The 135,347-nt window shown below is 33.3% G+C and overlaps 18 protein-coding genes and 2 non-coding genes across 22 annotated transcripts; 9 read left to right on the forward strand and 11 right to left on the reverse strand.

Moving 5' to 3' along the window:
• Positions 1–784: 784 nt before the first annotated feature.
• LOC125824956 (mitogen-activated protein kinase kinase kinase 20-like) lies at positions 785–1,771 on the reverse strand. Its single transcript, XM_049504307.1, has one exon. The coding sequence runs from the start codon at positions 1,769–1,771 to the stop codon at positions 785–787; it is 987 nt and encodes a 328-aa protein (XP_049360264.1).
• A 947-nt stretch (positions 1,772–2,718) lies between these two features.
• Positions 2,719–9,716, reverse strand: LOC125824954 (uncharacterized). The gene is made up of 4 exons (XM_049504304.1): positions 9,415–9,716; positions 8,880–8,992; positions 8,713–8,797; positions 2,719–3,171 (listed from the first exon to the last, which is right to left on the reverse strand). The coding sequence occupies exons 1-4, from the start codon at positions 9,631–9,633 to the stop codon at positions 3,082–3,084; spliced, it is 507 nt and encodes a 168-aa protein (XP_049360261.1). The 5' UTR covers positions 9,634–9,716; the 3' UTR covers positions 2,719–3,081.
• Positions 9,717–19,233: 9,517 nt separating this feature from the next.
• On the forward strand, positions 19,234–21,398 carry LOC125825027 (myb family transcription factor PHL11-like). The gene is made up of 6 exons (XM_049504377.1): positions 19,234–19,390; positions 20,251–20,327; positions 20,414–20,477; positions 20,664–20,739; positions 20,864–20,933; positions 21,107–21,398. The coding sequence occupies exons 1-6, from the start codon at positions 19,234–19,236 to the stop codon at positions 21,392–21,394; spliced, it is 732 nt and encodes a 243-aa protein (XP_049360334.1). The 3' UTR covers positions 21,395–21,398.
• Positions 21,399–21,493: 95 nt separating this feature from the next.
• LOC125825026 (isoflavone reductase homolog) lies at positions 21,494–26,531 on the reverse strand. Its single transcript, XM_049504376.1, has 4 exons — positions 26,170–26,531; positions 24,573–24,813; positions 23,568–23,771; positions 21,494–21,663 (listed from the first exon to the last, which is right to left on the reverse strand). Exons 1-4 carry the CDS (start codon positions 26,497–26,499, stop codon positions 21,497–21,499), a joined length of 942 nt encoding a protein of 313 aa, XP_049360333.1. The 5' UTR covers positions 26,500–26,531; the 3' UTR covers positions 21,494–21,496.
• Positions 26,532–31,738: 5,207 nt separating this feature from the next.
• On the forward strand, positions 31,739–33,856 carry LOC125824983 (bifunctional pinoresinol-lariciresinol reductase 2-like). The gene is made up of 4 exons (XM_049504326.1): positions 31,739–32,130; positions 32,655–32,895; positions 33,217–33,420; positions 33,575–33,856. Exons 1-4 carry the CDS (start codon positions 31,801–31,803, stop codon positions 33,736–33,738), a joined length of 939 nt encoding a protein of 312 aa, XP_049360283.1. The 5' UTR covers positions 31,739–31,800; the 3' UTR covers positions 33,739–33,856.
• Positions 33,857–36,896: 3,040 nt separating this feature from the next.
• LOC125825028 (uncharacterized) lies at positions 36,897–38,459 on the forward strand. The gene is made up of 2 exons (XM_049504379.1): positions 36,897–37,709; positions 37,740–38,459. Exons 1-2 carry the CDS (start codon positions 36,897–36,899, stop codon positions 38,457–38,459), a joined length of 1,533 nt encoding a protein of 510 aa, XP_049360336.1.
• A 2,911-nt stretch (positions 38,460–41,370) lies between these two features.
• Positions 41,371–42,393, forward strand: LOC125825015 (mitogen-activated protein kinase kinase kinase 20-like). Its single transcript, XM_049504366.1, has one exon. The coding sequence runs from the start codon at positions 41,371–41,373 to the stop codon at positions 42,391–42,393; it is 1,023 nt and encodes a 340-aa protein (XP_049360323.1).
• A 2,150-nt stretch (positions 42,394–44,543) lies between these two features.
• LOC125824957 (uncharacterized) lies at positions 44,544–49,593 on the reverse strand. Its single transcript, XM_049504308.1, has 7 exons — positions 49,537–49,593; positions 47,324–47,409; positions 46,248–46,609; positions 45,929–46,055; positions 44,956–45,180; positions 44,715–44,836; positions 44,544–44,635 (listed from the first exon to the last, which is right to left on the reverse strand). Exons 1-7 carry the CDS (start codon positions 49,591–49,593, stop codon positions 44,544–44,546), a joined length of 1,071 nt encoding a protein of 356 aa, XP_049360265.1.
• Positions 49,594–58,958: 9,365 nt separating this feature from the next.
• LOC125824958 (mitogen-activated protein kinase kinase kinase 20-like) lies at positions 58,959–59,909 on the forward strand. Its single transcript, XM_049504309.1, has one exon. The coding sequence runs from the start codon at positions 58,959–58,961 to the stop codon at positions 59,907–59,909; it is 951 nt and encodes a 316-aa protein (XP_049360266.1).
• Positions 59,910–60,882: 973 nt separating this feature from the next.
• On the reverse strand, positions 60,883–64,693 carry LOC125824993 (endoglucanase 16). The gene is made up of 8 exons (XM_049504337.1): positions 64,449–64,693; positions 63,927–64,139; positions 62,396–62,596; positions 62,237–62,314; positions 61,854–62,003; positions 61,656–61,764; positions 61,394–61,557; positions 60,883–61,314 (listed from the first exon to the last, which is right to left on the reverse strand). The coding sequence occupies exons 1-8, from the start codon at positions 64,659–64,661 to the stop codon at positions 60,982–60,984; spliced, it is 1,461 nt and encodes a 486-aa protein (XP_049360294.1). The 5' UTR covers positions 64,662–64,693; the 3' UTR covers positions 60,883–60,981.
• An 872-nt stretch (positions 64,694–65,565) lies between these two features.
• Positions 65,566–65,647, reverse strand: TRNAS-GCU (transfer RNA serine (anticodon GCU)). Its single transcript has one exon. It is a non-coding gene; the product is annotated as a tRNA-Ser (tRNA).
• An 897-nt stretch (positions 65,648–66,544) lies between these two features.
• LOC125825009 (uncharacterized) lies at positions 66,545–67,535 on the reverse strand. The gene is made up of 2 exons (XM_049504360.1): positions 67,313–67,535; positions 66,545–67,070 (listed from the first exon to the last, which is right to left on the reverse strand). The coding sequence occupies exon 2, from the start codon at positions 67,045–67,047 to the stop codon at positions 66,598–66,600; it is 450 nt and encodes a 149-aa protein (XP_049360317.1). The 5' UTR covers positions 67,048–67,070; positions 67,313–67,535; the 3' UTR covers positions 66,545–66,597.
• A 3,766-nt stretch (positions 67,536–71,301) lies between these two features.
• LOC125825011 (uncharacterized protein At2g34160-like) lies at positions 71,302–75,140 on the forward strand. The gene is made up of 5 exons (XM_049504363.1): positions 71,302–71,509; positions 73,108–73,156; positions 73,841–73,903; positions 73,981–74,045; positions 74,782–75,140. Exons 1-5 carry the CDS (start codon positions 71,393–71,395, stop codon positions 74,872–74,874), a joined length of 387 nt encoding a protein of 128 aa, XP_049360320.1. The 5' UTR covers positions 71,302–71,392; the 3' UTR covers positions 74,875–75,140.
• A 796-nt stretch (positions 75,141–75,936) lies between these two features.
• LOC125824992 (uncharacterized) lies at positions 75,937–88,234 on the reverse strand. The gene is given in 15 exon segments (XM_049504336.1): positions 75,937–76,332; positions 78,011–78,152; positions 78,590–78,717; positions 79,971–80,063; positions 81,331–81,400; positions 81,484–81,605; positions 82,701–82,823; positions 83,050–83,160; positions 83,576–83,833; positions 84,896–84,975; positions 85,159–85,197; positions 85,200–85,300; positions 85,620–85,756; positions 85,849–85,985; positions 88,063–88,234. Coding segments are annotated over 15 exon segments (1,782 nt in total). The 5' UTR covers positions 88,193–88,234; the 3' UTR covers positions 75,937–76,221.
• An 819-nt stretch (positions 88,235–89,053) lies between these two features.
• On the forward strand, positions 89,054–91,295 carry LOC125824991 (pentatricopeptide repeat-containing protein At4g21065-like). Its single transcript, XM_049504335.1, has one exon. The coding sequence runs from the start codon at positions 89,086–89,088 to the stop codon at positions 90,907–90,909; it is 1,824 nt and encodes a 607-aa protein (XP_049360292.1). The 5' UTR covers positions 89,054–89,085; the 3' UTR covers positions 90,910–91,295.
• A 2,380-nt stretch (positions 91,296–93,675) lies between these two features.
• On the reverse strand, positions 93,676–94,761 carry LOC125824959 (probable sugar phosphate/phosphate translocator At4g32390). Its single transcript, XM_049504310.1, has one exon. The coding sequence runs from the start codon at positions 94,741–94,743 to the stop codon at positions 93,676–93,678; it is 1,068 nt and encodes a 355-aa protein (XP_049360267.1). The 5' UTR covers positions 94,744–94,761.
• Positions 94,762–102,972: 8,211 nt separating this feature from the next.
• On the reverse strand, positions 102,973–110,073 carry LOC125824996 (DEAD-box ATP-dependent RNA helicase 15). Of its 2 annotated transcripts, XM_049504345.1 has the most exons (12): positions 109,993–110,073; positions 109,694–109,821; positions 109,035–109,135; positions 107,670–107,842; positions 107,338–107,569; positions 107,123–107,241; positions 106,610–106,666; positions 106,341–106,525; positions 104,453–104,597; positions 104,279–104,362; positions 104,133–104,196; positions 102,973–103,284 (listed from the first exon to the last, which is right to left on the reverse strand). In XM_049504345.1, exons 2-12 carry the CDS (start codon positions 109,807–109,809, stop codon positions 103,274–103,276), a joined length of 1,287 nt encoding a protein of 428 aa, XP_049360302.1. In that variant the 5' UTR covers positions 109,810–109,821; positions 109,993–110,073; the 3' UTR covers positions 102,973–103,273. The 2 variants fall into 2 exon arrangements, with proteins under 2 accessions (XP_049360302.1, XP_049360303.1); XM_049504346.1 differs by lacking the exon at positions 109,993–110,073 and having other exon boundaries at positions 107,670–107,947; positions 109,694–109,812.
• A 4,527-nt stretch (positions 110,074–114,600) lies between these two features.
• On the reverse strand, positions 114,601–114,673 carry TRNAR-CCU (transfer RNA arginine (anticodon CCU)). Its single transcript has one exon. It is a non-coding gene; the product is annotated as a tRNA-Arg (tRNA).
• Positions 114,674–114,794: 121 nt separating this feature from the next.
• LOC125825004 (uncharacterized) lies at positions 114,795–120,947 on the forward strand. 2 transcript variants are annotated; one of them, XM_049504356.1, is made up of 6 exons: positions 114,795–114,943; positions 115,237–115,390; positions 119,275–119,531; positions 120,204–120,291; positions 120,590–120,656; positions 120,741–120,947. In XM_049504356.1, the coding sequence occupies exons 2-6, from the start codon at positions 115,335–115,337 to the stop codon at positions 120,792–120,794; spliced, it is 522 nt and encodes a 173-aa protein (XP_049360313.1). In that variant the 5' UTR covers positions 114,795–114,943; positions 115,237–115,334; the 3' UTR covers positions 120,795–120,947. The 2 variants fall into 2 exon arrangements, with proteins under 2 accessions (XP_049360313.1, XP_049360312.1); XM_049504355.1 differs by lacking the exons at positions 114,795–114,943; positions 115,237–115,390 and adding an exon at positions 116,109–116,269 and having other exon boundaries at positions 119,270–119,531.
• A 9,551-nt stretch (positions 120,948–130,498) lies between these two features.
• On the forward strand, positions 130,499–131,138 carry LOC125824960 (uncharacterized; the record flags this gene model as incomplete). Its single annotated transcript, XM_049504311.1, has 4 exons — positions 130,499–130,649; positions 130,710–130,800; positions 130,924–130,990; positions 131,073–131,138. Coding segments are annotated over 4 exons (375 nt in total), but the record flags the coding sequence as incomplete, so codon positions are not given.
• Positions 131,139–135,347: the final 4,209 nt, after the last annotated feature.

Below are 135,347 nucleotides of genomic sequence, written 5' to 3' on the forward strand. Positions count from 1 at the left end.
TGTAGATCTGTTCACAACGAGTTTTCTTCATTCAGTTCTATCTTCTTCAGTCTGTTTTAGTCTGGCTACTTCTGTCTATCTCAATGCTTGCATTTCATCTATCTGACTCGTATCTTTTGGTTATATCATCCGACTCTAGTGTTAGACTCCTCATACTATTTGTCACAAATACAAATCAACTATTAGATTTATGGTCAATATGTGAGTACTGAGCTCTTTAATCATTGATACAGTTATGGTCAGTATGTGAATTTAAAACGGAAGCTTAAAACAACTCAGTTGGTATGGCACAGCCTTCACTATCTTCAACATTTGCAAATTAAAGAACAAATATCACTGGAACTGAAATGGTTGAAGACATTTTATCGGAAAGATATGTTTCCCTGTGATCTGCTCTGCATTCTGAAATGTTTGAAGACACTTTATCGATGATATGCCACTCATCCATGCCCGAAAAATGAAAGAATTAAAAATCCTTTTTATATATTTCAGATCACAGAAAGATGTTTCTCAAAATTTAAATGAATAATCATGAATTTGCTATAAAGTTTGCAGTTTGAAATTGGACTAGCATTTAACACTAATGAATAATATAGAATAGAACTCGTCTTTCTTTATAAGGAATGTTGATCATTTATACAACTTTTTTATTATCAAACTAATAAGGGGTTGCACGTGAGGATATCTTCGTCACACACTGCCTACATACCCCAAAATAAATCCTATAGAGGGATCAAGTCCACACCACATACTTCTTTACATTTATTACAAATTATTGATCTATCTATTTGTCAGTACCCTTGCACAAGTTTCGTTCTCTAGCTACTTCCTTCAGATCTGGCAATTGTCTCACGAATTTATGATTGCCGAACTTGAATGTTATCTTCCGGATTGGTTTGTGTAGAAGGGACTTTGAACCACTTTTCTTCTTCCTTGTCTTTGCTGTGTTGACTACTATGAAGGAATTCTGCAGAAAAGGATGGTTCAAGAGCACATCGGCAGTCCAACGCGAGCTGGGATTCTTCACAAGACATCTCTTCAGAAAATCTTTGGCTTCCTTAGACAACTTTGAATTCTGAAACTTAGGTTCCTCAAACGCGATTTGGTGCAACACATGATCATCATCTCCGTCCCACAGCGGTGTCCCTGTAATCAGCTCATAGACAGTGCAACCAAGAGCCCAAATATCAACGTGTGGGCCATAGTCATAGTTACGCACCAATTCAGGTGCCATATACCTTTTTGTTCCCCTGATCATCAGTTCCCGTTTTTCTTCCACGGCCTGTTCAAAAGTCATGGAAAGCCCGAAATCAGCAATCTTGGCAGTTTCTTCAGTGCCCACCAGGAGAATATTGTCAGGCTTGATGTCACAGTGAATAATTCCGTTGGTGTGAATGCAACTGAGGCCTAAAAGAACATTCTTTGTGTGTTTTTTAACTTCAAACTCGGGCAATGAATTGCAATTGCGAAGACGATTGGCAAGGCTTCCTCCTGATGCATACTCCAGCAATAAGTTGTAAATGATGACTTCATCTTCGAATGAGAGATTAGCTCCAAAACAGAGAATAATGCAAGGAGAATGTTTGAACATACCGAGAAATTCCTCTTCTTCTTTCAACGATTGAGAATCACTGTAGTTGCAAGACTTGACAGCAATAAGAGAGGGAAGAGTAACGCCATGAAATAGTGCGTTAGACGTAGAAGCTAACGAGACAACACCAAATCCACCTTGACCAAGAGTTGTGCCTCTCTTCCACAATAATTCCGCCATATCTTGAATGTGCAATTTGTTGGTAGTATACTATAGTAAATGTACGTACTAAGGAGAGTAAGTAATTTATAGATGATGTTACTCTATTCCTATTTTAATTTGGATTAAACCTTCCTTATCCCATTTCCATTCCTATACCAAAATGGATTCTCACAGTTTAATTTCTTAAAAAGATGAAAGTTTCTAATAGTTTCAAAATTTAACTATAGGTTTGTTTCCTTCTACACTATTCTTTTCCTATTCTTTTCGTTTTTATTTTCCTAAATAAATTTCTTAAACAAGATATTTGTGAAATAAATTATTAATCAAATTAAAGAGCATAATTTGAAGGCGGGAAAATCAATATATTTTAATTTCTTTTCCATTAATAATAATAAATAGATTTTAAAAAGGATTATTAATCAAATTAAAGAGCATAATTTTCGGGAGGGAAAATCAGTCAGTATAAACAACGTGTATACATACTATTTATACAATATTATATATTATATATACAGGACTAATTTTTTTGGTTCATGGTGTCCTGTTCGAAATCCATGATGAGCATAGTGGGTTCAGATTTGGTTTTAAAGCTGCTGGACATGTGAGAGCACATAGTGAAAAAGATACACCAATAACTTTGGGTCGTCCTGTTTAAGAAATGAGTTGCAATCATAATATATCATATAGCTATTTTAAATTGCAAATAATTATTTCTTGGTTAGTCTGAGGGGTATTCTTGAGCCGAAAAAATAGGTTTGAAATATTTTTAGACTAAAAAGATGAATGAAAGGTATTTGTGAACCATTTTTCATAAATGGTAAACCTGATTGTGTCCATATGTTTCTTAGAATCGCATTTACACATTTTTTTAATGAGCCACCTTGTCACTAAATACATAAAAATATGAAAGAAGAAAAAGAACACTTAATCAAACTAGTTTATTCATCTTATTTCCTGACAAATCATTAAAAAGAAGTAAAATAATCAGTTCAAATTAAGATCATATGACTTGATAAAGATAAGTTAATTGATAAGAAAGAACATGACGGCATCTTCACTTGGATACAACTTTTTTGTCCATGCAACTTTCTCCTTACATCATCTCTTGTATTTTTATTTGTTCTTACAAGAACTATCAAAATCCATATCCATTTTGCCAGAGAAATAGACTAACAGCTTTGTCACAAAAGACCTGAAACAAAACCTGTTACGTGTTTGCCTTGAAAAAAAATCTTCTACACTGCACTGATTCGATAGGACAACCAACAAGATCAGACGAAACGCCACTCAAGTGAGAGTGACAGCAAGAGCATCAAACTAAAAATGATTTAACTACAGAAACTGAGCTTCTTCATCACTTTTGCATAAGCCAAAGGGACCGTAGCAGGTTGCCTGAGCCGACGTTTTGATTTCTTAGACTGCACCAAACAATAAAACCCATTTAGCACCACATTGAAGAAGTCATGACTCAAGTTCATAACCAATGCAAGTGTACAAACACAACAACATGCAGATAATTCAACTGAAGAAGCTTAACTTCGTGTAAGCACTCAAGAATCTATTTTAGTGAAAACTGTGTCATTTTATTTATATGAACAGAAAACATAGCAGTTTACTCCAGAACATTTTGACCTTTCTATATTTCTACAACCAAGAATCTACCAGATAATCAAACTTATCAAGTCCATGAGTCCTCGAACTCTTTTTTTTTAGACTGGTAACATTTTGTATTCCTCAGCATCAAGGGCTATGCTGGCCACCTCCAAAAAGTTGTTAGGCTGGAACTAATTTTAGAATGCCAAAAGTCCTGGAAAATCCAAAGATTTGCCTTCCAAAATCAAGTGATCTCAAAACCTATAGCTTCCTAATCCACTCAATGAAGGCATAAAAGAAAGTGATTGAGAAGTTGCAATCTCACAACAAACTTCACCTTGCTAAGGAAATTTTGAACTTCCTATTCCTCTGAACAAGCAGCATTACCACATAGTTAAACATAAGTGAAATCGCAGTTAGACTAGTTCAGCCTAACAAATTGCAAGATTAAGTTCTCGTATCAAATGTTGTTATTACTGCACCAGAGTTGCATTTAGCTGTGAAGCAAATATGGTTACTAACTAATTTTATTATGGTCCAAACAATTATTATTATCAAATAAATAACTAGCACGGAGGGCAGGCAAGAATTACGTTTCTGCACTTTAAAAAAAAAAGTTGTTTTGCCGCACCTAAGAGAAAAGCCTAATAGTCTAGTGCTCAATGAAGTGGGGCTTGAGAATCATGAGGTCTCCAGTTCCCAGCGGAGGCAAAAACACAAAAACACTAGGTGATTTCTTCTCGTATGTCCAAGCATTGGTGGACAAAGTTACCTGATACCTATTTTGGTGAGAGGTAGCAGGTATAACGTGGAATTAATCTAGGTGTACGCAAGTTGGCCAGGACACAGATTATTAACGACAAAAAAGAGATGTTTTGCCAAATACACAAATTTCCACTTTCCACATCATAAAGATTCTGCCCCGCTACCTTCCTCCCACCCACCCCAAAAAAATGATTTCAAATGTTGCCCTTGCTCGCCGAAGGTAAAATGCACAACTTCATAACAATTAAAGGCTAGCAGACAAGCTACATGTGTACATTAAAAAAACAATCAATGAACTCTCTCAATCCAAAATTAACTAGTATATGCTTTTAAAATCTTATTTATCCATGCCCTCTCTATTCAGATTCATTATACTCTAATGCTACTATCAGAGAATCTATCATAGACAGTTTACCACTGATGGTCAACATCAACAGTCAACCTCCACAGTTCTTCTCCTTTATCCAGGGCTTGCGACGGATATGCTTTGTGAAACTGACCTATCAATTAACTATGAAGTAGATTCCCCACTTTTTTGTATAGTGCTTGTATACAGAGAATCCCATTCCTCATAAGAAATTGGTGTTTGCATTTGATTATATTATTTATATGCAATTCAATATCTATTAGGGTAAAAGTGACTACAGATAATAGGAAAGATACAAACGACAGCCAATGAATCAATCAATCCCGCCTCAAACTCAAATTAGTTGAATCTGATATATGTATTTTCTTTCTCCGCTCTGTTCTATTCAAGAATATATCCAAGACTTAGAAGTTTGTATTTTGGTGCACAATTTGAACACATGGAGCTAATGATGAATGGGTGCAATGTAGCTGAAAGTGCTACAGGAATAGTGGTGTTTAAGATTTGCTTAGGGCTCGACAAAGAAGAAAATGAAACAGTAAGAAGTGAAAAGATTTTGAAGAACAAAAAAAGGGAAGAAGACAGGGTGAAGAAGATTTTTAATAATTTCTAAAATGCTTATTCATTCAAGTCTCCTAAAAATAAAGGGATACAAAAGTGTTCTAGTGAAGAATTTAGAGGATACATGATACACAAACAGATGCATCAAAACTAGTACTGCAACAGAATCATATTCACCTGGCACTTTTCAAGCTGGTATATAGCAGCACATGGCATATGTTTTGCAGCATGCTATCAGAGATTCTTTTTCTTTGGGTTGATAGATCAGCAGAACAGATAATTTTTTTACAATACAGTGCCTTTAAGATCAGAGGATGGTTTATTAATTGGGCTGAATTTATTTTTGATAAATAATTGGGTTCGATTATTGAAGTAACTTTTATTATCTGTTTCCTATTTCTTAAATATCATCTTCCTTAATCTGTTGTCTAAATTAGCTTGATAATTAAGAAATCCAGTTTTTTTTCAGGATAAAGGTTGTAAGAGCTATTATAGCTTTGAAATCGCTCAACTTATTATCTGCGGTATTTTATCAAATTTCTTGAACCCCTTTTTTCTGACAAGGTAGCAGACAAATTCTTGAACCCCTTCTTTTTTAAGGGGATGAAAAGTCTTTTGATGTACATGCATAAGCACTTTATGAAGCAATCAATAAAATTTCACTTATCAAGAAAAAAATCTGTGATATTTTGCCTCTGGTCCTGATGTTGTATCCCAGAAATTATTTCAATCAATCAACTAAGCCTCTATTCCGAATCAGTTGAATTCTTTGCTAAAACAAACCCTTTTAAGCATTTCCCCTTATTTGCCTTTAGGAAATGAAGGCTTTCATATGAATCAAAGTAAAACTCCTACTTCTACAATCCCGTATGTATTACTTGGAATCATAACTAAAGACAGCCTACACAAACATGTCGGGAAACAGGAGTTGAAGAAAGCAATACAAAACTTGATGGAAAACCAAGCATCCTAATGAACACATTAAACGGAGAAAGAAATTAATGGTGAAAATAAATATAGTTATCTTAATAATTTCAAGCACTACGAAAAGTAGTGATGAAGATCAAATGAGCTATTTCAAGAATTTGATTTTAATACATCAGGATTAGATCAGGGAATCAGAGTAATCCTCCAGTTAATGATATGTATCCCCCATAAAGATGATCTACTTCCTATTCTTAAAAGATCGGATTGAACTTTTCAGACACTACCAGTGCTCTCCAGCTCTTGGATAAAAGTTCTACAAGTCAAACAGACAAATAATATACATGTCTGGAGAATTTGATGGAAATACTTGTGGTCCGGCCCCTTTTTACTAAAATATATAGTTGTGGCAGGAAAAAAACCTTCTTCTCAATAACGAGAATGAGTTTGTCTAAGGTTCAATTATCTGGTCGGAGTTAATCTTTAAGAAGAAAAATATGTCATCAATGAAGCACGCAAACATAATTTTAATTGGGGATGCTTTATGGACATCAAGTCATATTCAGATGGAATAATTAAATAAAGGTGAAGACATGAAGTATCTTGCACACATGATACCTTTAAATCAAATTATCATTTACCAGAGGAAGGGGAGAAAATGTTCTTAAAAGTTACGATTACCATACGAGCTGTATCAGATGCAACTTTGGAAAGACTAATATAAAGTTGTTTCAGCTAGCCAACTAAAGGAAAAGGATGGAAAGGATTACAAGGACATTCCCTAATTCCTACCCAGCATGGAAAGCAAAGACTTGAGCCTAAGGAGAGCTGAATGCTGATAGAAGAACAGATCGGAAGACAAGAAGTGCGGCAGAATCATTATTCACCACTGTGGCAGCATTATAGTTGTGGTCCTATAGCACTCTTCTGTAAGGCTTGGATTCTTAGTTCAAATTTTATTTTTACTTATTCTAGGCAACATTTTATTATTTGGTTCCTAATTGTTTTCACTTCCTTTCAAGTGGTTTGTTAGTCAACCACAATTAGGTAGTAGCTTCTTGATGACAACATCTTTTTTGTCCTCTCAAGCACTTCGAGTTGCCTTTTTGTTCCACCTCAACCTCTCTCATTCTTGATTCATATCTAGATTCACTTCCCAGAATTCTCCTTACAACATTTCCTAATCTGTTTAGGCTCCAACATTTGGAAGCTCCAAATTGAAGATCTCACCAAACTTCTGTACTCCCTAATTTCTTTCTCCTAGGTAGGAATCACAAATTATCAACTAAAGAGAAATAAACCTCACAAAATTCGCAGTAAGCTTTAAGGGGTCATTTGGTAGAGTGTATTAGAAAATATAATGCATGCATTAGGTGTATGTATTAGTAGTACCTTGTTTGGTACACTTTTTCATGACATGTATAACTAATCCAAGCATTAGTTATACACTCTATTGTGTATTAACTTGTGTATTACTAATACCAAGGAATTCTAGGTATTAGTAATACATAGCATTTTAACACTTGCATTAAATTAAATAATTACAAAAGTACCCTTAAAGCCTTTTCATTTTCTTTGTTGTCATAAGTTTTTGTTTTTATTTTGATTTGCTTTTTGGTGTCTTAATAGGCTTTATGACCTCTTAAATATCTTTTTTTTTTTAAAAAAAATCAATTTCAATATAATTTAATCAAAATTTTTACTATTGTGACGATAAATTTGATAAAAAAAAAAATTTGCCAACTTTCCACAAAAATATTTTGACGCAATAGTACTACTATTTAATATTATTTTTTAAAAAAAATAAAGAAGAGTTAATGATGTTTTAGCAAAGTAATTTTTTTGATGTTTTAGCAAAGAACTTTGTTGCAAAGGAAGTGTACAAATAAATAAAGTGTGAAGGGTATATTTGTAAACATATATTTTTTAATAGAAATTATGCAAGATTTGTTATTTCTAATACATCAAACCAAACAATGTATAAGAAATAATGTTTGCATAACTAATGCAAGTATTACTAATGCAAGCACTACTAATGCACCCTATTTTGCATTATTCTTGTACACTCTACCAAACGGACCCCTAAGTTCATTACATCTTTGGACCCTAAATCAGTCCTGGATTGCTAATCATTTCACTGTATTAAGCAAAATTAACCCTACAAGTTCAAGAAGTTTACAAACATTTCTTTTATAAACCATTGTGTTTGGGCCAGCTTGTGCACACCTCGACTGATTCCCCAGGGTACCTACTACCTCCCACTAGAACGGTCAATAAATTTGCAAACTTTAAACTCCTACATAACTGGATTTTTAACAGAAATGCTTTTTGGGAGTTGTTAAGCAAAGCATACCGTACAGAACTTGACTGTAACAATAACTATAACAGCTAGGAACCTCCCAACTCCTTGCTAAACAGTAACTAATCTTGCATGGTGGGAAAAAAGATGAGTGTTTTCACAGAGAAACGTTCTTCTTTTCACAACACCCCTCCCCTAAAACCCTGGAAGAGTTCTGGCAAACAGTTAAAAGGGAGGATCAGCTATTGATCCTTATTAGTCGAACAGTCAAGCAGTTTTCTATTAACAACAATAAGACAAGTACCAAGTCAAACACATAAGTGATTAAAATTATACCCTAAAACACCACCTCACATGCATTAAGGTAATATTAACAACAATTGAGTGTCCATGTATACCGCATTTCGCTTAATTAATCAAAGCTTCCAAAAGAAAAAGAGAAATGCTGACCTTTAAATGTGCATTGTGTCTCTTCCCCTCTTTCCAGCGCCTAATCTGGCCATCCTTCATAACACGAAATCTGTCCTTATAAGACCTAATCCAGTAGCAAGAAGTACTAATTATCTTCAATATCCAACACAAACTTAAAGACAAATCAAATTAAGTCATATACATACGAATAAAATTTCATTTTGATTTTCTTGACTTTTGATGTGATTGGAGTCATCGGCTTCCTGCTTTTCAACTTCCTTTTCCTCTGTTTCGCAGTGATGTACCGCACTTGCATGAACTAGAAATCAACAATCAACTCTAAACAAGTAAATAACAGAAAATCCCAATAAACACACAACAGACACTAAAAACTATTAAACACGGCAGAAATCAACACTGAACAAGTAAATAACAGGATAAGCTACAAGCATTCTCAGCTCCACCCAAGAACAATCATATGAAATCAAGGTCACACTTTTGTTAACCCCTTTCTCTTCCCTTTCATTTTCCAGCACTTAGACTATGGCAATTTACGTAATTAATAACAATTAAACTAGCACATTATACTATTCTAAGCATTATCTGCATAGGCAAATCCAAGATTTCAAGTAATTGGGGTTTGGAGGTCCACTGCACCCACTACTCCTCTTGGGCAATTGTACGAACTTAATATAAATACACACTCCAATAAGATGAAAATGAAAAAAGAAGGCAACTTACAGAAAGGGGGAGGAGAGACGAGTGAGTGGGGAACGAAACAGGGCCACCATGGCAAAGGGGTTTAAAGGTGGGAGAGAGTATTGAATGTGTGAAGGGTTTGTTAATAATGGGATTGGTAGCAGTGTGGAGAAGACGATAAGGAGGAAGAGGGTGGTGATGGGTATTTGGAGTTGAACGGACAGCGGCGAGGGATCGGAGCTTAGAGCACCATCTCTGCATCTTTGCTCTCTATTTGGGACTTAGGTTTTTTGCTTTCGATTGTAAGAGCCAAAAGAGGAGAGACACCATCATTTTTAATTTGGGGAGTCATTATGATATTTTAACAAAATAAATTTCATGAGAAATTATTTTAGTTATTAGGAAAAAAAAATGGAAGTTATGTTTTATAATTATTTAATTATTTATTACTTGCTTCGGTAAACTTTCTTATATAATTATTAATTAACTTTGAGTACTTAATTCTTCATGTAAAAAGTTTTTGATTTATAAATTTTTATTTTATTTTTGTAAAATATATTTTTTCTTTTTTTTTATTTTATAGTGATGTATCGCATGAAGCAAAGATGGAAGTGAAGATCAATACAAAAGTCATACAGCCAAGAGAGAGGGGAAGTTTCAAGTAGCTTGGGTCAATTTCTAAGAAAAGGGGAGATTGATGATAATATCGATCATCATATTAAAGCTAAAAGGCAGAAATGGAGGCTCGCATCGGGTTATGTGAGATAAAAATATGTCACCAAGACTTAAATATAAGCTCTAGAGAGTCGTGGTACCTACATTGTTTTATAGAGAAGATGTTGGCATGTCAAGAATGCACATGTTCAAAATTAGATGAGGTATGAGGATGTTCAGATGGATGTGCGGACATACTAGCTAGGAGTGGTAGAACTAGGAACGAAGTTATACATGACAAAGTGGGAGTGACCTTTGTGACGGATGTAAGAACAGCAAGACTAAGATAGTTCGACATATAAGAGGAGGTATATGGAGGCATCAATATATAGGGGTGAGAGTTTGTCTATAGTAGATTTAAAGAGAGATAAAGGAAGGTCAAAGAAGAACTGAGGAGGTGATCAAACAAGATATGACACATCTTCAACTTACTAAGGACGTGATGCTAAATAGAAAAATTTAGAAATTGAAGATTAATAGATAAAATGATAGTAGGTAGTTGTGTGTTCTACTAATTTTACAAAGGAGAAATAGGGGGCTAATCTCCTCTTCTCATGATCTTCTCTTCATTAGTAGTCTTACGTAGTATTTGCATTGAATGGTATTCTTCATTTTTACTACATGTTAGTTGTTACTTTAATTGCTTTGTTTATCTTGTTATTTTATTGTCGTTATTTTTCTTTCATCTTTCTTCGATTACATTAATTTGAATTGAGGATTTATCGAAAATAATTTTTCATAAAGATAAGGATAAAATTTACATTCACTATCCTTCAAACACGCACTACGTAAACTAAGGAATTAAAACTTTCATTGTTAGAATTTTTAAAAGTTTGATGCTCACAAATAAATTTTGCGATTTGTCGAGGGTTAGCTGAGGATGTCATTTTAAAATTGTGGTTAAATTTGAAACTATTCAATAAAGATTTGACCCATTTAATTAATAATGTTTTAAAAGGTTGAAATTGATAGAAGATGAATTTTTTTTAATAATATTTCATAATTTGGTATAACAATATAAAAATATACATATATAAATATCTCTTATACACAATTGTGCAAAATAAATAGACTGCAAGTACATAGGATTGTGTAACCTTTGTATGTGGTGTATAAACATTATTACAAAAAGAAGTTGGCTCTATACAATATGATAACATACTCATTGTAATTCTGTAAATGAAACCTAAAAATGATATAATCTATACAAATCTTACACATATGTTATGGAGATAAATGTTGTTTATGATAAATTTTCTTTCAAGGAAAACAATACAGAGCGTAAGTTGATTCTGTCTTTTTTTTATAAGAATCAATACGAAGTCCTTTGGGTCGATCCGATTTTTTTAAGAGCCACTATATTACTTGTGCGACCACGTATACTTGTGTGTGCAATTGGGAGCAACAAGTTTTTGATGCCCCACCTTGTATTCATATGAAAGTAGACAAAATCCAAAGCACACAGCAGTAAGTAGCCAAATTAGTATCCCGCACACATGTTATATAAGTACCAGTAGAATTAAAACAGAATCAAGAAAAGGCGTAAAATCATTGCTTGTATATAGATTGGAAATATTATACAAACAAGACACAGAGTAGAAGTATTTATAGAGTGGATCATGTCATTCCGGAGAGACATTATTTCACAATGAAACACTAAGAGAAATACTTAGATATGTATATGGTGCAGTTGTGAGATATTCTTACAGGATTGAAGACATGAAAACGAGTTTTATTAGAAAAAGATCAAAAACAGACAAAACCATTCACAGAATTGACTCATATCATCCTCGTCCAAGGAAGAAAGTTCTAGCCTAATAGTACATATATTGTTGTGCATAAGTGTTTAGTCTTTCAATCTTCACATTAATGACTGTTTTGATTATAACTACTGTGTCATTTCAAGGAAGAAATTGTAACAAAATGATCTTCATTTTTGTCAAAAGCAACAATAATTGCTTCCAATTGAGAAAACAAGTAGTATTTTATTCTATGTTCAATGTGTAAGTAGGCATAGCTCCCAGTATAGATAATCGAACATCACTGCATACATACCATCTTTAACTTTTCAACCAAATCATGGCCAGGTACTCTTCGTAATATCTCAATAACAACTTCTTTGGGTATAGAAATGACATCTTATTTTTTATTTCCCTTTGAGATCTTTGTAGACACACAAATTTTATTGGATTTAATTCATACGAAATTTGGATTAAATTCATGTGTTATTTGGGTTGGATGATTAATTTGGGTTTTACAAATAAATAAGTCCACTTTTATTAAATTCAAGTCTAAGGTCCATTTCACCTTGAAGCCCAAAACCACGAGGTGATGTCACATGGTCAAATGAGGCACAAAACCACGAGGTGATGCCACATGTTCAAATGAGGTGGTAGTTCCAGTCAAATGTAAGAACCAATCACAATTCCCCAAGTGTCAAAATGACATCATTTGGTCAATCATAAGCAATTTTGTCCACCCCTACAACTATAAATAGGGGATAAATATGACATTCTAAGGAGATGAAGAAAGTTCTTCAACAAGCATTCTGCAATTGGAGAAAGCTACAACACCAATTGCATAGTTCTTCGAAGGAGTGGTCAATAGAGTTCTTCCCGGAGATCGACTTAAACGACGAAGTGCTTCCGGAAATCGACTTAAACGACGAAGTGCTTCCTGATATTTCCGGAGATCAAATACATCTCAAGGAGGTGTACATCATCTTATATTCAAGAAATACGCTACTGAAGGTCCTCGAATCACGAAGAAGTTCAGAAAAGAAGATTTAAGAGACAACATAATTGTACTCACAAGATTCATCAATAAAAATCACATTTTTTATTTATTTATTTTGCTTGCAGTAAATTTTCAACGCTTACGAAAATTTGTTACGAACAATTTTAATTCCTTTTTTTCATACTTCTATTTGGAAATAAGCAAATTTCACTCATCATTCTTTCTATGTATTATCGTTGTTGTGGTCGAAAGAAATCGGACTATGGTTACTACAGTCGAAAAAATTCGACTATCTCCACGCCTTCTTAACTCTCATGTCCAATCGGTGGAAGAATAATAAGCACAATAAAAAGGATGCCAACATAATAAAGTGGTATTCTCCGATTCTGATTCTAAATTCGATTTCGATTCTGATTCTAATTTCGATTTCAATTTTATTCCGATTTCGATTCCACGGGGTAAAAGAATAATAAGCACAATCCAGAAAAATATCGACAAAATAAAGAATATTTTTCAAGAAAATTATGATCATCATCGGAGTCGCGGCACTTTGGGTAATATTAATCACTCTATTTTGTTCATTTTGTATATAGTTTGAAATATTTAGAATTTCTTTTATTATAATTCCTTATAATTTGTGATGTAATTTCTATTTTTTATGCATAGCTAGAAACTAGTTAAGACCGTAAGAGTATTATTCGGGTCTATCATCACAAAGTTGAACATATTTTTTTAAAAAAATTAAAAAAACTACAATTGCTACTCTTTGAATGCATATTGAAAAAATTAAAGTGAAAAATTGTTATGGTTTTAAAAGTTAGAAAAAACTCACAAATATTTTTTGTGATTTGCTGAAATATTTGATAAATTCGATGGTTGAGGTTTGTTGAAGATGTCCATTTTAAGATTGTGATTAAAATTTGATTCTATTCAATATGAAAAATTGAGCTTTTTTGATGATGTTTCCGTGGATTGAAGTTGATAGAAGAGAAACTCATTTTTTAGTAGGCGTTTGGCCATGCGATACCATATGACGATATAGAATCGTGAGATGAAATCAATATTTGGACATGTGATTTTACACTGATTCCATCTCATGATTTCATATCATGAGATGGAATACCATATTCTCCAAGAATCATGATATGGAATTTTTTAAATACAAAAATTGACCCACAAGTTTATATTTTGTTAAAACAACCTACATTATATTTACTAAACATTTATTTAATATGTAAATCAAATTAATAATCACATCATTACTTTTTAAAAGTTATTATTCTCACCAACATAAAATTTATTATTGCTTTCAATTTGGTGAATATAAATGATAAAGTAAAAATTGATTTGGTGAATATAAATACTAACGGAGGGAGTAATATTTTTTTGGTTTTTCATATAAAAAAACTTCTCTTTCGACTACATATGAAAATGTTTAAAGCAATTTAATATGAAAAAAGACAAAATTGGTGATGTATGTTTGATAATCACTACTTCCAATATGTTTGATTTTAGCACAAAATTAATGCACTGAAAATGTGTAATTGCACACAAGTGAAACAAGGCATGAACCATATGATATTGACACACAAGTGAAAATTGTCATAACTTGTACAGTGTTACATAATTATTTGCGATAATACCAAAGGGGTGATGAAATATTTATGGTCTATAAGCATGAAAACATAGTTGCGAATGATATTGACCAACAAATGGCTCAAAGTAACAATGTTGGTTTGTCTTCACGGTCATATGATAGAGAAATGCAAGTTCAACGTGAGAAGATTGTCCTTACTATGTAAGAGGATTATATTAAAGACTAGCACACTACAATTTATGTTCAATTTTTTTTATTGAATTAAAGTTTGATCAATTAAAGTTAGATGAAACAATCAATTATATAAGTGAGAACATGTAGCTTTGTAATAATTTATTAGGCGATTTTATAATTTTTTGTTTATTTGGTAAGATTGAATAAACAATTGGGGTTATTTTAATAGTTTTACAACTTATGAGATTCTTATGTTTATGAGAAAATATACAACACAAAAATTTCATATCGCATGTCCAAACAAAACTTCAATTTTATCTCATAATTTCATATTATGATAGTATATCATGATTCCATATCACATGGCCAAACAGACCCTTATAATATTTCATAATTTGGTATAACAATGTAAAATATATATAAATATCTCCTATACACAATTATATACTTGTATACAAAATTAATATATTATAAGTGCATGATATTGTATAATCTTATATGTTAGGTGTATAAATATTATTACAAAAAAAAGTTTGAAAATAAAGGTTGTTTTCGTTAAATCTTTGCAAAAAAAAAAAAAAAAAAAACAATACAAAGCAGAAGATTGGTATATGGATATATCTTTTAAATATGATTTGGTGAGTGCATAAATTATATGTTGGCTGTAATATATGTTTTAAAGAGATTTTGTACTCCGTCTCATATTATAAGTCACCCTTTTCTAAAAATAGCTGGACCACAATATATGTCATTTTATAAAATTTATGCATAAATTACCATATTTTGCCCATTATATCCTTGATTGATTAATTAATTAATCTTGAAAATGTATTTACTTTGACTAACCTAGGAAATCTACAAGTAATTAATTTCATTGGGAGAGTACTTCATTCATTAATTAACTACTTTCTTTATTCACTACTTATTTTATAAAATCTAATTTTGAAAACAAATATCAACAAACAAATTAAAAATAAAAGATGAAAAAAAATTAAAAATAGTCTTGAAAGTTGAAGCTTCAACAAATTTTATCAAGGAAGATGATATTTCAAAAAGTTCAAAGGATGTAAAAATAGAAGACTCAACCAAAACATGTGAAGGCCAAATTGAGAAAAATCAAGATCCAAATAAAGGAGTTATGCACCATTTAAATAAATAAACAAATGATTTGTCGAACTAAACTAAAATTCATTTGTCGTCTAATTTCATTATCAATAACATCAGATTCAGCAGGAAAATTCAGATCAATTTAAAGTAATGGAATTTGAATATTTTGTGATGTTTTCAAGTTTGCTTTAAGAATTTATATATAAAAATATGAAAAAACATTTTACACAAAATATATAGGAAAATTAAGGTGGGAAAAACTTGATTTTTAAAAAAATTTGGATCAATTGGTGAAAATTTTTGGCTCCAAAAAGTAAAATTTAAACAGTCATTCAAATGCATTTATATTTTTGAAATCTAGCATTCCATCATTTATTTCAAAGTTGTCATAAGCAAACATTAAATAAGGGCATAAGAATAAAATTACCTTAATTCTTAATGAAAGTGCAAATAGAAAAGGCGACTTATAATATGGGACGGAGGGAGTAATATTAACGGCAATCCTCTCTTAATTACAATACATGGAAAGGAAATGCCATTTTCAATATTCGTATTCGCAAAACACGTACACTTATTATACGTATACGACAATTTTTAATATTAATATAATATATCTTTCAGATTATTTTTTTTAAATCACATGTATAAAGCACACGAAATTAAAGGTGATTTTATTTTCATTTCATCTGTAAACTTTTTTTTGCTCAACATTTACCTAGTTAATAAAGTATATCAAACTCAAACAATTATCATATTCGCCGCAATAATTTACCACCTTAATAAAGTATATCCAAACCTAAACAGTATAATTTTGAAAATAGTTTTCACGAATAAAATATTACTCCTATTGATATTGTCATCATATTATATTTATTTGGAAAATCACCACTTCATTAAACAATTGAAGTTGTACAAAGAGTTACTATAAATATTTTTTTGTACTTAATCTTATTAAGTGTCACGTCTTTACTTTTTCATTAAATCTTATCTTTCTTCATTCACATATTATTATGGTAATTTTTTTTATCTATATTTAGTATTTACATTTAAGTAAACGATTAACTTTAGGCATTTTAGAAGTAAACTTGAACTTACATATTACTATATTATAATTATGATTTATGGTGAAGTGAAAAATACTATTTTTAAAAGATATTTATTTTTTATTCTTTGATTTAGTCTCGACCACTCTTTGATAGAAGAGTGGATTGTCAATATTAAGTAATTGGGAGGACGTGGCACGTGAGTACACAAATAATTATATTCCTCGTTTGCCGGCGAATATTCCACGCTGCAATAAAGTGGAGTAACAAAAAACATCATAAATTTTTAAAATTTTCTTTTTTGACTTTTACCTTAATAGTTTAAACACTTCTTTTTTCTTCTAATTTCAATTCAATCAAATTTCGTCGAATACCTTTTTTGCAATAAAATATAAAGAAATATAATTTTATTAATAAAAATATTGTAAACATAAATCTGTTTGTTTTGTTGATTCTTTTATTTGGATTTCCTTGAGATTTTTTGTATCTCCTGTAAAGAGGATATTGTGAATTTTCTTGAAGTATTTAGATGTCTAGAAAAATATTTTTTGTGAATATTTTATGAATTTATGAATTTTTTGAAATATCTCTTGAAGGAATATATTCCTCTTTCTATAGACATAATCTAGGACTTACTCCAACAAAATTTCGATGTATACAACCTTATTCAATATTTCAGTAGTATTCTAAGTATCGATATTTTAATGGTCGCAAAAAAAAAAGTTGGAATTTTAAATACATGGATTAACTATCCTGGGACAACTTATCACATGACTATGGTATAAATGGTGAGATAAGTTATTCCAAACATGACAATCAAATAAGAAACACATTTTTATCCCATTACTATTTATTTTTATCCCACAAATTTTTTATCTCATCACTATTTATTTTTATCCCTCACACCAAACGACCCCTGAATGTTGAATTATTGACAACCAAAAAAGGATGCTTCTTTCATTAGAGTTAATTGATAGTATTATTCTTATATATTTTACTATAATAAATAAGTTAATTTGATGTGATGCGGTATCAATTTATGATGGTGAATTTCATAGACTAGAAAAAGGTAGATGGAATGTGTCACCGTTAAATCAATATAAAAATAAATTATTTATCGGCGCTCATGTCTCTTCAGATTCCTCGCCGATGTTCCCTCTCCCTGTCGTTTTCTTTATCCAAATTGATACCGCAATTATATCTTCATGTATCTATAATTTACATAAATTTTATTAGTTTAAAGAGTTTTTTTTTAAAAAAAAGTACACTAAATTTAAAGAGTCAAATCAAATTACTAGTTCAAAAGTTAATTATTTAAATTTACTCTAGTTTATAATATAATGAATTTTACTAGATTTTGGATTTTAGATACATTGTATCTGGCGCATTCAGTTAATTACATCCAAATACATAGAATCAAAATTATGTGTAATTCGTTTTAGATCTATACATTGTATCTAAGTGAATTCATATGTATTTGACTCTCTCGCTCACCTCTCTCCCTATATTTGGTAGATACATGTATCTAGTGTGATTCACATGTATTTAAGGAGTTAATATCTTAAAAGGTCATTGAACTGTGATAAATTATCTAGTTAATACATTGAACTTTGTTTTATATCAATAAAATCACTTAACTTGAAGTTTTTATCTTTAAAAATCACTCAACTACATTTATCATTAGAATAAACTTGAAATAGCAAAAAAAAAAAAATTATTTATGATTTATAAACATGAATCTCATAAATAAACAATTTTCTAAACTCTGTATTTAAGATACATATACTATTAAATTTATTTTAATGATAAATATAATTTTTATAGATAAAGACCTTAAGTTGAATGATTTTGTTGATATAAAACAAAGTTAAATGACTTTGCTAGATAATTTCTCATAGTTTAATGACCTTTTATAATATTAATTCTGTATTTAAGACACATTTACTATCTCGCTCGCCTCTCTCCTTTAATTTTTCTCGTTTGCCTCTCCTCTATTTTAGTGTATCTGGTAGCAAAAATACATGTATATATGTATCTGATTAGATATTTGTAATGAAATTATTAATTAATGAGATAATATGTAATTATTTCAAACTATAGGGAGAATTAATAAATATAGTAGTATTATTTGTCTAATTAAATAGTTTTTTCCATTTCGTATACACTTTATTTCGATTCTTTTGTAACTCATAATTATGTAAAATTATGTTAGTTGATATTTTTTTTCATTATAGACAAACTAATAAGAATCCCTCCTCACTTTAATATTATATATATATAGGTTATACTGTTTCATTTAAAAATATTAAACCATCAGAAGAGACATCTTTATTTATTTATTTAAAGTTTGTCAAATGGAAACTCCATTTGATTCTCTTCTTCTCTTTATTGAATTTGTATCCTTGTGATCATTGAGGATTCTTGGAACATTGTACTAAAATTTGAGCTATTTTTGTTGCTTAAATTTCAGTGTTTGTGGGAATAGTATATATGTATAATGCAATTGATGGGGTGGGAAGAGGGGGAAGTTATTTGTATGAGAATGATGGGGTGATGATGACAACAGACCCAAAGCCAAGATTGAGGTGGACTGCTGAATTACATCAACAATTTGTTGATGCTGTCACAAAGCTTGGTGGTCCTGATAGTCAGTACTCTCTTTTAATCTTGTTTCATTTTGTGCTAATAAATGTTTGGCCATCTTTTTCTACTTTTTGAGTTGGGGATCACTGAATTCACTTACAACAACAATAATAATATACTCAGTGTAGTCCCACAAGTGGGGTTTGTGGATGGTGGTGTGTATGCGGACCTTACTTCTATACCTTGTGAAGGCAGATCAGAGAGATTGTTTTCGAAAAGACAATTACTGAATTCATTTGTAGTTCCAAAATTATTTCTCTCAGACTTACAGTAGTGCAACTTTTAAGTAGTAATGAACAGTTGTTCTGATCCGATTCGAGTGGTTCTTTGATTCATTTTAAATTTTGCAAGTTGGTTTGGAATGGTGTTATGTATGTAGTAGAGAGGTATTCTTTGAAAAAGAATACTTTTTGCAGCCATTTTAGCTCTTGATTATTACTTTATCAATTGAATGAGTATTTTCTATGCTATTTGGTTAATCTCAATGAGTCTACAATTAGATTGACCCCAATTTTGTTTCTGATATCCTGCTATTCATTGATCCACTTTTAGATCGATGTCCTTTTTGAGATAAAAGTTGTTAGTTGAGTGACTGTCTGAGAAATTAACTCGGGAATATGTGGAAAGGACTAAAATCATGTCAAGGCTGTCAATTCTGCTAATTGGAGTATCCTCTTATCTCTATTGCTTGAGATATCTTTGTCCACCTTTGACTTAGATAGATTTAGCTTCAGGAGGTAAACTAGATAGTTAAAATATGAATTTTACATGCCTTCACTTGCCTGTGCTAAGTGAATTTTTGCATTTGGAATCATTTTTTGTTATACGCACGGCGATGTTTGATGGAGAGTCTTGGATTTACAGAAGCAACTCCCAAATTAGTACTGAGGTTGATGGGCTTGAAGGGCTTGACACTATACCATTTGAAGAGTCATTTGCAGGTAAAAGTTTGTTTCTATGCCTTGTTTTTTTCAATTTTTTCTTTCTCTGATAACCACTTTGGATGTCTTTTACCTTGTATTTTCAGAAGTATAGACTTGGACAGCTGGCCAAGAAACAAAATACAGCAGAGGCAAACAAAGAGAACAGCGGTGAGTTTACTATAATTTTGAGAATTTCCAACAAAGAGCATAATAATGTGCTACATAAAACCTTGCCTATTGATTATAGAAATAGTCAACTTTGTATGATCTTTGTATGTTCGTTAAGGCTTCTCGTGTGTAGATTCGTTATGATGAAATCTTATCATGATTGCATTGTGTTCTCCGATTCCACAGGGGACTCCTCTGGACAGTTTGGTTTGCATTCCTCAGGCCCCAGTACCTCTTCATTAAGTATGAACTTTATGCAAGGGTAGGTAACAACATGTTGTGTGCAATTGGTTTGCTAATGCCTCAATAGACCTTATTATTAGGCTTAAATTTACTCGGTTAATCTGTTGACTTCTCGCTAATGAATGGCACCTCTGTCTAAACAGAGAAGTCCCAACCACGGAGGCAGTAATGTGTCAGATTGAAGTTCAGAAAAGATTACAGGAGCAGCTTCAGGTATGCATAAACTTATTTACTAGCACCATTCGTATTCCTAATGAGCGTAAATCATGAAAACATACAAACACTGGATGTGATGATCCTAATCCTGTTCTTCTAGCTATGTTTAGTCAACATTCATTGGCTTTAGGTCACCGATTCTAATAGCAAGATTAATTCTCGCTAACCAGGTGCAACAGAAACTGCAAATGAGAATAGAAGCACAGGGTAAGTATTTGCAAGCAATATTAGATAAAGCTCAGAAGAGCCTTCCAGATAACATGAACTCTCCTAGTGCACCGGAAGCAACAAGAGCCCATCTCACTACTTTCAATTCACCTCTGTCAAATTTAATGGATTACACAGTACATGGAGAGAACCGGGACAACAACATAGAGCAAAAGAAGGATATGAATCTTTATAAGCTCAAAGAAGATTCCATTAATTTCGATTTGAACTCCAGAAGTAGCTATATATGATTTTATCAATAATTGTTCTGTCCACACAAGATTATTACATAGTACATTATTTGCTCAAATTTTTCATTCATTGAAGAAACACAAAATTCAATCATATTGAAGCTAATTAAGAAAGCGTTTTAGATATTCGTCCATACGAGTATAACAAACTTCAGGGTAGAGAGCAGAGGCTTCTTCAGCATTTTGTCCAATTTCAAAGTTAGTTAAACAACCTTCATAGAATATGTGGTAGAAATGTCCCACTCCTACCTGCCCAGCATAGTCCATTTCTGCATCAAATACCGAGTCAGATCTCTCTATAACAGTCGTTCTCGACAATAACATTTTACTACAATAGTTAAGTTTTCTTGTGGAAACGATTATTAATGTTATATTATATGTTCTCTGTAATAACGTTTCACTATTGCACATGAGTCTTGTTCTTTTGTTTTAGTGAGAGCGAATGTTTTTGAATTATTAAATATTGTTTTGAAAAAAGTGAGTAAAGATTCTTTTAGTACAAAAAATTAAATTAATGAAAAGCATAACTAGGAGGGAACAATTTTCAGAGGGCAGTTTTACTACATTCTTTTGAACTAAATTAATGCACTTAAACTTTTGCAAGCATCAATCAGCTACTAGTAAAATATATATTATACTAAGATCTTCTTGAAATTATATTTACATATTCAACTGCACAGGGGCGGTTCTAAGGCATGGCCAGTGAGGCCATTGCCTTAGGCCTCAAAAAATTGAAGGCACCAAATTTATTTAAATTATTATTATTAATTTTATTATATATTAATATAATTTATATAAATAAAATTGTTATGGTATATTTTTTATTATTATTTGTTTGAGAGTATTTTTTACCAATAAGTTTATAAATTCTTATAGTTTTTTCACTCATTATTTGATATATTTGTTTTAACTTCCAATTTTAAATTAGTATATCCTTTTTATATTGGAACTAAGTTATATATATTGATAACATAATTAATTTTTTTCAATCTTTTCTTAAACTACGTGAACACAAAAATATTCATGCACAAGTTTCCTTTTCATTTTAATTTAATACTCACTTTGTCCCTAATCACTTGTCCATATTTCATTTTTTAGTTATCCCCAATTACTTGTCCATTTTGACAAATCAAGAAACGACAATTTTTTTACCTATTATACCCTAAATTAATTACTTTGAAAAAAGATAGAACTTCTTGAAAATATTAAGTTTTTAATTCATCCATTTCATAATTAATAGGGGTAAAATGATAAAGTCACTATGTCAATTATTGATTTCTTAATAGGTGTGCCAATTCAAAAGTGAACAAGCAATTAGGAACAGAGGGAGTATATTATATGAAAATTTTATAATTTGTTTTAGATATTCACCAATGAGTGCTACTTAATGGAATGAATTATATCATTTAAAAAGAATTATATCATTTAAATTGATCAGAAATTTGAATATTTTTGTTACTATCCATGCTCAAAACTTCAACTATTAAGTTATGTATGTTCTTTTCTTTTTATTATTTGTGATGATAGCCAAATTAAAATTTCAATTAGAGTTTTGAAGCTTAACATCAATAATCCATCACTTTTATTTTTTGTACTCTTCTTCATTTCTTTTTTTGTGTGAAATTTGATATTTTTTTTGTCTTAAATGATTAATCTATTGTGTAGAAAATAGATTTTCTTGTCAGTGTATAAATTTTATAAAATAAATTTAAGGGCCTCTTAATATAATTTTGCCTTAGGCCACAAGATTTGTTGAACCGCCTACTGCATAAGATGCACTACTATATATTACAAATTCTTACAGTTAAAGCATATATATATATATATATATATATATATATATTCTCTTTCATGTTAAACAAATTTTAACTGTTATGCTAAATCAATTTAAAGATATTCTTAACATGATGTAATATTGTTTGTCTTGGTCAAACCTGCACAACTTTTCCTCAAAACGCTTCACAACATTAAGAGATTATACACCTTATATGTAACTTCTCAATCTTTTTAGCTATCAATGTGGAACTTGGTTCACACTCCCAATAGAAATCTTATTATATAAATGTTATCATATATTTAACACCACCTGTTTTAAAAATGATTTTCATTCTTAATTTTTTTCATTAGACCAAACTATATCACATAAATTAAAAGGCCGAGTAGTTATAAGTACCTTTCATGGAAGATAGGAAATCTTGTTCAGAGATGCTAATTTTCTCAAGTTGTGTCCCTTTAAGGTTTTCCCACTTGGCTATCAGTTCCCTTTGAGTCATAATGTTTTCTGGTGGTCTAAGGTACACTGTCTTGTTCATTGTCTTTGGATCATCTATGCTTTTTATAGTGTATGTTGCCACGTCATCTTCATCCATGTACACCACTGAATAAAAATAACCCAAATAAGAAAGACAAAAAAGAGAGTCAAATTTTACAAAATATAAAAACTATATTATAAGTACTTTACTTATAATAAAAGCTACTCCATTCGTTCCATTTTATAAAATATTATTTATTTTTAATCTGTTTTGAAAAGAATAATGACTTTTTTATATTTTGAAAACTATTTCACTTTGACAACCCACTCCACCCTTTAAAGGCACTGTCTTTTATATATCCGTAATTGGTATATAGAAATGTTGCTACTTTCATATCTTATATTGTATAATATTATTTGTCAACGCTATTAAAATATGTCTCAAATTACTTGTTAACTTAAAAAATTAATATGTTATTAGTTGTTTTTTTAATTTTACTATTAAAAATAATTCTTTTTGAAAATGTAAATAATATCAATCCCCTATATAAATATTATAAAGTTCCAAAAGAGTTACTCTATGTCTAAATTTTGGTATTGATGGATAAGGTATATGTATCTAAAAGAGTTAAAAGGTAGATTAGTAAAAATTCACTTTTAATTTATTGATGATTTCTTAAAAAACATGCCAAGAAAATTTTAAAATGGACATGTAATTAATATGAGAAAATTGTCAAAGAAAAGACAAGTAATATAAGCCAAAGAAAGTATAACATATTTAAGATATATATCACAATTAGTTCTACAAATTTTAATAAATCAAAAGTTTTTATAAAAAAACTATGTGTTCAATCAAACACCATTGATCGTCATATCAAATATAAAATGGAGATATAATTATTTTAAGAAAAGTAAAATGTATAGTACCTTTAACATTGCCATCTCCATAGAGACAAACTTTGTCTTTAGGAGGAACAAGAGTTCCAAGTTGAGAAAGGTTGCCAACAAAATAACCAGCAAAGCAATTAGCAGAAATGTAAGTATAAGGAATATGAGCTTCTTCTATGGCTTTTCTCACTTCCATTTTCTCATCAAATGTTACTCTTCCTGGTTCTATTGCATCTCCCATTAGTGCTGGATCCATACCAAATTCCGATGGCAAAAATCGCTGTCAATTTTAATTAATATGAGTATCATGATAAAATATGTACATACGTACGTTATTTATTGTTTCTTAAGTTATGTGTGAAGTTCATTGGGTACGAACAAAAGTGAACATGAAAAAAGTATATGTACAAATAATAGTTTGTGGATGTGAAAATTAAAGCATAATTATTGATAATTTAATTAAGTTTGCATGACGTAAGAATGGTTTAAGTGTGATGAAAGCATTAAACTGTATCTCATCTAGAAGCTTGGGAGAATTACAAAGTGGTCACTGAAGAGTGTAGACTACAAATTAGAGAAGAATGATTAAGGGTGAATAAATAATTAGTAATTAATTAATTAGCCATCCTTATGAGTCAAATCAAAGTTTCATCACTAATATCCACCAACTTCACCTGTTCTAGTGGTCTTTTGTCAACTTTTTAGATATTTCATGTATATATTTTTTAAAATTTATCTGCTTATATTTATGGTATAAGAAGACTAAATAATATATTTGATTGACTTGTAAGGTTATTTATTTGGAAGATTAAAAATTCTAGATTCGTCTTTGAATTTACTTCTCAGTCCAAATTTATATGATGATGATTACTTGTTCTTTGATAAATTATTTTGGAAAAATTATCTAAATACACATCTTATTTTCTCATAATCTTTGAAATTTCCTATCATTTAAAAACTTTTCAAAAATTTCTATTGGATACATCACTCTCCTCTCATTGATACATTCCTATCCCCCTCTCGGATACACCCCTCACCTATGTATCCTGATGACTGTTGATGTATCCGAAAGTCCAGAGATGTATCCGGATGTCCTCTGGCAGTTCAGAGATGTATCCTTATGTCCTATCTCTTCACTGATACATGCCTCCCCAGTCCCCTCTCAAATACATCTCTCATCTATGTATACGGTTGTCTGCTAATGTATCCGGAAGTCTAGTGATATACCCAAAATCTATAAATTTTAAGGGATTTTTGTAATTTTGGAAAAAAGTAGGGAAATAATGTAATTAACTCTTAACAATATGGGATTTAGGTGAATTATACTTTTTTTACATGCCTGTTAAATATTTTAAATTGTTGTAATTTATAGCACTTTTTATGTAAATTTTAAATATATAAATTTTATTTTAAAAAATGTCTGTTCAAAACATACATTAAAAGTCCATAATTTGAATTTTGAAAATCGAAAAACATCACATAATTTAAGACAAGCTATTGGAGTATATATTTTTTTTCTCTCTTATTTGCCCTTTGTTCTCCTTGGCAAGATTTACAAAATAAATACATAGATTCACTATTTGACCATCAAGATATCGAATTTGAACTATAGTCTATAAATAATTAATATGAGTACCTTAATGTTTCCAGCTTCTTTAATGGCCTCAACCAACTTGAGTTGCAACAATATATTGTGACTTCTGAAATGCACACCGGACATGGTGCATATAACAACATCCACCTCTTTGACAGCCTCTACTAGGCTCCGGTGGTCGGAGAACGAGGCCTCGACAAGTCGAGCACCTTGCTCTTTGAACGACAACAACATCTGTAGTTTGTCGATGTCGAGGCCGATCTCCGGCCGTTGCAGGACATACGTTGTATGTCCTGCAGCTAAACTAGCCTTCACAATCCTCTTGCCTATATAACCGGTTCCACCTACAACAAGAACCTTGCTTTTTACCATTGTGTAAAATCTTGTTATTTTGGAGAAACTAAGTTATGACTATTTATATTGTGAAATTTGCTAAATTTTTTTCATATTTTTTTTCAAAGGTGTGTTTGAAAATGTAGATGAAATATAAGATTTTAATTAATTACGTAGTACTGTAGTAATTAGGCAACGTGTCTTTGTCATTACTGTGGATCTTGTTAAATAGTGATGTCTTAATGTTGTCAACTTTAATGATATTGTACGCACAAACAAGAAACGAGACATTTTAAACTTTCTGTCCATTTTTATTTGTCATGTTGATGCTTTTCAAAAGTCAATTTGACTAATTTTTAAAGTTAAATTAGATTACATTAATTCGATATTGTAAACAAAAAATTTAGATATTCAAAAACTATACGAAAAGTACTATAAATTGTAATTTTTTGCATATCAATATGGTGAAAAAAATACATCGTAATATGTTAGTCAAAGTTTTTATAGTTTAACTCTAAAAAAGGAAATTATGACAATTAATAGTGAATTGGATGAAGATAGTATTAAGGAAAAAACAAATTAAATAAAGCGATACTATATGAATAAAGACATCATTAATGGGTATTTGAATTTTCTTTTCCTTTTATTAATGTGTTTTTTAGGTAGAGACTGTAAAATGTAAGAATCACGACATTCACAACTAGGGGTGGTATGGTACTTTATGTAATTTTAGTTTTTGAATTTTAAAAACATTATATTATTATTATACTAAATTAATTCAGTATGATTTGATATTTTACAATTTGATTTTGATATTATGCGATGCGAAAGGATCGACTTTAACTTTTATATATATATATATAGAATAGAGAATTATGACTTCGACTTTTCAAAATTCCATCTCAAATTATATTGATACTAACATCTTCACAGGTAAAACATTAATTGTTTGGTGATTCAACAAACCAAAGAGATCAAGGTTAGGTATTTGTCTTGGAAGAAAGTCGTTTTAGTAACCCCTGCAATTGTCACATTTTGATTAGTTTAAGTGTATGCACCAAAGTCCAAACTAACCAAAACGTGACAGTTGCATCGATCACTTTACATTATTCTAAAATCTATTTAATTTTGACACCTCCTGCTAATTAGCTCAATTTCCAATTTAATGTATGTTACTAGTATGATAATTTTACATGCTTTTAACTGATTAATTAAGATATATATATATATATATATATGTGATCTATAATATCTCCAAACCAATGAGAGATTTACTCTATTTATTTTCTCTCTCTCCCTATATGAGATATGAATTGAACGGGAATTTTTAATGGTTCAGTTGATTAACTACTTAAACATTCACTTGTTAGTGAAAGTATAAAAAGAGTATCCCCTCCTTTTTTTGAGTTCCAATCTTGTTCGCCCCCTTCCCTACCTTTTCCCTCCCTACATGACGCTTATAATTTTCTAAATCCTATTATTTTTTTTAAAATTATGTTAAATTAGGTAATTAAATAAAATTATTTATATTGTCGAGTAAAATTTTTATAATAGAATACGGGGGCTTGAATTTCGATATCGAATTAACTAAAATTTGAGATAAGACACAGAAATAAATATATTTGGAACCTAAACTCTAATCCATCTTAAAATTTAACTGAAGTGATAATTATCCAAGATTATAACCACTATGGAAACTCTTACCAACTTTGATATGATGGTTAATTATGTCAAGTAGGGGTGTACAAAACCTAATCGAAAGCTGAACCAAATCGCAAATTGAGTCAAACCGAAAAAAAATCCGATCACTGGTTGGTTTGACTTGGTTTGGTGTTGAAAAAAAAAAACCGACTATAGTTGGGTTGGTTTGAGTTTAACTAAAAAAAAACCAACTCAAGACCAAACCAACCCGACATTATATATCTAATTTTAACATTTTATTTTATACATAAAAAATATTTACTTTGATATAATTTTTAAATATTTCTTATACTTTTTCATAGTTTTTATCTTTTAATATATTATTTCAAGTTTGAAACTTAGAATTTTGAATGGTTCCATAAAGATTATAGTCCATAGATGTTGGTAATTGTAATAAAACTTAAATCAAAATCAAATTAATACTAATGCAAAAAGAAAATCAATTTAACACTAAGAATGACAATAATATTGAATATTTGTTCTTTGGTTTTACATTGGTTTAGACAATTAAAGTACATAATCTAATTTTAATTTTCTTTAATATTTAGCCATGTAACTAATACTTATTTTAGCATGATTTAGTACTTTTAAATTATGATCATTTTCATTATGACTTGTTAATTTGCAATATTTGTTTTACGCGATCTCATTATTATTATTATTATTTTGGATATTTTAGTGTCATTAATCATATCATTGTTTGTGTTGTATTCTTAAGAAACACCTTAGATAGTTGTATTTTGGTAGGACTGAAGAAATATTTGAAGTACAAGTAAATTATATGTTTGTATGAATACTTTAGCGGAAAAACCCGAAAATCCGAAAAAATCCGAAAAAATCCGTGGTTGGAAAACCCGAGTTTTATTGGTTTGGTTTGGTTTATAGATTTAAAAATCCAACATAAATAGTTTGGTTTGATAGTTGAAAAACCCGAACCAACCGACCATGTACACACCTAATGTCAAGATGCAACAAGGATTTATTTAAATTTTCTCTCCCAATCTTGCTTACTCAACACAATTGAGTATTTGATTTTCATGAATTTACAAATGTTATGGAAATATTTTGTGGATTATATTAAGCATCCGTTGACCCTTTTCATTAGAATGATTTGGAGGATGAAATGATTGGTTAACATCGTAATTATAGCAGCCTGCCACAAAACGGTATTACCTCGAAAAAAGAAAAAAACCAATAAATAAGAATTAGTTAATACTCCCCCATATTAGTTGATCATCTTATTAACATGTGAAAAGAAAAATGAACAACTAATATGGAATGGAGGGAATAATAGTTTGACTTATGTATCCTGATGTCATGTGATCTATCCGGAAGTCTAGTTATGTATCTAGAAGTTTAGTAATGTATTCGAAATTCATAAATTTTAAGGGATTTTTGTAATTTGAAAAACAATAAGGAAATAATGTAATTAGCTAGCTCTTAAATTATGAGATTTATATAAATTATACTTAACTAAATGTAATGCTTTGATAATATATTTTTATTAAATGTTTCTTTCACAAACCCAATATAGGATTAGTGTTCAACCATGCATTGTTGAAGTTAGAAATTTCAAAATTTGAAATTATTTTTTTTGCAAATAAGCTCTGTTTCGAGTGGCTATTGTTGCAAAAGATCGGTTACGTACTGATGAGCCTAAATCTAACTTTTTTGGATGATTTGGTGCAGTTTCTGAAGTATTTTTGGATGAATATGATGTTTGAATTTAAGAAAAAATATGAAGTCAATTTTTTGTATAATAGTGTATAAGATCGTATATTATTGTATATGAGTGCATAATTACCTCTTATAATTTTGTAATACTGTATATTGGGTATATAATGTTGTATATCATGTTTTTAAACATTTTGGTAAAAATAAAATATGAAAGTTTTCTATGTTCTATGTTAATGTATACCGGATGTATATTGTTGTATATTAAATTGAGTTTTGGGCTATATTTATACAATATAAATTAGGTAATTGTACTTTTCTGAAATTTTCCAATATGAAAAGATGAAAAATAATACTTTTAAAGTATATAAAAATTTCCTAGGGAATATACGACCCAAGAAATAATATTAATGTATTGGGTTGTTTGGTAAGCAGAATAAAATGTCATATATCAACATAATGTTGTGATTGATCATTTTATATTTTGTTTGGTTGATATTGGATAAATTTGTCTAGTCAATCAAATACAAAATAAATTCAACCCCAACCTTAATACTGAAATATCCATCTTATCTCATCAAACTTTGAATAATTTTATCCCATATCCTAAATAAGATAAATTAATTTCAAAACTATAATCTCAATACTATATCCCGAAATAATTTAGTCTACAAATGAAATGTATTATTAAATAAGACTTTCTTGATTTTAAAGAGAAGCTAGAGGTTGCCCTACCAAATACTGTAGTATTTCTCAAGTTAAAGTCATACATCTCCTTAAGTTACCTTCTCATAATTGTTCATACTTGACGTTTATAAAAGATAGATAATGACAAGTTAGGCTACACAATATTTTTTTTCAAATACTTCTAATATTTTTGAAAATAATTAATAAATCATTAAGCACTCTTTACATTTTTATTCAAACTTACCTGCACCGGGTGTATACACCAATCCAATACATGCATGCCATGTGTTTAAATTTATACTAGTTCATTTTACTAAATCTTAATTAATTATCTTGTGTTTTACTTGATTAAATTACACAATAATGAAAATTGTATTAATTTGGTGTATACATCCGGTGCGGATAAGTTTTTCAATCAAATTATCAGAATTGAAACCAAGCTAATCTCTTCGATTTCACAATAACTTACAAATTAATAAGCAAAGAAAAGCTTAATTAAAATCAAGGAAAACTATGTTATCGTAACTTCGTGTCTTAGTTTCAGCAGAAAAGAAACATCTTAATGTCCCACAAAAAGGAATAAAATCTATAAATAACAAAAGAAAACCTATACTTCAAGATAAAACCGACAACAGAAAAGAAAAGAAAAACAAATTAATTAAGGGTGCATTTGATACGGAGGAAAATATTTTCTCAAAAACGGTTTCTAATTTTTCTATGTTTGATTGGTCCAAAATGTTTTCAAAAATATTTTCTCTAAGAAAACAAATTTCTGAAAAATGAGGAAAACGACTTTCCTAATGAATATAGAAAAACAAGTTTCATAAGTAGTGACATTCCACGTTCATTTTGTCTTGATCTCACCCATGGCAATTAGGAATTTTGCTAAGGATATTCAAAAATTTAATATATATCTCTAAAAAGATGTTTCGAGTTATATACACAATATTATTTTCTATTTATATAATATAATTTTTCGACGAATGGTATTCAATTATCTTGAGTCTACATATCTACACCATATCATCCAATGCCCCAACCTCCGCTCCTTGACCATCCCTCCCCGAACCCCCACCCCAATCTCACCCCATAACATTTTGCCAGATTACATAAATATAATTATTATCATACAGTAGTACTAGAAAATAAATAAGAAACTCGCTTATTTTCCAAGAAACAAGATGGTTCTATAAATAGACAACATATGGAGTATCTATCATATATTAACTAACTACATATCCATTGATCCCAGGAGAAAAAGAAGAAATATATTGAGAGATGGAAAAAAGCAAAGTGTTGATAGTGGGAGGAACAGGATACCTTGGAAAGAGATTGGTGAAATCTAGTTTAGCAAATGGACATGACACATACATTTTACAACGTCCACAAATAGGAGTTGATATTGAAAAAGTTGAAATGCTTATTTCTTTTAAGATGCAGGGAGCTCACCTTGTAACCGCTTCTTTCAATGATCATCGAAGCCTCGTGGATGCAGTTAAACTCGTGGACGTTGTAATCTGTGCCATCTCCGGTGTTCATATTCGTAGCCATCATATCTTGCTTCAACTCAAGCTTGTGGATGCCATCAAAGAAGCTGGAAATATCAAGGTACGTAGTCATACACTTTTTATGCAATTCTGTTTTTTATTTTATTTTATGTATTGGAAACAGCCTCTGGCAGAAATGCAAGGTAAGACTGCGTACAAATATAATAGGTCCTTGTAGTCGGGCACCTGAATCTCCTATCTAAAAAGAGTAAAACAATTTAAAAATACATTCAAAGATAAAATGTCTTATGATTGTAAGTCTTCCGTTAAATTGGCCTTCTCAAACCCCTTGATGAAAATCCTGGCTCCGCCCCTGATCGGCCCTTCCCTGGACCCTGTGCATAGCGAGAGTTTTAGTACACATGGCTGCCTTTTTACTTGCTTGAAGCAATTATTTGAATAACTTTTGATTTTCCTAAAGTTGGGACAAAGTGACTTTTCTATTACAAAACGAAATCAAAGTAACTTTTTTTTTACATAATTTTTAGTTACTAGTTGAGTGACGTTCTCGATAATTAAGCTGATGACTCTATTAAATCGAAGAATTTTGGTATGCGATATCACATAAACTTATAAAATGTACAGAGATTTTTTCCATCTGAATTTGGAACGGATCCAGCAAGAATGGAAAATGCAATGGAGCCAGGTAGAGTTACATTTGATGATAAAATGGTGGTGAGGAAAGCAATTGAAGAAGCTGGCATTCCTTTCACTTATGTCTCTGCTAATTGCTTTGCTGGTTACTTTCTTGGTGGCCTTTGTCAAATTGGTCATATCCTTCCTTCAACAGACTCTGTTGTCTTGCTTGGAGATGGCAATCAGAAAGGTAATTCTCCCGAGTTTAAGTTATATATATCATTAATGTAAATGATTTCTTAATTACACTATCATGTCATCCGAAGAATATCCACAACAAGGGTGGACCGTGGATGTAGCCTTTCAGCTACGAGTTCATCTGAACCCATAACTTTTACTTACATAATAGTATGTATAATATTACTAAGAATCTTAAAAGTTGAACTCACTAAATATAAATCCTGGATCCACCTCAATCTACATGTAAGTCTTCTTAAAAAATGTTGGACGGTTAATATTAAAAATATGATTATGTGTATTAGTAACTACATCTTTTTGTTTAATTTTGCAGCAATTTATGTTAACGAAGATGATATCGCAACATATACCATCAAGGCCATAGATGATCCAAGGACACTCAATAAAACACTTTACCTTAGGCCTCCTAAAAACATACTTTCTCAAAGAGAGGTGGTTCAAATATGGGAAAAGCTCATAGGCAAAGAGCTTAAAAAATCAACTCTTTCCAAAGAAGAATTTTTGGCTCCCATGAAGGGTAAGAACCATTTTATCTAACAAATCATATTTTTGTAGTTTGTACTCCCTTTTCCCCAATTGATTTGATGCCATTTCTCATTTATCGAGAGTCAATTTAATGAACTATCAAAACTAAATCGGAATTTTTATTGTGGTGAAACATAAAAAAACAGAGCTTGAGTATGCAGAACAAGTTGGCTTGTGTCACTATTATCACGTATGCTATGAAGGATGCCTCGCAAATTTTGAAATAGGAGAAGACGGAGAAGAAGCATCAACACTCTATCCAGAGGTTAAGTACACTACCGCGGAACAATACATGAAGCGTTATTTATAACTCTAATTAATAAGCAAGCACGATATGTATATGCGTCTTGTAATTCTTAACTTCGGCTTTGTAATAAACTTATTTGATTATTCTCTAATAATTGTATATATAAGTTGCATCTGCTACCATTCCTTTGAACATTTGTGTATTTTATCAGAAATGTGCCACGATTAGAAAACGTCCAAAGTACTCAACTATAATAGACATTCAGATGTAGTGCCTTAACTTTTTGGAGGATCGATGTGACAACATTTTTGAAGAGTTGGTGCAACACTAGTTTTTACAAATGTGCAACGCACATTAATACCTCGCTAATCATTGTAAACTTGCTTACAAGATAAAAGAATTGGAGTAAAAACACATTTGCATACCTGAAGTAAGTGTTAGAATTTAACACAGAGAAAAAAAGATTAAAAAAATTGTTTCTCAATATAAAATAAAAGTCGTAAGTTATTAGAAAAAATGTTTCTTTTAAAATTAAACTAAAATCGTAAGTTTCAAAATATTGTTTTAATGTTAAAAATTGTAAGTTGAAAAAATATATTAAAAAGCTGTAACAAAACTACCTAATTGGCTATTCCTAGTCCAATTAAGAACATCCTAGCATGTATATAACATATATATAACATGTATATAAGATGTATATGTATCTGATAGATATGTAACTGATATGAGTGGGTAATCACTGTACTAGGGGTGTTCACGGGTCGGTTTGGAACGGTCGTTGGTTAAAACTAAAACCACACCAATTTAATCGATTTTTAAATTATCAAAACCAAACCAAATCAAATACAATATACATTTATCGGTTTGGTCGTTATCAATTTCGGTTCGGTTTGATTCGATTATTCGGTTATTAACCATACACAAAAATTAAAAACTATTCATTCAAAAGAGGGAAAAAAGACAACAATCATTCAAAACGAAAAATAATTAGAACGACTAACATTATAGAACTTTCGATCATTGAATTTGCTGTAAATAAAGCTTCAATTACATTCATCATTTTGCCTAGAAGGAAGAGACAGTGACATTCCTAGTCCCACCAAAAATTGTGATAGACACTCATATAAATGAAACCAATAAGATAAATGTTCTCGTCTTTGATGTTTCATCTTGAATAAATAAATTATAAATAAAAAATTTTGAAAACATATATAAGACATCTAAAATTGTTTTTACAAGTAATGATACATTTGAGAATCATTTAGTTCCCTTAATTAAACTCTTCTTAAGAAAAAAGAAATTTGTACTTTAACTTGCTCTTTAACTCACTTTTAGCATTTAAAAATCAATGTATGGAAAAATACTTTAGAAAAGATTCTCAATCAAAACTTAGTAATTAGGGTTCATGTGAGAATATAAACATGAATAACAACTCAAAGATCACAATGCATAATATAACGCAACTTATAATCAAGAATTGAGAACTCAAAATCAATAACTTAACTCATATCAAGAATTTAGAACTCAGAATCAATAACTTAACTCATATCAAGAATTCTCGAAACTAAGGGTATAACCTTGGATTAAACTTTTACTAACTAAATTGAGATATAAGGCGTGAGGACGAACTCAGTCCATCACTATGAATAGCCTTATATACCTGGAAGAACAAAGTTCTTGAAGAAGTTTGAAGAAGAACTTGATTGGAAGCCTTGAAACCCTAGCTAACTTTTGTCTTCTTTGCGGTTTTCTTTGAGTTAGAGGAATTGAGAGCATAAAATAAAAGAAATTTGAGTACTTGGTAGAATATATTCCCCTAATTGAAGTTAAAACGTCATGGCTTGGGCTTAGAAAAAGTGTGAAAGGACAAAAGAAACCCCACTTAAAAAGCTGTAAAAAACGGGGCCATCTATAATTCGTGGTTTGATCTACGTACCGTTGATCCTAGCCGTGAAATTCATATTGAATTTTTAAGGCTGAAAAGTTCATTATATGGGTTCAAACTACGCCTCGTAGCTAGAGGTTCCTACGACCCGTAGATGGGTCAGTAGGAATCAGACCCCAAAATTTGACCCTCGATACTTTTTCCACGAGTCAATAGTACATATCGTAGCTCTTTCTACGACTTGTAGAAGGGATTCGTAGGTCACTGACCCAGAAAACTATGTTGTGGTAGTCTCTGGTAAAACAATCGTAAATTTTTACTCGAAATGAGGCAAACTTGGTAGTGTTGGAAAGGGGACTCATAGACCTTTAATTTCATAGGTCATTGACCATCTAATTCAATATGTGTTGAGAGATATGATCGTTTGAAGTTGACCTAAGTAGAATGTTATATAAAACTTAGTCGATAAGGGAGCTTACAACTCAACGTTGTGCTAGGGGGTTCTTGTGATCTTAATTCATATCTAAATTCATTCCCACACTAAGGAATTGACTTTAACACCTAAGTACAATTTGAGAATCACCCACACAACCTTATACACAAATGAAGAATGGTTCAGATCTTAAGTTAGAATTTTTTGTGGTGTTACAAGAATAGAAACTAATAACTTATTTAAACTATGAAAAAGGGTTAAAAATTCCTTTGAACTATGCAAAATTAAACATTTAAACTAATTTTGTTTTAAACTGAGGGTATCTTTATTCAATTTCGCATGGTTTAAGGGCATTTTTAATCTTTTTTCGTTTAAACTATTTTGTTTATAAAAAAACAAAAGATTACTCCCATAAATGAATAAATAGAATATATTGTTTTATTGTTGAAAATCTAAGTGAAAATAACGTAAGTTTCTAAAAATTGCTTTACTATAGAATATCCCAAGTTTCTAAATATTGTTGAAAATTGTAAGTTAAAATTTTTTGAAAAAAATTGTAGGTTTCTAAATATTGTTTTATTGTCAAATATGGTAAGTTTGAAAATATTTTATTTTCCTAATTTGTTACGAGTTGGGTTTCTAAATATTGTTTTAATGTTGAAAATTGTAAGTTGAAAAAAAAAAAACTTAAGTTTATAAATATTATTTTATTGTTGAAAAAAACTGGTAAGTTACTAACTATAGTTTCCCAAGTTTCTACCAATTGGGTTTCCCAGCAAGGCAAGGGGATTGAAGTTACTTATAAATATGGGATTCCAAAATTGTCCCCATTGCGTTCAACTTTATACTTTTTGTTTCTAAACAGTCACAACTCATAAAATTAGTTTAATTCATTCAAGAGTGATGGAGTTTGAAGAAGAAGGGTTTCAATTTCGCCCTGAGAATTCAGAGTTACTTACATACCTTCTCAGGTTTATCTCTGAAAAAGATTTGCATGACGATGGTTTTATTACAGAGTGTGATGTTTACAAACAAGAACCTTGGCTAACTTATAGCCGTGGGCGTCATTGTGGAAGAGGAGATGATGGGGATACTAGTATTTTTCGATACTTCATTTCACCCAGACATAAAAAAAAGAAAACTAACGATAGATTTTGCAGAGTTGTGGGTAAAAATCTTGGGACTTGGAAGCAACAAGATAAGGGGAAAATGGTTGTGAGTAAACATAACAAGTCTTTGAGTATGGGACTCAAGAAGAGTCTCTATTATGATACTAACATGTGTTGTCCTGATGATGGCAAGTGGCTCATGAAGGAATATGTTTTTTGTGATGCTATTCTTAGAAAGTTCGAAAACTCTAATTTTAAAGACTATTGTATTTGTGCAATAAAAACGAAGCCCGAAAAAAATTCTGCTAGTTGTTCTCGAAGTAGTAATGTGAGTACAACTGTTATGGATTTTTCTGATGAACAGAAGGTGGATACAAAGGTGATTTCAGGGGTAAATTCTGCTGTGCCGCGGATGGATCAGGAATGTAAGGAGGTCACTCCTATCAATATTGTTGAACCAATGCTGAAAATTCAAGAGGCTTCATCAGGTGAAGAGAAGATCAAAGAGCTATTAGAAAACGATGATCCTGAAATAATGCTTATGCGGAATGAGGACTATGGAATGATCAATCATCCTATCAATGTCGTTGAAAATCCAGCGATGGAAGTTGATGATGTTGAGGTGCAAATTCAAGAGGCTGCTGGTGAATGGAATGGTGTTTTGGAATTTGAGAACACAATGCCAGAAAATAATCTGCCTAAGGAACCAGCACACCTGCAGCAAGATTGTCCTTTTGGTGTTAGTGAGGACCGTATTGCAAGCTTTGTTGGACTACTATCTGGTTGTGGGAACTCTGCTATCAGGAACAATCAAGAGGCCCCCGGAGAAGAGAATGGTCAGTTGGAGCTAAATACTTTTTCTCAAATACAACAACCTATGATTCCTGACTTTGCGAATGTGAAGTCAACTATAACTATGCTTGAAAGATATGATACTTTGGCTGAATATATGGGTGTCGATGTATTGATGAATCCGAACAATGAGCTGCTGATCCATCCTTTTGATATTTCTAAACGAGCAATAGTAGAATCTAATCAAGAGGCTGCTGGTGAAGAGAATGGTCTGTTGGGGCAAACTGTGTCGCCTTTTTCCAAAGTACAAGAATTTGTTATGGCAGAAAATAATGTGCCTGAAATGTTCGATACGGGTGATACATTGTTGGAGATAAACCAGACACCACAAGAAGAATCTGAGACACTTTGTGAAACAGAAGAATCCAGCTTTGTTGCAGCCCTTACAGAAGCCTTGTTAGATTATGAGCCTTTGAAGGATATATCAGATGCAATTAGGAGTACATTATTGTTGGACCAACAATCTTGGCAGTCTAAGGCGCATTTACAAGATATGCTGCTCTGAAGAATTGGTACTACCTGGACAGTTTCAGCTAATTTGTGGACAACACTAACTAGCTAGGTTCAGTTTTTAAAACATTATCAGGAGTTTTGTACCTGCTTCTTAGTCCTTCTGTTTGATGTTACTTATAGTTTATGTAAATTCTATTTGTTCAATTTCTTATTTTGACAAAGAAACTGTTATTATAAGTTTTATCACTTGTTACAAAAGTTGATACAGTCTCCCCTAAATGAAATTTTTTCTTCTGTCTAAACCAAATCTACATTCATTCAAACATATGGGTATTGCTAGCTGATTGATTTGTCTAGGTTTTCTTTAAATTTATATGTCCAATTTTATGTGGTCAATTTGAAGTACAAATGTAGTAATGAGGAATCAATGTCCAAATTTATGTCACCTTTATTGAAAGAAGAGGAGGAATTTCTCGGTATGTTCAAACACTCTCCTTGCATTATTCGCTGTTTTGGAGCTTATCTCTCCTTCAAAGATGAAATCGACCTTTACAACTTATTGTTGTAACTTGGAGTATGCATCCGGAGGAAGCCTTGTCAATAGTCTTCGGAACTTTAATTCACTGCCGGATTTTGAAGTTAAAAAACAAACAAAGAATGTTCTTTTAGGGCTCAGTTGCATTCACAGCAATAGAATTATTCACTGTGACATCAAACCTGACAATATTAGACGAAACTGCCAAGATTGCTGATTTTGGACTCTCCATGACTTTTGAACAGGGCATGAATTGGTGTGTAACTGTGACAATAGATAGATCCATAAATAAAATTGATTTGTAAAAAAGTACGTCTGGGCTTGATCCCTCTTTAGAATTAGTTTTGTGGTATGTAGGCAGCGTATGACGAAGATGATCTCACATGCAGATGTATTAGTGTCAACTGTCAAGTGTGCGAGTCCAATTTCAAACTCTGTTGCAGATTCTATTGTATGGTGATCCATCTGCTACTCTTTCAATTTCAAAGTTTACCTTATGTCATTTAAATTTCAGAATTATCTTTCTGTGATCTATCTAGAAACAGGTTTCCCCCACCTCTAATCAATTTGAAATTTGTGTTAAAAAACATGATTTTCCCACGGATTTAATGTGTTTCAAGTTAATTAAAAGTTTGCCAGCATTATGAATTTCAGGTTTTCCAATCTCTTTTGTTTACCAGAATGTGTAATGCATACAATTTGTTAGTAGTAAAAGCCAGAGTGACACTATATATGATGAAGAGCTTGTTTGATTATTCACTCTCGCGGTTGACGATCCTGTTTTACCTTTGTTTAACAAACCTTTTTTCGAACTTGGTCACTCCTCCTATCACACTGTGCTCTCTCTAGCGCTTGAGTACTAGCTTTGGTTTCCCTGGCCTATCCGATAAGAGAATTTCTATTAGTTGAATGACGTTCTGGATAATTAAGCCGACCACTCAGGTTACTCTATTAAATCGAGGAATTTTGATATGCTTTCTCACAGGCATATAAAATGTACAGAGATTTTTTCCATCTGAGTTTGGAACGGATTCAGCAAGAATGGAAAATGCAATGGATCTAGCTAGAGTCACATTTGATAATGAAATGGTGGCGATTCGAAGAAAGCCATTGAAGAATCTGCCATCTAAGTTACTCAGACTCTTCACTTTTGGTGCCGCACCCGTGTCGACACGAGGGTGTGGTGTGGGTGTGCGATCCGTGTTCAATTTGGTCAACCAATTTTGGGTTTTTTGACCAAAATTGATGGGAAAGTCTGGACAGTTTTAATGATTTCAATACAAAAGTTAAGATGAAATGAAGAAAATGGAATACATTTTTATAGAAATTTCTATGTCACTCCTTTTCCTTTAATCTCCTTCCACGATTCTCATCAAGTTCTACACAAAATATCTCATAATAGGTTTTATAACTCTATTTTAAAACATTTTAATTATTTTTAGGCAAATCTTGCACCCGTATCCAACTATCCATACATGGATCCATATCCACGAATCTTAAAAGTTAGATCATGAAAAATTCGACCTTTAGATCCGCACCGTATCAGACATCCACACCCGAGTCCAAGCAACTTAGTCTACCATTCCTTTCACTTATGTATCTGCTAGTTGCTATATTTTTAAAAGAATATTAGCAAAGTCATGTTTTTTTCTTTTTTTTTTGAATTTTTTCTCTCTTCAACTGCCTGAAAAAATTGGCATATTTTATTTCATCATAGTTTATTTTAAACGTTATTGCATGTTTGGTTAAGTTTCTTAGAAATTAAAAACTATTTACGAAGGAATTAAGAAGTTTGGGTTCATCAAGTTGACTGAAAATGGATAATAAATTTGTTACTCGGAGTAACTACAATTAGAGAGTTGTGAGCAGTAGTATCAAATTTGATTTACAATATAATCTCAAAAAATTAGTCTTACTTTTTTTTTTCCATTTACAATTTTTTCTTTTTGTTTCTTATATTTTCACACTAAAATGAAATAAGAATAAGAACCTCAAATAATGATAACCAAATAGATTTTTATGGGAGATATTCAAAATTCAAATTATTCGTTGAATCAAAGAAGTGAAAAAATAATTCACATGTGAGAAGAATAAAAAATACCCGTGAACTAAAAATAAACATGAACTTCACTAGAAGGATCTAACATACCCATACATGGATTTTTTTAATAAAGAATAAATTTAAATTTTATTTAGGAAAATAAAAACGAAATTGAATTAAATTAATCCTGAAGGAATAGGAAAACACAGGAGAAGCATAGTATAGAAGGAAAAAATAGGAAACAAATCTTTTTTCTGGAGGATTTTCATCTTTTAAGAAACTGTAAGAATCCATTTAGGTATAGGAAAGGGAAACATATCATCTATAAATTACTATCTAATGTATTGTTATAATAATATACTACTAACATTCAATTCTTAATTTCCAATGGCGGGATTATTGTGGAAGAGAGGCACAACTCTTGGTCAAGGTGGATTCGGTGTTGTCTCGTTAGCTTCTACGTCTAACACACTATTTCGTGGTGTTACTCTTCCCTCTCTCATCGCCCTCAAATCATGCAACTACAGTGCTTCTCAATCGTTGAAAGAAGAAGTTGAAATCCTCCGAATGTTCAAAAATTCACCTTACATTGTTCACTGTTTCGGAGCTAATGTCTCTTTTGAAGATAACGTCAATCTTTACAACTTATTGCTCAAGTATGCTTCAGGAGGAAGCCTTGCTGATCGTCTTCAGAACTGCAATTCACTGTCGGAGTTTGAAGTTAAGAAACACACGAAGAATGTTCTTTTAGGGCTCAGTTGTATACACAATAAAGGAATCATTCACTGTGACATCAAACCTGGAAATATTCTCCTTGTAGGCGGGGACAAAACTGCCAAGATTGCTGATTTTGGGCTCTCCGTGACCTTGGAACAGGGCATGAACCAAAAACAGGGAGTTATCAGGGGAACAGAAAGGTATATGGCACCTGAATCCGTGATTAACACTGAGTATACCCCACAAGTTGATATTTGGGCTCTTGGCTGCACTGTCTATGAGCTGATTACGGGGACACCGCTGTGGGAAGACGCAGATGGTGATGATGTGTTGGACAAAATCGAGTTTGAGGAACCAAAGTTTCAGAATTCAAAGTTGTCAAATGAGGCTCAAAATTTTCTGGAAAAATGTCTTGTGAAGAATCCGAGCTCGCGTCGGACTGCAGACATGCTCTTGAACCATACTTTTCTGCAGAATTCATCCAAAGTAGCCAACACAGCAATAACAAGGAAGAAGAAAAGTGATTCACTACACAAACCAATCCAGAAGATAACATTCAAGATCGGCAATCATAAATTCTCGAGGCAATTGCTGGACCCGATGCCCCTTCTAGACAAACCAATAAAGAAGATAATATTCAAGATCGGCAATCGTAAATTCGTGAGGCAATTGACAGATCTGAAGGAAGTATAGAATGAAACTTGTGGAAGGGTACTGGGTACTGACAATAGATAGATACATAATAAAAATTGATTTGTATATATATAGATAAGTATGTATGGGCTTGATCCCTCTTTAGGATTTCTTTTGGGGGTATGTAGGCAACGTGTGACGAAGATGATCTCACGTGCAGCCCCTTATTAGTTTAATAAATTAAAAAAACTGTATAAGTGATCAACATTCTTTATAAAGAAAAGCGAGTTGTTATATCTGTGTTCCAAAGTTGAATTTGTTATTATGATTGAATTGATAGGTTAGAGTTCTATGGTTTCCTTATTAATATGATACAACCATACACAGCATTCATATGTAAAACCACCATACTTCTTGGGTGCACACTTTAATCTTTTGTACTAATCAATATTGCAGATCTAGACCATCAAAAGAGAGACAAGCTCGAGCTTATTTGCTCGATCCCTTGCAGCCATCTACTCAGCCTGTCACTATTTAGGACCTACAAATACATTGTATATATAAACTCTTGATTCATCTGCAAAAATAATTTATACACCTTTGTAAATCTTCACCATAACGAAACTCATGGAGCAGTCCACCAGTTTGTTTGGAGACGTTTTTGGGACAGAGACACCTCTATGATGAGCTTGAGTTGGAAGTTTGTTCCCAAAACCAATCATGTATGATTTTCCTCTCGGGTTTTTCCCAAGTAGATAGTCCATCTGCAATTTTGATTGAAACAGCCAAGTAAATTCAAGAGGCTTCATCAAGTGAAGAGAAGATTAATGAGTTATTAGAAAATAATGTTCAAACACTCTCCTTGCATTATTCGCTGTTTTGGAGCTAATCTCTCCTTGCATCCGGAGGAAGCCTTGTCAATCGTCTTTGGAACTTTAACTCACTGCCGGAGTTTGAAGTTAAAAACACACACAAAGAATGTTGTTTTAGGGCTCAGTTGCATTCACAGCAATGGAATTATTCACTGCGACATCAAACTTGACAATATTCAACAAAACTGCCAAGATTACTGATTTTGGGCTCTCCATGACTTTTGAACAGGGCATGAAAGAAAAAAAGGAACTGATGATCAGAGGAACAAAAAGGTATATGGCACCTGAATTTGTTTGTGTGACAATAGATAGATCCATAAAAAAAATTATTTGTAAAAAATGATTTATCCTGGCTTGTAATTGATTGTTCGATAATTGTGAGTAGAGGAATATTTTCAATTTCTTATGCTCCGTTTGTGTTAATTTTTACGCATGATTTCAGAGTTTAGAATACAAGAGTATTGACTGTTTGGCTTTTTACTGCCCTCTTTTCAGACAATATAGATGGCATAAACAGGTGACAAGTCCAAAAAGTTGTTGGGTATATAGTAAGAATTAATGTTTAAAACGTCCTTCTCGTTTTAAAAACATGAAAGTTATGGATATTAAGAGACAAGAGTAGCAATTGAATAGGTAAATTAGATAGTATAAGTTATGGGACTCCTAAGTTATGAAGGTAATATTTAAAAAAATGAAGAAGGAAAATAATAAATAAATGTAATATTTAGGTGAAATATCCACTAAAGGTGGAATTTCAAAGGACCAAAATAGATAAAGAGAACAATGTATGTATTAGTGTTAAGTGTGCTCGTTCAATTTCAAACTCTGTTGCATATTCATGATTGCTGGCGATATTCTCCCTGTAGGCACCAAAACTGTCAAGATTGCTGATTTTGGGCTATCAGGGACTTATCAGGGGAATAAAAAGGCATATGGCACCTGAATCTGTGAGGGAAACATAAGTTGTAAGATATCCGAAAACATGTTTTTGCCTCTCTATTTGAGAACCCCCTCCAAATGTCATGAGAGGTAATTAGTTATTTCAACCAACTATTATGAAGATACATACTCAAATGTCAACAAAGCATATACTTACATTATAAAGTGATTTCATTCAAAATAGAAAGGTGGTTCTCATTTATAAAAATGAATATCAGCATTACTTCATTGTAAAAGCAGAAAGGGGAACTCATTTATCAAGATTTGTAATGATTTTATATGGTTAACTATGATAATGAACAACTCGAATATTGCATTGGCCAAAAATTCCCTTGTTATTGTTTTTTGCCATCTTATACTAATTTGGTAGTTGTCGAGACAACAATGTTCAACATTCCTTCAGATATCACGGCTTCCCCCTTCAGCACATTTGTCTGTATCCAGTCTCGAGCGGTAAAATAATCCCCACAGGAAGTGCTCGTTGTTCCATCCTACAAAAACATCCACAAGGTGAGATGCATTGAAAGAGTATAAGAAAATGATAAAAGAACATAGAGATTATAAATGTACTTTGAGAATCACTGCACAAGGTTGTGGATGCAAGTATGATCAACTCAACATCATTGATAAGAGTTGTCATCACCAAATCCTTGTTGCACATGAACTCCACCAAAGCGATATATCCCTCAAATCTACATATAATGGGAAATGCAAATCAATTTCTAGTAATTAAAAACAATCCTGGGCAAGGGTGCACTTCTACTTTGCAACCCTTATCCCTTTTAAGATAGATATATAGGGTAAATCTGACCTTTTTTTCTCACTTTCGAAGAAATACAGTCCAATGTCATTTTTACCCGGACAATGATTGTCGAATAAACTTGGCCAGATATCCCCACGCGGAACTAGTTCAAGTTTAAGAGTATCGGGCAATAGTCCCAAGAACTCATACACTTTACGACTAACTCTGCAAGGAGGATGAGCCTGGAATATCCCAGGTGCAAGTTCTAGATCACCTAAGATGTCAAAACTTCCCCTAAAATGCAACAAAAAAAGACTAATTATTATAGGGAAGCGAAGTTGAGTGGTGCAAATTCTTCAAGTAAAAAAAGAATCTTCAATATATATATATATAGTCTATAAAATAATCAAATGGAAACTTCTCTGCTTTTTGACTCATAACAAAAGCATATTCGAGTTTCAAGCACACAAAAAGATCCATGAAGCAATTTATCAGACATAACAACATACAGAGAAAGTTTCACATAAAGCTAAACGTTGTTTTTCACTCTAAATCTCATTAAGTTACAGAACTGAAAAAATAGAAAACAAACAATGTATGGTTCACATATAACCTACTCAACTACAATTTCTTGTTCCCATACCTGAAAACATGAGATGGTCCATATTGCATAATACAATGACATAGAGTGGCAGCAACTTCAAGTCCTCAAGGAATTTATACATAATAGGAATCAAGTTCACTACCATCTCATTAAACATTATATATTCAGAGTATCATTATGTCATGACTCACAACTATGAATGAGCAGAACTCTTTTTCATAGCTAGACATATATTCTACAGTGCCCTATTCAATTTTTAGTGATACTAATGGCATCCCTAGGTAACCATTAATTCTATGGGCAACCTAGCAAAGATGGGTCATCCAAAAAGCTAGCATGCAAAAACAGAGATGAGCTGAATTTAAACATTTTTGGAGCTCAGTGTACCCTGTGTTAACCTATGTTAGTAATTAGTGTGCATTCATGAAGGGTACTTACTTCCAGGAAGGAACTAGAGCAGGATCACAAGGGTGTGTCATAGGTGAATTCATCATGCAACTCTCATTCACAACATCGGGAGTCCTATGCTCAAGAATGGTAGAGGCACCCGGACCTAAAAAATAGGCTACATCAAATTGAAAGCTTTACAAATATTGACAATGTAACGAAAATCATTTTGAAAGATAATATCAACATCATTGAATTTTTTTTAATTAGAGTATATGATAGAAAATGAAATTTCTAAAGAATATAGGTATAAGAAGAGGACAAATCAAACCAAGTAAATGAATACGAAATATGGTGGTGAATACTTAACCTTTAGGCTTGCTAAATTTTCGGGATTTGGCTGACACAACTCTTGAGGAGATAGTATTTATCGGTGCAAATCCATATTTCTTGATACGTGATGGCAGACCAAGTGCTTCTTCAACCGGTAGATATCTTGTTTTTCCAGTTCGTACCTCCTTTTCCCAATTAATATGTTGCCTCCGAGGAAACTTACTATGTTTCTTTGGTTGCACAGTACTCTGACAAATTTTTGTAGAGGCATGTGACTTGGGTCCCTTAAAACGCTCATTTTCTAGTCCATGCGGTGAAAACATTACCCCCTTGCGAATATCACATTCTTCACAACGCCAATCCACTGGTGCATCTTCCCAATAGCCCACAACACAATATCTTAAAGGAATAGAAAAACAAAAAAAAATAGAACAAGAAGATGACAATGTATGCATAAAAGATACACACAATATTTAAAAGAATTAAATGCCACAACATGCTAATAAAAGAATAGATTATACTAATATTTGCATTAGAACTAGTTCTACATGTATGCCTGTAGCAGGAACTGACAACCTACGTATAAACGCTACTACTAATCAGATGCTTATAGCAGGAGCTAGCAACCTACAACCTATGACTACTTAAGCTTTTATAAATAAATTACCTTTTGAAACCTAAACAAAAAAAAAGTGTATCATTTAGGTGGAACCCAATATCCAATACTATTAGCATTCGACAGTTGTGAAAAATTCCAGAAAGATTAGACAACTCGAAGAAGTCTTTACTCTCCCTAGAGGTAATATCACTTCAATATAGTCTTTTAATTCTATTCTACTTTTTATTCCTAATTAAATACCAAAAGGGGGGACAAAGTTGGTAATCTAACTAGCAATTTTATTCGAGATAAGTAGCCCCTTGTGTGAAAAGATCACTTTTTCCCTTAGAAATGGCAAGTCAACCAAAACAGAAGGGGTTTAGGATTGGGACAATGTTTACAATTTTCAAAGAACACACACACACATGCACAAGGTGATAAAGCAAGTACGAATCAGAGAGTCATGACTTTCAGCTCACCTGACTGCCATTTCATATTAAAGAGAGAGAACTTACTGGTGCACATCAACATTCTTACACTGATAGCATGTAATAATTGCTTCTTGAATACCAAAATCACCGCAAACTTCACAAATTTTTTTCTGCAGGTTCATAAGAAAAGACAAGAAATTCAGAACCAACATTACCATATGAATAGAATGAAGAATGAGGGAACAAAATGTCATCAGTTACACAAAGGTAAATCATAATAAGAAAAATCATGTTTCATCCCCTTTTTTCATTAGCTCACATGCTTACATATGTAATAAATCCACTTCTGCAACGGACACATATCCAATACATTCGAAGTATTATCCTCGACATCTTCTTGTGGACTTTAGAGCAACAAACACAACTTGTTGTAGTTAAAGCATAAATCTTGATGCACAAAATAAATCTCTCCAGACTATTTGTCCATCTTAAGCAATGTGATCATATAATCTTTATCTTTGCAGAAAAATGAAAAAGAAAAAAGCACAACCATAGTGCAATCTGCATTGATGTAAAACTATTTTCAACCTAAAATTTTAACAAATCAGTAAGGTGACTTTGGAGTAAAGCAAACATCCTTAGTACTGAAAGAGCAACACAATATCCTAATACGGGGCAAGTACAGAGTGAAAAAATTAAGGACTTGAGACAATAAAACTGCACACAAAATAATTAGGAAAAAACACCTAACAAACAATAATGTATTGATTACTATTGCTTAATGAAGATAAAATCGAAGTTATTAATAGTTATGAGACGGTGATAAATATGTCTCTTAATGATATAGAAGATATTATTATAAATAAAACTTGTACAGAATTCAACCTTTTTATAAAAGGAAACCATACTAGACAAACTTACTTTAGAGTTGAGAACTTTAGAAGTTAATATTGCCTATTCGAAGTATGTTGAATAAGTTGGTGCTAGTACAACTTATATTATTCATATTTGGATTCACCTCATCATGAAAGTACTATTTCACATGTACTTACTTCTTTTTTGTCAATTACTGCATCTCTTTTGTGATGCATGTATGGACTCTCAAGGCGGCACGAATCCTCGCTAGGCACGCTGATCATTCCATTGGCTTGTGGTGAACCCTATTTATTATTGAGGTACTTTTGCTTATGAAGTAACATTTTCTATATTTTGGGTATAGTTAGGGACTTGTATCATGTGTGATTTAGAAGTTCCATAAATATCATACTCATGTCATGTTTTATTTTGTAAAATTCTTAATGTAGCCTCGCATGGCTTTTTTATGACGGTACGTATTGTTTTTTTTATTTCAACTTTTCAGTAAATGAATTACTCAATACTTTATGAGATGCTTTGTCTTTCTCTTCTATGTACCTATCATGTTCATAAGTGGTATTAGAGAACTAGGATTTGTTGTTGTTCATATATACAATTGAGAGGCTATACATACATATAAGAAGTTATATGTTTGTTCCAATTCCTATTAAATTTCATATGTATCAAATAAGTAAGTGATGAGCAAGAAATTGAAGACTTGAGCAATGATGATACCGTCCATTGGGTAAGATTGTAAAGTGTTTGTTAGTAAGGCATGAGACTCAAGAATGAAATTGAAAGTGTAATGAGGGGCATGTTGTCAAGGAGAGGAGGCATATAATGGCTCAGTCCGCTAGTGATATTGTTCGCTTTTGGGCCTAGGCCCCCATGAATTTATAATGTGTCACTGTGGTGTCTATATATATATCCTGTGAAACTTTCTATTTGTGTAGATATTTACTTCTACTCTGATGTTCCATATTATCCTTCATTTTAAGTGTTTAACACTCTTTTATTTGTATTTTATAATCATAGTGTCTCAACCAACTTAAACAAGCTAAGTATTGAGTTTTATCCATCCTTCAAAAGATATTCAATAGAGCATTAATCTAAATTACTTTATACACCTCTTTAAGCATTTTAATAGCTAATACTCTATCAATTTGAACAATAAGGATATTTTGCAATAAATTTAATTTGATGAAACGACAATTATCATTTTTTTTATAATACACACCTTTTTCAGATATCCTTTAATTTCAACTCAAAACTAAAAAAAAACATTTTTTAAAATGCTACACAGAAGTAAAGTTTTAGCAACACTGACTCAAGTCATACGCCCCCCTCCCCCGCGGCCCCAAAAAAAATGCTATAAAAATAAAAATGACTGTAGAATCGCATAAACATTAGCTATGAAAAAATACAATCATTGGTTGTTTTACCATGTTGGGCTGATGAATGTTGTTTGATTCCTTTTGCATCGGAGAAAGAGTGTTCATTTGAGTTCCACGGCGGCACACCTGCAAATAGAGAAAAAATGTCCCAAATGGTCCTACTCAACACTCAATTTGTACGTTTTGCTATTATTTTCTACTCATGTTTACCAATTACATATGAATTTGAAATATTCAGATATCATTATTTTACCAGATTTTTTCAACTAATTAATGTTTAGTGGAGCATCAGATTTTGAAAAATAATTTGGTCAACGAAGAATTAATGTTGAAATTAAGACATAGAAAAATGTTATTGTTTTTCTTTATTTGTTAAAAGTAAAAAAATAAAATAAAATTTATTTTTGAAATATTAAACAAATATAAACAAAGTGAAAACATAATAAACTTTGGGCAATATCGTTGTGGATCTCAAAAAATAAAATAAAAGATGACTCATATTTTGGCATTTTAGCTCTAAATATGAGGAGTTTATGTATTCTATATGTTAGTATATAATTGTTGATTTATATGATTAAGAAGTCAAAGCCAAAACTTATGAGGAAAAAGTTGGGGTGTGTTTGGTATTAAGGAAAATATACTCCACAAAAAATATTTTATTAAAAATGCATATCAGTAATTGGTCATATCAATAAGTTCATGAAATGGTCCTCATATATCATCATAGTTGTCCGACTCAATAATCGTTTTTGTATCAAATTGGACACATACGATCCTCATTCATATTTCAATCTCAGACTTACGTAGTCCACATCAATATATCATATTTCAATCTTCAATCCTTCACAACTCAACTCCACAACATCACATATGAGAAAATCACTCGGTCTTTAACACATTATATTTGATCATGAATTTCAATAGATACATAGATAGAACATGTTGTTAGGGGTATAACTAGCACAAATGCATCAACAATGCATAAATACAATGCCTAACTCATATCAACACACAACATGGAAATCAAAGCTAAATCCAACAATTTAAGTAATTTTTTCTTTTACTAGTCTCTGGAAATGTGCGTTGCACGTTTTTATCTTACCACATTATAAAATTTGTACATTATTGACTTTATGTTCTTAGCTATTTATCGCATATTATTTTTATAAATACGATAGGTCTTATATATTGACTAATGTAATTATATATAGAGCTTATATTTGCGTTCAAAAAAAAAAAAAAAAAAAATATGATTTCAAACATAATTTGTTAGTCTAAAATATATTTTTTTATATACTATATATATGTTTATCTATATATACACAGACATATGTCAATATAGGAACTATTTGAAAATTTTTATTGTGTGTGAGGCACAACTAGTACTAGTTGTTCCTCATTTTCCTTTGATTTTTTTTAAATTTAAATCTTTTTGGAAAACAATTTGATTGTTCCCTTAGTTTGTTCGGATGAAAATACTTATTATTTTTTTACTTATTTGTTTTAACAGAAAATGTTTTTCAAATTATAATTTTTATTATTATATAATTAAAGGTTGTGAGCATAAATAAATTCAAGTTAATTCTTTAAATGGTCACTTATCTCTTGAAAATTGACCACTAAAATTATTTTTGTTTCTTTTCCTCCCATTTTTCATTTATTGTACTTCAAAAAAAAATTCCTTTATATTTCATGTCTTTGTAACTTCTACTTTTCGGGCCCATTTAAACATAAAAAATATTTATTTATTTATAAAATAATTTTTATTTTATTTGAAAATATATTTTTACAATGAACATTTGAAACACAACCTTTTGTTTCTGAAGGTATATTTTAAATTTGGAAATATGTTAGTATAATATGCCGTTCACCTCATTTTTTACTTTTGAAGTTTTATATAAGTATAACATGAACATTATTTTGAATAAATTTCTTTCAAAAATAAAACATAACTCTATTTTCAACTCTAACTCCAAATATTTCAAATACAATAAAAATAAAAATAAATATATATATATATATATATATATATGAATTCTATAGTCAAATGCCTAATAATAATGATCATAACCATGATTTATGTGTTGATAACATCTAAGTATTTAATGTGGAAAATACAATAATAAGTGTTTCATTTTATATTCAATTGTATTTATATTAGAGAATCATTTTACTAATTTAGTTTTATTAATTATATTTTGAAATTTAAAATTTTATCATTAATATCTTATATTATGTAGTATTTAATGATAATAAGAAATATTTTTAAAAAATATTTTTTGTTAAAATAAATAAGTAAAAAGATAAATTATTTTCATTATATAAACCGAGGGAGTAATTAAATTTGTTTCAAATTAGATTTAGAGAAAACAAAAAATGAGAAAAAGGAGGAAAGAGAAAAGTAACAAAGAGAAACAAAGGCCACCTAGGAAAATAAAGCATGGATCCCACACATCAGAATATAATATCAATAAAATAATCTCCTCATACAACTAGTACTGGTTGTGACTCATACATAATAAAAAATTTCGAAGAATTCAAGAGTACAAGCTTGTACTTCCTGGAACTTTCTGCTACAAAGTATCAAGACCTAAAGTCCTCTTTGTTGTTGCGTGATAGAACTAGCTATCTTTTAGTTTGTCATTCAACTTTTCTGAAAACAAAAGATGATAGTAAGAGGGATGTTAAAAATTAATCCACGTCAGGTGTTTATGTCAAATTCAATAAGTTACTTTAGTAGTTAAAAATTAACATGAGTTGTTAATGAAACTCAAGAAATTGATCAAAACAGGGTGTTGTTGTATCAAAACAGAAGTAGTTTCTTGGTTAACATATATATTGTAATAGTGGCAATTAAAACTGGCGGTTGTTATAACTGTCGTAATTTATCATGTATTAAAATGGCAGTTTTTAAAATTGTCATAATATGTAAAATGAAACCGCCATATTAAATCATTTAAGATTATGGCGGTTTAGTGAAAACCGTCCGTTTAACATTTGTGACAGACAGGATAAGATGGTTCGTTAAAAATGCATATTGGGGCGGTTCAAAACCGCTGTTATACACGATTAGAACCGCCGCAATTACACCGTTTTTTTTGTAGTGAATTATATGTAGACAGCGTGTGATGAAGATGATCTCAAGTGCAGCCCCTTTAAAAAAAAGTTGTATAGTTGATCAACATTCTTTATGAAGAAATTAGGGGAGTTGTTATCTATATTTTGCCACAGTAAAATGATTGCACAGCTCTCGTTTATGTTATCTATTAGTGTTAGGTGTGCTAGTTCAATTTCAAATAACTGCAAACTCTGTTGCAGATTCATTTGTATGATGATCCATTTGCTACTCTTTCAATTTCAAAGTTTGCCTTATCTCATTTAAATTTCAGAATTATCTTGAATCAATTTGAAATTTGTGTTATAAAACATGATTATCCCACTGATGTAATGAGTTTTTGATATGCGTGATTGTTGCTACCTAGTCTACATTGCAGCAGTACTCAGATTGACAATCCTGTTTTACCTTTGTTTAACAAACCTTTTTTTGAACTTAATCAGTCACTCCTCCTATCACACTGTGCTCTCTCTAGCGCTTGAGAGTACTAGCTTTGGAGTCCCTGGCCTATCCGATAAGATAATTTCTACTAGTTGAGTGACGTTTCTGAATAATTAAGCCCATCACTCTATTAGATCGAAGAATTTTGATATGCTTTCTCACAGACATATAAAATGTACAGAATTTTTTTCCATCTGAGTTTGGAACGGATCCAGCATGAATGGGAAATGCAATAGATCCAGATAGAGTCACATTTGATGATGAAATGGTGGTGATTCGAAGAAAGACATTGAAGAATCTGTCATTCCTTTCACTTATGTATATGCTAATTGCTTTGTTTTTATAAGAATATGTTATGAACCAAGTCCAACCCAATATGAATACCAAGGTCACACAAGTAGTTATTGTGCTGGAAAGAGCTATTGGGCAGAGAACAAGCAATAGGGCCAGGTTAATTTGGGATCCGGGCCGAGTAGTGGATGTGAGAATGGTTCAATCAAAAGGAGCAGCGGTCACTGATTTAGGGATGATGTCGATTGAAGAAAATGATTGTTCTCTCCTCTTCTTCTAGAATCTAAGTTTCTCATCCCCATTCTTATCTCTATCTTTAGGTACTTGTTATTTCAATATTTCCATTGTATTTCCGTAGTTTGAGTATTGCAATCACAATTCTAAAGTTGTAATTGTGTTTTAGTTCTCTACTTAATATAGTGAGGAAATCGGGTTTGTTACATTGGTGCTTTCATCGTACTCTAATGGAAGTGGTGGTTTTAGATCGATTTAGTGGCGACGCTGATCCAGAGGATTGGATTTATAGGGCGGAGCGGTACTTCACTTTCCTAGGCTTCTCTGAGGAACACTGGCTGCCTCTTCCTTCCTTCTATCTTGATGGTGAGGCCCTTGAGTGGTTCCATTGGATGTTTAGCAACAAACAATTTTTTGATTGGAATCATTTTAAGAAGAAGTTATCCCTGCGTTTTTGGAAACCAACTGATGCAAAGTGCCCTGTGGTTGATGTTCAAATTACCAGAATTCTTGCCTTGCTACAGAAGATCGAGGACAAATATTCATTTATATCTGTACAGTATCTAGTAGAAGATGCCGGGATTAGTGCTGCTACAGTCCTTAACAATGAGATTGCTTCTCCTTTGGCCGAAGAAAACTCAAGTCGTGTTGATAATGTCGAGAGTCATCCAGAATTGTTTGGCATTTCTATCGTGGAACATTCAAGTCTTGGGGACAATCTGTCTACCAGAGTTTTCACCAAAGAAGTACAGGAAACTTCTTCCGCCTCTAGATTTGTAGCTGATTTGGAAGATATTCAGCCACTCAAGTCTCTCAAAGAATTTTTTCATAGTTGCTGCCCTAAGGTAGTCGCAGAGGTGCAAACCGAGACTCCAATCAAAAGGCTTGATGAAGAATCTGTAGGCCCTGAACGCAGCGAAGTCCAAGTGTTCGATGAATGCTCCCCAAAGGAGATGTCAAAGAGGTACAATACTACTGCTACTTCGCTGGATCATAGCTCTAGTAAACATAAAGCATTTGAGACATTTGAAATATCTTCCAAAGTTTCCCTTGGAGCTTGAGACTATTAATGATCTACATCTCGATAATTTTTTTCTAAAAATTGAGGATAACATTCCACCAAGTAACATGCCTTCGAATGAAATGATGCTTGTTGTGGAGCGTGGAATATCTACTGAAGAATTCAATGCTCACAATATTTTGTGTCAATTTTCATTCAATCCTAATATGAATTCCTCTATTGTTTTTGTTCATGGAACTGTGACGAATCGTTGTGTATGGGATCCGGGAATTAGTTTCAACTTCATGGATCCAACAGGTTATACATATACAACGAATGTGGATCCATTACAGTTGTTGGGATATACTAACAAGTTTTGCTTCATTGCTTATGCTAACTTTCTGACTCAAGTGTGGGATCTCGGACAACAAAGTGTTGCTAAGTGGGATGTTGCAGATGAGATGGTAATGATGGAATCAGAAGTGCATGATATATACTCGGAGGTGAATCGTTTGTGTGATGACAGCTCTGTAAGAGTTGCGTCACGGGAGATACTTGTACCTTTGGATATTATATGTCTTCCCAAGTTATTTCAATTTCTACAATGACTATTAGCACAACTCACAGGAGGATTACAAGGTTGCATCAAGTCCATGATGAAGTTGATTGAGCATCTGTTGCGTAATTTCTCTACGCTTGAGGATATCACGATTTTCTTTGGCGCTCAGGGTGTACTAGCTAGTTATGCTACAGGTCCTACCCTTAAATTTGAGCATATTCTTGTTGGATATGGTGCTGATGAATTCATTATTTTGATAATGCATGACACTTTGGAATTGGGTGATAAAACTATTGACTTCCCTCCCAATTTTTCACTGTATGAATTCGCTGCACTACAAGCTTGTGAAAATAATCATCGGAATTTGGCTATGATTTATAGTGAGGTTGAGTTGGTTAAAGGTGCTTCAACTGCTGATGCTTATGTTGTTCACAAGTCAGTGCTCGTTGAGAGTAAAAACACTTCTATCTTGGTTAGTTGTGGAAAGTTTAAAACTATAACAAGGCTTATGTGTTACCTTTCCCATTTCGGTGGCCATAGAAGTGTTGAAGAGCGCACCGTAGCACAACAGATTCAACTTGCAGAGCTTGGAAAAGCATCTGGTGCAGCCACGAGAACCTCTCTCCTCGCAAGCTCTCGAGCCCTTCTTGTTATAATTCTGGAACATAAACATCATTATCTCTTCCTTCTCTGTGAGACACCCATGGAGGTAAACAAGAAGTGTAGATTGAGGGATCCTGAATCATTTTTCTATCTCCGGCAATCTTATTGCTATAAGATAGCATGTATTACCTCTGCGCAAAACTCTGTTAATATAAAAGAGAATGACAATTTTTTGGCTTGGCAAAAGAGAGCAGATGATTTTTTTTTAAATTGTGGCCTCTGTTATGATTCTTGGTAATATGGAATTCTCTGAAGGCAATGCAATTGTTTCCTCAATTCTGCAAGTTGACAGTGTTTGGTTTCAACTTCGCATCACTATTGCAGCTCTCTACACACACTCGAGTCTTGGAAGATTCAATATTATATTATCCGTGTGGCTCTACTCGAACCTTGAGGACAAGGTTCTTATTGAGGACGAGAGTATTGTTATGAACCAAGTCCAACCCAATATGAATACCAAGGTCACACAAGTAGTTATTGGGCTGGAAAGAGTTATTGGGCCGAGAACAAGCAATAGGGCCAGGTTAATTTGGGATCCGGGTCGAGTAGTGGATGTGAGAATGGTTCCATCAAAAGGAGCAGCGGTTACTGATTTAGGGATGATGTCGATTGAAGAAAATGATTGTCCTCTCCTCTTCTTTTAGAATCTAAGTTTCTCATCCCCATTCTTTGAGCCTAAGCTTCTCATCTTCCTTCTAGTTATCTTCTTCGATAGTTTCTTTGTTTTACTAGTTCATTATCGTTTTGCGATTTCCTTGTTAGTTCCATTTTCCGTTGTAACTTTGAGTTTAGCGAATATAATATTTGAATGTTCTATTGTGCAATTGGAGTTGTTACATTGGTGCTTTCATTGAGAGGAAATCAGGTTTGTTACAGAATATTAATAAAGTCATGTTCTTTTTTGAAATTTTTCTCTCATCAACTGCCTGAAAAAAATTGGTATATTTTATTTGATCATAGTTTACTTGACATTATAGCATGTTTGGTTAAGTTTCTAAGAAACTAAAACTATTTACGATGTCTCTACCTTGTTTATGAAGGAATTAAGAATTTTGGGTTCATCAAGTTGACTGGAAATGCATAATAATTTTGTTACTAGGACGAGTAACTACAATTAGAGAGTTGTGCGCGGTAGATTTACCCATTTACACTTCTTTCTTTTTATTTCTTATATTTTCACACTAAATGAAATAAGAATAACAACCTCAAATAATGATAAGCAAATAGATTTTTAAGGGAGATATCCAAAACTCAAATTATTGAGTCAAAGAAGTGAAGAAATAATTCCAGTATGAGAAGAATAAAAAATACCCATGAACTAAAAAAAAACATGAACTTCACTAGAAGGATCTAACATACTTGTACATGAGTTTTTTTAATCATAAATAAAAAAAAATTATAAATATTTTCTTAAATAAAATTTTAAACTAATTGTCTCTATACTTATATTTTAGGAAGAGTGCAATGGCATACAAAATGTTTGTACCTAAGATAAAACAATCAGAATGATATACTAACTGTGGCAAGCGAAAGAGCAATATGTTTGGTTCTTTAAACAAACTTCACCATTGGTTCCGTATTAATTATCACATATTTGTTGTTGTTGTGTGCTATCAAATATAGCACAACTCACATGCATTTTTCCCAAAAAGTATATGAAGAAGCCTATAGAAAGGGACAAAAGAGAAGATCAATTTTCAATCATCCTTGCTGAGATTTTTAATAGAATTAAAAAGTCACCAAAATAGCAAAAAGAAATTGCAATAGTTACATGAATCACTATGACTTGTAGTAAAAGATTAAGATTCATGAAATAGGAGGAAGAAAACTTTGAGGAATGAAACACACTTCATAAGAAGCTTAATTAATGTATTTGAATTCGACTCCCTTATAACGGGAAAAAACCTACAAATAATAGTGGCAGAAATAGAAATTTTTTTTTACTAACAATAATGTATATGAAGAAGCATGTAGAAAGGGACAAAAGAGAAGATCAATTTCAAATCATTCTTATTGGGATTTTTAATAGAGTTAAAAAAAAAGTCACCAAAATAGCAAAAAAAATTGCAATAATTACACAAATCACTATGACTTGCAGTAAAAGATTAAGCTACATGAAATAAGAGGAAGAAAACTTTGAGAAATAAAATATGTTACTGTTTATATATGATATTTCATAATATAATTTAACAATTATTTTTTTGGTCAAATATACAAATGACAACTAATAATTTTGAATCAGACAAAAAAAAAAACGAAAGGTACACACATAAACTTATGATTTGTATACATTAAATAAATATTTTTGCAACTATTATGTCTAAGGCTAATAATAACAACTTTTGTGTAGGTGTGCACAACAAAATTGGCAATTATCATCTGCTAGTCATCTTAAGAAAGACATATGTTGATCGAATTTCTATACAACTTTTTACAAAACATTACTCTCATTCGATAACAATTTTTTAATATGCGTGCAAATATGAAAAGGTAAGAAATATTTTGAAATCACACTCAACATTTAAATTATGAGTTATGTCATATATATTAAACAAAGGGAACTTTGTAAAGTTGAATGTTTGATATATTATAAGAATTGCATAATTGAAGTTTATTCTAATATTCCTTTTGAAATTCACTCAACAACAATATTTCAGTATGTCGAGGTATCTTGTATTGATAATAATATTGGTTGAATAAACTTATCATTCAACAATTTGAGCTTGTATTTTTATCTTCAATTTTTGTGCAACTTATCATGTGTTTATTATGATATTTCCAAAGTATTTGTACTCATTAGCATGGGGGATACACATGGTGCAACACACGTGTTTGAATATATTTATATATACCGTTACAATAACTCCACGTAACTTAGCAGGGGACACACGTGCTCAGGACAAGTAGGAATTAAAAGTGTACGAGACTTGCACTAGAAGGTAAAAAAATAGGACAAATAATTGATCCAAATTGAAGTAATTATTTTGATTTTTGCTGGCGTAGTGAGGATTTTCATCGTTAAGAAACGGTGAGATTCCATTTTGGTATAAGAAAGGGAATGGAAAAGAAAGGTTTAATCCAAATCAAAATAGGAATAGGGTAAAATATATCATCATCTATAAATTACTCTCATTACTATAGTATACTACCAACACATTGCACATCCAATGGCGGAGTTATTGTGGAAGAGAGGCACAACTCTTGGACAAGGTAGTTTCGGTGTCGTCTCGTTAGCTTCTACCTCCAATGCACTATTTCGTGGTGTTACTCTTCCCTCTCTCATTGCCCTCAAATCTTGCAACTTCAATGCTTCTCAATCGTTGAAAGAAGAAGTTGAAATCCTCCGAATGTTCAAACATTCTCCTTACATTATTCACTGTTTCGGAGCTAATGTGTCTTTTGAAAATAACGTCAATCTTTACAACTTATTGCTGGAGTATGCTTCCGGAGGAAGCCTTGCCGATCGTCTTCAGAATTGCAATTCACTGCCGGAAGTTGAAGTTAAGAAACACACGAAGAATGTTCTTTTAGGGCTCAGTTGCATTCACAACAATGGAATCATTCACTGCGACATCAAGCCTGGCAATATTCTCCTAGTAGGCAGGGAAAAAACTGCCAAGATCGCTGATTTTGGGCTCTCCGTGACCTTGAAACAGGGCATGAATCAAAAACAGGGAGTTATCAGGGGAACAGAAAGGTATATGGCACCTGAATCCGTGATTAACACCGAGTATACCCCACAGGTTGATATTTGGGCTCTTGGCTGTACTGTCTCTGAGCTGATTACGGGGACATGGCTGTGGGAAGACGCAAATGGTGATGATGTGTTGGACAAAATCAAGTTTGAGGAACCAAAGTTTCAGAATTCGAAGTTGTCAAATGAGGCTCAAGAATTTCTGGAAAAATGTCTTGTGAAGAATCCCAGTTCGCGTTGGACTGCGGACCTGCTCTTGAACCATCCTTTTCTGTTGCATTCATCCAAAGCAGCCAACACTGCAAAGACAAGGAAGAAGAAAAGTGGTTCAATGTCCCTTTTGCACAAACCAATCCAGAAGACAACATTCAAGATCGGCAATCATAAATTCGTGAGGCAATTTCCCAATCCAACAAATAGATAGATAGATCCATAATTTTAAAAAATATACTCCCTCCGTTTTAAAAAGATTGGTCTGGTTTGACTTGGCACGGAGTTTAAGAAATTAAAGAAGACTTTTGAATCTTGTGGTCCTAAATTAAAGTTATGTCAAATGTACAAAATTGTCCTTAATCTTGTGGTCTTAAACATGCCACGTGGAAAGCAAAAAGTAAAATGTTACCAAAAAAGGAAAGAGGTCATTTTTTTAAAACTGACTAAAAAGGAAAGGAGGTCATTCTTTGTGAAACGGAGGGAGTATGTAATTTTTGTAAAGAAGTGCGTATGGGCTTGATCCCTCTTTAGGGTTTGTTTTTGGGTATGTAGGCAGCGTGTGACAAAGATGATCTCACGTGCAGCCCCTTATTAGTTTAATGAAAAGAAAAGTTGTATAGTTGATCAAGAAAGGCGATTTGGTATATCTTGCAAAGCTAAGTTTGTTATTATGATTGATCTATGGTTTCTTTATTAATATGACTCATCTGTTGTGCTTTTCCCTCTCGTTTGTCACCAATTTAGAAACAATGTTTTACCTGTCAAGTACTATTGGTTTGGGGAGTGTTATCTTGACTCGTGAGGATTTTATTGTCATGCTCGAACTCTAGCTTGAAGCTTCTCTTGTGTGCTCTTTCGTCGAAAGAAAATGGAAAATGATTGCCATAGACATGCATGTGTTGTTAGATTTCATACGAAAAGTGCAGCCCACAGTTAGAAACTAACTCATAATTGGAAAGACTTTTATACAAAATACTGTCTGCATATTTATACACAACATTCATATGTAAAACCACCACACTTCTTGGGTGCACACTTTAATCTTTTGTACTAATCAATATTGCAGATCTGGACCATCAAAAGAAACCTATTCTAAGTTAAACACATTAATCCGTAGAAAAGAGAGACAAACTCGAGCTTATTTGCTCGATTCCTTGCAGCCAGCTACCCAGCCTGTCACTATATAGGACCTACAAAGACATTATATAGACTCTCAATTCATCTGAAAAAATAACTTATACACCCTCGTAAATCTTCACCATAATGAAAATCTACTTAGGTGATCAAGACGAGGAATGGTGCTTCGTGAGCTTTGCAAGGACACCAACAGCCAAAGAATTTGTATATGTTGTTGGCTCAGTCATGGATGAACTTGAGCGACGATCTTCAAAGTTATCGTTTTTATCAGGACCACCAACAATAGCACCTGTTAGCTCATTAGCATTGGGTTTTTCAGTATTGTACCAGTTAACAAAACTCATAGAGCAGTCCACCAATTTGTTTGGAGACATTTGTGGAACAGAGGCACCTCTATGATGAGCTTGAGTTGGAGGTTTGTTCCCAAAACCAACCATGTATGATTTTCCTCTCGGGTTTTTCCCAAGCAGATAGTCTATCTGCATTTTTTGATTGAAACAGCTAAGTAAATTGTGAGATGCATCAGAAAAGTGCTACTAATATGAACAAATTCACTACCTGTTGCTTGGCGAAGTCCATGAGATCAGCAGAATTGAACTTTTTATCACCACAGCTGACCGTTTGCTTGTACATTGCTAGATAATCACTATAAGCACTAAACAGAAAAGCTGCACCAGTAACATATTGAGAATTGGCTCCATCTCTAAGGTGAATCAGACCCCCTGATCATAAATTAGACATTGGTAGCTCATGTACTTGTTAAACCAGATAAATAGATAAAATATATGGATCGAGTTTATATGTAGAAACGAAAACTTACCTGGAGACATGTGAACCTGGTGATGGGGACTTTGAGGATGGTTGGAGCAAATAAAACCATCAGCTTGTTGCTTAAAGTTCGCTAAATCTTTCTCCCCTTCAAAATAGAACTGCATTATGTGGATGAAACATTAACATTTTTTCGACCACAAAGTGTGCCACTCCGCGTCTATTCAAAGAAAGGATTTTTAATTATTACCTTAGATAGGAGTATTTGAGCTCCTGCATATTTAAGGTCCCAGCTAAATTCGGCTACAGTTGCAGTAGTGGCCTCTTCTGTGATGAATTCCAAGTATGTTGGCCTCTTGGTTGCTCTATACAACCATGTTGCAGCCCACAACAACTCATCCTACATTTTACACATTTTAGAAGTTAACTTTCATATGCAACTAATTAACCATCTAAAAAGAACATAATTAAGGGAGTTGATTTCTCATCTGCTCACTCGACTAATAGTTATTAGAAAGTCACCCTTCTTGATTCCAATTTTTTTCAACAAAGAAAGTGACTTTATGAGATAATAACTATTTGCTGAATGACTATCTGAGAAATCAAACTGTAATAAAGGAATAGGCATGTTACATGATAGCCAGAAAAGGAGCAATAGAAAGGACATTCCCCATCATAGGTTCCTTTATGGGTTTTGCCAAACTGAAAAAGCTGAGTCACAAACCAAGAAAACACTATTTAGGAGTTTGGCCAAGTGGAATAAAGATCAAACAATGAGGATGGGATTAGTACCTGTTTGGCTTTATTGAGAAGTTTACGGGAATAGGAACGATCAGTTCCACGAAATACAATAGAAGCAGCAGCCATTGCTGCAGAAGTCTCAGCAGCAATCTCTGTTCCAGGATTTTTCTGGTCTATCATTAGCACAGTTCTCGGCGTTTTCATGTTCTCTGGCCTTGTCCAACATTCATGATCTTTCACTGGATCTCCAACCTTAAAAAAAACAGTGCACAATTTTAATCTTGAACATTCAATAACTACATATATCTAGAGAAATTATGACCTATAAGGTTGTGTCAGGATAGGTTGTCACTTGTCTATATCACACTCCTTGACATGTGTGAACACGGGATGCTTTGTACACTGAGTAGAGACTAATTTAGGGTGTGTTTGGTATGAAGGAAAATGTTTTCCATGGAAAATGGAAAAAAAGTTGATTTTTGACTTATTTTCTCATGTTTGGTTGGTGAGTAGAAAATATTTTCCGAAAAAAATTTTTAGTGTTTTATTTATGAATGAAAAATATTTTTGAGAAATATCTTTTATTTTTACTAGAGTAGAAAATAATTTTTGAAATTGAAAATAGTTTTTAAAAACAAACTTAATTTTTTTTTGGGGGGTGGGGGGTGGTAGGGAGTGGGTGAAGGGGGGGTCGAGGGTAAGGGTGAAAAATTGAAATTTTGAAGTTGAAAGTATTTTTGAAAAACAAACTTAAAATTATTTTTTTTTGGGGGGGGCTGGTAGGGGGGTGGGTGGGTGGGGGTCGAGGGTAGGGGTGAAAAAATGAAATTTTGAAATTGAAAATATTTTTTAAAAACAAACGTGAAATTTTTTATTTTTTTTTTGGGAGGGGGGTGGGGGTTCTAGGGGTGAAAAAATGAAATTTTGAAACTAAAAATATTTTTTAAAAAAAAACTTAAATTTTTGTGTGGGGGGGGCTGGTGGGGGTGGGTGGGTGGGTGGGTGGGTGGGTGGGGGCTGGGTAGGAGGTGGGTGGGTGGGGGGGTCAAGGGTAGGATGAAAAAAATGAAATTTTGAAGTTGAGAATAATTTTTAAAAACAGACTTAAATTTTTTTCTTTTTGAAGGGGGTTGGGGGCTGATAGAGGGGTTGATGTGGGAGGGGGGGGGGGGCGAGGGTAGCGGGTGGGGGGTAAAAAAATAAAAAATTAAAATTAGAAATATCTTTTAAAAATAATTTTTAATATTTTTTTTGGAGGGGGTGGGGGTAGGGGTGAGGGTGGGGTAAAAAAATTGAATTTAAAAGCAAGCTTTAAAATTTTTTTTTTGGGGGGGGGGGGGGGGGGGGGGTTGGTTGGGGGATGGTTTGAGGGTAGGGACAAAATAAATTAATTTTTTCAACAAAAAAATAATTGTAATTTGAAGTTGGAAGAGAGTTTTGGAAAATGTTTTCCTTAAGTTTAGAAGGAAAGTCATTTTCCTTAAATTCGAGGAAAATGAGTTGATTTGGAAAACATTTAGCCCAACCAAACATGAGAAAATTGAAAAATGTTTTCCTTCATACCAAACACACCCTTAATTACCTGAACGTAGAGGCAATTGCGCTTGACACTGGCTTTTAAGAAATAATCAGTGCCCCATTTGATGGCAGAGCGAACATTTTCCAATTCTCCAGCAGATTGGAGCTGTGAGTGATAAGCAATAGCAGCCCATGCTAAGGTTGTTACAGTGAAAGCCATTGGAAGCCCATATTTCACATTATCTCCAGCATCATAGTATCCTCCTACAAGGTCCACCTATATATAAAAGCAAAAAAGATATAATGCAGTACACAATTTCAGTACAAAAATTTACATGTTTTTTCTTTATCTATAGCTAATTCACAGAAATTGTTACTCCCTGTGTCCCTATTCATGTGACACACTTTCCGTTTTATTATATCTCCAACCTAGTAAGAGGCCGTTGATTGGAATAAAACATTTCAAAAGAATTATTTTTTGAGGATTATCTAGGTTTCAAACTACAAACATGGAAATTGTTGACATAATTCTTTAAATTATCATGTGATACACGAACAACACATGTGTTAAAGAGAGGCTACATACATTAGCAGATTTTCCATCTTGAAGGGCAGAATCTCCTCTCCATGAAGGTCTATGTTTAGGAGGAAGTTTTCCTGATCTTTGTGCCTCCAAAAAAATAAGGGATTTGGTAAGAGCATCTTGATAATTAAAATCTCCATGTACACCTTCAAATATAATGAACCATGCTATAACCAAGGTTCTAAATGCATTCAATATATAAATCTTGTTGTTCATGATTTAACAAATGAATAATTAAGCATCAAAAATGATGATTGTGAAAATAAAGTATGTTATCATTAATTTGGATTAGTAGAAGAGAGGAAATAAAGGAACGATAGATACTACCCATTCACTAGGAAGTTAGATAGTAATGGTGTTTGTTTAAGATGAATATATTTTTTATTTTTTGTCCAGAGGTCTAGGCTTTGTGAAATATTTAGAATGGCGGGAAAATAATATTAAGTTAGTTATGGACGTTTGGTGTAGAATTTGAATTATGTACACATTATCCCCTTTAATCTTTTTAATTTTGGGGTAATTAGAAAACAATACCCTCACTTTTTGAATGGGAAAGGGAAACCCCTTTGACAAAAGAAATGGAAAAACCCTAGCCGGAATTTATAAAATATTATATCCCTTGTTGGAAGGAAACTTAAAAGATTTCAGCAATATGATTTAATTTTCCAACATAGGGGGCTAGGTTACTTTTATTAGTGGCGGGGCAAGTGAAGGATGCAAAAGATACATAAAATAAATTGTTGTTAATCAAGTTTTGTAGGTTCAAATCCTACTTACAGAAATTTGATAGATTCATCATTCAACCTTCTTTAATTCGGAATAAAAAGATTCGAAAACACAAAAAGTTTTTAATAGAAAAAATAAAAAAAGGACACGTAATTGTTGGCGAATCAAAAAAGAAATTGTTGTTAATCAAGTTTCATAGGTTCAAATCCTACTTACAGAAATTTGATAGATTCGAAAACACAAAAGGTTGTTAATAGGGAAAACAAAAAAAGGACACGTAATTGTTGGCTAATCAAAAAATAAATTGTTATTAATCAAGTTTCAGAGGTTCAAATCATATTTACAGAAATTTGATAGATTCAACAATTTATTAATAGAAAAAAAAAAAACAAAGCGTCGCCTGAGAGATTCGAACTCTCGCGGGGAAACCCCATGTACTTAGCAGGCACACGCCTTAACCACTCGGCCAAAGCGACAAATTTGTTGAATGTTACTTTGCTAATATAAATATATGTTACTTTCATTAGGCTTAAGGCATATTTTCCTCTTGTACATTTTAAAAGAATTTTCATTACACCTCAACTTGTTAAAAATGGTTTGAGATATTTTATCATCATTTAGGCAATTTTACAGAGATAACGTTATATATATATATATATATGAAAAGTAATTTGTGACATATATACTTTATGTATTTTCTTATATATATAGTATAATTTTTTTAACGAAGGTGTTCAATTGAGCACTCTTCACTGTGTTTAGCTTCCTACCTACTATATCGCAGTGAACTGTTTGGATAATGGCAGGAGCTCTCTTTCCTTCTCACCGGTACTTACTATAAGATGTGAGGTTGTGGGGGAATGAGAACTATGGTATTTCAAAAGAAGGAACGAGAATTATATAATTCTATTATATCAGTAAAAATATTCTTAAACATTGAATTCCAACTACATATAGCTAAAGTTGAGACAAATGAAATCTCAAACATTGTGTTTGAAGTTAAACTTTATCAAGATTAATTTCAGATATATTATGTCTAAAGTTATCCAAGACAAATATATGTAAACAAAAGTAATTAAAAGACATACACAAATTAAAACAGCATCAAAATTAAATATCCACATGCATTAACCAATTTAATTTCTGAAATTGGTATGCTTTAACATGTGTAAAAGATGCACACACCCCAGATTAGATACCAAAATCTACTCTAGTCTAATGCTATTAGCTTCGGTACTGATTTGCCTTAGTAATATCTTTCAAAATCACCATCTAATGCAAAATTCATTCATTTTCATTTTTCACTGAAATCTGAACTCTTAAAGTAGTTTGAATTGTGAACGTTTGACTACGAGTTTTTTAACTGCGACAATATAAATATACGTTTATTGGAATACGCATTGCCACGGTTGCTCCTATTCAACTATCAATTGAAAAACAACTCTGAGATCGAACTAGACCTTGGCGCCTTCTCACCGGACTTGATCTCGGCGAATCCAAGCTTCTTGAACATCAGCTGCTTCACCGCCGATATCAACTCGTCCTTCGGATTTGGTGGCGGCGTTAGAGCTCTGAACTTGCTACAGAAATTCATATGACGATTCAGAGCTTCCTCTCTCCCAATTCGCCTCTCCGATGACCTCATGATTTCATCCTTCACTGCCTCCGCACACAGTCCACAAATCCATCGCCCTTCGTTCCTCTCCTTAACCCTCCCTATATACGCCGCCGTGCAATCCTCCGTCAATCCACAGCACTCGCATTTCACCAATTCCACTTCATTCATTTTTGCCTTCACTGGTGCTGATTTTGCTTCAGTTCCGGCTATAACCGCTGCCGCCGCCGCCTCTTTACTCATTACCGTCTCTGCTTCCATTACTCAAATTACTCGCCTGAAAACTGTAACATATATTTCCTTCAATACATATACATAAAACACAATAACCGCTTCGAAAATTTGAAATTCAAATCACAAAATCAGCATTAACGCGCAGATCCACCATTAATGAAATAGGTGAAGCTACACCAACTTCAATTCCTCTAGTTAAATACTGAAGATATTATATACTATACACTCATTAATTTCAACTTCTGAAAATTCGCCTATAATTATGAAAAAACAGATACAGTATAAATTTTACCGTTTTGGCGAGAATATTGCACTGATCAATTTCATAGAGCCGTGTTTGACTCTGGCTCGATTAATTTATCGTCTTTTGATTCTGAATATGGAAAACAGCTGAAATTCACACCTAAAAATTACGGTCAAGCAAACACGACTTTTGTATTTATGAACAGAGGAGGAGATTCAGGGAGTTTGATTTTCCATGTACTACTAGGAATATTAATTTATATGAAATGATAATGTACTGATAGAGAGATTATGGTAATTTTTTTATTAAAAAATGATTTATATTATTTTAATAAATAAGTTTGTTATTATAATTATTGAGAGTTTGTGTAAACACAATAAAAGTTGTTTACGTCAAAGTTTAGATGGCGGCAGAGTGATAATTTATCCGTGTATACACGTAAAATTGGTATATAATAATAATAATATGTACCCAACAAAAAAGTAAATTTTTTTATCAACATTGAGGGTGTGTTTAGTATGAAAGGAAAATGTTTTTCAATTTTCTCATGTTTGATTGGGTTAAAAGTTTTGGAAAATGTTTTCCAAATCAACTCATTTTCCTCAAATTTAAGAAAAATAACTTTCCTTCAAAAGTTAAGAAAAACATTTTCCAAAACTCTCTTCCGACCGATCCACCCTAGTGCCCTACCAACCCCCAACCCACTCCCCTACCAGCCCCTCCATCCCCAAAAAAATTTTAAGTTTATTTTTAAAAAATATTTTCAACTTCAAAATTCCTTTTTTTTCACCCCTACCTCGACCCCCCCCCAACCCATGCACCCCCCTACCAGCCCCCACCCCCTCAAAAAAAAATCTAAGTTTGTTTTAAAAAAAATATTTTAAACTTCAAAATTTCATTTTTTTCACCCTTACCCTCGACTCCCACCCACAACCCACCCAGCCAGCCCCCCACCCCCCAAAAAAAAATTAAGTTTATTTTTAAAAAATAATTTCAACTTCAAAATTTCATTTTTTCACCCCTACCCTCGACCCCCCACCCACCCACCCATGCCCTATCAGCCCCCCATACACCCCCTGTCAGCCCTCCACCCCAAAAAAAAAAATTCAAGTTTTTTTTTTTTTTTTAAATCAACTTCAAAATTTCATTTTTTTTCACCCCTACCCTTGACCAGCCCCCCAACATCCCAAAAAAAATTTTAAGTTTGTTTTTTAAAAATATTTTCAACTTCAAATTTTTATTTTTTCACCTCTACCCTCGATCGTCCCCCCACCCACCCCCAAAAAAAAATTTAAGTTTGTTTTCAAAAAATATTTTCTACTCTAGTAAAAATAAAAGATATTTCTCAAAAATATTTTTCATTCAAAAACCAAACACTAAAAATCTTTTCCGGAAAATATTTTCTCCTCACCAATCAAACATGAGAAAATAAGTCAAAAATCTACTTGTTTTCATGGAAAACATTTTCCTTCATACCAAACGCACCCTGAGTGTTTACACCGACTTAATAAATATATTATATGTATTTGAATATATATAATTATTACTTAATCATAATTATTTAATTAATATATAATTATAGTCAAATGGAGTAAAAAAGTACACCCACGTAACAATATTCTGAATTGTGTTTTAGTAGAAATAATTGGTCAAATTATAAAAAGGTGCCAACTGAACTATTGCCTTTAGTTAAAGTATGTTAAGTTTTTGCACGGCATCAATTCTGGGTGGTTTTAAATTTTTATTGTTAAATATGATGGCTTTTAGTGTTGGTTTTTATGTCCGTTTAATGAAAATTTGTGGGTTAAAGTATTTTTCTCTATTACCTAAGATTGTAATGCATAAGTTTAGATAACTTTTTTTTTATCCAACATAAGTTATCTGATTTGCTTGGTATAAGTTTAGGTATCTCTGACCTTGCCTGACATAAGTTCTTTGTGGAATAAGTTATGTCTTGTAAGGCATAACTTTGTGATTTCTGTAATTGAACTATATCTCTATCAGCATAAATTATGTACGAACTATGTTATATCTTGTAAATGCATACCTTGTGCGTTATGAATTGGATTTATGCTTCTATCACCATAAGTCATGTAGGAATTAAGTGACATAAGTTGTTATGCCTTGTAAATCATAATATTTTATATAATAATAAAAAAAATTGAAACCTTTTTTTTATATTATATTATTTGTAATAATACTATACTCTAAATATATCCAAACAAACAACGTCATTATAGATAAATTTAACCGTAACATGTCAAATATAATATACAGTCTAATACATTTGCAAATTGTTTAACCGTGTCCCATGCGCAACACACCTTTATAGAATATAGTATCATCATTATTTATAAAAACCAATATTACAATATACAAGTAGGTCAATATTAGTATATTGATTCTTTTCATTAATTGTCCACACGCTTGGGACATGCAAGTTCTAAATATAATAAAGAAAAAAGAAACGTGTTTAATACTGTAATTGTGAATAAGGCATTACTAAAAAAAAAAAAAAAAAACTTCTTATAATTGCCTAACATTTAAACAAATTGAATTCAAACGTAAATGATGACGCTGTAAAAGCAGGTAAACACTGCATGATACAATAATACTTCCTCTATTTTTAATTTTAATATAAATGAATTTCACATTTTTTATAATTCAAAATGAATGAATACTTCATAGTTTTAAAATGTACTACTATTATTTATTTATTTTTAAATTACCCTTCTTTTTAATAAGTTTGTCACTGATTATTTCTAGTTTTAAGAAAAATTAGTGATAAAATATAATAGTTAAATTACTCTTTAAATTAATGTCTCTAGTTAACTTATCATACCTCGAAAATTTATTTATTTTGGAGGACGTCAATTTTTCATATGCAGCCACGAACGATTATTAAGGATCGTGCAAGTGAACGCTACATGCGAGGGAGGACCAAATCATATAAATTGTTAAACATACACCAGGAAAAATAATATACTATATACTTATTAAAAAAAAATTGATGTGGAATGGTGTAGGATAGAAGAAGAAGAAAAGATAAAGAAAAATATATTGAAAATTTAATTATAGAACTATAAAAATATATGGTAATAATTCTATTAATGATCCGTAAGGATGACTGAGTTGGTGTACATGTGGTATTCATAAAGGAGGTCAGAGATTGATTTCCTTTGCCAACGTTTTCTTAGTTGAGCTTTTTGTACCGAAATGACTATGTGATATGTGAACAGACTTACTCAATGAATACCTAAATAATAGTGGTTGTAGAATTTTTCGAGGATTCCAAATTTAAAAAAATCTAACAACGAGCTATTAATCAAACTTTAGATCAATAAAATATATGAATAATTTCATAATTTCCCCTCAAAGTTTCGTTTCATAACACTCACAATCCCCTTTGATTTATAATATTACGTTACATTTCTTATTTAATTTTTTTGTAATAATTTTTTTAACCTATTTTAATATTATAAAATTATAGTTTAACTAATTTACCCTTTTAATACTAAACTATTTTAATTAATTCTTTTTTGGCATATTTCCTCTCTTACAAAAAAAAAAATCTTTAAAAAGTAAAAAGTAATTTACAAAAAATTATAAGTATTAAGGCTAAAGTTGATGAACAAATTAAAACATTCAATTTTGAACAAATCCCAACTATTATTGATATTTTGTATATATTCTCCGCACTATCTAATAACAAAAAAGTCAATTTATAAATAACGTGCAAGCTTTAGTAAAAAAAAATCATTTATGTGCTATTTAATATTATAAAATTTATTTATTTTTGCTTTAAATACTTAATATTAAGAATTACTCAAAAAAAATAAAAAATCAACAACTTACTCTATTGACTAATTCAAATTATTTACGGTGTTAGGTATAATTTTCGAAAGAAGAGGGGGTACATTTGAAAAATAAAAGATCAAAGAGTCGTAAAACGTTGTCGTTTAAGGTACCTAACCCTTAAAACCACGTGGATATGACCCGGTACTGACCCGAGGGTTTATATGTTGCTGAGTATAATTTCCCCCAAATTATACGGAACCTTTTTAAAGGGAAAGGAGGCTGCCAAATTAGGGTTTTCCTGAAGAAGAAGAAGAAGAAAACAGCAAAAGAATGGAAGGAATCACAGAGGGAGTGAACAAGATGAGTGTCTCAGAGACGCAAAAGAAGAACAGAATCCAAGTTTCTAACACTAAGAAATCACTCTTCTTTTATGTTAACCTATCAAAGGTGCTTTATTTTTTCATTTAAATTATATATACATTGAAATCATAGGGAGCTTTTACACTACTACTGTATGTTGAGCAATTAGTTTATCTTAATTATATACATTTAAATTTGCTTACTTGTTTTTCTATGTTTTGAAGCCATGCATTGTAATCTGTGTATCCGTAGGCGAAGTTGTAGGTGTTATGTTTTGGGTAATTGGACGGAGATAGTAATTTTAAAATGATTACACTTGTTTTGTCTGTGGATGTTTTTACGAAAACAGCTAGATTTGCAAAAATATGGCTTCAGAAGTAATTGTTTCAATTTAATGGTTATTGGGTCCAGTGGCGAAGCCACCCTATTATGAGGGGGTCATCCGACCCCCCTTCGACGGAAAATTATATGGTTTATACATGGTTAAAATATTTTTTTAGGTATATATAGTAGATGTTGAACCCCCTTCGGCTACTTCGTGTGTCTATTTTTTTAGATTCTGAACCCCCTTATTAAAAATTCTGGCTCCGCCACTGATTGGGTCTGTGGTTAAAGCATCTATGCTTGCCGATCGATGATGTGATACTCTGGTTAGGGTTGTTTTTTTTCTTCCTGATAATGTACTCTGGTTAGGGTTGTTTTTTTTCTTCCTGATAATGTACTCTGGTTAGGGTTGTTTGCAATGTGAAATGAGATTTGCTTATGGTTGTTGAGTTGTTTGTTGATGAGTTATGTGAGAAAAGGTAAAATTGAAGACTTGGATTTTGCATACTGTTTCCTCAGTCATCTGATCTCAAATAGGCGTGCCATTTGCTTCTCTCTCCTTTTTTTTTTTTATATATAAAGCTGAATGATATTTTACCTTCGAGGGAGTGGAAGCAATTACTTACACTGTCAAATGATATTGCTCATAGTGGGAGGCCTGCAAAATGCTATTAGTTAATGCACAATAACCTGGGTCTTTGTTAATTCGATATGTCTGATTGCTTATGTTGGCTGAGGTCTAGTTTCCTGGGTTTTTATCAGTTTCTTTTCCTGGGTTTTTAATTATAATAAGAATTAATTTGATTGTAGAAAAATTGCTTATCTTATTACAATAATTAGTTGATGAGTTGGGTGATTGAAGAAAAATTTCTACCTGTAATACGGAGAGTTAAAATGAATAAATTTTTTCGTTTGCGAAGCATAAGAAAAGAATAAAAGAATGTGGTTCAAGTTCTAGTTGTCTGCTGTAGCAGTTCAGTTATCTAGAGCAATTGCAATGGAAGAGATGTGAGTCTATGTAGGATCCCAATTAAATATCTAAACCTACAATTGAGGCTTTTCATCAGTATTACTTTTTTTTTGAAATTGAGATTTAGTATTACTTATCAAAAGGTACTTTATGTATATTTGAAGAATTTCACCCCATACAGTGACAATTAGAGGGTTGCCACAGGACTTGAAAATATGTAGTTTGAAGCTTTTTCCAAATGCAAGTGAGCTCATAAGATGCATTAGAAAATCTTGAAAAATGTTAGCTATATGACTATCTATATTTAATTTTTCCTGGCCTTACACCGGATCTATAATTGTTGCTATTGGTCTGAGTTAGTATCCTGAGATATTTGGTATGTTTCTTGCAGAGGTACATGCAACAGTACAATGAAGTGGAACTCTCTGCTCTTGGGATGGGTAAATCTTCTCGACCCTCAATTTTGAGTGCTAGTTTGTGGTTTTCCTTTGCTTATAATTAGTGTCATATGAGTCTTCTACATTAATTGTGATTATGCTGTCTTTTTACATCAAGAATATACTGTGTTACAACTTGGGTTATGGAGGCATTATCACTTCCTTTTCCCAATTGACTTTTTCTTGATGATTGGTGAATTCCAATCTTGGCAACGTGTGATGCTGTTTGCCATCTCAAGAATGTCTTGTTTACTATTGCAGCTTCTTGTGTATAAGAAGAGTAAAATACACAGAGGTGCACACTTTACCAGGGATGTGATATCCTTGTGAAACAATTTTGAACCAACTTCTGGCATAAAAATGATCATGGTGTTCAAACATAGATAGTAGTTGAGTGTATCTGGGATGAACTCTGATTCATCACAACCTTATTCCTGTGGCTTCCCCAGGGATCTTTTACTTAAAAAGCAGAACGTGCTCGATAATATGTTTGAAGTGGCTCCTTGTGCTTGCCGGTAAACTGTATTAAGTAAAAGAAATACCGAGTGGCAGTACAGTTTTGTTTGATGTTCTTTTCATTTGTTTTGTGGACTCATCCTTTTGTGTTATGTTGAAAATTCATTAATAATTGAATTGGCTTGATGTTTAGTTTCTAAAGGATTAACAATCTTTTCCACATGTGTACAGCTATTTCGACAGTGGTTACCATTGCTGAAATTCTGAAGAACAATGGATTTGCTGTTGAGAAGAGTGAGGCTTCTCCTACTCCACTCCCATCCCTTGTATTATCTTTCTTGTCATCTAACTTTGAGGGTCACTTGCTGCAGAGATCAAGACACTCACTGTGGACATGAGGGACGAACCAGGAGCCCGACCAATACCAAAAGCAAAGGTAAATTCCAAAAGCATTATGAATCGGTCAATTGATGCATTAGTCTGCTTCATTTTTGGTGGCTTTGGAGTAATGGAACTCATTCTGTAGAGGTCTTATGGTAAATGTTAGCTTGGGACTTAAGATTGTTTCTGAAGAATAGTAGCATTGACCTTTGTTAAGTAAGGTGTTCAATAGGTAGTTGATGTGTGTGTGCTCATTTTGCTCTGTTTGGGTTAGGATTTGTGCAGAACTTTACAAAAGCTGTAGAATAGATGGTAGGGTTAGTGATGTTTTACATTCTTGCTCACCAAAATGTGTCTAGTCCCATTTGGTTATCTTAGACTTGATTGCAAGTTAGTTTTACACTCCCATGCCTGTTGAAGATACATTCCCTTTTAAATGCATTTTCTTGTGGTTTTGCCCATTGTTGTATTCCTGTTTCGAAAAGCCGTAGAATGAAATAAATCATTTTCCTTTGGCAACAGCAGAGATGGAAAAATGAATCTGGCCAGTATTTTGTTATGGCTATATATATGCTGCTTTCACAGCTTTCATGTTCTTCTTCCACTTATACTCTTTAAAACAATGTTGAATTCATGTGAGCTAGTGGGTGCTGAATGTGGACCGTAATCCATCTTTTTAAAAAAATTCCTACTCCGAACAGTGATCCTTGTGTAATCTGTGGTAGTGTCTTTTTAAAAAAACATCAAACTAAGGTTTTTTTGTTTTATTTATTCATCTTCGCTTGGTGCAGATTGAAATAGTGTTGGGCAAGACTGAGAAGTTTGATGAGTTAATGGCTGCAGAAGCAGAGCAAAACGGGGACAATGAGGAGCAGCAGAACTGATTATTTCCACATCTGTTCTCTTTCCTGACGATTTAAGTTATTCCAGTCTATACTGCATTCAGCTGTTGGGGGTTGTCTATGGCCTTTAATTAGATCTGTTGGAAAGTTTTTTTTAAAAAAAGCAGCATGGTTTACTTTAAAATTCATTATTTGTTTGGATGTGTTTGCCTTTTGTTTACTTGTTTATCTAAGGTGTTGTTGGATGTAAACATCTTGCTGCTATCTTCACTGTAAGTGATGTAGTCTTAATTTACGCCTGGTAGTTTATCATTTAACAACTGGATATGAAGGTCGAGGATTCTGCCATTACCTAATTAACTAATCAGAGTATCGTGCAGCGCCATTGACCAATTAGTACTGTGTCACACAATTTCCCTGTGCAATTACGTTCTACCCTCTCTCCTCTCTAGACTCTATTTGTGGGATTAGAGTGGTGGTTATGTTGTAGTTAATGAGAACTTATAAAGGTAATCCTTAAGGAACATACTAAAATTCTCTTACAAGAAGTATCATGTTCATTAACTTTTGCATGTAAGATCTTACATCTCTATAAACGGGTAATGTATCGAGTAATTTATATACATATAGGCATACTCTAAAGGGATTGATCATGATCATATAAGGTAATACAGTTTGATTCAAACATTAAGTTAGCCATATTCATGTTCAGCGATGCCTCCACTAAAATCTTGAGAAGTCTTTTAGTTCATCTCAAAGAACACAAATAGGCCACACGCGCAAGCACACATCCCCATAAGAAGATAGAAATGTACACTGTCTCAAATCTTAACTGACACCAGTCAAGTACCTTGATAGATTACAGCTACTACTATGCCTTAGTCCCAAATAGGTTGGGGCAGGCTATATGAATCCTCACTGCTTCATTTCAGTTCAACTCATGTAATCATCATACCAAGTACGTACCTTGATAGATTACCTTCATATTTTGGGATTGCTGCAAACTGAAGCACTAAGCTTAGAAGGCCTCTCAGGTTTCTAATTGTCATTGATTCCTTTTCTCTTCACACTGCAAGGGAAGGAGGAGTTGGAATGGATGGCTAATTACCGAAACATCAAAAACATTTCCTTTCTTATTGATATAGCTAACCAAGAAATCAACTTTGCAATCAGATACAAGATTGTTGTGACATTTTGTCTAATACATCCCTTTTAAGCATGAGAAATCTCACAAGACTACCCTATGCTTGTGCCGCCGCTCACTTCCTTTTATTTACTATTCAACCTGTCTTGTCCCAAAAGAGAACTAAAAGCAAGTCAATTGGAAGGGTGGAAAAGAATTGTCAACAAAGATCTTATATATAAACCTAATTACATAGGCCATTGCTCTTAATTGGCACTATATTTTTCAAACTCATTGTGCAAAGAATCAAAATAGGGATGGAGATGTTGAACTGCTTCAACGTACAAAGGTGTCTGCATCTCAATCAAGCGCGATACCTGCATTAAAAGGATGTTCCATTCAACACAATATCTTCGTCGTGTATGAAGAAAAGCATTAGTAATTAACAGATGTACCATACATTACAAAAGTCAGAAACTGTCAATGAATAGTATAGTTGTCTAAAGGTCTGACTTTGGTGTTTTACTTAGACTTTTGTGCTACTTCAGTTCCAATTATTCTGTTTTATGTGAGTTACCACGCAAACCAAACCAAACCAAAGTGTAATCAGTTCAATTTTTTTTCTTCCAGTTTAGTTCTGCGTTTTCTCACTTCGGATCTATCATAAGCTTTTACTTACTTTTTGGACTCTGTTTAGGCCTCTCTATTTGGTATGGTAGACTGTTGTATCAGCTTTTCTTTCAAACTGTTAAAATGTAAAGAGGAATGCAAAACTAAGAAAAAGATTAAAAGAGATGTCAAATGGAGTTATTTGCAACTTGAAAATGCCTATGACAAGTGTAACAGGTTGCTGGTTTTTAAACTGAGTCAAAGTTTCTATTGTTCATGGCTTCATGATACTGTTCTTTTTGTGATTATGCGAAGAGCTCTGTTAATCCTCACCCTTCTAAATGTCTTTAAGGTTGTTTGTGGCTTGAAAACAAACAGGAGCTGCCACCAACCTAAGGGTCACAACTCACAATAATAGTCATAGGGTTCAATTGCAAGTGGCAATATCACAATTTGCCATTTTCTTGTTTGGAGTTTCCTTAGGGAGTAAACCTTTTCCTATAACTTGTGGAACCATGTGCTGAAGAGGACTTCCATGAGGCTTGCTAGCTAGTTGGATTCACTTTGGGGGTTCGAATTACTCTTAATACCACAAGGCTTGGTAAATGGACTCTCCCAAAGGTCTCTCAAGACTCTCACTAAATCTTGTCTTTAAAACACTAACCTTCATTATTACTCTGTTTGAAATCCATAGAAAATAGCAGAGAAGATTGAGATGAGTCCTCTACTCAGACCGAGAGGTATTAACAGAGGTTGGAGGAGCATTTGAAGATTTGGGAGCTAGTTTGTTGTTCAAAGGGGTCTGGGTAATCTAAAGTTCAAATATCTTCCTTCACTTGTGAAGTGGCGGCGGAAATTTTTCAAGATACCAATACCCTTTGTTAGGTGCACTTTCACAACCTCCACATTTCCTTTCCAACTTTCCTCTTCCCTTCTTTGCTACTAAAAAATTACTGATATGACAAGATAAAGCAATTACCAGGCCTTGATATTAACACAGATAATAGCTTGAATCCCCTATAGACAATGAAGAGATGAAATAATAGTACCACAGATCGCAGTTTTAATGCTTTCAGCATCGATAAGAAAGCCAAAGTAGTAAATGAAAAAAAAAAACCATATGCCAATAAGCAACCAACACTATCGAGTGATAGTTATCAACTTATTTATTTTTCCTTTTGACTAAGTAAAATGATGATGCACCCAAGGCTGAAAATCCAACTAAGACGAAATTCACAAGGAGAAATCCAGGAAGTTTCAGGGTTAAGAGATTTTCAATATTTGTTAAACCCGAGAGCTTTTCCAATATCGAACGGTGGAAAACATTTTTCGAGTTCTATTTCCTCAACGTCAAGCGTTCAACCCTATCCCCTTTCCCCGAGGTGAGCCCATAGCTAAATAAACTGAGACGAAGAAAACAGAGGCATAACAATGAAAATCACTTACAGCTCGTCGAAATGCGAACATCTCCTCTTGACCAGATAGCATGGTAGTAATGCCAGATGGAGCACCTCCTGAACTAACATTGCCTTCAGCTAAAACATCTCGCCGGAGCTTTGTACCTTCTATCTCTGTCTCAAATTGGAAGCTGTACAAATAGCACACTGGCATCAATTGATTTCACTCCTTTTACTAAATCTCAAAGTTTGTTCTTGTAATGGAACTTACCCTAGGTAACTGCTTTTTAGTTTTTAGTGTTTAGTGTTGGTACATCCACACTTGTGTGTCAGGTAACACAACAGCCTAGATTGTTACTAGAAAATTAACTCATAGATGGAGAGATACTTAACAGTTGTAGCTTCCATGCAATCTAAAGCACATTATATAAATCTTTACTTTCAGAGAGATTTTTCTCAATTTGATGAACATTATCTAGGAGATATTAGTTCTCACTGCAACAGAACGACCATTCAATCTAGTGATGCAAAAGAACACATAAAAAAGGTATACAAAACAAAAAAAAATTGGACACCATCTTAGTAGACCAGAAAACTTAAAGAGTGTACAACAATATAACACACTTACCTTTCCAAATCAAAAAGTGTTCCTTCTGCTGTTCCTTGAAATAGATCCTCTACTGAAGTCTCAGCAGAGCAATATAGGCAACAATGATGATTGTATAATTCATCAATGAGGGTGATAAACCTTCGCGCCTGAGAAGTAGAAATATTGTAACCAGCAGCAACATATAAAATAACGCAATAACATAGAAGCATGAAAGCAGGACTAAGATCTTAAAAAGTAGTGCATATGAATATAAATCTAAAATATGTTAACAGGCGTAAAACATAGATCTCAAATGCTGAGAACAGAACAGACAAAGAAGAGAAGTAAAATGCATTACATATTCCCATAGCTAACAGGCATTAAACTAATCCCCTATCCATCTACATCGTCCACACGACCTACCACCTCTCTCCATCCTTTGAAACAGGGAGATTTCAAGAAAATACAGGGAACCAAGGTATCACACAACTAGGAAACTCGAGCAAAATCATCCCCCCCCCCCCCCCCCACAGCCACCCATTTTCATGTTTTACTTGTAATGTCGAAAAATAAACATGATATTCACCCAACCCTTGACCAAACCAAGGTATCACACAACTAGGGAACTCAAGCAAAATCATGCCCCCCACAGCCACCCTTTTTCATGCTATACTTGTAATGTCAAAATAAACATGACATTCACCCTACCCTTGACCATATTCTTCTTTTTCGTGTTCTGCCTTGATGTTTGTTAGGTGTGGTGGTTGTCCAATGTATAGCACGGGTTGGGAATCCGAACTTTTGAACACAAGTCTTAGACCACCTCAATCACTTAGTCTGCCAAAAATTTGACTAACTATTTGAACCTTTAGAGCCTAAGTAGTGTAACGGGGATCAAGACGGTGTTAACAAGACAGGATTGAGTAAGCTATTTAACATAATTAAATCCAAATTCCAAGCTGAATTCTGAGACACAAAGTGTACAACGTTATGTATGCATCTTTCAACAATGAAAACAAAAAGGAGCTACTAAAGGGATAAATGGGAAGAGATGAATCCAATCTACAGAAGGCTGAATAAGACTGTTAAACAGCACGGAAACCATGCCTCAAAAAGTCAAAACAAATTGATTGAATTTGAAAAAACAAGAAACATCTCAGACATGTCAAGGCCAAAAGCAATTATTTTCCCTTCAATATGAACCCTGAAAACAAGAAATCCACATATCCAGTAAATACGGAGGCAAGATCTTATGGCTTAGTTTAAAGATACAGTGGAACTACTTAGTGATAGCAGTCCTTTGTGCTAGTATTAGTAATATTAGCAGGCTATCAACATACAAGCAGCAGAATCTGTAAGTCAAAGCTTAATTTGTTTTATATCAGTTAGCATATGTAGTAAGGAATGTTGATGATGGTACCTTGTCACGGATACGCATGCTCATAATAGGAATATCAGAAATGAAAACAGTGTGATAGTTTTTAGCCACTGCAATGTAGTCTGCTGCTCCAAGCTGAAATGTCCACAATTAGATTAAATAAGACAGCATTCTGTGTGAGGTCAAAGTTAAAGATACAGTCTTGTTCTTGTTCCTATTAGATCGACGATCAGGTGAAAAAACTGCGAACACTGCAATATGAAATACAAATTAAAGTTCAAGCTGAGTACTCTCATACTTCATCTTAATTTAAATTACATTTGAGCTAAGACATCACTGAACTTCTATTTATTGCGCCTCTTTTTGTTTTCTCTATAGTTCTAGCTTTGGTGAACTTCAGTTTGAATGGAACTACACGAAGACCATCAGAGCATATGAAACCAAACTGTCAGAATTCCAACTAGCCAACTATAGACATAATTAGAGGTTAAGCAAGTACTATCCAAACCAGAAATAGCAACAAGACTATCAACCTAATACCTGAAAAAAGACATGCCAAAAGTCTCGAGAAATGAAATGACAAGTTCTACAGTCGGCAACATCAAGTACAGCAGTACAGATAGTTCATCTCATCCTTTATTTTTTTGTAACAGCATCTAATTTGATTAAAATCCGGCTTCTTCTGTACCTATTCTCTTAATTTTCTCCAGGTCATGGTATTTATTTTTGACATATGCATCAGATCATTCTCACAGTATGGTGCTTGCTTATCTATGGGTCCATGCATCAAACCGAGCTGAGAGAAGCCTAAGCTGGCTCTTGTGTATTTTCAGTTCATTCATTAGTCAAATTACTATCTTATTTTAAGATAAATTTTGAATGCAGTTAAAGAAAAAGGGAATTGAAAATTTTCTATATTATAATATCTGGAGCTTTTGAGGGAATGTAAATGTTAGGGCTGAAACAATTTTCATTGAATTTCAAGAATACCTTTAGTCACACGATTATAATTATTAATCACATTTCATATCACCACAGGCTAGGCTTAAGTTACAATATAATTAGAAGTTCATTACATTATATAAGTAGAAATTACAAGAACATTTTGATTCATAAATGATCTTTTAAAAATGGGCTACCGTGCCCACTCCTTCTTACACAACAGATTGTCATATCAAGTAGCAAACAAAATGCTATTTAGGTACTCAAATAAATGACATGAATTGACAAGTGCTTACATCTGACTGATACAAATAAGCATGTACTGACCATGATGACAAGTGGCAAAAGCACAAACAAATAGATAAGAATAAGTTTCTCATTAACAGATCTTTTTTCTCCACTATATGTAAGTCATACAGAGAAAAGAAAAGGAAAATTCTGACTGACAAGAGCATAGTACCGGCCGACCACACAGATATTCAAAGTTGAACCGTGCCACCCCATTGCAGCTCTCAGGAACTTCCAATGTTCTGATAGAAAGCAAAGGACTATCATATGACAGATAAAAGGGCTCTTTCTGACTTAAAAAATATCAAGGATTAATTAAAAATACCTTCCAAACATCACAGGAATAGTATGTGAAATGATGCTTCCTCCGGCCTGTTTACTAATTTTATTCCAGATATCCTCAAATTCTTGTTTAATGTTGCTATTTAGAGGCCAAATGTAGTGGACCTGCATTTGCATAATGGGAACAATCAATCAAAATAAAATGTATCTTAAGATCCTCAAGCATAAATAACATGCAACCGATATTTCTTAAGAACTACGATAGAGATAATCACATTAGAAATTAGACTGACAGTCAAGCAATGGATATAAGCTATGACCTTTTGTACCAATTACTACATAGTTCATTTCCATTACCATAACAATGCTCAAAAAATGATGAAAGTTAACAAAGTAAAATCATCTTGAGAAACATGACAAAGAGACATAAAGTGAATAGTAAAGGTAGATAATGAAGCAGAAGAATCGAGATTATCTCAGAATAAGCCTGGCATTTTGTGTAAATCTACATTGAGAATGCATATGACCATGTCAATTGGGAGTTTCTTCTCAGAACCTCAAGGCAGATGGGTTTTTGGGAGAAGTGGAGAAAGTGGGTGAAATTTTGTATCTCTGCTGTTAAATTTTCTGCTCTTATTAATGGAGCACCTGAAGGGCTTTTTAATGCTCATAGAGGGATCAGACAAAGAGACCCTCTGTCCCCTTTCCTCTTTATTAGCTAGTTGGAGGCAATTTAGTATTCTGGACGAACAAGAAACAAAGAGTGGTTGTGAAGCTGAATTTTGAGCCATGACAATTGCAACTTGTAAACTTACATGGATTAAACAACTATTGAAAGAAATGATGTTTTGAGATACCACTCAGACGGAACTCGTATGTGATAATCAGGTTGCACTTAATGTTGTTTCAAATTCAGTGTCAGTGTGAGGACCAATCACATAATCAGTAAAATATTAGTCTCTCCAAGTAATTCGTAACATTCAAAGTTATATTAGATCTATCTAAATCGTTCGGCCTTCTTTTACTAGATTTGGCATTGGTTACACTAAGCCTGTCCATGTTTCTTCTCAAAAGTCCTATTTCCCCCACCCTTGGAGAGATGTAGCTTCTTAACCACAGGAGAGAGGCCTGCTTTTACTGCTTACAATGGGATTTAACTATCACATTATACAGGAGTGAGGAGACAAGGTGTGTATATGAGCACATATTGAGATAGTTTATCAGTGAATAGAAACAAGTAAAATTTCCTTAAAATCTTGCCTGGTCTATAGATCTCTGAGCAATGAGGCGGCGATAATCAACTTCACTGCCAATTAGAACAGTTTCACAATGCTCCTCAAGTTTTTTTAGTAGCTTTTGAAAGATCTCCTTTTGCATGCCATCCTGAATAACAAAGAAATGTCACAATAAATACTTGATCAGAAAAAAAAAATGTCACAGACAAACGTAACAATGTTTCAAGCACATTAAATCAGAGATTTCCATTTTATTCATCTTCCAAATCTAAACTTGCAACAAAAATCAAGCCAGTTGAGTATGGAAAATGCAAATGGAATACTCTTTAAGAATGAAAAAGAATAATGCATTGATTTTCCAGAAGTAAATGCACCTGGTTTAAGTCCGTTGGTGCACGATTACTGGTTGCCACCAGAACAGTTCCAGTACTCAACAACCTGCTGAGAATTCCAGATAATGCCACAATTGCAAAAACATCAACTGTCTGTCACCAGAAAAAAAGAGGCAATCTTCAGTCAGATTCACTTCATAACATACCCCAGCATAAACAGGTTGCTACAAGTTTTTGAGAGTTGTAATTCCACAACACAAATAGAGAGAAGACGGAGACAACTCGAGCAAATAATAGCAGACTTCCACATATACTGGATGGTGTACTTATAACAATAAAATTAAACAGATTGAATGAGGCAATATATAATACTGAAGCTGAATTAACAGTAGATAATTTCTAATCATTTTCTTTGGATCCACTGTGTCTGATGAATTCATAAAGCCAGGTCCTGAAGACGTGAAGTTGGCAAAACCTAGTCCACTTCTCGTACTTAAGTTCAGTAACAATATACTGTGTGGTGGTATGGTTAGAAAAGTTCCTGTAAAAAAAGTCTAACTGTATTTACCTGTACTTCATCAAAGCAAAGGATGCTAGCACCTCTCCTACGATCTGCCTGGTTAACAAGAAACTTGTCAGCTACGTCCAGAAGAATGTTTTTCATCTGCACCTCTTGCTTATATCTTTCTTCAGCAGCTATCCATTCTTTAACTTTTGAATCAAAAGGAAGATTCATGACCCAACCAGAAATACTTGACTGCAGAGACTTTTGTTCCATCTGACTCTTCCAAATTTTATGCATATGTTCATTAATTTTAAGCATAGCCTGCCAATTGTAACATCTGGAATAAATCAGAAGAGAGCAGATGACAAATATTGTGACCACAGAGCAGATTGATAGGATTGTTTGACCATTTCAAGTATTGAAATGCATGACATAGGCAGATTAACATTATAGTATAGAAAAACCTACAGATAATGCTTTGGTCATTTAATAGACATATTTCAAAGTTCAAACATGTTATACAGATTTCAATCCTTATGTTTCTAGGGAAAAAAAAGAGAACTTGACAAACTACTCGAGAATAATCAGATATTAGGCCAGACGATTCTTTTCTTCAGGACCCATACTAGTGTTAGCAAATTTGTTTGTACGCCAGACCCACCTCGTGCCAGCAACAAAGACTGACAAAAGCAATATTTTTCACGACTATTAAGATAACTTCACTACAGAAGAAAAATGGTGGAATAGGAACAGAAGATATAAACAAACCCAGTAGCCCATTCAGGTGCCAAGAGGGTTTTAACATTTTGCGCATCAACTCCAATATGCTTTGCCTCATATAACATGGAATTCTTACTCATTTATCCTTCGTAGACAAATGTATTTTGATTGCTGATTATTATTGCACCATTTCATAAAAAGATCTAGGAGATTTTCCTATTAAGCTACTACCTGTTATCAGCTTCAGACAACTACCTGTTATTTTCTTTCCGTATCAAATTTATGTCGGTCAACCAGTTATCTCTCTACATGCTAAAATAATATCGGATACCACATGTCATCTACTTGTGGAGTTGTGGTTTTTGGGCAGACAGTCTCGCATTGCAAATTGTCATGTTTGACCTGTGACATTTTGCTTTTAAGCACAATTGTGAGGAAGTGCAATTCAGGATAAGACAGACTAAATTGTTTCAGGAAATCGAGATGATTTTTGTCATGCATATGTAGAACCTGACTAGTATTGGAATGAAATGGGTCCTAAGAGCGTGGAAAGGATATATAGGGCTTATAGCTGACCCCAACTAGTTTGATTAATTGATTGATTGATTGATGTGTAGAATGTTATAAATCAAGTTAAAATATAAGGCCCAAACAAGCACTCACCTCGTGAAAGTGAAACCTTCTTCGATGTTTAACAATTCCTTCACTGGCCTTATAAAACATATCCATAAGCATTGTCTTCCCTACATGAAGTCCAATATATAGTCAGATTTTGTTTATGTCTGTGAGTGAAGCATGGCTGATACTGATCGTTAATAGAAGCTAATAAAAGAAAATTTTCATCATCATAGAAAATAAGGATGAGATGAATTTGTACAGCATGTTTGAACAACCATGCAACATAAACAGACAAGAAGCAATTGTACCACTCCCAACATTGCCATATAGATATAGTCCTTTGGGGCTGGAGGAGCAGCAGGACGTCGACCGACTTGTGAGTCTAACTTCTTCTCACGATTGAGATAGGAAACCCATTTCCCGACTCCTTCTTCCACATCTTCAGGTTTCCTGAGCCAAAAAGAAAATGACAATTAAATTACTGGCGGTGAAGAAGAAGCAACTGAATTTATACTTTATACTAATGTCAGTGATATCTCTTCTTGAGAAAAGAGAATGTGATAAACCAAAACAATCAACACATTCAAAGTATCAAGAAGGTAAGACCACCCTATCCCTTCAATTCCTGATCTCTTTGAGAACCAAAACAATGTCTCTCACTTTGTTTAGAAAAAAACAAACATATTTATTTGAAGTAAAGAAACTCTGACCAACAAAAACTGTTGCACAGAAAGCATTTTCATAAGAATGTCGAAAAATGTACACTCACCGAGACATCCATCTTTGGAAAATATTGCGAGATTTGTTTATTGGTTTAAATGCACCATGTTGTTTGGCCTCAGCTTCCTCCATAAGAAGCTTACGCCTCCGACTTTCCCTATTATCTTCCCATTGTGCAAGTTTTGCCTAAAAGCATGGAAATTAAAAATAAAGTCTTCGGAACAACATTGAATAGATTACTTCAATAAAAGTTCATCATCACAATATAAAACTCTCACATGATATTCCCCCATATCCTTTTCATATTGCTCCAACCTTCCAAGAAGATTTTCTAGTTCAGTAGCAACTTTTTCTTGGTAAGGATCATGCTGCAGCTTTCCCTGTTCAACAAGACTCCTGTAATGTGCAAGAAGTCCTGAAGAAAGAGCAGCATTACTTTGCAACAAGCTTATAAAACAAAGAAAGATTAAAGTAACCTGCCAAATGGGTACACAGTTTTTTCTATTTATTGATGTATTCGTTAATTATCAACATGGCACATAGTTCAGACTCAATTTTTCACTCTCTCATTATGAGTACGTGTAATTACTAATTAGATGAATCTTGCTTCGAATATAATAGTTTCTATGAGTAAAACTCAAGTAAAAGAACCAACTATAGACTTGACTGAAATATTTCAACAGGAAAATATAGTATAAAAATCTTTTATCAGCAAGAACATAAATGTCCTAGATTTTTCTGATCATTTATTAGGCAATATGAATGATCTACGCACAAAATGTTTATAGACATTTCACATGCTGAGTAAAAACTACAAGAACTACATCGCAGTCCAAACAAGTTGGGGTTGGCTATCCTCACTGGCCATGTTTCTCCAATTCAAATTCATCTCAGGCCAGCATTATACAAAATAAAAATAAAAAGTACTAGAAGTTCTATATATCTTTTACTGGCATAAAAATCTGTATTAGGCTAAAAAACTCCTAGAATGCACAGAATCTAAAGTAAACAAACTTACATGACAAAAACACATTCATAACCAATTGGCATTGCCTACATAGATCTTTTTCTTCCATTGTGCCTAGATAATAGGTTTTTAGAGACGACTTCCTTCTATGTAATTCTAGGCCTACTTCATCCCTTTTAATACCTTCACTCATCACAGTATCACACCTATGGACCAATGCATCTGGAGGTCGACACATGACATGACCAAACCATCTCAAGCGACCTTCTTTCATTTTATCCTCAATGTGTGCTACTTGCACCTTTTGAAGAATATGATTATATTTCATAACATTTGTTGGTCTTATAATAGGTCCATAGAACTTACCTTTCACTTTTCTATGCATCCTTCTATCACATAACACCAGTAGCACTTCTCCATTTAAACCATCCGATTTTGATACTATGTATAACATCTTCATCTATCATTCCATTCTCCTAGAACAACCAGACTAGATATTTGAATCGTTTGCATTTAGGAATCACAACCCCTTATAATCTCACATCAGTGAGTTTCAGTCGTTAAGTGAAACACCAATGCCTCCTTTGTCTTTCTATAACATATAATGGACACTCTGTTACCTATTCATCAATTTAAATGGGACACAGCTAAACAGATACATAATTTCAGAGTTGACTGCATACACTTTGACTAAACAAGTGTGGAGCAGAAGCTTACGGAAGCAGCAGATCTAAACACACCCAAATTGTGTTATTTCTTATGCAGAATAAAATTTAAAATTTTTCAACTTTCTCGAGCATTGCACCCCACAATCACAGTGTTCTAAGTATTCACCACTTATGGCTGTGGCAAGGTATGATAAAGAGGGGAAAGAGAAAAGGAAGACGCAATGGGGATCAACCATGAAAGTTGCCTTGTCCACATAAAGAATTGAGCCTTCTGCTAGCGCCATCTATGATAAGCCTCACATCTATGGCCGTGATGAGTCACACTTTCAAGAATATACATAGTGGCACTAAACTAGCCTAATCTCGATGAGAAGAAAATGGCAATTGGCTACGAATTTAGCAAGTGAATTCCCCCCTTACACCCTAAATTTTACGGATTTACCTTCTCCCAGCTCTAGCTCAATTTGATAGAAAGTGAAGATTACTCACATCAGATTGACGAACAACTAATGGAATTCATTTAACTACGTAAATAATTCCACAACAAACTCTCTTAATTAGAAAATCTTATCGTCCCCCCATATACTTTGTCTAAGTCATATAATTGGGGTTACAATCACACACTTTACACTTGATTCCAGTTTTCATCAGAACCTATTAATCATCAAGACTTTTGTAAACACAGACACCTGAATTCATAGCTTATTTCGCTAGAAACCAGAGGGGAAAACCCCGAAACTCAGATAAAATTCGATAATCAGTCGAACTCCTAGAAGAAAAACGCATAAAAGAGCAACCTTTCCTATGTAATCAATCACATTTAAAAAGGTGCAAGAGACAATAATGAGGGGACTAACCATGATTCTTGGAGGGAGAAGAGCAAATATTGCTGTAAAAACAAAGAGCATTATGATGATTATTGCTGCTGCGGAATTTTGAGGATCTATGAGCGAATCCAATAGAAAGAAAAACAGAAAGTTTTCTCATTTCACAACCCCTTTTGCCGATAGTTGTTTGTTCAGGATCAACAGAGAAAAATGGGGTTCGGTTCGTTACAAAATTGCGCCAATTTGTTGAAGAAGAAAGAAAGTGACAGACGTGGCCATACAAGGGTCCAGTCGTTTTTGTCTTCGCATTGTGTCTTCGATTCAATTAATCAAATGGCTAGTTTGCTACGCAAACTAATCTTATTACCAATACCGCTGGTGGTGGCATGGGATTGTTCGCTTAATATGTTCGAGTTTTGGGAATGACTTTTTTTGTGTGTGGCATAAATTCAAATTTAATGAAATTTTAATTTTGATTTAGTCTAATTTCAATGCTATTATCGAATAAAAAAACCTTAAAGAGAAGAAGAGGAGTCTTCATAAATAGTTATAGTACTTTGTATCATAATTATGAATAGTAATACTTTGCCTAATTATGAAAGAGGTAAATAACTTATATTTCGGTATAACCTTTATCTCAATTAAAACTATGCATATACATAATCACCTCTTTCTCTCTCCTAAATCTTGCTCAATTTTCTTTTCTCTCTCCCAATCTAATACATTAATATAATGTTAACTTTGAATGAAATATATAGATACACATTGTATCATAATAGTACGAAGTTCCTACTCAAGATTTTGGATATCATAATCAAAATTAGCCAAAGTAATTTCATCTTTTTTAGGTACTCATATGTACATAACTAATAGGTCCATATCTTATTTCTTACAAAATAATGTGCATATTAGTGCTTCTTCACATGTCTTAGAATGAAATTCGTGTATATATAAAAACTATACGAAAAGTATTAGACCTAATGATTCGAAATATTTTTTGGACAATGAAAGTAGAATGGATTAGCGTTTGTCGCCATTGATGGCATCAACAAGATGCGGCATTTACCCTCAAAATCAAAGCTATTCCGTTCACTTCACACATCACTATCACTATCACTCACCAGCAAGAACCGAGCAGCAGAGCAGAATTGCTTATCTCTCCTCCAGCTCTGCGATTCTCTGCCTAAACTCCTTCAACTCCAATCACATATCTTCAAATTAGGCCTACAAAGTAACCCCCTTGTGCTCACAAAATTCACTTCCATTTCCTCTGAACTTAACGCTATTGCCCACGCTTCATCATTCATCTTTTCCCCATATGTTGAAACCCATTACTTTGATACCTTTCTTTTCAACACCATTATCAGAAGTTACGCTGTAACTAGTGGTTTTAAGGATAATGCTTTGTGTTTGTATGGCAAAATGTTAAGTTATGGTATTTGGCCTAATAAGTTTACCTACCCTTTTGTGCTTAAGGCTTGTGCTGGGATTGGTGAGTTGAAATTAGGCCAGACTGTTCATGGGTCAGTGGTGAAACTTGGGTTTGATGATGATTCTCATGTTTTGAATACTATGGTTCATATGTATTGTTGTTGTGATGGTGGGGTTGAGTATGGGCGGAAGGTGTTTGATGAAATGCGTAACTGGGATTCAGTAGGGTGGAGTGCGATGATAGGTGGTTATGTGAGATGGGGTTTGTCTAGTGAGGCTGTAGGGTTGTTTAGAGAAATGCAGGTTGTTGGGGTAGAACCTGATGAAGTTACGATGGTTTGTTTGTTGTCTGCGTGTATAGATTTGGGTGCGCTTGAGCTAGGGAAGTGGCTCGAGGCATATATCCAGAGGGAGAATGTTCCAAAGAGTGCTGTTCTTTGGAATGCTTTAATTGATATGTTTGCAAAATGTGGTGATGTTGATAAAGCTCTGAGTTTGTTCAGGAGCATGAGTCAAAGGAATATTGTTTCTTGGACTTCAGTTATAGATGGTATGGCGATGCATGGCCGGGGAACTGAGGCTGTTTCTTTATTTGAGGAGATGAAGAAAGATGGGGTTGTACCTGATGATGTTTCCTTTATTGGGTTACTTACTGCTTGTAGCCATTCGGCTTTAGTCGAACAAGGTAAGGGCTACTTTTATTCTATGACAAAGGAATTTGGGATTTCACCTAAGATAGAACACTACGGATGCATGGTTGATCTGTTATGTAGAGCTGGACATGTGCAAGAAGCATTGGATTTTGTTCAGAGAATGCCCATTAAGCCAAATCCAGTAATTTGGAGAACACTTATTAATGCTTGCCGTGCTCATGGTGAGCTGACGATTGGTGAAAAAATAACAAAAGAGCTGATAAAATATGAGCCTATGCATGACTCTAATTACGTAATGCTTTCTAACATTTATGCAAAAATGTTTTCTTGGGAGAAGAAGACCATGATTAGGGAAGTTATGGCGAAGAAGGGAATGAGAAAGGTTCCAGGGAGCACTATGATTGAACTATACAACGAAATCTATGAATTTGTGTCAGGAGATAAAAGTCATAGTGAGTACAAAATTATTCATCAGATGGTGGATGATATTGGAAAGGAGATTAGAAAAGCTGGATTTGTTGCTTCAACATCAGAAGTGTTACTTGATATCGATGAAGAAGATAAAGAAGGCGCTGTAAATAGGCATAGTGAAAAGCTTGCTATTGCATTTGCCCTTATGAAGACACCTCCTGGAACTCCTATCCGAATAGTGAAAAACTTACGAGTCTGTGAAGATTGCCACTCTGCAACTAAATTCATCTCGAAGACTTACAAGCGAGAAATATTGGTCAGGGACAGAAACCGATTTCACCGTTTCATAGATGGGGTTTGCTCATGCAAAGATTTCTGGTAGCTTAATGTGCATGATGTTGTAACCAATATCAGTCATGGCAACCAGGAGTGTCTTTTCATGAGCATTGTCAGCTGAACGGCTAATCCAATATGTATGGTCTTCTTGCGTAAACAATGGAACTAAAAGTATGATGCTACAAAAGGATATTCATTTTTTGGACGGTCTTCTTGATTTTCTGAGTTTCTTTTGTATCTTTGTCTCTCTGTGGAGGCATTGTTTCGTTGGAGACGTTGTAATCATGGCATCATTGGCTTCCTTAAACATCGTCACGAAGGCAGGTATACTCAATTGGTTGTCTTTGACTGGTAGATGACATTAATACTGAACAAAGGTGATGGATGCATGAGGCTTCTACAATTGACAAACAAAACTAGTGCTCATAATAATAGTTGGAGAATATGCGTGAAGATGCTTTGAGAAGGGAAGCCTTTTAGCAACTGTAAGAGTTGTCCCCGTGTGACCAAGATGTCATGAGTTCAAGTCATGGAAACAACCTCTTGGATTACATATAATGGATCAAATATGGTCTGGCCCTTCATTGGAGACTGCATATAGCCAGAGCTTTGTGCTAGTGCGCGAATTTTTCATCTCCAAGGAAAGATATATTTTGCTAAAAAAAAAAAGCATACCGTTGGTTATTGATTATTCACTCTGCTGACAAGAGAGAGTTGATCGAATGGTAAGCTGCTTCAGCTCAAATCCTAAAGTTGTCCGCTCGAGTTACAAGGGAGCAAAAGGGCGGAAGTTCCTAGCGAAATATAATTTTCTTTAAACACTAATGTATTACAACTTCCACTAATCATTAGATTCATCCATACATGAAAATAATAATGAACAAGAAGACAAATGACTTAAAAGTAAAACAGTTTTCGCGCAGCTACTACACTCTAGCTTTTCTACCTTATCGTACCTAGTAAAATGATCTTTCACGTGAAGCATTCACTTTTTTTATTTGGGTGAAAGCTAGCGCGCAAGGCTTGCTTAATCAGATACACGAAAACAAGACATAGAGTAAACAATCCATCAATGTCACGCTGAAATGTCTTTTAACTCTTGAAAAATCATGTTCCAAACACCCACAAGAATCATAAAATGAACTAGAATTCAAAATACATAAATAGTTCATAAATAATACTCGTGACTAAGGTAGTAAATATTGGAATAAAAGTTGTATGTTTATCTAAAAGTTGGCAACATTTTAGGGCTTACAAAATTACAACTTTTATTGCAAGAATCATCACTTCAATTGCATTAAAGTGTGTTATCAGTCGGATTCCCATGAACTTATGGCGAATTTACTCAAAATTTTAACGGAGCAGCAGAGAATTATTTATGAATTTTTGAAATTCAAATACCGAAAAAAATATTAAAACGGACAAAAGTCAAAATTGCCCTTACGCACAATTTTGCCCCATGTTAATAGTTGGGATCAGTATTGCCCTCGTCGTTATGCAAATTGGTTTGATTTGCTATTGATTAAAGAAAACGGTATCAAATATCATGTTATAATTTTAATACATTTTTAAAAAAGATTATAGAAGACTTTCTTTTTAAAAAAAATGTCAAAGAATATTTGTGCTTCTCTTATGGGATGTTTAATAAAACTATATAGTGCATCTACTTTTATGTACTCTAATTATAAATAATGCTAAATTTATTAGCTAACCGTTATTGAAATGCGTCAATTTATTTCTTCTTTCATATTCAAATGTCAAGATATATTAATCTCTTATATTTCTTCGAAGCTATGGTATATTATCGATAATTATAAATATTAAACGCAAGTTTATTAGTTTTTCAGCTTTATGTTGACTTTTATGTTTAATTATTAAAATTTTGGTTAAATTTAAACGCATACATAGACTAACAAAATAACAGTATGATGTGTAAGGTTGTTCAAAATCGAACCGACACTGATAACCTAAATCGAAAAAAAGTTATTAGTTTATCAATATTGGGTTATTGGTTTAGCGGTTTTGATAACGGTTTGAAGTTTTTTCTTAACGGGTTAACCGATAATCCGATAGTAAATTAAATAATTATATTTATACCATTTTGTATATAAAGTCTTTGACTTAGAGTTGGTTTCCTACTTTTATTTTTGGATGTCTCAAACACTTGGTTATTCTAGAATGTAAAAGTGTTTGTTTTTTAGCAAGATATAACTTGTGAACTCATGTGCATGGTTTATTTGGTTCGTCACCTTGTTTTAAAGTGATTTTCAATGTTTTTTTTGTGTCAAATCTTAACGGTTAAACCGATAACCGATAACGATCAAAAACTGATAAACCAATAATCAATAAGCCAATATCTTAATGGTTCTATATCGGTTTAGCATCTCTACAAACCGATAATCAATAAGCCAAATCGATAAACTTCAAAACAGAATCGAATGATACGCAGCGTAACGTTTATCAATTTATGAATTACTACTAAATATAATTATGTGTACGTTTATCAATTTATCAATTACTACTAAATATAATTATGTGTACGTTTGTCAATTTGTCAATTACTACTAAATTTAATTAATTTATTACCTTCACAACTCCTTGATGAAGAAGAACTTGGTATAATATTAACTCTTTAACTATAAAATATGAATTTAATTTGCAGTCAAAGATAAGATCTTTCTTTAGATATAATCCACTTTAATTTAAAACTAATATATAAAATTTAATTACTTCATCATACCCTTTTGTCAATATTTCTATTTTCTTCAAAATACAACTTAAAATAAAATAAATAAATTTACAAAAAAAAAACTTAGTACTGTGAATCACCCTTCTCCCCTGTACCATTCTGTTCTCTTTCAGTCAACAATAGTCCTCCACCTTCTTCTTCATCATCCTGCTGAAGCTGACACTTCTTTTCTGCTTCTTTTGCCTTCAATGTCTGCAATTTCTGATGATTATAATAAGCAACTCCCAAGAATGCTAACCCATATCCAACCAAATTCAATGGAGTCACACTATCCTTAATCACAGACCAAGAAAATGCTATAAGCAGCCAATCTTTAACAACCCCACCAATATTCATTGTTAAAGCTGAAGTATTTCCAACAACCAAGAACACAGCTAAGTTTAATGCAAATGCACACAAACAATTAGTACCAAAAACCATAAAATCAAAATCTAAACCAAAACCCCTTTCTTTAAAAACTGGAAGTTCAACAAAAACCCATGGAATTGACAAGAAAACAAAGCAACTTGGAGCAACATAGTATAATGTAGCAATAGGGTTTAACTTAATTCCCTTTGAATTCAACAAAATTTGAATCAAGACCAATCTAGTTGCTTCAACTAAAACAGAGAGTAATTGAAGTGAAACCCCAAAAGAATCAAACTTTGATTCACCATAAGCAGCAATAGCAACCCCAATTGAAATTGCCAACATATTACACATGGTGGATTTCTTAAAACTCTCTTTTTTCAACAAAATCCCAATTGTGTAAACAGCAACTGGCATTAGGGCTTTAAGCATTTGAATGAAGGAAACAGAGAGGTAAATATAAGCAGAATTTGATAGCCAGAGTGAAAGAGAGTAAAGGGCACCAATGGGTAAAACGCAAGTGAAATATACTCTGCGGGATAAGGTGAAAAGTTCGACGAATTTGAGGATACGTACGAGGAAGAAAGCTAAAGAAGAACAAAAACCCATGTGAATCATTGTTAGAGAAATTGGAAAAGGCCAATCGTAAAGCTTTTTATCAAGAATGTATTTGTTGTATACAATGACAGTGCCGGAGAGGACAATCCAGATTGCTAAGTAAGTATACGAAAGAATTACTTTTTTCAGTACTCCGCCGGAAAGGGTGGCGTTTTTTGCCATCATGGTGGCAGTTCACGACGGAGGAAGAGGAGGATTTGGTTGAGTAGAATTTGAGGAGATGGGAAAAAAGTGAAAGGACTTGGAATATTTGTAGGAAAATTTAATTAACCAATTTGAGTATAAGTCTAATTATAGCATATGTTTTTTAATACAACAAAAATACTTAAAAATTAGAGTGTAATCATACTTCCTCCGTCACAAAATAAGTATTATTTTATCCGCAAAAATATTATCTCAAAATAAATATTATCTTAAAAATTGAAAAACAAAATTAATATATTTTCTCAGCTATATCTTTATATTTCATCTTTTTAATATTATTTAATTTTTTTAAAAAGATATTTTTTAATTAGGAGTAATTTAATAACTATATATTATATTTATTATTATTTTTAATAAATATAAATTTTACTAAGATGACCCTTATTTTGAAAGAAAAGAAATAGTTATAATGGATATAACATGAAAAATATAATATTGATGTGTGCTTGAAAAATATTACACTGAGTATTTAAGGATCGTTTGGTATAAATTCATATATTCAATCAAATGTAATATAATCTAATTCAAACTTATTTTTTAAGCACTTCATCTTATCAATTTGTTCAAAAATTATGATCGCAAAATTATAATTCTGAAAGGGAAAATACATAAAAACCCCCCTGAACTTGGCACGAAAACTTACTTTAGTACTTAAACTACACGGGTGTTTATATACCCCCCTTAACATCTTTTATGTGAATTATTTTCAACCCTCCGAACACCAACCCAGTTGAAGGCTGGGCATTGTTACCCACGCGTGTTTTCATTGGTCCACATCGCAAAGGATTTTAAAAATATCTTACCCGTTTTATATAACCCACCCGTTCCCAAAATACAACCCAACCTATTTTTAAACAAATATCCCTAAATCTCTCTCAAATCTAAAGACCTAATCTGAAGAATAACAAGTCATTAGCGTGAAGGATTTGCTAAGTTTAGGATTTTCGTGAAGAAACAAAGGATTTGCGTGAAGAAACAAAGTTACCAGGTTAGTAATCTTCGTTTAGATGATTGTAATATTTGACCGAGTTTAGGGTTTTCGTAAAGCTTAGTTTTTTTTTATCTTTTCAGTTTGACGATGGATGTGTACGTTACCTTAAGGTTTCACCATGGTGGAAAACTACAACAAAAACCTCGTATTAAGTATGAAGGAGGTATTGTCACTGATTGTTTTGATGTAGATGTTGATAAATTGTCCTACTTTGAATTTGTTGATATAGTTAAAGAAATTGGCTATAACTGTTCTGCTTGTGTTGTTTATATTAAACCACCTAAATGTCGACGAGTTGTTGAAGTTAAAAGTGATAGGGATATTATGGGTATTGTACATAAATTAAAAAATGGAGATATAACTCATTTAGTTGAAGAAGTTGTTGTGCCCCCCCCCCCCCCCCCCGAAATTGGATATCTAAATGATGTGGGTGGGGAATCTAGTACTACTTTTGATAAGGAATCTAGTCAAACTTTTGAGAGTAGTAAAGGTTTAGGATTTGAAGAGGCTGCACAACCTGAAGAACCTATTGTGGGTGAAGAGTTGGGTAGGACTTCTGCTAGTGTTGGAGAGGACTTGGGTAGGGCTTCTGCTGGTGTTGGAAAGGACTTGGGTAGGGATTTTGTTAGTGTTGGAGAAGACTTGGGTGGTACTTCTTCTGCTGCTGCTGCTGCATCTGATATTCCAGAAGTTGGGTCTGATTGGGAAAGTGAAACAGAAGCAAGTGATGATTCAGACAATGCAGATTTGTCTGATGAAGGAGAAGATGAGTATGGTAGTGATGTTCATGAAGAGGTTATAAATCTTAGGAAAGAGAAAAGGGCAGCTAAAATAAAAAAGAGAAAAGAAAAGGGCCCTAGATCTGAAGGAGTTGATTTAGGAAAAAAAGGAGTTGATTTGGGATATGATGAATATTTATCCAAGAAACAAACTACTTTTGAGGGTAAGATAGCTGGAGATGAGCCCTACTTTGATTCAGATGAAGCTGTTAGTTTTGAAATAGATACTGATGAAGATGTTAATGAGGAAGATGAGGTTGAACAACCTATAAGAAGACAAAGAAAAGCAAGAAGAGCAAAAAGAAATAAAAAGAAAGTTGTATTTGATCCTACCTGTCAATTAATAGTTTGGGAGACTAGTCTTGCTTTTGAAAGTGTTAAGCAATTTAGAGAAGCTATTACTAGATATGCAGTTCAAGAACATGTTGAATTAGATAAATATGTTAATGATGCAACTAGAGTGAGGGTAAAGTGTACAGCTGGTTGTCCATGGTTGTTGTTTGGAAGTATTGATTCAAGAACAGGAGATTTTGTGGTGAAGAATTATAATCCAGTACATAAATGCAATGGCACAACCAAAAATAAATTGGTGAATTCAAAGTACTTATCAGAAAGGTACAAGGACAGAATTATTTCTGAGCCTGGCATTAGAGTTTTTCAGTTTCAAATTTTAGTGAAGAAAGAGTTGAATGTGTATGTAGGGAGGACTGTAGCAAGGAAAGCTAGAAACATTGTGTTGAAACAAATTATGGGTGATCATGTGGAGGAGTTTAAAAGAATTTTAGATTATAGAGATGAGCTCTTAAAGACTAATCCAGGCAGCACATGTGTGGTGAGACTTAGTGAAGAAACTTTTGAAGGTGACAGAAAAATGTTTCAATCATTTTACATATGCTTTGATGCTTTAAAGAAGGCATTCAAAGCTGGAGCTAGAAGATGTATAGGATTTGATGGTTGCTTCTTGAAAGGTGTTTCTAGAGGTCAATTACTTGTGGTTGTTTGTAAGGATGGGAACAACCAAATGCTACCACTAGCATGGGCAGTTGTTGAGGTTGAAAACACATTCACTTGGAAATGGTTTATCAAGCTTGTAAGACATGATCTTGAGCTAGGAGATGGAACAAAATTGACAACCATAACTGATATGCAGAAGGTATTTTTGTTTTCTTTTTTATTTATTCATTTATTTTCTTTTTAATTTATTCATTAAGTTAGATCTCATGTTATTCTAAATGTTGTTGTTTAAAGGGTCTTGACAAAGCTATTCAAGATCTTCTGCCAAATGCAGAACAAAGAATGTGTGCAAGACATGTTCTAGCCAACTGGTCTAAGAATTGGAAAGGCATTGAAAGAAGAAATTGTTTTTGGAGATGTGCCAAATCTACATATGAACAAGAATTGAAAAGAAATTTGGATCATATGGAGAAGTTAGGCACTGGAATATGTGATGACTTATTGTGGTACAATATAGAGAGGTGGTCTAAATTATACTTTAAGTTTTTTAGCTGTTGTGATAGTGTTGACAACAACATGGCTGAAAGCTTTAATTCATGGATTTTTGGGGCCAAGACACAAAACTATCATCACAATGCTTGAAGAAATAAGGATCAAAGTGATGAGAAGAATAGGACAATTGAGGGAGTTCTGTGATACTTGGATAACAAACATATCTCCAATGGCCCTAAAGGTATTGACAGAGAACACAACAAAGTCAATGAAGTGTAACCTTGAATGGAATGGTGAATATGGTTTTGAGGTTAAAGACAGCTGGGATAACACATTTGTTGTGAATCTAGGCAATCAAACATGTACTTGTAGATCTTGGATGCTAAGAGGTATACCTTGTTGTCATGTTATAGCTGCACTTCATTTTAGAAAATTGGAGCCCATTAACTATGTTGCACATTGGTATAGCAAGGAGACTTATCTCAAGGTCTATAGTCACTACATTCAACCAGTTACTAACATGAAAATGTGGCCACAGTCGGCCAACCCTTCTGTTATTCCACCTGTTATAAAAACACTACCAGGAAGGCCTAGAAAGTGTAGGAGAAAGGAGCAGAATGAAAACAAAACAGGAAAATTGTCCAAGAGAGGTGTTGAGATGACCTGCAGTCTTTGTCATGCAAAGGGTCATAATAAGAGGGGTTGTCATTTGAATAATCAAGCTAATGCAGGCAGAGGAAGAGGAATGGGGAAAGGATGTGAGCCTAGTTCAACAAGGTCAAGTGTTGGTTCTTCTAGAGCACCAACTGAATCACAATCAAGCACAAAGAGAGGAAGAGGTCGACCAAGAGGTTCTACAAAACAGGTAATGTTTATAGTAATTCATTTAGTTGTTAATTTACATCTTAATCAGTCTAATATTTTTGTTGATCAACTTATGTTATAGGCTAGTGCTACTGGAAGGGGAAGAGGAACTGCAACTGGTAATGGAACAGGGATTGGTGTTGCTGCTGATAGTTCTGGTGCCACTGGAAGGGGAAGAGGAACTGGAACTGGTTTAGCTGGAAGGGGAAGAAGAACTAGTGTAGTTGCTACTGCTACTGATGTTCCTGGTGCTACTGGAAGAGGGAAGAGGCCAAGAATGGTTGGAATGGGGATACTACATACACAGAGTGGTTTTACAATCCACAATGTAAGTTGTCTTAATTATTTACACACTTTTTAATTTTAACTTATGAAGCATCTAAGACAACATATTTTTGTGAATCTAGCCTGGAATGCCTATGAACTCTTCAGTAGTGACTGGAAATCTTGGGCATCATAAACCAAGATCAGGCTTAAAATGGAAAGGAAAGGCTGTTGTAACTCAACAAGGTCTTCAAGAGATGAGAGAAAACAAAAGAATGAGAACAAGGTCCAATGCTGCTGAAGTTTGATATGGAGACTGCTTTAGTTTGATATTTTAGCTGTTTTTGGAACAATTATGCAGCTGTGACTGCATTAGTTTGATCTGTTTGTTTTTTAAACAATTATGTTGCAATTGTGACTGCATAGTTTGATCTATGTTTGTTTTTGAAACAATTATGCAGTTGTGACTGCATTAGTTTGATATTTTAGTTGTCTCTTTTTGAAACAATTATGCAGCCAGTTTTGCATTACTTTTATGTGTACAATTATGCAATTGTGACTGCAATTTAGTGAATGCAATAAAACACAAACAAATACACAAACCACCAAATTACATTAAGAGAATAAGAAAACTCATTACAAAAGAGTTTTGCACCTAATTGGTTACAACATAAACAGTGCTACACTACACCAACATTGGATCTCACTACATCAACAACTTAAGGTAACTTCATTGAACATTTCTTCATATTTATCACCCAGAACCAATAGCTTATAGCTATAACCATAACGCAACAACAAGCTACAACAAAAAAGAGCACATTCTGCCATGTTCTTCTCCATTTATTCTGCATCACTTTCATCTTCTCAACCTCTTCTTGCAACATTTTCAATTTCATACCTAGACCACCATCATCTTGTTTGAAATCTCCCGGCTTGTCAACTTCTTCAGTAACCTCAATCAATTCAAATGCAGTGGCTGAGGTTTGAGAGGATTCTACTATATTCTCAAGCTCACCCAATTTCTGTATTAGTTTAGGAATCACAAATTTCGACCTCGAATCAATATTTTCTTTATCCTTCCAACACCAAAAGTTGCAAGATCTAGGACTCTTCAATAATGAAAAAGGATGAAGGAATTAGTGGTTAATCAAATTCTTAATCGGCTAAAAAAATTTAAACAAAAATGATCTTTACCCCATAATAAGGACATGATCAATATCTTCTTCCGGGGTTATTTGAAGTCCAAGATGTTTTCAAACGCACCACAAGTCCATGATTACAATAAACTTTTTTCTTCGTAGTATAATCATCTTCTTCCATACAAAGATTTGTCAAATTAATTGATCGCATTGTGTGCTACAATTTAGTGCAAGAATTAATGAGAATCTGGAAAAAACAGAAAATAAGAAAAAGGGAGGAAAGAAAAATCAAAATAATAGATGAAGAAGAGTAGGTTTGAATCTTACATTTTGAAGAACACTTCCTTCAAAGATTCAACTTTTAGGTTTGAATCTTACATTTTGAAGAACAATTCCTTTAAACATTCAACTTTTAGGTTTGAAGAGCTAAGATTTGAGAAAAATAATGAATTAAGTCGCCATTTTTTGGATGATTGGGTTGGTGAGGGAGAAGAGGTATTTAGGGTTCTTCAAAAGTGAAGATTGTTCTTCAAATGGGTAATGGGTCGGATATTACCGTTGGAGGGGTAAATTTAATTTTTTTAAAATGTTAAAAGATGACTAACGCGCCGTTCTAACCTGTAACAACACGCGCAACTGGGTTGGTGTTTGGAGGGTTGAAAATAATTCACATAAAAGATGTTAAGGGGGGTATATAAACACCCGTGTAGTTTAAGTACTAAAGTAAGTTTTCGTGTCAAGTTCAGGGGGGATTTTATGTATTTTCCCATTCTGAAATAATTCTGATTACATATCAAAGGATTCATTTTTTTATTATTATGTTTGTCATTGAGCTTTTTTTTTTTTTTTTTGACTTCCTTAATAATACAAACTTACAATTTTAGAAGTGAAAATAAAAAATATTTATCGAATAATTCTCTCTTATCACTCCGTGTTTATAGCAAAATATAGATGAATGATATATTGCTTATAGATTGACTTTTAACACTTAATTATAGATAATTAATATATATATTTATCTATAAACAATTTATATATAAAATAAATAGTACAGATAGTCTGAACTCTGATACTTTATTTTTCAATAAAATCTTTGTTACTACTTCTTTATTTATTTTTTAAAATTAACACGTGTTTTTATCTAATACTTCGATATTTACTAGGTAAAGGGGATCAGATTGTACCTAGGGATAAGTTGTGAATTTATTTTTTCACTAAAGTGAAAAGTGGAGGAACATATTACAACAAAGTGCAACTTAAAGAGGAAAATCAATTGATACTCTTTAGTATCTCAAGGCAAATAGCTGGTTAGATATTTTTAATATCCAGTTAATATACATGGTTATGCTCATAAAATACATGAATTAAAGTTCTAGTTAATTTTCTATTCAGAACAATCTTTAAGATAAAATAAAAAACCATAGTCACTTTTAAAATGCTTCTCCATCCTTGCCCTTATATAGCTTTAGCAATCAGCCCATAGCTATTTGCCAAAAGATGGTCAAGTTTTCTATTTGTGGCACTTTGTTCTTCCACATGCTGCCTTATTTAAACCATGGGGAAGGTCGATTTAAATTTGAACGGGTCAAAATTGACACCAAAAGCTACTTTAACTCAAAGGGGTAAAAATGCATATCATAACCTAACATCCAATTCTTACTAAATTTTAATTTTTTACTTGTTCTTCTATAATTTATTACTTCCTCTATCCCATTTTACATGGCACCCTATCCTTTTTAATACATCCCAAAAAAAATGTCGTCTTAAAAAATTCTCCATCAACCACACAAATATTCAAGGATTATTTTAGACCACGAGTTTCAATAGTCTTCCTTTTTTTCTTAAACAATGTGTCAAGTCAAAAGATGTCACACAAAATGAGACAAAGTAGTACCTAATAAAACAATTTTTTTTAATTATACTTGTATATAACATCAAATTAGAAAATATCCTCAAGAACATGTATCCTATAGAATACAAATAAGAGTTCTAAGCACAACAGGGTAACATATAATCCATTGATGGCCTCAGAATTATTTCCCAATTCAATCAATCAAAACACCAGGTTATCATCTAAATAGGTTTAAGATATGCTAGAAATACATGTCACAAAATAGAATCAAGAATACTGTAACAAATACGCATGCAGACATATGTCAAGCATAACAGTAAGTGCAGAAGGTACAAAAAACATACAACGTGAGGTTTTAGGCAACTCAACGTTTTCAAGATGGATTTCCTTGCGGGTGTACCCACTTGTTTTCCTATTTAACTTGTATTGCAAGATGGGAAATGTGCTTCCAATGAAGTACACTTTTACGAGCAAGAGATAGTGTATCAATATCCATTCTTAGCCTTATAAACAGCAGCACTGTCTGCTAAGGACGACAAAGTGGGTCACTAATCAGCAGACCCCTGTCCAGCAGTAGCAACACGGTAACAACCGTGACCATTTCTAATGGTACAACTGTGTATCAACAATTAAATCCAAGGAGATAGAAGCATTGAATGTCAGAGGCAGGACATAAAATTCATCATGCCTAACTGAGAAACTCCACTCCCCATAATGATATCAACAAAAATTCTCTTCTCAAGTACCACCGATGAATTCCAGCAGGTTTCCAAACATGATCCCAGCAGGGTAGAGCGCTTCAGGAAAATAGCTCTAGAAACTTAAATTAAACAGATATTATGTTTACGTAACAACAGCTAACAAGAATATGATTAAAAAACTAGGCATAATAAATCATTGGGAAGTATAAATTATAGAGCTTAACAAGATAACACTCAGACATTTGTCATGTTCCTCTTAACTGACAAGAAACAGCATGGTTCAAATAGGGTACAGCAGTCCAGCAGTGTCAAAGCATATAGTAGGAGGCCACCATTCCTTCAAATTAGAAGGTCTAAAAGGCAAAGATAGGCGATAAACAAAAGCAAATCTGTCAGTTCCCCCCATCTTCAGGCAAAATGACTTCAATATCCGCCAGGACACTCTCATCTCACTAAGATGGCACTGCATAAACGAACAAAAAATTGTTAGCCCCAGATCAACTTGATTAAAAGCATTAAGATATTGCAGAATTCCTCTACATGGGATCAACCCATTACAGCTATCATAGCTGAAAATATCCATAAAACCCATTTAGCACAAAACTAGTGGTGAGGAACAAATGTTAACCTTCAAAGATAAGGGTCCAATATACCCAAATTGAGCCGGCATTTCAAAATAAATCAGTAAAAAGGAGCTAACTAATCCACCCTTTGCTTTTCGAGAAGCACAATTCAGTTCACAAGATCTAAGAGACTGTTTGGATTGGGCTTATTTTAGGTGCTTTTGAGCCAAAATAGTGTTTAAGCACTTTTGTAGTGCGTGGGTAAAATTATAGAAGTGCTTATAAACACTTGTTTTTAAGCCAAAAGCCAGAAATTCTAACTTGTGGCTTTTGGCTTATAAGTCATAAGCCAAAGCTAATCCAAACAGGCTCTTCAAAGTCAACAATAAACTAGCAGATGCATGTATCTCATCTATATTCCAGTTCAGTTTTTACTTGAAACTTCTCTAGATCCAGTCAATCTGCAAACTGACAATCATGGGAGGAAAGGACTACTATTCACGTCTAGCACATAACATTTTGTTTCTTTTATAGAAGTCAAACTGCAAGTTTAAGTAAATCATATGCCAGTCCAATATCTTCATGAAGCTACATAATCACAGCAGACAAATACTACTCAAGGCCTCTATATAAACCATGAGATGTTCTAAATGTGCTTCCATGAGTTACATAGTCAGGCAGAAAAGCACTTGCACACCAAGAAACATTAAAGGCATCAATAAAGTAAACACCAAGGAGGAGGACATACTGTATGTAGAAGTATCAATCTGCTCAGGAAGCTCTTTTATGTCTACTTCAAACCTTTCCTGAACCTACAATAGTGAAGCGCAAGCAACTTAGAAAATTATGGACAATACTTCCATAACAAGATAAAATATTCAACAGTCCCCAAACCTGATTAAGAACTTCAGAATCTGATGCAGAGGACACAAATGTAATGGCAAGGCCTTTCGTTCCAAACCTACCAGCTCTACCCACCTATCAATGTTTTCAAAGACAAAATAATTAACACTAAAAGCACAAGCAATCAAAAGTTGAAACAGTGAATCCAAATAAATAAGGACTTACTCTGTGAAGGTAAGTGTCTGCAGAATCTGGCATGTCATAGTTAATAACAATGTTGACCCTTTCAATGTCAATGCCCCTACCAACCAAATCGGTTGCCACAAGAATTCTCTTATGACCCTCCTTGAAAGATTTGTAGCGAGTCAATCTACAAGTCAAAGATTCACATACAGTTTAACAAACGTCAAGAATAGCATTATAAAAACTCCACACCCTACTTATTCCACTCAATTGACATGCCATAAGGTGCTGAAGTAATTCGACGGAAGATCTCCAAATTTTAACCATTTCAACAGGGAAGAAAAAGACAACAACAACAACAACAACACACCCGGTGTAATCCCACAAGTGAGGTTTGGAGAGGGTAGTGTGTACACAAACCTTACCCCTAGGGAGATAGAGAAGTTTTCAGATGGACCCTCTCAGCTCAAGTAAAAGCAATTCGGAAAGAGGAAGCCAAGACACAATGCTAAAGGGAGCATGACAAAGCATACTTAATAAAGGACACTCACTACAACAAAATATCTGATCGAGAAGTGCAAGACACACTAATTTGAAATAGAAATGGAATAAACAAGAAACTCTCAGAGTAATACCTACAACTACTAATATGAAGGAAAACGAGACAACTCTCAATTGCCTAACTAATCCTCTACCCTAGTTTGTGTCCTCCATAACCTCCTATCTAAGGTCATGTCCTCGGTAAACTGAAGTTGGGCCATGTCCTGTATAAATCATCCATAGCCAACCTCTCACACTCACATTGGGGCATCCAAGTGACATTTGCACTAGCAACTTTAAAAATGATTTTAGGTCTATTTTTGGCTCTAGCTTCTTCCTTGTCAATAATTATGTGATTTGTTAAGCTCTCTTGAGCAATTTTTTAGCCTTTCCAATGAGGTCGACAACTAGAGTTTGCAATTTCTTTTTAATTGCCATTGTGTATAGGCTTTCTAGTTTAGTTTCCATTAGAATTTCCATTTTCACAAGTATCTGATCTCTTCATCTAAGCTCATAGGCTAATAAATATGAAGCGTGTTCATTGGGTGAATTGTTGTTATTTAGCCATTTTTATGCTTGCATGTGAAAGTATTGGTTGCAATGAGGTCGACAACTAGAGTTTGCAATTTCTTTTTAATTGCCATTGTGTATAGGCTTTCTAGTTTAGTTTCCATTAGAATTTCCATTTTCACAAGTATCTGATCTCTTCATCTAAGCTCGTAGGCTAATAAATATGAAGCGAGTTTCATTGGGTGAATTGTTGTTATTTAGCCATTTTTATGCTTGAATGTGAAAGTATTGGTTGCAAACATTATTTTATGCCCTATTGACTAAGTTCTTGCTTGAGAATGAAGAATTGAGTTTAGGTAATTTGGATAACAAGGTATTAGGCTGATTGAGGAATCAACTAAGCTTAATAACAAAGGTTTGAACTAGAGTAGGAATAATCTCTAATGGCCTCATAAGCAATTGCATGTAATGTTGCCTTATTTGACTTGAGAAAGCTAATATGGGCGAAGTTTCTCATTAATCAAGAGATATTTAGTATTCAAAGTAATAACCAATCTCCAATCACAATAGCCAGCTAATTAGGTATTACCCATTGAGTTAGCACCTAGGTAAGAACTACAACTCTAGGACTTATCTATTTACTACATTCGTAGCATATTACTTTGTTTTCTAATTGTCTAGTTAATTGTTTACTTGTTACTTTCAATTTGTAGTATAAAAACCAAAAATATTATCATTCAGGTAATATCGGGGGGGATGACAAGTGGTTGTCACTACCTTAACTTATCCCAAAAAATCATCCATATTGTACCATTTTCCATGCTAAACTAGAATATAAGTAGGTGCAAAAGGAAAACTGCAATCAACAACAGTCACGCACCTTTCTTCCTGAGTCATGCCAGAGTGGATGCAGATAGATGGAAAATTACACTCCGCTAGTAATTTATTCAGCTCTGCTGCTCTGTTCACACTCTTGACAAATATAACTACTTGATTGAAGTCCAAGGCATCCAGCAGATCATTTAGCTTCCGGTTTTTCTCCGTTTCACTCAATTTGATGTAATGCTGTTATAATAAAAGAAACCAGATAAGAAAGCTAATTTGGATGTAAAGAAATCATGGCATCATATCTTTGCACCCAAGATGTACCTGTACAAGTCCATGAAGGGTCAACTTTGCCTCATCGTCAACATAAATCTCCATTGGCTGAAAAGAACGCCACGGTAAAGCATATTAGGAGCTTCATGAAGCTAATGGTACCCAGAATGAGAGATGAAGAAGAATCCACAGTCCATCTGTGCATTTTCTCCCAGGAGATGGTAAAATCAGACCAACTATTTCTCATTGTTGCTCAAAATATTTACAACACCAACAAGAATCTTTCCCTTAATAGTGCAAGCATCGATCCGACCTAGATAATTCCATCCCACACAATACCTTTACCCCCATGACAAAACATTTTAATTTGTACTTCTGATCACAAGCACAAATGGAAGAAAACAAAGGAACTACAAGCTCAGAGCACAACAACCCATTTTTCTCTGTACACATCCCTCCCTAGCTTTGACCAAATAAACTACACTACTAAATGCTAGCAGAAATCTGAAATGATGAAAATCGGAAGACTTCCAACTTTCAAGTAGAATTGGCAGAGGACATTACATCTTGCATAAATTTTTTGCAGACTGGACGGATCTCCTTGCTGAGTGTTGCTGAAAACATCATTACTTGCTTGTCATGGGGAGTCATCTTGAAGATTGCCTGCACATCTCTCCTCATGTCTGCAAACAGAGTACCAGTAATGAGTTGCTAAAAGATAAGTGTCGCGGAAATATGCAACTAGAATCATGAAAGCAGAATATTAAGCCAAGACATACCAAGTGAATCAAGCATCTTGTCACATTCATCCAGAATAAAATGCCTCACATTCTTCAGAGATAGGTCTTTCTCTCTAGCCAATGCAAGTACTCTTCCAGGAGTTCCAACAACAACATGAGGACATTCATTCTTCAGAAGCTCCTTGTGAAGTTTGATATTGACACCACCATAGAAGACAGCAACCTTGATATCAGGCAAATATGTGCTGAACCTCTCAAATTCATGACAGATCTGCAGACAACAAAAGAACCACACAAAAAAAGAGGGTTACTTGATATTTGGAGAGAAAAAATATGATTAGTGAAGCAGAAATGCAGATTTCATTGCATACCTGATAAGCTAATTCCCTTGTATGACATAAGACCAAAGCAGCAACCTGACCAGGAACAGGTTCAATCTGCTGCAGAGTCGAAAGAACAAAAACAGCAGTTTTGCCCATTCCAGATTTGGCTTGACAAATAACATCCATACCCAGAATAGCTTGTGGAATACACTCATGTTGCACTGATGAAGAACCAAATAGAGTGGAGCCAAAAAGGCCTCAGTTTCAGATTTAAAAAGTTTACCACAGTATACTTCTCCAAAATAGTAGTGATAGTAATAATTTACCTGAAAACAGATAGAGAAATAGATTGTCAAGAACCCACTAAATAGGCAAACAAGGTGAGGTTTTACCAAAAACAATGAATGGATAAACAAAATAGAAAAAATGAATTGAAGACGGCATGCATTGCTGAGTGTTTCAGTTTTTTATGCATTTGTCTTCAATAAAGTACACGTTTGCTTCATTTTGTGCTTAAAACCCTTAGAAAACGAAGGTCCTCTGATAGCACCGGTGAAAGCATAGAGAGGAGCAAACTCCCTTTCCCCTCCTTCCCCAGGGGAAAACTTCTTTTTTATAGTAAAGTAGGTGAATTGTAGACAGATATACGCATACACCAAACAAAGTAAAAAGAAGAATATTCAATTTCTTTAAAGGGGGAGATTGTGTGAGACTGTGAGTGCAGGGGGAGAAATAGATGTAACAACCCAAGCCAAGCAAAAACAGTTCTTATTTAATTTTTCGGCTAAGTTCTTTTGTGATAACGCATATACTATATACACTCATTATTTCTGGCTTCTTCTTTTTCCAGTTTTCTTATATATCACTTTAAGCCATCTTAAGTAGCCCAAATTGACCTGGGCTATTTGATAGGTTAAGTTCAACTGTATCCACACTGACCATCTCTGAGTATAATCCTTGCTTACTGGCGCAAGTTAGGCGTGTTGGGTTGGATTACAATTTTAAGGGCTAAATTTGACATCTCTAAAGAATAATATTCTCAACCACTAGCATCCTGAATGTTGCCCAATTTCAATAAGAAAACTCATAAATTAATGAGTGAAAAAACAAGACCACATTGATCAAAATGCCTTCAAAGATAGTCAAATTTATCCCATGCAAGTGTAACTCAGTTAACCCATCTAAACTTGGACGAGTTGGGATAGGAATATACACATTGATGAGCCAACTCGGACACAGCCAAAGTTAGCCCATCTTTCTCATGTGTTTGACCACTAGTTGAATAGGATGGTGGACAACTTGACACCACACAGAAAAATATTCTTATTGGCAGTTAAAATATCAAAAAAGGAAATAACCACCCCATAGAACAATAAATTTGCAGAATCAATGTACAGATAAGAGATGCCTTGCCTTCAGAGGGATGCTCAAACCCTGAATCCACAATAGCCCGCAGTAGCTCTGGCTTTAAAAGAAAGTCTCTGAATCCAGAACTGTGAATTCCAACATAACCCCTACATTGACAAAAACATTTAGACTTAATATAATATTCAAAATCACAGGCTTAAGAAGTAGAAAAGAAGAATGATAATCAGATATGGTGGCGTATTGAAACCATTTATTCAGCAAGTGTGCAGATATATTTACTGTTAAAATAAAAATAGAAGAGATCCTCACTTCTCACTATATGTACATAACTACATGACAGAAGACACTAGTTTTTCCAACTCAAAACTGTATAAAAAGAACAAGAAAAAGTATTTACACTAAGCGTTTCGCACTCTCAATCTCAGTTTATAAAGTTAAGGCACACAGAAAAAAGACATTCACTTTAATTATAACAAGGATGGAGCACAACAATCGAATTGATTATCTCAATGAACAAGTACACTATATTACATATTAGAAAAGATTGTAAAAACCATAAACACGCATAGTCTGAGCCACACCACTTGCTTTACACAAATTGGTTCAAACTTCAGGGTCAACCTCTATATAAGCAGCACAACACCACACATATTCACACAAATTTCAGAAAAAGAACGAAAAATAGAAATTGAAGTAAAGCTCACTTCTTGGCAGACTCGCCGTTTACTTTTCCATTAACGGAATCTGGGGCCTTCTCATCATCTTCTTCGTAGTCGAGAAGTTCTTCCTCGTAAGCTTCGTTTTCCTTTGTATCTCCCATCTTGCTACTTTACTGCACATGTGAATCGAAGATCTCATTAAGCAAATAGTATCAAAATTCAGATCAGTAAACATGAATACTTAGTTTTCTAAACTAAAGATCAAATCTTTCAAAGTTCAAACTAAATCTATTGCAGGAAGTAGAGGATAAAAAATAAAACTTTCTCACAGGGGAAGTGCTTACCAGTTGGAAACTGCCGGAAAAGCTGAGTTCTTGCGGCGAATTAGGGTTAGGGTTTGGAGCGTCTGCAGAAAAAAATGTTAGAACTAAAAAGAGTGTGATAAGGGTGTTTGAATTGAAAGGGGATAGGTTAATAACGAGGGATACTGAAATTTTCTTACCATTTTTGTCCTTGTACTATATCAAAATTACGGTTTGGTACAAGTTGGGAGTGGTAGATTTGAAATTTGGGAGGTCAATGGATAAATAAGTTTTTTATTGGAATTTTTACATAAATAATATATTTATTTGATTAATTACGCTTTTAAGTGTTACTTTTTTTAATACCATATATGATATAATTTTAGCTTTAATAATTATTTGATATAAATTTGTATTAAAATTGTATATTATGTGAAGTTCTGAAAATTTGTATTAAACTTATATCAAAATTGTATTAATATAAATAATCGGTGGTCTAGTAGTGGTGATTATGAAAAAGAAGAGGTGAAGCTCTGAAAAATATGTATTAGAGTTGAATTAAAATTGTATAGATATAACGATAGTTATAATACAATTCGATATTTGATATTATACATTACTATAAATTCGATAGTTATTATTCCAGAACAAATATAATACATTTCTAACAATGTAAGCTAATTTAAATAGTACCAGAATGTTTGAAATTCACATATAATACTTATAATATATTTGTTTTAAAAATGTTTTAGTTATGTATTAGGTGATTCCGGAAAAATTGTATTAAAGTTGTATCAAAACTGTATTAAATATAAATAATCGGTGGTTTGGTGGTGTTGATTTATCGATAAAGAAGAGGTGAGGTTCTAAAAAATCTGTATTAAAGTTGTATAAAAAATAGTGATAAGGACAATGTTATTTGTGGTAAGAAAAGTAAGGCTAATCTGTGTAAGAGTAAAAGATATGTTATAATTCGTAAATAAAGTTATATAATATATTATTTATGTAAATTGACTTTTTTTTAATGATTGTGGTGTCTAGATCAAATTTCATGATCTTAATTAATTTTATGGAATATTTATTACCTTTCATAAGTAACAAGTCTCAGTAACTTTGTCCAATTATATTGAGATAAATGGGAAAAATCACCTAATTTTTTTGTTCTTACTAAAATTTTAATTTGAAATTTCATAATATTCTTAACTATTTCCTTAACTACTAATTCAACTACCGCGCCATAAAAAAAACTTTTAAAAAAAATTGCAAATTGTCCTTTTTTTTTTTTTTTTTATGTTCTTCAATTTCATGACAACACTATAGTTTCACAATTGTAGCAAAAAAACCTTGACTACAAGAAGCATCATACACAACACAATTCATAATAAACTTTTCCTCCTTTCTTTAATTTACAGGAATAATAGGTCAAATTTCAATTATTGAAAAAGTTAATAAATGAATGTAATATGATGGTGGTAGGATGTGATAGATAATTCAATAAATGACGTAAAAACGGAAAAAAAAATCCTCAAAATTTATCCATGAAGATAAAATATTCACCTTTACTTTTGAAACTTAGATTTAAATTACAAAGGAATAGACTAAATTAATCGTTCTTAACAATGTTTTAATGAATGTGATATACATTTCGCCCGAAAAAATTAATGGTCAGTAAATAATTTGTTTTGATCATATCTTATTTACAACAAAAGGAAGAAGAATAACCCAATCACTTGAGCAAGACACTTACCTTCTAGTGTGGCTAAGTACATACAATTATTTATTGCCAAATTTTTATTAACATTTTTCCATCCCATTCCAACATGATGATTAGTAGCTCTATTCTTATTTACCTTGCAATTTGACTTGAATTCTCAATCTATCGATCTATAATCAAATTACTCAATTATTGAACAAGCCTCACTTGTCTATCAGGTGGACCTTAACTACACAAAGTTGAGAAAGTAATTTAACTATACAAAAAAAAAAAAAGGAAAATAATAAGAAGTGGTTCATAAGAATTTTTTGTTGTAAGATACACATTAATAAAAGAAAAAAGTGAAATAACATTAAAAAAAAATAGAAGTAATGATTCTACTACTCCATCTTAATCGATAAAATGGTGATTCTTCTACACAAAAAAGGCAACGATCCACCACTATTAGGGCCCGTTTGGCCATAGATTTCCCAAATAATATTTGGGGAAAAATTTGGCAAATAATGTTTGTCCATACAATTTGCCATTATTTGGCAAATATTTTTGGCAAATATCCCAAATTCCCAAATACTAGTTTTTTCTAGTATTTGGGCCAAATCTCATTATTTGGGATCTTTTGAAAATTGAAATTTTACACCAAACTTTTATCTTTTACAAAAACACCCTCTATAGTAGTTGTTTGCGTTGTATTACATTTTTTTTTACGTGAACACCAAAGTAGTGATGAAATATTCAGTGAATCTGAAAGTGATGATATGGTTGTTGATGAAAATGATGAACAATCGGCTCAAGGTAACAAAGTCACGTGCTTTGTCTACTTCACGATGTATGAAATGATGGTTGTTGCACTCACTCCAAACTACCACATTGCTCTAGTGGCATGGAAACTACTTGTTATTTGTTGCAACGAAGATCCAATTGACTTGTAATACAAACTTATGGTTAGTTTTGATAGTTTTTAAAACTTATGGGTATAAATCATATTTTTCTAAAAAGTGAAATATATTTCACAAATACTATGGCCAAACACATGGTGAAATTTCACCCAAATTTTCACCCAAATAATATTTGTCAAGAATATTTGGAAATCTATGGCCAAACGCTAGCTAAGAATCAGAAACAACAAAATCCAGAAATATAAGGACAAAAAAAAAAAGAACTAAATAAAACCTTGTAGAAATTATACCTAACACACTGACCTTCTCTATTGAAATTTCTCACAATAGAAATTGGAACTCAAAAATTACAGCCAAAAGGAGGTCATACTTAACTACTTGTTCAGGAAACTTTAGGGGATGAAATTGGTGGTCTCTTCTTTGTCTTTGATGCACTTATTGTTTTTGAAGAGAGAAGAGAATAACAAGTTAACTGATGATTTAAAATTGAATGTGAGGAGATGTGAGAAATAATGAATGTGTTGGTGCTTTAGATTCAAGACACATTTTATTATAATATGTTGAAAAGTAAAAAATGCCCTCAAATTGAATTTTAAAGACCAAAAACTAACATATTGATATCACTTCATTACTCACACTTCTATAATAGTAGAACACTTGCACTAAACAATTGGGTGACAATAGTTTTGTATATTATGTTAATGTTTTCCACAAAAATAGGAGGAAAAAATTACGTAAACGGTGGGGGAAATGGACTACTTTGATTAAAGTAATTTGTACGATCTATAATATTATTTTAAATTGTGATGATACCTATTATCATGCAAAATGTGAACATAAATTGTAATAGATCGCGTGGACATTAATTGCCTCCAAATCAGGTGATATGAATAAATAATACCTAATTAAACAATAAATACAATCATTTTGACAACACATTGTCTATAAAATTAAAAGATGAGTAGATAAAAAAATAGCATCACAGTTTGATATTATAAATCAGCTAGTAGTACTCACTTGCATTTGCATATATAAGAGTGCAATATGAGTACAAAAAACACGTGTACTCGTAAGTTTACATTTTCTATTGTTTTTCTCAAAAAGTCGAATAACTATCCAGATCTTATTGTGAAGGAAATAAAATCCCCTATAAAATGGTGATTTTGATCCAATCTCATTCATTTTTTTGAAAAACGTGGACTTGTATCATAACACAAATATTCATTTATTGAAAATATAGTATAACATGTGATTTCTACCAATCATAATGAAAAAACTCTTATGCCGCAGAAATATGATATATGCATATATCAATTCTAGCAATTTTCAAATAGATCAAGATTCCTGAATACAACGGCAAAACCAAAATTTTCATATGGGGGGTTGGATCAAATCAAATAAAAAACGGGCTAGATAAAGTTCAACTATATCTCAAAGAACACTTTTATTATGTCCATAGTATTTAGCTTATTAAAATTATTTTAATAGAGAGATCGCGTTCCAATTGTCTAGAAGAAAAAATCAAATGCATACGGCTAAAAATGCCATACAAAGTGATTCGGTTCGAAGTTTGGTGTAAGGGTCCCAAAACTACGATGCACCGAAGAATCAAAGTTTTATTAAATAAATTTAAAAATATTTAAATTATATTATTTAATAATACTTTATCATTTACACTTCAAAACAGTAAAGGGCACCCAACCTAAACAAAACTATTTTGATGTTATTACTTTTTATTGTTAGATTGTTAGTTGTTACTTTGAAGTGAACAACAATTGTTACTTTATTATATTCCCTCTTTATTTTTATTCACACCGAAAAAACCGATTTAAAAACACCGAACTAAACCGCTGAAAAACCGAACTAAATCGAACCGAAGTAGAAAAAACCAAACTAAATCGATCTAGTTTGATTTGAAATATGATGCACACTTTTCTAACACCGAATACCGAATCGAAATTTGATTAAACCGAACGCCACTCCTAGACTATGAAATATTTTTCATAGAAAAACTTACATAAAGGCCAAAAGAATAGGAAACGCGCCAGGTAGGGGTCGAACCTACGACTTTCTGCTTAGGAAACAGACGCTCTATCCACTGAGCTACAGGCGCTTTACTTCTAACAACACACAGATAATAAACGTAAAGTAATTACACAACAGACAGTCCAGGCCCACTGCCGCACCAGCAGCTCAGCACGACAACTTTCCGTCTCCATTTTTGACTGATATCTGCAAATCTATCAACACAAGAGAAAGAGAAGATAAAACCAGCAGGAATTTCTCTATTCTTTCGATTTTCAGCGCTTATTCACCAACCCAAAGATCAATAACTGCATAAAGGGCAACAAAATCACATCCCGCAACTACGCTTTTTTCACAGGTTTCAATTCCCCCTCTTCCGTCTTGCTTTTGAAGAAATTTACTAGACTGAGTAATTTATTAATAGGAATAAAAAAGACAATTTCTTTTGCTTTTTCGTATACCCATTTTGTCGGTTATTTATAGGGTGTCTAAAATAAAATTGATCTGAATACAGCAGAATTGTTTCATACTTCATATAGTCGACCTGAACTGATTTAATTGAGACAATTATTATTTGGTGGATAGATATTCTGTCAATAGCTGAAGGGTAAAAAGTTTTGATTTTGCACTTACTTTTGGCTTCTACTGCAGGTGGGGATGTGTTCTCTTTCTGTATTGGAGGTCCAGAGGTTGAAATCTGAGCTTTGACGAAAACCCATTTGCTTATTTTCCGGATTATTTGCTTGTAAATGCAACTTTGTAGATCAATTGCCTCTTGGATATCCCGCATATTGGCTTGCATGGGGTGAGTAACTCGATTCTTCCTTTATTTGTGTTTCTTATAGTATTGGTCTGAGATAAGCTTAAATGGAGCAAACTTCAGCCCCATCTTGAGTTTGGTATTGAGGCGTAATTGCTGTTGTTGTATTTTTGTTCCTGAGGGGTGGATGCAGTATAATACATGTGGTTGTACTCATACCTACTGCCCTCGATTTGAACCATATATGTGTGTTTGTGTGGAAGTGTATGTTTATACTATATATTATGCTAAGATTGTAACCATGGTGATAAGGTAGTGGTGGGTGTAATTTGTTCTCATTGAACTAAATTTCTAGATCCGCCTCCAGGCGCAAGTGATTTGTATTTTTGGGAAAGAAAAAGCGGAAGTTTTGTTATTATTGAAATTAAAAGAATATGAGACTAGGAGCTCAGAGTTACAATTAAGATAATACTAACTCTTAACTCTTCAGAATGCTTTTCTTAGTTTACTGGGAAAGCTATGTAATTTCAGCAGTTTGTTTGGGTGATTTGGAATCTTAGTACTTGCTTACAGGCTAAGCAAAGTAATAATGGTGCATAAAGCAGGAATGAGCTGGTTCCTTTATCTGTTTCCTTTATTTTCATGCTTTGCATGATATGTTAAGGTGTTTCTTGCTTTGAATGCCACATTCCTCATGTACCTTTCTTGTTTAGCTACTTATGAAAAAAATTCTCTTGCTCAGCTACAGTGTGATTTTTTTTTCATCTAGCCATGTGTATTAGGGGTTGTTTATGGATTGAAATGAATGCGTATTTTGAAAGGAAGTCTTTTTGTTCAGTTTTGGTGTATTTTGGAAAATATCTTCGAGTCCTTATTGAGGTGATGATGGAAAAGTTGAAGGAAAAATGCAGATCCCTTTGTAATGTAAGAGGTTACTTTTGTCCTGTCTTATAATTTGGTGAAGAATAGATTGAGGATCTATTTTCTAGATCATTATAAATTTGAGGATACCAATCTCTTTTTAGCTTTAAGATGCTCAAGCTACTCTTAAGACTTTTTCTGGGGCTAAGATAGATTAGGTTGCCAATGGCCCTATAGCAATTTTTATATAAACAGGTCGCTCTGACCAGTCAAAATACTGTTAATGGGATTATGCTGCTAATCCCTTAACAGCATCTCAAGTTCAATCTGTTTAAGTAACAGATCCATTAATTCTGGTTTCTTGATAAGAACATATCTGATGCAGTCCATAACTGGATTAAACTTATTAATTCACTCGAAGCCATTGATTTGGTGGCTACATCTTTTTTTCCTTTTCCTGTGAAGATAACTCATTGGGGATGATCATCTCAAAGTCATTTGGATATTGAGATTCATAATGATGGGGATTGGAGAAAGGAGGGCGTTCTTCTAATGACTCTCTCAAAATTTTACCTTTTAATTAAACAGAAGAAGTTGTAGTGAACACTGGTTTAAAATCCATTTAGGTAATAGTTGGAACCACAATGATACATGTTTTAGGGGATGAACTAATCCACTTACTTATTTATAAGTACTTAAGAACATATTATCCAAACCATCATTACAATCTAGGTAATGTTTCCGTGAAAGCTACTAAAGATTATTTAAAACATGAACTAGTTAACATCAAAAGTGGGTTAGAATACTTTAAGAGATGATATAACCTATAAAAACAACTTTTAACTCCTCTTTGTAGATGTCCTTTATTAAGGATGAATTGTGAACCTTTATAAGCTGATAATTAGTGAAGGAATTAGAACATTTTAAGACCTCTAAAGAAGTAAAAGTTTTGCAAAGTGAAAATATGGAAATTGGGTGAAAATAGAAAATTGTGTTAACATGCTCTATCTGCCCACTTTGTTCCTATCAACTTTCTTGTCGCGTTGTACTTAACATCAAAAGTTCTTTTATGATATCATTTATGCTAAATGACTTACTGAATGCATAGCTATCTTCAAAGCTACCAAGTTAAAAAAAAAATTTGCATAACAATCAAATTTTTTCTTAAAAAAATGACTCGGTGAATGCTGTAGACCTTAATTAGCTAGCTGAATAACTGGACAGAGGTCCAGGCTTTTGATTGAGCTTAAAGTCAAATTGTCCATAAATATCTATTCAATTTAGTCCTGAGACCCGTCTTGATCTTTTTTTTTTTTTTTGATTTGCACCGGGTATCCGAGTCTCTTTGAGTCCCGACTAATCCCGGACCCGTCTTGATCTTTTTACGCATCAATATAGTCTCACATTTTTTTGGGGTAGCCACTTTTGGGGGTCTCAGGTCTTCCTTTCAACAATTTTGCACTCCCCTACAACACAATGTTTGCAGTTCCGCTAAATCCATGTTTCATTCTATTATAACTATATAAGAATAATTTTGTTTTCACATCAGATACAGCGCTAGACCAGCAAAAGAGACTATCATAATTTCTATAGGCCTAAAGGAGATCAAGTTTTGTACTTTATGGTATTCTGACTTATTTAATTCAATCGATTTAATTTCTGACTTGGTGTGCATCAAGCTTAAAGATAGTAAAGGGTGTTGTGCTGAATGCTAATTTGCTTTGAAATCAATACCTAGAATTAATAACTTCTTAATGAAAATGTGGGGATTTTATAATGAGTACCAATAAAGAGTACCAATAAAGAGTACCAAGAAAGTACAAAAGAAGAGTACAACAGAACAAGTGTTAGTACAACAGAACAAGTGTTTTCCTTCTAGATGTTGAAAGAATACAATAGATTTAACAGTGTAACTTTATCAGATACAACATTTTCCCTACACTGCTACACCACGAAGATAAATTCTTCAAACATCTAGATTTTACATAAGAGATGCTCCTTTTTACCCGAAAAGCATCTATTCTTTCTCTCTAGCCAGATATTCCCAGAAAATGCAACTGGTACTGCATTCCAGTTGAGACTACTTCCCATATTTGATGTCTGATTGTGGCGACTGTTTAAGGCCTGTTTGGCATGATTAGTGGAATCCCAAAATTCCAGGAAACACATATCATAAACTGTCTGGAGAAATTACAATGGAGAAGTAGGTGATCAACTGATTCACAAGTTTCTTCATGTAGTAAGCATCAACTGCTAATAATAAAACCCAAGTAAAGCAAGCATCATGGATTGTCATGAGTAACCCCAGCACCAAGGATTGCAATCTAAGTAAAGCAGGCAATTCTAGTTTCCAGATTATCTTCCATGGCCTGTTTTCAGGATTTCCTACCATTTTCAGCATTGAACTTTATAACATACCTTGACCCAAAATTCTGTACCTCTCCATAGCTAAGAATCAGCCAGCTGCTCATCAATCTCTCATCAATCTTGACAGATTCTAGCTTTTGAATTATTTAATTAATATATTTCAGAAGCTATTAACTACTAACTAAGAAAATGGTTAGTTATCAGTTTTGCTTGGCTCCTTTGACTTTTGCGCCTGGATTTTAAAGTTCTCAATGTTTGTGATTATTTGTGGAAGCATGAATTCCAGGATTTTAATGTGTGAATGTCATTACTGATTGCTGACTTTGATTTGTGGTTCCTAATGGTTTCTTAATGGTCATTTGTTGCTTATATTTCTAAATTCTCTAATTTGGGTACGCCTAATAAGAAAAAAGCCTTATTAGATTGTCCATGGATCTATAGCTGAATCAAATACCAACTATTTTCTAACTATAAGTTACTTTATGGACTCACCGTGGCTGTTCAAGTGCTCTTTCAAAGTTGCATAACATTAAATGGGCCATGTCCCATGCTTTACCTCTGTTTATGACCTTTCTCTGACCACATGGTAGTTTTGAAATGAATTCCACTTAGAATGTTGAATTTTGTTGGGGCTATCTTATTGTTGCCTTTTGCTCCACTAATCAATTTCAATGGTTATAAACCTGGTTGCAACAGAGCAGAAGTTGTCTTGGATGCTGTATGAATTCTCCTCATGTTGTTTCAGTGGATAAGCCATCTAAAGGACTGAAAGTTCCGAGCAAACGATTGAGGAAAACTAGTTTAAGAGACGACTTTTGGAGCAGTAGTGCATGCGAGATGGAGAATAGCACTTTTCCCTCCCAGAGAAGCATCTCATCAATTAGCACATCTAATCCGGCCCTTGATCCTCACAGTAATTCTGGCACCACGAGCAGCACTTCGGAATTTGTAAATCATGGCAAGTGCATACTTTTGTCTCCTTTTATTTTGATGTGAATCATCCTAATTGTTTACTAGTAGCAAGTAAACCTGCATGGGAATCAGCAACGTTTTAGTATTTGTACACAAATACAGAGACAGGATTCATGATGACGAATGGGTAAGGTAGATAAACCTTACTTTCCTGGGAACACTACCAAAAATGGTTAAATAATTATCTGATAGTTTCTCAACTTCAATTACTTGCTTTCTAGGGTCACCCTTGAACTTTGGCCCGTCTAGAGGCCCCAAACTGCCTCATTTTTTTGGTCATGCCACTGCCTCATTTGGATGGCCAAAAATGGGCCCTTGTATTAGGATTTTATTGCAAACGTTCCCATTTCATCGAATTTTTACGAAGGGTCGACCCAAAATTTCATAAACACTTGGGATTTCTGTTATTTTCAAAGGGGGTGGGTATCTTGATTAACTTCCATTTTTCTATAAATGGCTTATGGCTTTACTTATCCAGGGGAAAGAATGGCTTACGGGCTTTGCAGAAATCCCATGCACAATTTGAGGCATAGACTGGAGAGACCATATACAAACTTGAAAGCATGATCTTGTGGTGTTCTTTTCATTTTAGCTCAGTTTAAAACTCCTTTTTGTATTTTCTTTATCGTATCATTGAAATAAACATTACCTGGAACAGGTCTACTTCTTTGGAATCAAACGAGGCAACAATGGTGTGGAAATAAAACACCGCAGAAGCGTGCCTCAGTTCGAGAACCCAAATTAAGGTTAGATTCTCACATCTTTGGAAGTGTAAGCATGAATGGTTCTTTGAGTAAAGGGAAAAATTAACTGATGTAAGAAAGACAAAGGAAAAGGCATGCAGGCCATAGTTTTGATACTGTGTCTCGACTTGGCTGATTTTTGCTGGCAACTGTTTTTTAGGAGTTGTCTTATTCCTTCGACACAATCCTGAAACAATTTGGTTTTTGAATTAGTAATATCGTGTTACTGCTTTCAACTATCGCGCACTATACTGGATTACATACATTTTTGACAAGTTTATTCTACCACCATAAATTGCAGTGCAGATACAAGTTATGAAACGTTGCTAGGGACCAATAAGCTTTTCCCTCAGCCAATCCCTCTACCGGTAAGTTATCGAATTAGCTAAGATAGTTTTTCTTTACATATTACATGTAGCTACTTGCTGACTGTTGTGCAATTTATATATCAGGAAATGGTAGACTTTCTTGTTGATGTGTGGGAGCAGGAGGGGCTTTATGATTAAGCAGCCACATAACTCATCATTCTCAGCAACTGCAAATTGTGTTCTGCAAGTTTTTATCACATTAATTTGATATTTTATAAGGACTTCTAAAATATTAAAATAAAAAATGATATCCAAAAGTTAAATGAAAATATTTTTATTTTTATTAGTTTATATATTAAATTTTTAAAAAGAAAATCAAATAAATGCATGCATAAAAGCTTTTCTAATTTCTAATTTCTATTCGAACCTAAAGATTGGGAATTGTTCATACATTGGGAATGAGTCTCAAAGCTGTGAGTCAACATTGCTCGAACCTAAAGCTTGTTGTATTTAAAAAGTGTCTACTCATTGGGGATCAAGGAATTGCGAATCTCTTTCGTTCAGCTGGTCATGTTTTAACAAAGTTAAATCTCAAAGATATTAAACATCATCAACACCTCTCTAGATATTATTTCACATTATGGATCTGCACTGACAAATCTAGCTCTTGGTGGTCTTGAAGAAGTAAAAGAGAAAGGTTTCTGGGTCCAGGGATCTGGTCAGCATCTGCAGAACCTTAAATCTGAAGCTGTTTTGCATCTGAAAAAGTAATGTCCTTTCAGATAATGGATTGATTGCTTGTGTCAAAGCTTCAGGCTCACTTCAGAACATTCAGATAGAGGAATGCCACCGGATTATCCAGGCTGGGTTTTTTTGGTATACTTTTGAACCATTGTAAGAAATTGAAGTTTTTTTCCTTGGTGAACTGCTTTGGTGTGGAAGACTTAAACGTTGCATTCCCTTTGGTGGCTTCTTGTTGCAACTCAATGTTTCTTTGACCATTTGCAATTGTCCTGGAGTAGGCAATGCTACCATCGATAGTTGGTAGACTATGTCACAAACTGACTCGTATAGAGTTGAGTGGGATTCTTGATATAACTGACGATGGACTATATTACCGATGAATCTGTTTTAGCCATAGTTGGGCTGAACGGGGGATCTCTGAAGTTTCTGATTGTAGATGGTTGCAAACATGTTACTGATGCAATCTTAGTAAAGATTTCAAAATCTTGCTGCTTGCTTAATGAACTCGATGTTTCCAAGTGCGGAATCACCGATTATGGGATCACAACTTTGGTCTATTCTACACAGCTTCATTTGTGGATCCTCTCATTGTCCAATTTCCCTTTGTTGTCGGACAAATCAGTTTCAACCATAGTTGAGAGCTGCACTGGGAATCTCTGAAGTCTCTGATTGTAGATGGTTGCAGGCATGTTACTAATGCAACCTTAGTAAAAATTTCAAACTATTTATGGTTGCTTAATGAACCCGATGTTTCCAATTGTGGAATCACTGATCATCCAGTTGCTCTTTGGTGTCAGACAACAACTTACCCTTCTTGCTAAATTTGGTGTTGGGTTTGAAAGTGAATAGGGCGTAATGCGGAAGCTTACAATTGCATATCATATGGTTGATTAATCAGATGACAAAAACTTATACTAAAAATCAAAATATTACTACATGATTTGGTCAAATGACCTACATATTTAAAAACTAATTAAAAGACATTAAAAATGTAGAGAGTAAAATCTCCCATAAACAAAACTCTTTATTGACTACATTGTGGATGCTATTGTGTTTTTTGATATGAGAAGAAGGGACTTCAATTTATAGGATTCCAAACATTTCCCCCAAGGAAGGAATAACCCAAATATAGAAGAAAATATATTTTCCTTTTAGGAAAAGTAAAAACATTTATGATAATGTTGTCTTTTCTTATAGAAAAAAATAAACTTCAAATAAGGTAAGAAAGTCAGAGCAAAACCCTAACATTTGCTTCAAGACCTTGAGAGCTTGAACATACAACATTGTGCTGGAATCAGCTCTACTATTGTTGATGCACTTGTAGAGAAACACCCTGGCTGTGATATCCTTTTTGGTTACATGTTGTTTTTGGGTCCAGCAACTTGAGTTTTCTTCTGTTCAATATTTTTCCGACGAATGTGGCTTGGTTCTTTATACAATTATGGAATAACTGATTCCTATTCTTGAATGACTATTAATGTGTCATTATTCCTAATCCAATCCCTTCAAGACAGTTTAGGCTCATTCAATAGCATTGAGTATCACATATTGACAATTGAATGATATTCTTCATTATCATAACCCCTATTTTATTACCTAACAATCACTGTAGTATTATTCTTTTGAGAGAGGAGATTAAGAGAAATCCCCCCTTTTATATTCTTTTATATCCTAGTATGTTGGGTTTTCTTTGGGTGTATCTTCATTAGTTTCTGGTTCCTAGTTTTATAGTAGAAGAACTTGTTGAATCCTAGGAATACACCTATATTGGGTGAAATATCCTAAATGACAGTTTTTGACACGCCTCAAGCTATGATTATTTCCTACAGAATTTGTGGTGAAGAATTTTCAATGAGAATGTCCAACACTTTATTGGTAGCTTCTCGAATGAAGGTGTTATCAGGATTTTTATCATACTTCTTTGAGAATACACATGCTGAGTTTTTTGGATGGGAGAGACTTATGTATGATTCTAGCTCCTTTTGTTTATAGTTTTTAGCTTCTAGCATTGCAACAAAAATGCAACAACCTTTACTATATACAATAAAAAAAAGAAAAAGAAAGCAACAAAAAATGAAATCTAAGTGAAAATTGTAAATGAAATAATAGATATCTGAACGATAGACCTTTAATTAGAAAGATACATATATACAAGCACCAAAACGAAATATAAGTCTACTATCTGAAGGTATTGTAATATATGGCAAGAGATGAAAATAAGATAAAGTTGAGGATGATGATGATTTAACTTGATATATAATAATATCAAATTAAAATACTTAATAATGTATCGATGACAATTCAATAAACCTTTTGATTTTAAGTGAAAATTTAACGCTTCTTGTAGTTCGTTTCTATTTAAGAAATTGTAAATTTTACAACGTTTTGATTTAGTGTAGGAATAAAATGCTAATTTAACTTTGCATTTTGGAGCTCCCCATTTTTAATATAAAATGATATGATATGTGAATGCTGAAATAATGTATAAGTGAAACTTTTTGGTGTTTGTTGAGTTCAATAATTGAATTGAATCATGTTAATTGTATTAATTTTATTTTGTCCATGTTAAGTTCGGACCCAAATTAATAATAACAAATAAATTTATAGTTATTTTTTTAAAAAAAAATATGTTTTCTTTTTATAACATCAATTTGACATTTTGTAAGGACTTAAATACAAAATGATATCCGAAAGTTGGTAACTGCCGAATTGGTCCTCCTTCTCCCCCCTAGGGTTTTCATATAATTCTCCAAATCTTTCCGCCGCCGCGGTTGTGGTAACATAAGGCTAAGATAAGGAGGTAGAAATCTATTTTTAGCTAATGCTTCTTCTCTCTTCACGATAATGTCTTCAGGTATGTTACGTTTCTATAACTTCAATTTGAATTAAGAAAATTCATGTAAAGACTAAAAAAATTGATATCCTTCCTTATATATATCTAGTAGCAATAATAAGAAAAAAACCATTATTTTCCAAAGTTGTGATTTTGATCGATCTATCTCATAACTGATAATAAATCACGCTTTATTATATAAAAAATGATTTTTCTTTTAATGAGCATGAATGATTTCTAAATTTGTCAAGATATGAACAAATAGTTTATCTATAGGAATATGCGTTTAGAAATCACTTATGTGAGGGTAAAGTGTAAGCTGCTTCAAGGATAATGATATAAAGACCAATTCTTTATGCACTCATGATTTTAGGAGGTGTTCACGACTGAAACAAACTCAACCTTGAGAACTGTAGACGTTTAAGGGTTAGTTGTGTGACCTGTATTATCTAGGTATACAACAAAGTTTGACGGTTCAAATATATCGCATCTACCAATAGATCGAGTGCATCTGATATGAGTTCACTACTGAAAGTTCAAAGGGAAACCTACGTATCCAAATGCAATTAATCTTTGCTTGTAATCACACACCTGTCCATATTCCTATTTCATATAGTCATTCCCCATTAAATTGCTCAGTTCTAAAAAGTGTGAATGAAAAATGAAGTGATTTTTTTGAAAGGTTGTGACTTTTTTGATAAGGCACAATAAACACTTGTTCATACTATCCTTTTATTCATAACAGAGGGGTTTTCTCTCATTTTTCAACTACAATTTTTCTGATTTTCTACTTTTTTTATTCTTCATAAAAACTCAAGTGTGATTTACATTTGTTGAGTGAGTAGTTTGAAGTCCAACAAAATTTGAGGTATCACTATTCTGGTGAACTAAATCGTTATATCCTATGGGATATATTCCATAACCTAGAATGCTTGAGGGAAATAATTTTCTTTAGAATACACTGTGAATTTAGTAGGCTTGATTTTTCAATATTTTTCGTTCTTTCTATCTTTTATTATTTCATTAATAGTGTTTAATGTTCATATTATATTGAATACAGATTTGAGCCAAATAACAGGGAGAACAAGAAAGAGAGAAAATCGAAATGAAAATGAGGAAGAAGTGATAGAAGGTATTTTCAATGTCTTTCTTTCAAAGATTTTTTTTTTATATTCATAATTCATAGGTAGTATGTATAAAGTATAAAGCTGCCAGTAGAATGAAAGGAACGATGTATTTTATTGATTGTAACTAAGTATATATAAATTCTGTACAACTTCTACAACAAAGAGATAAACTAAGAAAAATGTAAGACTTATCGATAACCTATATACAAGGAGGAAGTTACAACAGAGTCCTAAAGAGAAGACAGTACTAAATCTGATCCGTTATTACGCCCCCGCAAGTTGATGGTGTCAACAACACCCAACTTGGAAAATTGTTGAACAAAATAAGCTTTGGGAAGAGGTTTTGTGAGTATGTCAGCCACTTGATCAGCTGAGTGAAGGTGGTGAACTTCAATATCCTTGTTCTGAACTTGTTCACGAACAAAGTGAAAATCAATGGCGACATGCTTTATCCTACTATGAAAGATCGGATTGGAACAAATGTAAGTGGTGCTGATGTTGTCACAGAAAACCTGTGGAACTCCCTTAAGTGAAAGCCGAAGTTCATAAAGAAGATTTGTGATCCAGTTGGTTTCTGCAACAGTAGCAGCCACAACTCTATACTCAGTTTCTGTAGAGGACCGAGATACGGAGCATTGTTTCTTGGAGGCCCAGGAAATTAGTGTGTTGCCCAGGAAAGTGATATAGCCTAAAGTAGAAGTGTGATCATTTGGATCACCAGCCCAATCTGAATCTGAATAAACAACCAAACGAGAATATGGAGCTTTGGCAATCTGTATGCCATATTGGCAGGTATGATGAAGATAACAGAGTAATCGCTTGACTGCTTTCCAGTGAGAGTGGCGTGGATTGTGCATAAATTGAGAGAGTTTGCTAACTGTGAAGGCAATATCAGGACATGTAAAGGATAAGTAGTGCAACTTTCCAATTACTCGCCTATAAAGAGTACCATCAGCTGGAGGATCATTCACTGAAGCTGTCAAAATGGTAATTGAGGTCATAGGTGTAGGAGCTCCTTTACTGTCTAGCATGCCAACATCCTCTAAAATATCCATAATATACTTGTGCTAGGACAAAAAAAGACCAGCAGTAAAAGAGATAACCTCAACACCCAAAAAATAATAGAGCTGTCTAAGGTCTTTCAAGGAGAAACGAGTGGAAAGACCATCGATTGTATGACGAACCCCACGAATCTGATTTCCAGCGATGATTATATCATCCACATAGATAAGAACATAAACAGTGAATCCAAAATTATGCAAAATAAATAAAGAAGAATCAGATTGGGACTTGACAAACCCAACAGTTAGCAAATAACTTTTGAGCTCATTGTACCAAGCTCGGGGGGCTTGTTTAGAGCCATAGATTGCTTTCTTCAACTTACAGACATGTGTGGAGAGACTTTGATCTTCAAATCCCGGTGGCTGCCTCATATAAACTTCTTCCCCAAGGCTTCATTGGAAGAATGCATTATTGACATCAATATGATGGATTGGCCAGTTGTATTGCGTCGTAATGGTAAGCACCAACCGAATAGTAACTGGTTTGACTACCGGGCTGAATGTGGAATGGAAGTCTAAGCCTGGACGCTGGGTAAATTCCTTTGCAACAAGACGAGCTTTATACCTGTCAATGGAACCATCAGATTTATGTTTTATACGAAACAACCACTTGCACTCAACCACATTCATCGAAGGAGTAACTGGAACCAAATGCCATGTCCGATTCCTAACAAGTGCATCAAATTCAGCATGCATCGCTTCTCTCCAGTGAGGGTGAGGACATGTTTGTTTGTATGTATGAGGAACAAATGACGAGGAGAATTGAACACTGACACTAAACTGCTTGGGTTTGAGGCTATTTATTTTGGAGCGTGTGACCATATGATCACTTGAAGTTGTCACCACGGGTAAAGGATCAGATGGAGCCAAAGCAAGTGTAGGTTGGGAAGAGTTATTGGCAGATGACTGAGAAGGTAGGTTGGTGGGAGGTATAAAGGGAAGAGAGTGGTAACACTGAGGTACTTAGTTGTTGGTGATTTTTGCGTTGGTAGGTGATTAATGGTCTGGGTGAAGGCGGGGGCTGAGTATAATCCGGTGGTGGTGTGATGGTGTGTGGCAATGAAGGAGAGAATAAAGTCTGAGAATTACCTGATGCAATGGAGACACCTTCTGATCTGGCAGGCATTGAGATGGGCAGTGGAGAGTACACTGGCAGAGCATCTGAGAGGGTATGACAAGAATCAAAACTTGATGGTTTATTAGTCACAGGTAGAACATCTGAACAAATCTCCCAAGAATCAATGCTCTGTTGGTTTTTTAGATTCAAAAAAATATTATGAAAAGGATATGTGTCTTCCAAAAATTGAACATCCCTAGATAAGTACAATTTATTTTTGATGGGATCAAAACATTGGTGACAGTAATGTTTATTAGAAAATCCTAAATATACACAAGGAGTCGATTTTGGCTCTAACTTATTTTTGGCATATGGTTTAAGCCATGGGTAACATAAACAACCAAAAACTCTAAGTGATTCATACTTTGGAGCCTCGTGAAATAAAATTTCATAAGGGCATTTGTTTTGTAAATTTGGAGTGGTTAGACGGTTTATAAGGTAGACTGCTTGGTGACAGGCAAAACTCCAAAAAGATGTGGGCAAAGATGCTTGATGCAGTAAGGTTTTGACAGTCTCAACTACATGCCTGTGTCTACGTTCAACCGATGCCACTCTTTGAGGCGTGTATGGTGGTGTCACTAAGTGTTCAATACCTTGAATTTTGAGATATGAGGATAAACATTGGAACTCACCACCACCATTAGTATAGAGAGACATAATTTTGGTTTGAAACCGACGCTCAAGTAAGGGATGTAAAACTTGAAAGACATCAAGGACTTCCTTTTTTGATTTTATAGTGAACAGCCACATGTATTTCGAGTACTGGTCAACAAATAAGGCATAATATCTCTTGTTATCAATTGACAAAACAGGAGATGGCCCCCATAAATCAGTATAAATTATTTGCAATGGCTGTTGACTTTGTAATGAATTTTCAGAAAAAGGTAACTTGTGCATTTTATTAGAATAACACGAATTACAAATGGAAACGATTCTAGAATGTGAAATTGGAAGAGAAAACTGATGTAAAATTGTGTTTAAAGTGCGATGATTAGGATGGCGTAAACGTCGATGCCACAGGTGTAGAGGAACGACAACATTGCATTGAGAGGTATGATGTGCACTGCCCGACGACCACTCATATAGCCCATCTCGATTCTGCCCGCGAAATAGAGGCGCCCCCGTACTCAGATCCTTCACACAATAAGAAAAAGGAAAGAATTCAATGGACGTATGGTTATCGCGACAAAATTTTGAAACAGAAAGAAGATTAATTTTTATGGAATGAGAACATAAAGTATTGAGAAGCCGAAATTGCTGATTCGATGCACTTAAGTTAGTGTTACCGATATGAGAAATTGGAATTGTGTTACCGTCCCCCATTGCTATCTCTTATGGACCATGGTAGGTGTGCACATCAGTGAAGTTTTGCGCATTAGAGGCCATATGATGAGTGGCATTTGTATCAACAATCTAAAGAGCCTGTTGAGTTGGAGATTAAGCATCATAGTTTGCCCGGGCTTGTATGTGATCGTGTGATTGTGATCTGCAAACCTTAGCAGAATGACCAGGACGGTCACACAACTGGCACTTTAGAGTGTGGTCATGACGCTGTTGTTGGTTATTGTTGCCAGCACGCGATGGTTGGGCACGTCTTGACTGGTTGGTGTTGGGGGAATTTGCATTTGAACACCTATTAGAGGTGTTTCCTTGGCGAGAATGCATGTTTGTTTGCTGTGCAATAGCAGCAGTAATGGGTGTTGAGAGTGGCTTCTTTGCTTCTTCATGCTTGATGAAAAGCTCATGGTCAAGTAACTTCTCATAAAGTTCAGGATAAGAGATAGCAGAATATCTTGCACGGATAACAACTAATATTTCACGGAATTCAGGTCCAAGTCCAGTGAGGATTTTGACAATCAGTTCCTCATTGGACACAAGAGCTCCAATAGTGGCAAGTTCATCACAGAGAGATCGAACCTGGTGCAGATAATCAGCGACATGAAGGGTTTCTTTTGCTAGGCGAGCCAGACGATCGTGCAAACTAAATATCCTTGTTTGCGATTTGTTGGCATACGCAGTGTGCAAAACATCCCAAGCAGCCTGGGAAGTGGATGCAGCGACAACCGTAGCAGCAAGATTTGGGTCAACTGAGGCCAAGATAGCGTTTTGAATTAGTTGATCTTGGCGATACCATGAAACAAATGCAGGATTTTCGATGTCCTGATTATTTTGAGCCACTGTACGAGCAGGGGCTGGGCGAGAACCGTCGAGATAGCCAAAAAGGTTGTGACCACACATAAGCATGGACACTTGTGCTTTCCAAAGGGAAAAATTGTGGCTGCCAGTTAATTTGATTGGTAACTGGGTGACATGATTAAACTGAAGAATTGTTGTATTGGCATCGGAGTTGGTTACAGTGATGTTTGGGGCCATTTTTATGGGAAGGGTGGGAGGGTTTCTCGACAGAAATTTACTCGTGAGAGTTAATTGGCTCTTGATACCATATAAAGTATAAAGCTGCCAGTAGAATGAAAGGAACGATGTATTTTATTGATTGTAACTAAATATATATAGATTCTGTACAACTTCTACAACAAAGAGATAAACTAAGAAAAAGGTAAGACTTATCTATAACCTATATACAAGGAGGAAGTTACAACAGAGTCCTAAAGAGAAGACACTACTAAATCTGATCTGTTATTAGTATGAAAGGAATATTGTGATATATTGAACACTACATTGAACATAACTTTAACTTATGATTCATTGCATCTGCATCATGTTCCTTTTCTTCTTATGCAAATGATCAGGTAGGTGATGAGAAATTGTATCATTTCTTGGATAGAGGATTAGGTTTGGCATTGTATTAGTTGTATCAATTTTTTTTTCAATACATAAATATAATTTTTTTTGATACGTAGATATAATTGATACTTCATTTTTTAAACCAATAATGCTTAATTTTGCACTCCATTATATTGTATCACCCTAAACTAAATACACAAATGTAATATGTATCAATTTTTATGATAAGTGTTTGAATATAGTATCACCCATAAAATAAATATACACATATACATTTTCCCTATGTTGTTTCAGTGGATAATCCTTCTGAAGGACTGAAAGTTCGAAGCAAACTATTGAGGAAAACCAGTTTAAGTGACGACTTTTGGAGCCCTCGTACTAGTGCATGTGAGATGGAGGGAAGCAATTCAGAATTTGTTAATCATGGTAAGTACATACTTTTCACTCTTTTTATTTTCTGATTGAATTTAACATTGCCTGGAACAGGTCTAATTCTTTGGAATCAAACGAGGCAACAATGGTGTGGAAATACAACACCGCAGAAGATCAATGCTTCAGTTGGAGAACCCAAATTAAGGTAAGTTTCTCACATTTTTGGTAGTGTAAGCATGAATGAATCTTATTCCTTCGACACAATTTGGTCTTAAATTAGTAATATTACATACATTTTAATAAGTTTGTTCTATCATCATAATTACAGTTTATATACAAGCTATGAAATGTTCCTAGAGATCAATAAGCTTTTTTCTCAACCAATCCCTTTACCGGTAAGTTATCAAATTATGTAAGATAGTTTTCTTTTCATTTTTCTTGTAACTAGTTGCTGACTGTTGTGCATTTTTTTACCAGGAAATGGTAGACTTTCTTGTTGATGTGTGGGAGCAGGAGGGGCTTTATGATAAAGCAACCACATAACTCATTATTCTCACCAACTGCAAATTGTGTCATGGAAGTTCTACACAAGTCAAGACATAAAAAAAAAAATCATATAGGGATACCAACAAATGATGAAACTTCAATTTTATTTCCCAATTCAGATTAAACTTTGACTTCTTGTCCTTTTTTTTCACATTAAAACTAGTGCATTTTAAAGGGGTTATTCACATAAATATCTTTATTGTGCGGTGGTCTTTAATTTTTATCTTTAAAATTTAATGGTTATTTTTTTTTCTTGATCACTTTAAGTAAAAAGAAAATGAACACAAATATCTCTAGTATATATATATATATTAATGTGATTGGTGCTTACTATTACATATGTAAATGCTAAGGTACTAGTCAATATATGTAAATGTTTTTTTTTTCAATTTTAGAATATAATATATAAGTGATACTTTTTGATGTGTGTCAAGTTTAGAAATTAAATTGAATCATGTTAATTATATTAGTTTTATTTGGTCTATGCTAAGACCGGCCAAAAATCAATAATAAAAAATAAATTTGTAGATATTTTATTTTAGAAAAGTTTCTGTGTTTTGTTTATGCTTTGTTTTTATAACATTAATTTGATATTTTACAAGGACTTCTAAAATATTAAAATACAAAATGATATCTGAAAGTTTAATGCAAATATTTTTATTAGTTTATACATTTGTCACGATCCAAAAGAGTCATGAGTGTCACCCGCACTTAACCTCCTAGATGGGGGAACCAACGAATTCAACCCCAACTTATATTAATTGTTCTACTTACGAAATCCAATCATAATGCAAAATCTCAAATCTTATTAAGGTAAGAAATACAAATCCACTAAAGTCTATTAAATATCGTTTCCCAAAACCTGAAAGTCATCACATCAAGGACATCTAATCTCCCAATACTAAGTCTAAGAGTGTCATAGACATCGAAATAAACAAATAAAGTAGTTTGTGTCCGAAAACTAAGGACATCATGCCATGACCGAGAGAATCCAACACGAGTTAGAATAAATAGTTCACCCTCAAACCTGATGTGCAGGAAACTGTCTAGAGCTAAGGGCGACTCGAAGTCACAGGTACAACCGTTGCACTCCACAAAAGGAAAACACAAGGAAGATACAAGTAGGGGCCAATACAAGACAATATGTACCGAGTAGATATCATCGGTCGCCCCAAAATAGAAACTAATATGCAATAAGTAATAGTATAAAATCAACAATAGCACTTAGCAGGTGACAAACAACAAACAATATAAACAAGTGCAACACTGAAGCAAGTGCGTAATCAATCCACAATATTAGGAACACACATGAGGACTCAGGCCTCCACACCACGCTCTTTTGGGAATTGAGTTCTTTGAGATTGAGTACATTAAGTTATTTTAATATGTTTTCCTTTAATGTTACCGTGCTGGAACATGACACCCAATCCAAATGTATCGTGCCGATTCGTGGTTGTAACACCCTGGAATTTTTTTTGAGCTAAGACTCGAACTATCCTTCGTTGTGAGAGGATTTTACTAAGGAATTAAAAAATTCTTAAGTATTAAGGTCAGGTCAATATATGTAGCACCTTGAGTTCCAAAAATAACTAAATTAGAAATAGCAAAATCTGAAATGTCAACTTCAAACGACCATAACTCTTAGTAAAGGATGAGTTATGTGGGCTACAAGATAGTTAATGAAAGGTATTTGAATTATATTTCCAACGCCAAGTTTTTTAAGTTTCGAGTTTGGATGAGTGAAATATACCCTTTTGAATTCGGGCTGTCCAAATAAGGCAAGTTACCCGAAAATAATGAGGGGTATTTTGGTCTTTTCCAAACCCAATCAAACTTAATTCATTTTTAGTAAGATTTTAAGGGTCTAATCCTATTAGGTTCAGTTTTATAATCCTAATATACACCTAGGGTTTTAGTTGAGAGTTCAAGAAGAGAAAAGAAGAGAAAAGAGGAGAAAAAAGGAAATGATCAAGGTGTTCGTCGAGGTTCTTGAGTTTTGTTGCGGATTTTTGCCATGGGTTTAATCCCTAAAGGTATGTAAGCTTCCATAGTGTTGGGTTGTTCACCCACACTCCAATCATGAGTTTCTTTTGAGAATCTATCCATAAATATTGAGCAATTTAATTTCTTGATAAGTGTTCTTGAAGTTTTCTTATCGATTTAGTTTTGATGTAAGATTCTACTTGGTTCAACTTCAAACGACCATATCTCTTAGAATATAGACAGTTACGTGAGTCATAACCTATGCAATTAAAGGTATTTGAATCTACTTTCCAACGCCACCAATTTCGCGTCAATCCAATTTTTGAGTAAAAAAGTTATAACTATTTTAGTAACCTATACATTGCTGTTATGAATTAGCTGACAGGAAAACATTAAAAATGGTTTTTTTTTTTTTTTAGATAAGTTGATTTTGAGTTCTTGAGTTCATGTTTCTTTTAAAAGTTCTATTCCTAATTATTGAATTGCTATATTGTTATTGAGATCCTTCATATCATGAATCATAACTCTTGAATTCATAATTTAAATTCAAGAGAGAGTTAAGAGTAGAGTCCAAGAAAGTCTTTGAGTTCAATTGTTAATCCTTTGATATCAACTATCTATTTGAGCTAAGTTTTGAGTAGGTAAGCATGAGAATGAGAAGAGTCATAGACATGAGTTCCATATTGTTATGTAGACCCATGAGTCGAGTCGTTCATGCCCATAATTCCGCATGAACTCCATAAATTGAGTATCTTTGAGAGGAGTAGTATCTTCAAGTTCTAAGTCTTGTGTATTGAGTTCCTAATCCATTTTGAGTTTTTATTCCTAATCATGGGACTATTACATATTACCCATGAAGTCCTTCAGTTGAGTTGTTCATGCTCATCATTCCTCATGAACCCTCTGCGTTGATCATTCTTGAAATGAGTAGTATCATTGAAGTTCTTGAGTTCTAGGTATTGAGTTCTATTTATGGTTATTGAAAACCTTGAATTGAGTCGTTCACGTCCATAATTCAGCATGAAATCTATTTTAAGAAGTATTTTGCAAATGCTTTAAACTTGTTTTAAGACTTGAGTTTTGAGTTGAATAAAGAGTAAAAAGTTAAGTTCATTTCTTCAAAAGAGTATATGGGGACTATGTATTCCCAAAGATTAAATGTTTTCACATTTAATCAAGAAAGGAAATATCGATTTCCTAAAGAGCCTTTGAGCTAGTTTTAAGTAAGGAGTAAATGTTTTCACATTTGGAGCCCGTTTGGATTGGCTTAAAAGTTGGTTAAACCTGCTTTTAAGTCAGTTTTTGACTTCTAGAAGTGTTTGGCAAATATAAAAATAACTTAAAATAAGTCAAAAATGACTTAAAATAAGTTATGAAGTGTTTGGCAAGGTAAAAAATGACTTAAAATAAGTCAAAAATCAAAAGCAGGTCTCCCCCTACTTTTATTTTTGACTTAAAAGTTATTTCAATTTGACTTTTTATTTTTGACTTAAAGCTACTTTTTTAAGCTAATCCAAACGGGCTCTTAATCAAGGGAGGAAACACTCATTTCCAAGAGAGCCTTTGGGCTAGTTTTTTAGCACTTATCTCAAATCACAGAAAGAGTTTTGTTTTTAAACATATGAGCTAGTTATATTTTGGGAGTAGTATTGAGCACCGATATGGGGGAGAGTTCAGACAACTTACAGCCCCCATAAACCATGTAGCAAACGTGGGTAGAAAAAGGGTCATACTTTTTAGATGATTCCTTAGTGCTTTTAGCATAGACTAGTGGAACCACTTAGTAGTTAGGTTCTATTCCCCTGGTAAGGTATATGACGACCCTGACAGCGGAGGCAAAATGTTGTATCATCACATAGCTCTTAAGTGATGGTTTTCGATTAGAGAAACTTCCATATTTATATTTTGTATTCTTAATACACAGAGATATTTGGTATTCTTTAATACACAAAGATATTTTGTATTCTTTAATATACAGAGATACTTTGTATTCTTATATACACAGAATTTATTTTGTATTTTTATATACAAATAGAGTTTATATCGTATCCTTCATACAAACTGGGTTTCTATTGAATTTTTCAATACATTGAGTCGTTTTCTACTGTTTTAAAACCTTTCCATATATTACATTTGCATTGTTGCTTTATATTGAGTTGAGTATCCAGAGTTGAGTACCCTGAGTTGAATATTCTTATCATTGAGTCGAGTCCTTATTTCACT

This window comes from Solanum verrucosum, unplaced genomic scaffold (assembly GCF_900185275.1).
Source record: "Solanum verrucosum unplaced genomic scaffold, falcon-dt-bn FXZP01000086.1, whole genome shotgun sequence".
Taxonomy (NCBI): domain Eukaryota; kingdom Viridiplantae; phylum Streptophyta; class Magnoliopsida; order Solanales; family Solanaceae; genus Solanum; species Solanum verrucosum.

What these genes read in the sequence shown, in the direction of transcription:
- LOC125825015 (XM_049504366.1), top strand. Translation starts at nt 41,371, where the DNA reads ATGGCGGGATTATTGTGGAAGAGAGGCACAACTCTTGGTCAAGGTGGA.
- LOC125824991 (XM_049504335.1), top strand. Translation starts at nt 89,086, where the DNA reads ATGCGGCATTTACCCTCAAAATCAAAGCTATTCCGTTCACTTCACACA.
- LOC125825028 (XM_049504379.1), top strand. Translation starts at nt 36,897, where the DNA reads ATGGAGTTTGAAGAAGAAGGGTTTCAATTTCGCCCTGAGAATTCAGAG. An exon ending in TTGAAAATCCAGCGATGGAA is followed by an intron (nt 37,710 to 37,739) that starts GTTGATGATGTT and finishes CAAATTCAAGAG; the next exon opens with GCTGCTGGTGAATGGAATGG.
- LOC125824957 (XM_049504308.1), bottom strand. Translation starts at nt 49,593, where the DNA reads ATGAACACTCTTTCTCCGATGCAAAAGGAATCAAACAACATTCATCAG. An exon ending in AAGAATGTTGATGTGCACCA is followed by an intron (nt 46,610 to 47,323) that starts GTAAGTTCTCTC and finishes TATTCCTTTAAG; the next exon opens with ATATTGTGTTGTGGGCTATT. An exon ending in CTTGTGCAGTGATTCTCAAA is followed by an intron (nt 44,636 to 44,714) that starts GTACATTTATAA and finishes ATGTTTTTGTAG; the next exon opens with GATGGAACAACGAGCACTTC.
- LOC125825027 (XM_049504377.1), top strand. Translation starts at nt 19,234, where the DNA reads ATGTATAATGCAATTGATGGGGTGGGAAGAGGGGGAAGTTATTTGTAT. An exon ending in ATTTGAAGAGTCATTTGCAG is followed by an intron (nt 20,328 to 20,413) that starts GTAAAAGTTTGT and finishes TTGTATTTTCAG; the next exon opens with AAGTATAGACTTGGACAGCT. An exon ending in GATTACAGGAGCAGCTTCAG is followed by an intron (nt 20,934 to 21,106) that starts GTATGCATAAAC and finishes CTCGCTAACCAG; the next exon opens with GTGCAACAGAAACTGCAAAT.
- LOC125825009 (XM_049504360.1), bottom strand. Translation starts at nt 67,047, where the DNA reads ATGGAAGCAGAGACGGTAATGAGTAAAGAGGCGGCGGCGGCAGCGGTT.
- LOC125824959 (XM_049504310.1), bottom strand. Translation starts at nt 94,743, where the DNA reads ATGATGGCAAAAAACGCCACCCTTTCCGGCGGAGTACTGAAAAAAGTA.
- LOC125824954 (XM_049504304.1), bottom strand. Translation starts at nt 9,633, where the DNA reads ATGCAGAGATGGTGCTCTAAGCTCCGATCCCTCGCCGCTGTCCGTTCA. An exon ending in CGTCTCTCCTCCCCCTTTCT is followed by an intron (nt 8,993 to 9,414) that starts GTAAGTTGCCTT and finishes GTTGATTTCTAG; the next exon opens with TTCATGCAAGTGCGGTACAT. An exon ending in GACACAATGCACATTTAAAG is followed by an intron (nt 3,172 to 8,712) that starts GTCAGCATTTCT and finishes TGTTTGGTGCAG; the next exon opens with TCTAAGAAATCAAAACGTCG.
- LOC125824983 (XM_049504326.1), top strand. Translation starts at nt 31,801, where the DNA reads ATGGAAAAAAGCAAAGTGTTGATAGTGGGAGGAACAGGATACCTTGGA. An exon ending in AAGAAGCTGGAAATATCAAG is followed by an intron (nt 32,131 to 32,654) that starts GTACGTAGTCAT and finishes TAAAATGTACAG; the next exon opens with AGATTTTTTCCATCTGAATT. An exon ending in TGGAGATGGCAATCAGAAAG is followed by an intron (nt 32,896 to 33,216) that starts GTAATTCTCCCG and finishes TTAATTTTGCAG; the next exon opens with CAATTTATGTTAACGAAGAT.
- LOC125825026 (XM_049504376.1), bottom strand. Translation starts at nt 26,499, where the DNA reads ATGGTAAAAAGCAAGGTTCTTGTTGTAGGTGGAACCGGTTATATAGGC. An exon ending in TGGAGATGGCAATGTTAAAG is followed by an intron (nt 23,772 to 24,572) that starts GTACTATACATT and finishes ATTTTTATTCAG; the next exon opens with TGGTGTACATGGATGAAGAT. An exon ending in TTTCCTATCTTCCATGAAAG is followed by an intron (nt 21,664 to 23,567) that starts GTACTTATAACT and finishes TATTTGATGCAG; the next exon opens with AAATGGACTATGCTGGGCAG.
- LOC125825004 (XM_049504355.1), top strand. Translation starts at nt 116,117, where the DNA reads ATGTGTATTAGGGGTTGTTTATGGATTGAAATGAATGCGTATTTTGAA. An exon ending in TTCGGAATTTGTAAATCATG is followed by an intron (nt 119,532 to 120,203) that starts GCAAGTGCATAC and finishes TACCTGGAACAG; the next exon opens with GTCTACTTCTTTGGAATCAA. An exon ending in CTCAGCCAATCCCTCTACCG is followed by an intron (nt 120,657 to 120,740) that starts GTAAGTTATCGA and finishes TTTATATATCAG; the next exon opens with GAAATGGTAGACTTTCTTGT.
- LOC125824996 (XM_049504345.1), bottom strand. Translation starts at nt 109,809, where the DNA reads ATGGGAGATACAAAGGAAAACGAAGCTTACGAGGAAGAACTTCTCGAC. An exon ending in GGCATGACTCAGGAAGAAAG is followed by an intron (nt 104,598 to 106,340) that starts GTGCGTGACTGT and finishes TTTGACTTGTAG; the next exon opens with ATTGACTCGCTACAAATCTT. An exon ending in CAGACACTTACCTTCACAGA is followed by an intron (nt 104,363 to 104,452) that starts GTAAGTCCTTAT and finishes AAACATTGATAG; the next exon opens with GTGGGTAGAGCTGGTAGGTT.
- LOC125824956 (XM_049504307.1), bottom strand. Translation starts at nt 1,771, where the DNA reads ATGGCGGAATTATTGTGGAAGAGAGGCACAACTCTTGGTCAAGGTGGA.
- LOC125824993 (XM_049504337.1), bottom strand. Translation starts at nt 64,661, where the DNA reads ATGAACAACAAGATTTATATATTGAATGCATTTAGAACCTTGGTTATA. An exon ending in TTCTCAATAAAGCCAAACAG is followed by an intron (nt 62,315 to 62,395) that starts GTACTAATCCCA and finishes TTTGTGACTCAG; the next exon opens with CTTTTTCAGTTTGGCAAAAC. An exon ending in CCAGGTTCACATGTCTCCAG is followed by an intron (nt 61,558 to 61,655) that starts GTAAGTTTTCGT and finishes ATTTATGATCAG; the next exon opens with GGGGTCTGATTCACCTTAGA.
- LOC125825011 (XM_049504363.1), top strand. Translation starts at nt 71,393, where the DNA reads ATGGAAGGAATCACAGAGGGAGTGAACAAGATGAGTGTCTCAGAGACG. An exon ending in TGGATTTGCTGTTGAGAAGA is followed by an intron (nt 73,904 to 73,980) that starts GTGAGGCTTCTC and finishes CACTTGCTGCAG; the next exon opens with AGATCAAGACACTCACTGTG. An exon ending in GACCAATACCAAAAGCAAAG is followed by an intron (nt 74,046 to 74,781) that starts GTAAATTCCAAA and finishes CGCTTGGTGCAG; the next exon opens with ATTGAAATAGTGTTGGGCAA.
- LOC125824958 (XM_049504309.1), top strand. Translation starts at nt 58,959, where the DNA reads ATGGCGGAGTTATTGTGGAAGAGAGGCACAACTCTTGGACAAGGTAGT.